The 115,502-nt window shown below is 37.5% G+C and overlaps 23 non-coding genes and 1 pseudogene across 23 annotated transcripts; 16 read left to right on the top strand and 8 right to left on the bottom strand.

Moving 5' to 3' along the window:
- The first annotated feature begins 3,244 nt into the window (after positions 1-3,244).
- LOC131736161 (U6 spliceosomal RNA) lies at positions 3,245-3,351 on the top strand. Its single transcript, XR_009327964.1, has one exon. It is a non-coding gene; the product is annotated as a U6 spliceosomal RNA (small nuclear RNA).
- A 4,004-nt stretch (positions 3,352-7,355) lies between these two features.
- Positions 7,356-7,462, bottom strand: LOC131736160 (U6 spliceosomal RNA). Its single transcript, XR_009327963.1, has one exon. It is a non-coding gene; the product is annotated as a U6 spliceosomal RNA (small nuclear RNA).
- Positions 7,463-11,025: 3,563 nt separating this feature from the next.
- LOC131736159 (U6 spliceosomal RNA) lies at positions 11,026-11,132 on the bottom strand. Its single transcript, XR_009327962.1, has one exon. It is a non-coding gene; the product is annotated as a U6 spliceosomal RNA (small nuclear RNA).
- Positions 11,133-18,986: 7,854 nt separating this feature from the next.
- Positions 18,987-19,096, top strand: LOC131736122 (U6 spliceosomal RNA). Its single transcript, XR_009327924.1, has one exon. It is a non-coding gene; the product is annotated as a U6 spliceosomal RNA (small nuclear RNA).
- Positions 19,013-19,120, bottom strand: LOC131736120 (U6 spliceosomal RNA). Its single transcript, XR_009327923.1, has one exon. It is a non-coding gene; the product is annotated as a U6 spliceosomal RNA (small nuclear RNA).
- Positions 19,121-26,316: 7,196 nt separating this feature from the next.
- On the top strand, positions 26,317-26,423 carry LOC131736158 (U6 spliceosomal RNA). Its single transcript, XR_009327961.1, has one exon. It is a non-coding gene; the product is annotated as a U6 spliceosomal RNA (small nuclear RNA).
- A 3,508-nt stretch (positions 26,424-29,931) lies between these two features.
- Positions 29,932-30,038, top strand: LOC131736157 (U6 spliceosomal RNA). The gene has a single exon (XR_009327960.1). It is a non-coding gene; the product is annotated as a U6 spliceosomal RNA (small nuclear RNA).
- Positions 30,039-33,546: 3,508 nt separating this feature from the next.
- Positions 33,547-33,653, top strand: LOC131736156 (U6 spliceosomal RNA). Its single transcript, XR_009327959.1, has one exon. It is a non-coding gene; the product is annotated as a U6 spliceosomal RNA (small nuclear RNA).
- Positions 33,654-37,215: 3,562 nt separating this feature from the next.
- LOC131736155 (U6 spliceosomal RNA) lies at positions 37,216-37,322 on the top strand. Its single transcript, XR_009327958.1, has one exon. It is a non-coding gene; the product is annotated as a U6 spliceosomal RNA (small nuclear RNA).
- A 3,562-nt stretch (positions 37,323-40,884) lies between these two features.
- Positions 40,885-40,991, top strand: LOC131736154 (U6 spliceosomal RNA). Its single transcript, XR_009327957.1, has one exon. It is a non-coding gene; the product is annotated as a U6 spliceosomal RNA (small nuclear RNA).
- A 3,562-nt stretch (positions 40,992-44,553) lies between these two features.
- Positions 44,554-44,660, top strand: LOC117969097 (U6 spliceosomal RNA). Its single transcript, XR_009327956.1, has one exon. It is a non-coding gene; the product is annotated as a U6 spliceosomal RNA (small nuclear RNA).
- Positions 44,661-49,541: 4,881 nt separating this feature from the next.
- On the top strand, positions 49,542-49,657 carry LOC117405014 (U6 spliceosomal RNA; annotated as a pseudogene).
- Positions 49,658-53,219: 3,562 nt separating this feature from the next.
- LOC131736153 (U6 spliceosomal RNA) lies at positions 53,220-53,326 on the top strand. Its single transcript, XR_009327955.1, has one exon. It is a non-coding gene; the product is annotated as a U6 spliceosomal RNA (small nuclear RNA).
- LOC131736123 (U6 spliceosomal RNA) lies at positions 53,319-53,422 on the bottom strand. The gene has a single exon (XR_009327925.1). It is a non-coding gene; the product is annotated as a U6 spliceosomal RNA (small nuclear RNA).
- Positions 53,423-56,984: 3,562 nt separating this feature from the next.
- Positions 56,985-57,091, bottom strand: LOC131736151 (U6 spliceosomal RNA). Its single transcript, XR_009327953.1, has one exon. It is a non-coding gene; the product is annotated as a U6 spliceosomal RNA (small nuclear RNA).
- Positions 57,092-60,654: 3,563 nt separating this feature from the next.
- On the bottom strand, positions 60,655-60,761 carry LOC131736186 (U6 spliceosomal RNA). Its single transcript, XR_009327990.1, has one exon. It is a non-coding gene; the product is annotated as a U6 spliceosomal RNA (small nuclear RNA).
- Positions 60,762-64,320: 3,559 nt separating this feature from the next.
- On the bottom strand, positions 64,321-64,427 carry LOC131736150 (U6 spliceosomal RNA). Its single transcript, XR_009327952.1, has one exon. It is a non-coding gene; the product is annotated as a U6 spliceosomal RNA (small nuclear RNA).
- A 3,562-nt stretch (positions 64,428-67,989) lies between these two features.
- On the bottom strand, positions 67,990-68,096 carry LOC131736149 (U6 spliceosomal RNA). The gene has a single exon (XR_009327951.1). It is a non-coding gene; the product is annotated as a U6 spliceosomal RNA (small nuclear RNA).
- Positions 68,097-75,302: 7,206 nt separating this feature from the next.
- On the top strand, positions 75,303-75,409 carry LOC131736185 (U6 spliceosomal RNA). The gene has a single exon (XR_009327989.1). It is a non-coding gene; the product is annotated as a U6 spliceosomal RNA (small nuclear RNA).
- Positions 75,410-78,971: 3,562 nt separating this feature from the next.
- Positions 78,972-79,078, top strand: LOC131736184 (U6 spliceosomal RNA). Its single transcript, XR_009327988.1, has one exon. It is a non-coding gene; the product is annotated as a U6 spliceosomal RNA (small nuclear RNA).
- A 3,568-nt stretch (positions 79,079-82,646) lies between these two features.
- LOC131736148 (U6 spliceosomal RNA) lies at positions 82,647-82,753 on the top strand. Its single transcript, XR_009327950.1, has one exon. It is a non-coding gene; the product is annotated as a U6 spliceosomal RNA (small nuclear RNA).
- Positions 82,754-86,321: 3,568 nt separating this feature from the next.
- Positions 86,322-86,428, top strand: LOC131736147 (U6 spliceosomal RNA). Its single transcript, XR_009327949.1, has one exon. It is a non-coding gene; the product is annotated as a U6 spliceosomal RNA (small nuclear RNA).
- Positions 86,429-89,996: 3,568 nt separating this feature from the next.
- Positions 89,997-90,103, top strand: LOC131736146 (U6 spliceosomal RNA). Its single transcript, XR_009327948.1, has one exon. It is a non-coding gene; the product is annotated as a U6 spliceosomal RNA (small nuclear RNA).
- Positions 90,104-93,665: 3,562 nt separating this feature from the next.
- LOC117969099 (U6 spliceosomal RNA) lies at positions 93,666-93,772 on the top strand. Its single transcript, XR_009327986.1, has one exon. It is a non-coding gene; the product is annotated as a U6 spliceosomal RNA (small nuclear RNA).
- The last annotated feature ends 21,730 nt before the right edge of the window (positions 93,773-115,502 follow it).

Here is a 115,502-nt window from a genome sequence, read left to right as displayed (position 1 = left end):
GTAAGCTACAGTGCACGGTTCATCAACTGATTCAGATTCATTTATGTTAAGTTTGCTACTGATGATGTGGAAAAGAACAGTAATTGAGTGCCCAAAAATATGAATCACAGTGAGTTTTGACCTCCTTTAGAATTCTGGATGGAGCGCATACCTTGCAAAATGACCCGGTGTGAACAAAAGGAAATATATCGAAGTAATATGTACAGCTAAACGTGTCCAAGTATCTTATAGGAATGAAGTCAGACCATGGAAATCCACACCTGTGCTGGAGAAACATTGGATCAAGGGACTTCTTGTGGAAACAACTAGAGCGAAACCTGGTACAGAAGCTGAATCCTGCTGGGAACGTATGGATATGCTGGACATGTCCTAGGCGATTTCACATATGGAATGTACTTTGACATAAAAATGAAGTGTTAGAGGTTTTTTGAAGGAAGGATAAAGAGGGAGTATCCGTGTACCGCCAGTAGGTGGCTCTCTTGCTCCATGAAATAGGTCAGTCTACACATGTTTTTAATTAAGTACTTAGTAATCTGGGAATAAAAAAGCACCATTCCGGCTAAAAGTGAACGTTAATCACACCTACAAACAAGATAAGAAAGAGATTCTTTACCACAAATAAATGAACATTAAAACTGAACAGCCAAGGTCTTAAGAAAAAACCTGTCTCAGCTGGATTTTGTATGAACAAAGAACAGGGTCAAGCCTAGTTCAGTCATTATAAAAAATATAAGAGTTGAATGCAGTTATACTGGCCTGTATTTGGATTTAAATCTTAGAGGGATTCACCAAAGAAATAAAGTGATATTATAAATTCTAGCAGCAACTGTTAAACTGAAGTAAATTAATTAAGTTTATCTTGAAATGCCACATTCATAGTTAAAAAGGTTCAGTGATAATTTACACTGTTTATAGTTTATAATGGTCAAAGACTAGTAATTAGACACAAAGGTATTGTAAATTAATAAAATAAATGATTAAAACCTTTTTTTAGACAGCATGGTATTTGAAACTAAAACTAATTATTTGATTTCATAAGATTAATAGTATGTTTTAAGTATTTGCTATAATAAGAAAACATATTATTTAAACTGACAAGTATTATTGCTTGTTCATGACTTTACTGTATTAATAAGAAGATTAAAAGCTGGAAGCAGTATTTGATTTAATTAAAAGGGAAAGTGGTACAGTTTATTTCTCCTTCTATTGAACAACAAGACCTCTAGACATTATGATGTCCATTGAATTATAGAATTTTAAGGGTGTTGTGTTATGTTTTTGTGTTAAGTTTGTAATAATATACTATAATGTACCTTGTTGTTAATCCACTATACTATTGTCTAATGATGGTAGATGGAGTCCTTATAATGTGGTTCTTTGAAACTGCTCTATTGCTAAAAGGGGCCTCTCTCCTTATCCCGATGAACAGGCTGTAGAGAAAGGAGGGGGTCTTATTGCATTCTACGCTAGCAAAGCTGCAAGTCTTGTAGATTTGGAATTTAGGGTTTATGGAATTAGTGGTTTAGCACAGATAAGAATATATCTTGAAATAATATGCAAAAATGATGGCTTAACAGACATTGATAGGTCATAGATCTAAAAAAGTGTTTGCACAGACTTTGGCCTTGAAAAAACAAGAGACTCTGGAAAACTGCTTGGAATAGCATATTTAGAAGTCAGATACAGGTCAGAGCCTGGTTAGTGCATCTTTTAAGAGATAAATAATTCTAATGAAAACTATTACCACTTAAACTTAGTGAAACTAATTGACTTAAATACTGCACGAGACAATCTTTTGTCAAATCCTCTGTTAGACAATGGTATATGGAATTAAAACTGACTCATTAACAAAATGATGAAACAATATGAGGTTAAAAGAAACACATGCCTTTAATTTAGCAAAATATAATGAATTAGAAGATGATGTCACATATTAAGAACATCTCTCATATATAACACATATAAAAATAGTGTTTTGCATGCACATATAAACAGTAGTGTTTTTATATTATATTATAAACCAAGATCCTGGGAACTTTGGTTCACTTAACTTTTCAGATAAAGGAGGGGCTCGGAGGAAAACAAGGAATGAGATCATAGAGTTGGACAAATATGAAGTTGTGAATTCATTCAGTACATGACACCTATTCATTCTGAAAAGTTAGTCCGGATCTTTTGAAAACTATTATTTGTAAAAGGGATAAGAGCTGTCTCACCAGATTAATGATTGGATTTATTTGAGGCGTCCCATGTATTCCAATGGGACGAAAAACCTATATAACTCCTAAGTAATTACAATGGAGTACCACACTCATCCCAGACAGGGTAAGGTGGTCCATCTTCCGCAAACTTTAAATACATAAGTCTGTCAATTTCTTGGGTGCTATATTAGTCATCTGGATATATTGCGGGTCAAGAGCGTAATAAAAATACCCCACAAGGAGTAGTAACATCTCTGTCCTCCTAACGTCTCCCCTGAGATAAGAGTGTATACTGAGCTAAATGGAACAGAGTACGTACAGAAATCTGAACCTACAGATTTTGTGACAGTAAGCAAACTTGTTAAATTTGCATATCTCCCAGCTGTCTCTCTGATGTATAGCTGTGCTCACTTCTTTATTAAACGTGAGTTTAAACTATTATTATTATTATTATTACTATTATTACCTCTGACCGTATAACCTGGCATCCTTCACTCCTGTTCCTGGAAGAATGGCCTCCAGCTGAGGTAGTTTCATCAGTTATTTCTTGTACCTGTTTTTAAACTAGATGACCACTACATCGTGTCTAAAGGTATAATTGCAAGAACTGTGTAGTTCTGTATTCCTAATAATCATTGAGTGTCATTATTAAACCCTAACTCTGACCCTAGCCCCGAGTATTAAGCCCCCTCCTCTGAGGTGTCAGTTGCATTCCGCGCTGTGATACGAAACGGGACCCTGGTCAACCTGCAAGTCTTTTGGTATGCTGGCCAATCCGGAGGGGTCAACGTCATAGGTAACATGTCAGTATTTGCATATCTTTCCCAGCCGGTTTGAAGGTGCAGATGTGCAGACTTCTTTATTCAGCCGCTTTCTGCAAACGTGATATCCTCAGAGTTTGTAACCCTCTGCGTGTTGATTGTGGACAACCATGCATATACGCAGAGCAATTGGACACAATTGGACTATGCTTGACACACCACAAGACCAATCGCTCTTTAGCCACTCGCTGTACATAGAGGCGCGTATCAGGTAAGCACCGTGTGTTCGCTACGGCAGCACATATACTAAAATTGGAACGATACAGAGAAGATTAGCATGGCCCCTGCGCAAGGATGACACGCAAATTCGTGAAGCGTTCCACATTTTTGGTCTTTTTTTGTCGTTGGGAATAGTACTGTACCTGCCTTGGAATAACTCCCCTGGTAGAACCCGAAACATTGAAGCTGAACCGGAACCCCAATCCTAACCCAAGCCCAAAACCAAACCCAAACCCTAATTTGATTAGAGGAGCACCCTCAAAATGGAGCGAGGTAACCAGTGGTGTACCACAGGGATCAGTATTAGGACCTCTGCTATTCCTAATCTACATTAATGATTCAGATTCTGGTATAGTAATGTCACAGGTGACGGTGAACTAGTTATTCCATGTAGTAAAACATTGGACTCCTTTGCATGGAGGATCTCAGTAAGCTACAGTGCACGGTTCATCAACTGATTCAGATTCATTTATGTTAAGTTTGCTACTGATGATGTGGAAAAGAACAGTAATTGAGTGCCCAAAAATATGAATCACAGTGAGTTTTGACCTCCTTTAGAATTCTGGATGGAGCGCATACCTTGCAAAATGACCCGGTGTGAACAAAAGGAAATATATCGAAGTAATATGTACAGCTAAACGTGTCCAAGTATCTTATAGGAATGAAGTCAGACCATGGAAATCCACACCTGTGCTGGAGAAACATTGGATCAAGGGACTTCTTGTGGAAACAACTAGAGCGAAACCTGGTACAGAAGCTGAATCCTGCTGGGAACGTATGGATATGCTGGACATGTCCTAGGCGATTTCACATATGGAATGTACTTTGACATAAAAATGAAGTGTTAGAGGTTTTTTGAAGGAAGGATAAAGAGGGAGTATCCGTGTACCGCCAGTAGGTGGCTCTCTTGCTCCATGAAATAGGTCAGTCTACACATGTTTTTAATTAAGTACTTAGTAATCTGGGAATAAAAAAGCACCATTCCGGCTAAAAGTGAACGTTAATCACACCTACAAACAAGATAAGAAAGAGATTCTTTACCACAAATAAATGAACATTAAAACTGAACAGCCAAGGTCTTAAGAAAAAACCTGTCTCAGCTGGATTTTGTATGAACAAAGAACAGGGTCAAGCCTAGTTCAGTCATTATAAAAAATATAAGAGTTGAATGCAGTTATACTGGCCTGTATTTGGATTTAAATCTTAGAGGGATTCACCAAAGAAATAAAGTGATATTATAAATTCTAGCAGCAACTGGCAAACTGAAGTAAATTAATTAAGTTTATCTTGAAATGCCACATTCATAGTTAAAAAGGTTCAGTGATAATTTACACTGTTTATAGTTTATAATGGTCAAAGACTAGTAATTAGACACAAAGGTATTGTAAATTAATAAAATAAATGATTAAAACCTTTTTTTAGACAGCATGGTATTTGAAACTAAAACTAATTATTTGATTTCATAAGATTAATAGTATGTTTTAAGTATTTGCTATAATAAGAAAACATATTATTTAAACTGACAAGTATTATTGCTTGTTCATGACTTTACTGTATTAATAAGAAGATTAAAAGCTGGAAGCAGTATTTGATTTAATTAAAAGGGAAAGTGGTACAGTTTATTTCTCCTTCTATTGAACAACAAGACCTCTAGACATTATGATGTCCATTGAATTATAGAATTTTAAGGGTGTTGTGTTATGTTTTTGTGTTAAGTTTGTAATAATATACTATAATGTACCTTGTTGTTAATCCACTATACTATTGTCTAATGATGGTAGATGGAGTCCTTATAATGTGGTTCTTTGAAACTGCTCTATTGCTAAAAGGGGCCTCTCTCCTTATCCCGATGAACAGGCTGTAGAGAAAGGAGGGGGTCTTATTGCATTCTACGCTAGCAAAGCTGCAAGTCTTGTAGATTTGGAATTTAGGGTTTATGGAATTAGTGGTTTAGCACAGATAAGAATATATCTTGAAATAATATGCAAAAATGATGGCTTAACAGACATTGATAGGTCATAGATCTAAAAAAGTGTTTGCACAGACTTTGGCCTTGAAAAAACAAGAGACTCTGGAAAACTGCTTGGAATAGCATATTTAGAAGTCAGATACAGGTCAGAGCCTGGTTAGTGCATCTTTTAAGGGATAAATAATTCTAATGAAAACTATTACCACTTAAACTTAGTGAAACTAATTGACTTAAATACTGCACGAGACAATCTTTTGTCAAATCCTCTGTTAGACAATGGTATATGGAATTAAAACTGACTCATTAACAAAATGATGAAACAATATGAGGTTAAAAGAAACACATGCCTTTAATTTAGCAAAATATAATGAATTAGAAGATGATGTCACATATTAAGAACATCTCTCATATATAACACATATAAAAATAGTGTTTTGCATGCACATATAAACAGTAGTGTTTTTATATTATATTATAAACCAAGATCCTGGGAACTTTGGTTCACTTAACTTTTCAGATAAAGGAGGGGCTCGGAGGAAAACAAGGAATGAGATCATAGAGTTGGACAAATATGAAGTTGTGAATTCATTCAGTACATGACACCTATTCATTCTGAAAAGTTAGTCCGGATCTTTTGAAAACTATTATTTGTAAAAGGGATAAGAGCTGTCTCACCAGATTAATGATTGGATTTAATTGAGGCGTCCCATGTATTCCAATGGGACGAAAAACCTATATAACTCCTAAGTAATTACAATGGAGTACCACACTCATCCCAGACAGGGTAAGGTGGTCCATCTTCTGCAAACTTTAAATACATAAGTCTGTCAATTTCTTGGGTGCTATATTAGTCATCTGGATATATTGCGGGTCAAGAGCGTAATAAAAATACCCCACAAGGAGTAGTAACATCTCTGTCCTCCTAACGTCTCCCCTGAGATAAGAGTGTATACTGAGCTAAATGGAACAGAGTACGTACAGAAATCTGAACCTACGGATTTTGTGACAGTAAGCAAACTTGTTAAATTTGCATATCTCCCAGCTGTCTCTCTGATGTATAGCTGTGCTCACTTCTTTATTAAACGTGAGTTTAAACTATTATTATTATTATTATTACTATTATTACCTCTGACCGTATAACCTGGCATCCTTCACTCCTGTTCCTGGAAGAATGGCCTCCAGCTGAGGTAGTTTCATCAGTTATTTCTTGTACCTGTTTTTAAACTAGATGACCACTACATCGTGTCTAAAGGTATAATTGCAAGAACTGTGTAGTTCTGTATTCCTAATAATCATTGAGTGTCATTATTAAACCCTAACTCTGACCCTAGCCCCGAGTATTAAGCCCCCTCCTCTGAGGTGTCAGTTGCATTCCGCGCTGTGATACGAAACGGGACCCTGGTCAACCTGCAAGTCTTTTGGTATGCTGGCCAATCCGGAGGGGTCAACGTCATAGGTAACATGTCAGTATTTGCATATCTTTCCCAGCCGGTTTGAAGGTGCAGATGTGCCGACTTCTTTATTCAGCCGCTTTCTGCAAACGTGATATCCTCAGAGTTTGTAACCCTCTGCGTGTTGATTGTGGACAACCATGCATATACGCAGAGCAATTGGACACAATTGGACTATGCTTGACACACCACAAGACCAATCGCTCTTTAGCCACTCGCTGTACATAGAGGCGCGTATCAGGTAAGCACCGTGTGTTCGCTACGGCAGCACATATACTAAAATTGGAACGATACAGAGAAGATTTTCCACATCATCAGTAGCAAACTTAACATAAATGAATCTGAATCAGTTGATGAACCGTGCACTGTAGCTTACTGAGATCCTCCATGCAAAGGAGTCCAATGTTTTACTACATGGAATAACTAGTTCACCGTCACCTGTGACATTACTATACCAGAATCTGAATCATTAATGTAGATTAGGAATAGCAAAGGTCCTAATACTGATCCCTGTGGTACACCACTGGTTACCTCGCTCCATTTTGAGGGTGCTCCTCTAATCAAATTAGGGTTTGGGTTTGGTTTTGGGCTTGGGTTAGGATTGGGGTTCCGGTTCAGCTTCAATGTTTCGGGTTCTACCAGGGGAGTTATTCCAAGGCAGGTACAGTACTATTCCCAACGACAAAAAAAGACCAAAAATGTGGAACGCTTCACGAATTTGCGTGTCATCCTTGCGCAGGGGCCATGCTAATCTTCTCTGTATCGTTCCAATTTTAGTATATGTGCTGCCGTAGCGAACACACGGTGCTTACCTGATACGCGCCTCTATGTACAGCGAGTGGCTAAAGAGCGATTGGTCTTGTGGTGTGTCAAGCATAGTCCAATTGTGTCCAATTGCTCTGCGTATATGCATGGTTGTCCACAATCAACACGCAGAGGGTTACAAACTCTGAGGATATCACGTTTGCAGAAAGCGGCTGAATAAAGAAGTCTGCACATCTGCACCTTCAAACCAGCTGGGAAAGATATGCAAATACTGACATGTTACCTATGACGTTGACCCCTCCGGATTGGCCAGCATACCAAAAGACTTGCAGGTTGACCAGGGTCCCGTTTCGTATCACAGCGCGGAATAACAACTGACACCTCAGAGGAGGGGGCTTAATACTCGGGGCTAGGGTCAGAGTTAGGGTTTAATAATGACACTCAATGATTATTAGGAATACAGAACTACACAGTTCTTGCAATTATACCTTTAGACACGATGTAGTGGTCATCTAGTTTAAAAACAGGTACAAGAAATAACTGATGAAACTACCTCAGCTGGAGGCCATTCTTCCAGGAACAGGAGTGAAGGATGCCAGGTTATACGGTCAGAGGTAATAATAGTAATAATAATAATAATAATAGTTTAAACTCACGTTTAATAAAGAAGTGAGCACAGCTATACATCAGAGAGACAGCTGGGAGATATGCAAATTTAACAAGTTTGCTTACTGTCACAAAATCCGTAGGTTCAGATTTCTGTACGTACTCTGTTCCATTTAGCTCAGTATACACTCTTATCTCAGGGGAGACGTTAGGAGGACAGAGATGTTACTACTCCTTGTGGGGTATTTTTATTATGCTCTTGACCCGCAATATATCCAGATGACTAATATAGCACCCAAGAAATTGACAGACTTATGTATTTAAAGTTTGCAGAAGATGGACCACCTTACCCTGTCTGGGATGAGTGTGGTACTCCATTGTAATTACTTAGGAGTTATATAGGTTTTTCGTCCCATTGGAATACATGGGACGCCTCAATTAAATCCAATCATTAATCTGGTGAGACAGCTCTTATCCCTTTTACAAATAATAGTTTTCAAAAGATCCGGACTAACTTTTCAGAATGAATAGGTGTCATGTACTGAATGAATTCACAACTTCATATTTGTCCAACTCTATGATCTCATTCCTTGTTTTCCTCCGAGCCCCTCCTTTATCTGAAAAGTTAAGTGAACCAAAGTTCCCAGGATATTGGTTTATAATATAATATAAAAACACTACTGTTTATATGTGCATGCAAAACACTATTTTTATATGTGTTATATATGAGAGATGTTCTTAATATGTGACATCATCTTCTAATTCATTATATTTTGCTAAATTAAAGGCATGTGTTTCTTTTAACCTCATATTGTTTCATCATTTTGTTAATGAGTCAGTTTTAATTCCATATACCATTGTCTAACAGAGGATTTGACAAAAGATTGTCTCGTGCAGTATTTAAGTCAATTAGTTTCACTAAGTTTAAGTGGTAATAGTTTTCATTTGAATTATTTATCCCTTAAAAGATGCACTAACCAGGCTCTGACCTGTATCTGACTTCTAAATATGCTATTCCAAGCAGTTTTCCAGAGTCTCTTGTTTTTTCAAGGCCAAAGTCTGTGCAAACACTTTTTTAGATCTATGACCTATCAATGTCTGTTAAGCCATCATTTTTGCATATTATTTCAAGATATATTCTTATCTGTGCTAAACCACTAATTCCATAAACCCTAAATTCCAAATCTACAAGACTTGCAGCTTTGCTAGCGTAGAATGCAATAAGACCCCCTCCTTTCTCTACAGCCTGTTCATCGGGATAAGGAGAGAGGCCCCTTTTAGCAATAGAGCAGTTTCAAAGAACCACATTATAAGGACTCCATCTACCATCATTAGACAATAGTATAGTGGATTAACAACAAGGTACATTATAGTATATTATTACAAACTTAACACAAAAACATAACACAACACCCTTAAAATTCTATAATTCAATGGACATCATAATGTCTAGAGGTCTTGTTGTTCAATAGAAGGAGAAATAAACTGTACCACTTTCCCTTTTAATTAAATCAAATACTGCTTCCAGCTTTTAATCTTCTTATTAATACAGTAAAGTCATGAACAAGCAATAATACTTGTCAGTTTAAATAATATGTTTTCTTATTATAGCAAATACTTAAAACATACTATTAATCTTATGAAATCAAATAATTAGTTTTAGTTTCAAATACCATGCTGTCTAAAAAAAGGTTTTAATCATTTATTTTATTAATTTACAATACCTTTGTGTCTAATTACTAGTCTTTGACCATTATAAACTATAAACAGTGTAAATTATCACTGAACCTTTTTAACTATGAATGTGGCATTTCAAGATAAACTTAATTAATTTACTTCAGTTTAACAGTTGCTGCTAGAATTTATAATATCACTTTATTTCTTTGGTGAATCCCTCTAAGATTTAAATCCAAATACAGGCCAGTATAACTGCATTCAACTCTTATATTTTTTATAATGACTGAACTAGGCTTGACCCTGTTCTTTGTTCATACAAAATCCAGCTGAGACAGGTTTTTTCTTAAGACCTTGGCTGTTCAGTTTTAATGTTCATTTATTTGTGGTAAAGAATCTCTTTCTTATCTTGTTTGTAGGTGTGATTAACGTTCACTTTTAGCCGGAATGGTGCTTTTTTATTCCCAGATTACTAAGTACTTAATTAAAAACATGTGTAGACTGACCTATTTCATGGAGCAAGAGAGCCACCTACTGGCGGTACACGGATACTCCCTCTTTATCCTTCCTTCTAAAAACCTCTAACACTTCATTTTTATGTCAAAGTACATTCCATATGTGAAATCGCCTAGGACATGTCCAGCATATCCATACGTTCCCAGCAGGATTCAGCTTCTGTACCAGGTTTCGCTCTAGTTGTTTCCACAAGAAGTCCCTTGATCCAATGTTTCTCCAGCACAGGTGTGGATTTCCATGGTCTGACTTCATTCCTATAAGATACTTGGACACGTTTAGCTGTACATATTACTTCGATATATTTCCTTTTGTTCACACCGGGTCATTTTGCAAGGTATGCGCTCCATCCAGAATTCTAAAGGAGGTCAAAACTCACTGTGATTCATATTTTTGGGCACTCAATTACTGTTCTTTTCCACATCATCAGTAGAAAACTTAACATAAATGAATCTGAATCAGTTGATGAACCGTGCACTGTAGCTTACTGAGATCCTCCATGCAAAGGAGTCCAATGTTTTACTACATGGAATAACTAGTTCACCGTCACCTGTGACATTACTATACCAGAATCTGAATCATTAATGTAGATTAGGAATAGCAAAGGTCCTAATACTGATCCCTGTGGTACACCACTGGTTACCTCGCTCCATTTTGAGGGTGCTCCTCTAATCAAATTAGGGTTTGGGTTTGGTTTTGGGCTTGGGTTAGGATTGGGGTTCCGGTTCAGCTTCAATGTTTCGGGTTCTACCAGGGGAGTTATTCCAAGGCAGGTACAGTACTATTCCCAACGACAAAAAAAGACCAAAAATGTGGAACGCTTCACGAATTTGCGTGTCATCCTTGCGCAGGGGCCATGCTAATCTTCTCTGTATCGTTCCAATTTTAGTATATGTGCTGCCGTAGCGAACACACGGTGCTTACCTGATACGCGCCTCTATGTACAGCGAGTGGCTAAAGAGCGATTGGTCTTGTGGTGTGTCAAGCATAGTCCAATTGTGTCCAATTGCTCTGCGTATATGCATGGTTGTCCACAATCAACACGCAGAGGGTTACAAACTCTGAGGATATCACGTTTGCAGAAAGCGGCTGAATAAAGAAGTCTGCACATCTGCACCTTCAAACCAGCTGGGAAAGATATGCAAATACTGACATGTTACCTATGACGTTGACCCCTCCGGATTGGCCAGCATACCAAAAGACTTGCAGGTTGACCAGGGTCCCGTTTCGTATCACAGCGCGGAATGCAACTGACACCTCAGAGGAGGGGGCTTAATACTCGGGGCTAGGGTCAGAGTTAGGGTTTAATAATGACACTCAATGATTATTAGGAATACAGAACTACACAGTTCTTGCAATTATACCTTTAGACACGATGTAGTGGTCATCTAGTTTAAAAACAGGTACAAGAAATAACTGATGAAACTACCTCAGCTGGAGGCCATTCTTCCAGGAACAGGAGTGAAGGATGCCAGGTTATACGGTCAGAGGTAATAATAGTAATAATAATAATAATAATAGTTTAAACTCACGTTTAATAAAGAAGTGAGCACAGCTATACATCAGAGAGACAGCTGGGAGATATGCAAATTTAACAAGTTTGCTTACTGTCACAAAATCCGTAGGTTCAGATTTCTGTACGTACTCTGTTCCATTTAGCTCAGTATACACTCTTATCTCAGGGGAGACGTTAGGAGGACAGAGATGTTACTACTCCTTGTGGGGTATTTTTATTATGCTCTTGACCCGCAATATATCCAGATGACTAATATAGCACCCAAGAAATTGACAGACTTATGTATTTAAAGTTTGCAGAAGATGGACCACCTTACCCTGTCTGGGATGAGTGTGGTACTCCATTGTAATTACTTAGGAGTTATATAGGTTTTTCGTCCCATTGGAATACATGGGACGCCTCAATTAAATCCAATCATTAATCTGGTGAGACAGCTCTTATCCCTTTTACAAATAATAGTTTTCAAAAGATCCGGACTAACTTTTCAGAATGAATAGGTGTCATGTACTGAATGAATTCACAACTTCATATTTGTCCAACTCTATGATCTCATTCCTTGTTTTCCTCCGAGCCCCTCCTTTATCTGAAAAGTTAAGTGAACCAAAGTTCCCAGGATCTTGGTTTATAATATAATATAAAAACACTACTGTTTATATGTGCATGCAAAACACTATTTTTATATGTGTTATATATGAGAGATGTTCTTAATATGTGACATCATCTTCTAATTCATTATATTTTGCTAAATTAAAGGCATGTGTTTCTTTTAACCTCATATTGTTTCATCATTTTGTTAATGAGTCAGTTTTAATTCCATATACCATTGTCTAACAGAGGATTTGACAAAAGATTGTCTCGTGCAGTATTTAAGTCAATTAGTTTCACTAAGTTTAAGTGGTAATAGTTTTCATTAGAATTATTTATCCCTTAACCCTTTGCGGTCCATTTATTAATCGCGCGTCAGGCACGCCAGGTCTAATTAATTTTCACACGCGCAGTTAATTTTATACGCGCTGTTTAAAAGTATTTTTTTTCACAGTCAAACGGGTTTAAATGGCCCTGCATATCAACAAAGCACACACTAGGCATCTCCAGCCCCTCCCCAGCCTTTTGTTTGCTATAGCGTTCAGCTGTGTAAGAAATAAATAATAATAATAATAATAGTCGTACATACCGATCGATCATCTCCAGATCACTCGTTTTATCACCAAACTCCTCAATAATGCGATCCAAGTCATTATTTTATTACTATAACATCTGAAAAAAGCTCTGCAAATGTCCATGATAGTCTCAGTGCGCTGACGCACTTAGCCAGCTTGTTTATTATGGACGCCCATTATCTGATACCTGATACCATGTATGACTATTCATGAAATACGCCTTTTTTTTTTTTTTTTTTTTTTTCCGACTTATCTCGGCTCCTGTCGCTACCACTCGTCAATTGAATGGTTTTCTCGGCTTTTTCCGGAGAAAAAACGACTAAACACCCGTTTATTGCGTTGCTATAATGATGTCGGACCCAGTCCGACAAAGGACCTGTGAGGAATAATTGCAATGTCGGACCCAGTCCGACAATGGACCGCAAAGGGTTAAAAGATGCACTAACCAGGCTCTGACCTGTATCTGACTTCTAAATATGCTATTCCAAGCAGTTTTCCAGAGTCTCTCGTTTTTTCAAGGCCAAAGTCTGTGCAAACACTTTTTTAGATCTATGACCTATCAATGTCTGTTAAGCCATCATTTTTGCATATTATTTCAAGATATATTCTTATCTGTGCTAAACCACTAATTCCATAAACCCTAAATTCCAAATCTACAAGACTTGCAGCTTTGCTAGCGTAGAATGCAATAAGACCCCCTCCTTTCTCTACAGCCTGTTCATCGGGATAAGGAGAGAGGCCCCTTTTAGCAATAGAGCAGTTTCAAAGAACCACATTATAAGGACTCCATCTACCATCATTAGACAATAGTATAGTGGATTAACAACAAGGTACATTATAGTATATTATTACAAACTTAACACAAAAACATAACACAACACCCTTAAAATTCTATAATTCAATGGACATCATAATGTCTAGAGGTCTTGTTGTTCAATAGAAGGAGAAATAAACTGTACCACTTTCCCTTTTAATTAAATCAAATACTGCTTCCAGCTTTTAATCTTCTTATTAATACAGTAAAGTCATGAACAAGCAATAATACTTGTCAGTTTAAATAATATGTTTTCTTATTATAGCAAATACTTAAAACATACTATTAATCTTATGAAATCAAATAATTAGTTTTAGTTTCAAATACCATGCTGTCTAAAAAAAGGTTTTAATCATTTATTTTATTAATTTACAATACCTTTGTGTCTAATTACTAGTCTTTGACCATTATAAACTATAAACAGTGTAAATTATCACTGAACCTTTTTAACTATGAATGTGGCATTTCAAGATAAACTTAATTAATTTACTTCAGTTTAACAGTTGCTGCTAGAATTTATAATATCACTTTATTTCTTTGGTGAATCCCTCTAAGATTTAAATCCAAATACAGGCCAGTATAACTGCATTCAACTCTTATATTTTTTATAATGACTGAACTAGGCTTGACCCTGTTCTTTGTTCATACAAAATCCAGCTGAGACAGGTTTTTTCTTAAGACCTTGGCTGTTCAGTTTTAATGTTCATTTATTTGTGGTAAAGAATCTCTTTCTTATCTTGTTTGTAGGTGTGATTAACGTTCACTTTTAGCCGGAATGGTGCTTTTTTATTCCCAGATTACTAAGTACTTAATTAAAAACATGTGTAGACTGACCTATTTCATGGAGCAAGAGAGCCACCTACTGGCGGTACACGGATACTCCCTCTTTATCCTTCCTTCAAAAAACCTCTAACACTTCATTTTTATGTCAAAGTACATTCCATATGTGAAATCGCCTAGGACATGTCCAGCATATCCATACATTCCCAGCAGGATTCAGCTTCTGTACCAGGTTTCGCTCTAGTTGTTTCCACAAGAAGTCCCTTGATCCAATGTTTCTCCAGCACAGGTGTGGATTTCCATGGTCTGACTTCATTCCTATAAGATACTTGGACACGTTTAGCTGTACATATTACTTCGATATATTTCCTTTTGTTCACACCGGGTCATTTTGCAAGGTATGCGCTCCATCCAGAATTCTAAAGGAGGTCAAAACTCACTGTGATTCATATTTTTGGGCACTCAATTACTGTTCTTTTCCACATCATCAGTAGCAAACTTAACATAAATGAATCTGAATCAGTTGATGAACCGTGCACTGTAGCTTACTGAGATCCTCCATGCAAAGGAGTCCAATGTTTTACTACATGGAATAACTAGTTCACCGTCACCTGTGACATTACTATACCAGAATCTGAATCATTAATGTAGATTAGGAATAGCAAAGGTCCTAATACTGATCCCTGTGGTACACCACTGGTTACCTCGCTCCATTTTGAGGGTGCTCCTCTAATCAAATTAGGGTTTGGGTTTGGTTTTGGGCTGGGTTAGGATTGGGGTTCCGGTTCAGCTTCAATGTTTCGGGTTCTACCAGGGGAGTTATTCCAAGGCAGGTACAGTACTATTCCCAACGACAAAAAAAGACCAAAAATGTGGAACGCTTCACGAATTTGCGCAAGGATGACACGCAAATTCGTGAAGCGTTCCACATTTTTGGTCTTTTTTTGTCGTTGGGAATAGTACTGTACCTGCCTTGGAATAACTCCCCTGGTAGAACCCGAAACATTGAAGCTGAACCGGAACCCCAATCCTAACCCAAGCCCAAAACCAAACCCAAACCCTAATTTGATTAGAGGAGCACCCTCAAAATGGAGTGAGGTAACCAGTGGTGTACCACAGGGATCAGTATTAGGACCTTTGCTATTCCTAATCTACATTAATGATTCAGATTCTGGTATAGTAATGTCACAGGTGACGGTGAACTAGTTATTCCATGTAGTAAAACATTGGACTCCTTTGCATGGAGGATCTCAGTAAGCTACAGTGCACGGTTCATCAACTGATTCAGATTCATTTATGTTAAGTTTGCTACTGATGATGTGGAAAAGAACAGTAATTGAGTGCCCAAAAATATGAATCACAGTGAGTTTTGACCTCCTTTAGAATTCTGGATGGAGCGCATACCTTGCAAAATGACCCGGTGTGAACAAAAGGAAATATATCGAAGTAATATGTACAGCTAAACGTGTCCAAGTATCTTATAGGAATGAAGTCAGACCATGGAAATCCACACCTGTGCTGGAGAAACATTGGATCAAGGGACTTCTTGTGGAAACAACTAGAGCGAAACCTGGTACAGAAGCTGAATCCTGCTGGGAACGTATGGATATGCTGGACATGTCCTAGGCGATTTCACATATGGAATGTACTTTGACATAAAAATGAAGTGTTAGAGGTTTTTTGAAGGAAGGATAAAGAGGGAGTATCCGTGTACCGCCAGTAGGTGGCTCTCTTGCTCCATGAAATAGGTCAGTCTACACATGTTTTTAATTAAGTACTTAGTAATCTGGGAATAAAAAAGCACCATTCCGGCTAAAAGTGAACGTTAATCACACCTACAAACAAGATAAGAAAGAGATTCTTTACCACAAATAAATGAACATTAAAACTGAACAGCCAAGGTCTTAAGAAAAAACCTGTCTCAGCTGGATTTTGTATGAACAAAGAACAGGGTCAAGCCTAGTTCAGTCATTATAAAAAATATAAGAGTTGAATGCAGTTATACTGGCCTGTATTTGGATTTAAATCTTAGAGGGATTCACCAAAGAAATAAAGTGATATTATAAATTCTAGCAGCAACTGTTAAACTGAAGTAAATTAATTAAGTTTATCTTGAAATGCCACATTCATAGTTAAAAAGGTTCAGTGATAATTTACACTGTTTATAGTTTATAATGGTCAAAGACTAGTAATTAGACACAAAGGTATTGTAAATTAATAAAATAAATGATTAAAACCTTTTTTTAGACAGCATGGTATTTGAAACTAAAACTAATTATTTGATTTCATAAGATTAATAGTATGTTTTAAGTATTTGCTATAATAAGAAAACATATTATTTAAACTGACAAGTATTATTGCTTGTTCATGACTTTACTGTATTAATAAGAAGATTAAAAGCTGGAAGCAGTATTTGATTTAATTAAAAGGGAAAGTGGTACAGTTTATTTCTCCTTCTATTGAACAACAAGACCTCTAGACATTATGATGTCCATTGAATTATAGAATTTTAAGGGTGTTGTGTTATGTTTTTGTGTTAAGTTTGTAATAATATACTATAATGTACCTTGTTGTTAATCCACTATACTATTGTCTAATGATGGTAGATGGAGTCCTTATAATGTGGTTCTTTGAAACTGCTCTATTGCTAAAAGGGGCCTCTCTCCTTATCCCGATGAACAGGCTGTAGAGAAAGGAGGGGGTCTTATTGCATTCTACGCTAGCAAAGCTGCAAGTCTTGTAGATTTGGAATTTAGGGTTTATGGAATTAGTGGTTTAGCACAGATAAGAATATATCTTGAAATAATATGCAAAAACGATGGCTTAACAGACATTGATAGGTCATAGATCTAAAAAAGTGTTTGCACAGACTTTGGCCTTGAAAAAACAAGAGACTCTGGAAAACTGCTTGGAATAGCATATTTAGAAGTCAGATACAGGTCAGAGCCTGGTTAGTGCATCTTTTAAGGGATAAATAATTCTAATGAAAACTATTACCACTTAAACTTAGTGAAACTAATTGACTTAAATACTGCACGAGACAATCTTTTGTCAAATCCTCTGTTAGACAATGGTATATGGAATTAAAACTGACTCATTAACAAAATGATGAAACAATATGAGGTTAAAAGAAACACATGCCTTTAATTTAGCAAAATATAATGAATTAGAAGATGATGTCACATATTAAGAACATCTCTCATATATAACACATATAAAAATAGTGTTTTGCATGCACATATAAACAGTAGTGTTTTTATATTATATTATAAACCAAGATCCTGGGAACTTTGGTTCACTTAACTTTTCAGATAAAGGAGGGGCTCGGAGGAAAACAAGGAATGAGATCATAGAGTTGGACAAATATGAAGTTGTGAATTCATTCAGTACATGACACCTATTCATTCTGAAAAGTTAGTCCGGATCTTTTGAAAACTATTATTTGTAAAAGGGATAAGAGCTGTCTCACCAGATTAATGATTGGATTTAATTGAGGCGTCCCATGTATTCCAATGGGACGAAAAACCTATATAACTCCTAAGTAATTACAATGGAGTACCACACTCATCCCAGACAGGGTAAGGTGGTCCATCTTCTGCAAACTTTAAATACATAAGTCTGTCAATTTCTTGGGTGCTATATTAGTCATCTGGATATATTGCGGGTCAAGAGCGTAATAAAAATACCCCACAAGGAGTAGTAACATCTCTGTCCTCCTAACGTCTCCCCTGAGATAAGAGTGTATACTGAGCTAAATGGAACAGAGTACGTACAGAAATCTGAACCTACGGATTTTGTGACAGTAAGCAAACTTGTTAAATTTGCATATCTCCCAGCTGTCTCTCTGATGTATAGCTGTGCTCACTTCTTTATTAAACGTGAGTTTAAACTATTATTATTATTATTATTACTATTATTACCTCTGACCGTATAACCTGGCATCCTTCACTCCTGTTCCTGGAAGAATGGCCTCCAGCTGAGGTAGTTTCATCAGTTATTTCTTGTACCTGTTTTTAAACTAGATGACCACTACATCGTGTCTAAAGGTATAATTGCAAGAACTGTGTAGTTCTGTATTCCTAATAATCATTGAGTGTCATTATTAAACCCTAACTCTGACCCTAGCCCCGAGTATTAAGCCCCCTCCTCTGAGGTGTCAGTTGCATTCCGCGCTGTGATACGAAACGGGACCCTGGTCAACCTGCAAGTCTTTTGGTATGCTGGCCAATCCGGAGGGGTCAACGTCATAGGTAACATGTCAGTATTTGCATATCTTTCCCAGCCGGTTTGAAGGTGCAGATGTGCAGACTTCTTTATTCAGCCGCTTTCTGCAAACGTGATATCCTCAGAGTTTGTAACCCTCTGCGTGTTGATTGTGGACAACCATGCATATACGCAGAGCAATTGGACACAATTGGACTATGCTTGACACACCACAAGACCAATCGCTCTTTAGCCACTCGCTGTACATAGAGGCGCGTATCAGGTAAGCACCGTGTGTTCGCTACGGCAGCACATATACTAAAATTGGAACGATACAGAGAAGATTAGCATGGCCCCTTTGCGCAGGGGCCATGCTAATCTTCTCTGTATCGTTCCAATTTTAGTATATGTGCTGCCGTAGCGAACACACGGTGCTTACCTGATACGCGCCTCTATGTACAGCGAGTGGCTAAAGAGCGATTGGTCTTGTGGTGTGTCAAGCATAGTCCAATTGTGTCCAATTGCTCTGCGTATATGCATGGTTGTCCACAATCAACACGCAGAGGGTTACAAACTCTGAGGATATCACGTTTGCAGAAAGCGGCTGAATAAAGAAGTCTGCACATCTGCACCTTCAAACCGGCTGGGAAAGATATGCAAATACTGACATGTTACCTATGACGTTGACCCCTCCGGATTGGCCAGCATACCAAAAGACTTGCAGGTTGACCAGGGTCCCGTTTCGTATCACAGCGCGGAATGCAACTGACACCTCAGAGGAGGGGGCTTAATACTCGGGGCTAGGGTCAGAGTTAGGGTTTAATAATGACACTCAATGATTATTAGGAATACAGAACTACACAGTTCTTGCAATTATACCTTTAGACACGATGTAGTGGTCATCTAGTTTAAAAACAGGTACAAGAAATAACTGATGAAACTACCTCAGCTGGAGGCCATTCTTCCAGGAACAGGAGTGAAGGATGCCAGGTTATACGGTCAGAGGTAATAATAGTAATAATAATAATAATAATAATAGTTTAAACTCACGTTTAATAAAGAAGTGAGCACAGCTATACATCAGAGAGACAGCTGGGAGATATGCAAATTTAACAAGTTTGCTTACTGTCACAAAATCCGTAGGTTCAGATTTCTGTACGTACTCTGTTCCATTTAGCTCAGTATACACTCTTATCTCAGGGGAGACGTTAGGAGAACAGAGATGTTACTACTCCTTGTGGGGTATTTTTATTACGCTCTTGACCCGCAATATATCCAGATGACTAATATAGCACCCAAGAAATTGACAGACTTATGTATTTAAAGTTTGCAGAAGATGGACCACCTTACCCTGTCTGGGATGAGTGTGGTACTCCATTGTAATTACTTAGGAGTTATATAGGTTTTTCGTCCCATTGGAATACATGGGACGCCTCAATTAAATCCAATCATTAATCTGGTGAGACAGCTCTTATCCCTTTTACAAATAATAGTTTTCAAAAGATCCGGACTAACTTTTCAGAATGAATAGGTGTCATGTACTGAATGAATTCACAACTTCATATTTGTCCAACTCTATGATCTCATTCCTTGTTTTCCTCCGAGCCCCTCCTTTATCTGAAAAGTTAAGTGAACCAAAGTTCCCAGGATCTTGGTTTATAATATAATATAAAAACACTACTGTTTATATGTGCATGCAAAACACTATTTTTATATGTGTTATATATGAGAGATGTTCTTAATATGTGACATCATCTTCTAATTCATTATATTTTGCTAAATTAAAGGCATGTGTTTCTTTTAACCTCATATTGTTTCATCATTTTGTTAATGAGTCAGTTTTAATTCCATATACCATTGTCTAACAGAGGATTTGACAAAAGATTGTCTCGTGCAGTATTTAAGTCAATTAGTTTCACTAAGTTTAAGTGGTAATAGTTTTCATTAGAATTATTTATCCCTTAAAAGATGCACTAACCAGGCTCTGACCTGTATCTGACTTCTAAATATGCTATTCCAAGCAGTTTTCCAGAGTCTCTCGTTTTTTCAAGGCCAAAGTCTGTGCAAACACTTTTTTAGATCTATGACCTATCAATGTCTGTTAAGCCATCGTTTTTGCATATTATTTCAAGATATATTCTTATCTGTGCTAAACCACTAATTCCATAAACCCTAAATTCCAAATCTACAAGACTTGCAGCTTTGCTAGCGTAGAATGCAATAAGACCCCCTCCTTTCTCTACAGCCTGTTCATCGGGATAAGGAGAGAGGCCCCTTTTAGCAATAGAGCAGTTTCAAAGAACCACATTATAAGGACTCCATCTACCATCATTAGACAATAGTATAGTGGATTAACAACAAGGTACATTATAGTATATTATTACAAACTTAACACAAAAACATAACACAACACCCTTAAAATTCTATAATTCAATGGACATCATAATGTCTAGAGGTCTTGTTGTTCAATAGAAGGAGAAATAAACTGTACCACTTTCCCTTTTAATTAAATCAAATACTGCTTCCAGCTTTTAATCTTCTTATTAATACAGTAAAGTCATGAACAAGCAATAATACTTGTCAGTTTAAATAATATGTTTTCTTATTATAGCAAATACTTAAAACATACTATTAATCTTATGAAATCAAATAATTAGTTTTAGTTTCAAATACCATGCTGTCTAAAAAAAGGTTTTAATCATTTATTTTATTAATTTACAATACCTTTGTGTCTAATTACTAGTCTTTGACCATTATAAACTATAAACAGTGTAAATTATCACTGAACCTTTTTAACTATGAATGTGGCATTTCAAGATAAACTTAATTAATTTACTTCAGTTTAACAGTTGCTGCTAGAATTTATAATATCACTTTATTTCTTTGGTGAATCCCTCTAAGATTTAAATCCAAATACAGGCCAGTATAACTGCATTCAACTCTTATATTTTTTATAATGACTGAACTAGGCTTGACCCTGTTCTTTGTTCATACAAAATCCAGCTGAGACAGGTTTTTTCTTAAGACCTTGGCTGTTCAGTTTTAATGTTCATTTATTTGTGGTAAAGAATCTCTTTCTTATCTTGTTTGTAGGTGTGATTAACGTTCACTTTTAGCCGGAATGGTGCTTTTTTATTCCCAGATTACTAAGTACTTAATTAAAAACATGTGTAGACTGACCTATTTCATGGAGCAAGAGAGCCACCTACTGGCGGTACACGGATACTCCCTCTTTATCCTTCCTTCAAAAAACCTCTAACACTTCATTTTTATGTCAAAGTACATTCCATATGTGAAATCGCCTAGGACATGTCCAGCATATCCATACGTTCCCAGCAGGATTCAGCTTCTGTACCAGGTTTCGCTCTAGTTGTTTCCACAAGAAGTCCCTTGATCCAATGTTTCTCCAGCACAGGTGTGGATTTCCATGGTCTGACTTCATTCCTATAAGATACTTGGACACGTTTAGCTGTACATATTACTTCGATATATTTCCTTTTGTTCACACCGGGTCATTTTGCAAGGTATGCGCTCCATCCAGAATTCTAAAGGAGGTCAAAACTCACTGTGATTCATATTTTTGGGCACTCAATTACTGTTCTTTTCCACATCATCAGTAGCAAACTTAACATAAATGAATCTGAATCAGTTGATGAACCGTGCACTGTAGCTTACTGAGATCCTCCATGCAAAGGAGTCCAATGTTTTACTACATGGAATAACTAGTTCACCGTCACCTGTGACATTACTATACCAGAATCTGAATCATTAATGTAGATTAGGAATAGCAAAGGTCCTAATACTGATCCCTGTGGTACACCACTGGTTACCTCGCTCCATTTTGAGGGTGCTCCTCTAATCAAATTAGGGTTTGGGTTTGGTTTTGGGCTGGGTTAGGATTGGGGTTCCGGTTCAGCTTCAATGTTTCGGGTTCTACCAGGGGAGTTATTCCAAGGCAGGTACAGTACTATTCCCAACGACAAAAAAAGACCAAAAATGTGGAACGCTTCACGAATTTGCGCAAGGATGACACGCAAATTCGTGAAGCGTTCCACATTTTTGGTCTTTTTTTGTCGTTGGGAATAGTACTGTACCTGCCTTGGAATAACTCCCCTGGTAGAACCCGAAACATTGAAGCTGAACCGGAACCCCAATCCTAACCCAAGCCCAAAACCAAACCCAAACCCTAATTTGATTAGAGGAGCACCCTCAAAATGGAGCGAGGTAACCAGTGGTGTACCACAGGGATCAGTATTAGGACCTCTGCTATTCCTAATCTACATTAATGATTCAGATTCTGGTATAGTAATGTCACAGGTGACGGTGAACTAGTTATTCCATGTAGTAAAACATTGGACTCCTTTGCATGGAGGATCTCAGTAAGCTACAGTGCACGGTTCATCAACTGATTCAGATTCATTTATGTTAAGTTTGCTACTGATGATGTGGAAAAGAACAGTAATTGAGTGCCCAAAAATATGAATCACAGTGAGTTTTGACCTCCTTTAGAATTCTGGATGGAGCGCATACCTTGCAAAATGACCCGGTGTGAACAAAAGGAAATATATCGAAGTAATATGTACAGCTAAACGTGTCCAAGTATCTTATAGGAATGAAGTCAGACCATGGAAATCCACACCTGTGCTGGAGAAACATTGGATCAAGGGACTTCTTGTGGAAACAACTAGAGCGAAACCTGGTACAGAAGCTGAATCCTGCTGGGAACGTATGGATATGCTGGACATGTCCTAGGCGATTTCACATATGGAATGTACTTTGACATAAAAATGAAGTGTTAGAGGTTTTTTGAAGGAAGGATAAAGAGGGAGTATCCGTGTACCGCCAGTAGGTGGCTCTCTTGCTCCATGAAATAGGTCAGTCTACACATGTTTTTAATTAAGTACTTAGTAATCTGGGAATAAAAAAGCACCATTCCGGCTAAAAGTGAACGTTAATCACACCTACAAACAAGATAAGAAAGAGATTCTTTACCACAAATAAATGAACATTAAAACTGAACAGCCAAGGTCTTAAGAAAAAACCTGTCTCAGCTGGATTTTGTATGAACAAAGAACAGGGTCAAGCCTAGTTCAGTCATTATAAAAAATATAAGAGTTGAATGCAGTTATACTGGCCTGTATTTGGATTTAAATCTTAGAGGGATTCACCAAAGAAATAAAGTGATATTATAAATTCTAGCAGCAACTGTTAAACTGAAGTAAATTAATTAAGTTTATCTTGAAATGCCACATTCATAGTTAAAAAGGTTCAGTGATAATTTACACTGTTTATAGTTTATAATGGTCAAAGACTAGTAATTAGACACAAAGGTATTGTAAATTAATAAAATAAATGATTAAAACCTTTTTTTAGACAGCATGGTATTTGAAACTAAAACTAATTATTTGATTTCATAAGATTAATAGTATGTTTTAAGTATTTGCTATAATAAGAAAACATATTATTTAAACTGACAAGTATTATTGCTTGTTCATGACTTTACTGTATTAATAAGAAGATTAAAAGCTGGAAGCAGTATTTGATTTAATTAAAAGGGAAAGTGGTACAGTTTATTTCTCCTTCTATTGAACAACAAGACCTCTAGACATTATGATGTCCATTGAATTATAGAATTTTAAGGGTGTTGTGTTATGTTTTTGTGTTAAGTTTGTAATAATATACTATAACGTACCTTGTTGTTAATCCACTATACTATTGTCTAATGATGGTAGATGGAGTCCTTATAATGTGGTTCTTTGAAACTGCTCTATTGCTAAAAGGGGCCTCTCTCCTTATCCCGATGAACAGGCTGTAGAGAAAGGAGGGGGTCTTATTGCATTCTACGCTAGCAAAGCTGCAAGTCTTGTAGATTTGGAATTTAGGGTTTATGGAATTAGTGGTTTAGCACAGATAAGAATATATCTTGAAATAATATGCAAAAATGATGGCTTAACAGACATTGATAGGTCATAGATCTAAAAAAGTGTTTGCACAGACTTTGGCCTTTAAAAAAACAAGAGACTCTGGAAAACTGCTTGGAATAGCATATTTAGAAGTCAGATACAGGTCAGAGCCTGGTTAGTGCATCTTTTAAGGGATAAATAATTCTAATGAAAACTATTACCACTTAAACTTAGTGAAACTAATTGACTTAAATACTGCACGAGACAATCTTTTGTCAAATCCTCTGTTAGACAATGGTATATGGAATTAAAACTGACTCATTAACAAAATGATGAAACAATATGAGGTTAAAAGAAACACATGCCTTTAATTTAGCAAAATATAATGAATTAGAAGATGATGTCACATATTAAGAACATCTCTCATATATAACACATATAAAAATAGTGTTTTGCATGCACATATAAACAGTAGTGTTTTTATATTATATTATAAACCAAGATCCTGGGAACTTTGGTTCACTTAACTTTTCAGATAAAGGAGGGGCTCGGAGGAAAACAAGGAATGAGATCATAGAGTTGGACAAATATGAAGTTGTGAATTCATTCAGTACATGACACCTATTCATTCTGAAAAGTTAGTCCGGATCTTTTGAAAACTATTATTTGTAAAAGGGATAAGAGCTGTCTCACCAGATTAATGATTGGATTTATTTGAGGCGTCCCATGTATTCCAATGGGACGAAAAACCTATATAACTCCTAAGTAATTACAATGGAGTACCACACTCATCCCAGACAGGGTAAGGTGGTCCATCTTCCGCAAACTTTAAATACATAAGTCTGTCAATTTCTTGGGTGCTATATTAGTCATCTGGATATATTGCGGGTCAAGAGCGTAATAAAAATACCCCACAAGGAGTAGTAACATCTCTGTCCTCCTAACGTCTCCCCTGAGATAAGAGTGTATACTGAGCTAAATGGAACAGAGTACGTACAGAAATCTGAACCTACGGATTTTGTGACAGTAAGCAAACTTGTTAAATTTGCATATCTCCCAGCTGTCTCTCTGATGTATAGCTGTGCTCACTTCTTTATTAAACGTGAGTTTAAACTATTATTATTATTATTATTACTATTATTACCTCTGACCGTATAACCTGGCATCCTTCACTCCTGTTCCTGGAAGAATGGCCTCCAGCTGAGGTAGTTTCATCAGTTATTTCTTGTACCTGTTTTTAAACTAGATGACCACTACATCGTGTCTAAAGGTATAATTGCAAGAACTGTGTAGTTCTGTATTCCTAATAATCATTGAGTGTCATTATTAAACCCTAACTCTGACCCTAGCCCCGAGTATTAAGCCCCCTCCTCTGAGGTGTCAGTTGCATTCCGCGCTGTGATACGAAACGGGACCCTGGTCAACCTGCAAGTCTTTTGGTATGCTGGCCAATCCGGAGGGGTCAACGTCATAGGTAACATGTCAGTATTTGCATATCTTTCCCAGCCGGTTTGAAGGTGCAGATGTGCAGACTTCTTTATTCAGCCGCTTTCTGCAAACGTGATATCCTCAGAGTTTGTAACCCTCTGCGTGTTGATTGTGGACAACCATGCATATACGCAGAGCAATTGGACACAATTGGACTATGCTTGACACACCACAAGACCAATCGCTCTTTAGCCACTCGCTGTACATAGAGGCGCGTATCAGGTAAGCACCGTGTGTTCGCTACGGCAGCACATATACTAAAATTGGAACGATACAGAGAAGATTAGCATGGCCCCTGCGCAAGGATGACACGCAAATTCGTGAAGCGTTCCACATTTTTGGTCTTTTTTTGTCGTTGGGAATAGTACTGTACCTGCCTTGGAATAACTCCCCTGGTAGAACCCGAAACATTGAAGCTGAACCGGAACCCCAATCCTAACCCAAGCCCAAAACCAAACCCAAACCCTAATTTGATTAGAGGAGCACCCTCAAAATGGAGCGAGGTAACCAGTGGTGTACCACAGGGATCAGTATTAGGACCTTTGCTATTCCTAATCTACATTAATGATTCAGATTCTGGTATAGTAATGTCACAGGTGACGGTGAACTAGTTATTCCATGTAGTAAAACATTGGACTCCTTTGCATGGAGGATCTCAGTAAGCTACAGTGCACGGTTCATCAACTGATTCAGATTCATTTATGTTAAGTTTGCTACTGATGATGTGGAAAAGAACAGTAATTGAGTGCCCAAAAATATGAATCACAGTGAGTTTTGACCTCCTTTAGAATTCTGGATGGAGCGCATACCTTGCAAAATGACCCGGTGTGAACAAAAGGAAATATATCGAAGTAATATGTACAGCTAAACGTGTCCAAGTATCTTATAGGAATGAAGTCAGACCATGGAAATCCACACCTGTGCTGGAGAAACATTGGATCAAGGGACTTCTTGTGGAAACAACTAGAGCGAAACCTGGTACAGAAGCTGAATCCTGCTGGGAACGTATGGATATGCTGGACATGTCCTAGGCGATTTCACATATGGAATGTACTTTGACATAAAAATGAAGTGTTAGAGGTTTTTTGAAGGAAGGATAAAGAGGGAGTATCCGTGTACCGCCAGTAGGTGGCTCTCTTGCTCCATGAAATAGGTCAGTCTACACATGTTTTTAATTAAGTACTTAGTAATCTGGGAATAAAAAAGCACCATTCCAGCTAAAAGTGAACGTTAATCACACCTACAAACAAGATAAGAAAGAGATTCTTTACCACAAATAAATGAACATTAAAACTGAACAGCCAAGGTCTTAAGAAAAAACCTGTCTCAGCTGGATTTTGTATGAACAAAGAACAGGGTCAAGCCTAGTTCAGTCATAAAAAATATAAGAGTTGAATGCAGTTATACTGGCCTGTATTTGGATTTAAATCTTAGAGGGATTCACCAAAGAAATAAAGTGATATTATAAATTCTAGCAGCAACTGTTAAACTGAAGTAAATTAATTAAGTTTATCTTGAAATGCCACATTCATAGTTAAAAAGGTTCAGTGATAATTTACACTGTTTATAGTTTATAATGGTCAAAGACTAGTAATTAGACACAAAGGTATTGTAAATTAATAAAATAAATGATTAAAACCTTTTTTTAGACAGCATGGTATTTGAAACTAAAACTAATTATTTGATTTCATAAGATTAATAGTATGTTTTAAGTATTTGCTATAATAAGAAAACATATTATTTAAACTGACAAGTATTATTGCTTGTTCATGACTTTACTGTATTAATAAGAAGATTAAAAGCTGGAAGCAGTATTTGATTTAATTAAAAGGGAAAGTGGTACAGTTTATTTCTCCTTCTATTGAACAACAAGACCTCTAGACATTATGATGTCCATTGAATTATAGAATTTTAAGGGTGTTGTGTTATGTTTTTGTGTTAAGTTTGTAATAATATACTATAATGTACCTTGTTGTTAATCCACTATACTATTGTCTAATGATGGTAGATGGAGTCCTTATAATGTGGTTCTTGGAAACTGCTCTATTGCTAAAAGGGGCCTCTCTCCTTATCCCGATGAACAGGCTGTAGAGAAAGGAGGGGGTCTTATTGCATTCTACGCTAGCAAAGCTGCAAGTCTTGTAGATTTGGAATTTAGGGTTTATGGAATTAGTGGTTTAGCACAGATAAGAATATATCTTGAAATAATATGCAAAAACGATGGCTTAACAGACATTGATAGGTCATAGATCTAAAAAAGTGTTTGCACAGACTTTGGCCTTGAAAAAACAAGAGACTCTGGAAAACTGCTTGGAATAGCATATTTAGAAGTCAGATACAGGTCAGAGCCTGGTTAGTGCATCTTTTAAGGGATAAATAATTCTAATGAAAACTATTACCACTTAAACTTAGTGAAACTAATTGACTTAAATACTGCACGAGACAATCTTTTGTCAAATCCTCTGTTAGACAATGGTATATGGAATTAAAACTGACTCATTAACAAAATGATGAAACAATATGAGGTTAAAAGAAACACATGCCTTTAATTTAGCAAAATATAATGAATTAGAAGATGATGTCACATATTAAGAACATCTCTCATATATAACACATATAAAAATAGTGTTTTGCATGCACATATAAACAGTAGTGTTTTTATATTATATTATAAACCAAGATCCTGGGAACTTTGGTTCACTTAACTTTTCAGATAAAGGAGGGGCTCGGAGGAAAACAAGGAATGAGATCATAGAGTTGGACAAATATGAAGTTGTGAATTCATTCAGTACATGACACCTATTCATTCTGAAAAGTTAGTCCGGATCTTTTGAAAACTATTATTTGTAAAAGGGATAAGAGCTGTCTCACCAGATTAATGATTGGATTTAATTGAGGCGTCCCATGTATTCCAATGGGACGAAATTCCAGGTGGTCCATCTTCTGCAAACTTTAAATACATAAGTCTGTCAATTTCTTGGGTGCTATATTAGTCATCTGGATATATTGCGGGTCAAGAGCGTAATAAAAATACCCCACAAGGAGTAGTAACATCTCTGTCCTCCTAACGTCTCCCCTGAGATAAGAGTGTATACTGAGCTAAATGGAACAGAGTACGTACAGAAATCTGAACCTACGGATTTTGTGACAGTAAGCAAACTTGTTAAATTTGCATATCTCCCAGCTGTCTCTCTGATGTATAGCTGTGCTCACTTCTTTATTAAACGTGAGTTTAAACTATTATTATTATTATTATTATTACTATTATTACCTCTGACCGTATAACCTGGCATCCTTCACTCCTGTTCCTGGAAGAATGGCCTCCAGCTGAGGTAGTTTCATCAGTTATTTCTTGTACCTGTTTTTAAACTAGATGACCACTACATCGTGTCTAAAGGTATAATTGCAAGAACTGTGTAGTTCTGTATTCCTAATAATCATTGAGTGTCATTATTAAACCCTAACTCTGACCCTAGCCCCGAGTATTAAGCCCCCTCCTCTGAGGTGTCAGTTGCATTCCACGCTGTGATACGAAACGGGACCCTGGTCAACCTGCAAGTCTTTTGGTATGCTGGCCAATCCGGAGGGGTCAACGTCATAGGTAACATGTCAGTATTTGCATATCTTTCCCAGCCGGTTTGAAGGTGCAGATGTGCAGACTTCTTTATTCAGCCGCTTTCTGCAAACGTGATATCCTCAGAGTTTGTAACCCTCTGCGTGTTGATTGTGGACAACCATGCATATACGCAGAGCAATTGGACACAATTGGACTATGCTTGACACACCACAAGACCAATCGCTCTTTAGCCACTCGCTGTACATAGAGGCGCGTATCAGGTAAGCACCGTGTGTTCGCTACGGCAGCACATATACTAAAATTGGAACGATACAGAGAAGATTAGCATGGCCCCTGCGCAAGGATGACACGCAAATTCGTGAAGCGTTCCACATTTTTGGTCTTTTTTTGTCGTTGGGAATAGTACTGTACCTGCCTTGGAATAACTCCCCTGGTAGAACCCGAAACATTGAAGCTGAACCGGAACCCCAATCCTAACCCAAGCCCAAAACCAAACCCAAACCCTAATTTGATTAGAGGAGCACCCTCAAAATGGAGCGAGGTAACCAGTGGTGTACCACAGGGATCAGTATTAGGACCTTTGCTATTCCTAATCTACATTAATGATTCAGATTCTGGTATAGTAATGTCACAGGTGACGGTGAACTAGTTATTCCATGTAGTAAAACATTGGACTCCTTTGCATGGAGGATCTCAGTAAGCTACAGTGCACGGTTCATCAACTGATTCAGATTCATTTATGTTAAGTTTGCTACTGATGATGTGGAAAAGAACAGTAATTGAGTGCCCAAAAATATGAATCACAGTGAGTTTTGACCTCCTTTAGAATTCTGGATGGAGCGCATACCTTGCAAAATGACCCGGTGTGAACAAAAGGAAATATATCGAAGTAATATGTACAGCTAAACGTGTCCAAGTATCTTATAGGAATGAAGTCAGACCATGGAAATCCACACCTGTGCTGGAGAAACATTGGATCAAGGGACTTCTTGTGGAAACAACTAGAGCGAAACATGGTACAGAAGCTGAATCCTGCTGGGAACGTATGGATATGCTGGACATGTCCTAGGCGATTTCACATATGGAATGTACTTTGACATAAAAATGAAGTGTTAGAGGTTTTTTGAAGGAAGGATAAAGAGGGAGTATCCGTGTACCGCCAGTAGGTGGCTCTCTTGCTCCATGAAATAGGTCAGTCTACACATGTTTTTAATTAAGTACTTAGTAATCTGGGAATAAAAAAGCACCATTCCGGCTAAAAGTGAACGTTAATCACACCTACAAACAAGATAAGAAAGAGATTCTTTACCACAAATAAATGAACATTAAAACTGAACAGCCAAGGTCTTAAGAAAAAACCTGTCTCAGCTGGATTTTGTATGAACAAAGAACAGGGTCAAGCCTAGTTCAGTCATTATAAAAAATATAAGAGTTGAATGCAGTTATACTGGCCTGTATTTGGATTTAAATCTTAGAGGGATTCACCAAAGAAATAAAGTGATATTATAAATTCTAGCAGCAACTGTTAAACTGAAGTAAATTAATTAAGTTTATCTTGAAATGCCACATTCATAGTTAAAAAGGTTCAGTGATCATTTACACTGTTTATAGTTTATAATGGTCAAAGACTAGTAATTAGACACAAAGGTATTGTAAATTAATAAAATAAATGATTAAAACCTTTTTTTAGACAGCATGGTATTTGAAACTAAAACTAATTATTTGATTTCATAAGATTAATAGTATGTTTTAAGTATTTGCTATAATAAGAAAACATATTATTTAAACTGACAAGTATTATTGCTTGTTCATGACTTTACTGTATTAATAAGAAGATTAAAAGCTGGAAGCAGTATTTGATTTAATTAAAAGGGAAAGTGGTACAGTTTATTTCTCCTTCTATTGAACAACAAGACCTCTAGACATTATGATGTCCATTGAATTATAGAATTTTAAGGGTGTTGTGTTATGTTTTTGTGTTAAGTTTGTAATAATATACTATAATGTACCTTGTTGTTAATCCACTATACTATTGTCTAATGATGGTAGATGGAGTCCTTATAATGTGGTTCTTTGAAACTGCTCTATTGCTAAAAGGGGCCTCTCTCCTTATCCCGATGAACAGGCTGTAGAGAAAGGAGGGGGTCTTATTGCATTCTACGCTAGCAAAGCTGCAAGTCTTGTAGATTTGGAATTTAGGGTTTATGGAATTAGTGGTTTAGCACAGATAAGAATATATCTTGAAATAATATGCAAAAATGATGGCTTAACAGACATTGATAGGTCATAGATCTAAAAAAGTGTTTGCACAGACTTTGGCCTTGAAAAAACAAGAGACTCTGGAAAACTGCTTGGAATAGCATATTTAGAAGTCAGATACAGGTCAGAGCCTGGTTAGTGCATCTTTTAAGGGATAAATAATTCAAATGAAAACTATTACCACTTAAACTTAGTGAAACTAATTGACTTAAATACTGCACGAGACAATCTTTTGTCAAATCCTCTGTTAGACAATGGTATATGGAATTAAAACTGACTCATTAACAAAATGATGAAACAATATGAGGTTAAAAGAAACACATGCCTTTAATTTAGCAAAATATAATGAATTAGAAGATGATGTCACATATTAAGAACATCTCTCATATATAACACATATAAAAATAGTGTTTTGCATGCACATATAAACAGTAGTGTTTTTATATTATATTATAAACCAAGATCCTGGGAACTTTGGTTCACTTAACTTTTCAGATAAAGGAGGGGCTCGGAGGAAAACAAGGAATGAGATCATAGAGTTGGACAAATATGAAGTTGTGAATTCATTCAGTACATGACACCTATTCATTCTGAAAAGTTAGTCCGGATCTTTTGAAAACTATTATTTGTAAAAGGGATAAGAGCTGTCTCACCAGATTAATGATTGGATTTAATTGAGGCGTCCCATGTATTCCAATGGGACGAAATTCCAGGTGGTCCATCTTCTGCAAACTTTAAATACATAAGTCTGTCAATTTCTTGGGTGCTATATTAGTCATCTGGATATATTGCGGGTCAAGAGCGTAATAAAAATACCCCACAAGGAGTAGTAACATCTCTGTCCTCCTAACGTCTCCCCTGAGATAAGAGTGTATACTGAGCTAAATGGAACAGAGTACGTACAGAAATCTGAACCTACGGATTTTGTGACAGTAAGCAAACTTGTTAAATTTGCATATCTCCCAGCTGTCTCTCTGATGTATAGCTGTGCTCACTTCTTTATTAAACGTGAGTTTAAACTATTATTATTATTATTATTACTATTATTACCTCTGACCGTATAACCTGGCATCCTTCACTCCTGTTCCTGGAAGAATGGCCTCCAGCTGAGGTAGTTTCATCAGTTATTTCTTGTACCTGTTTTTAAACTAGATGACCACTACATCGTGTCTAAAGGTATAATTGCAAGAACTGTGTAGTTCTGTATTCCTAATAATCATTGAGTGTCATTATTAAACCCTAACTCTGACCCTAGCCCCGAGTATTAAGCCCCCTCCTCTGAGGTGTCAGTTGCATTCCACGCTGTGATACGAAACGGGACCCTGGTCAACCTGCAAGTCTTTTGGTATGCTGGCCAATCCGGAGGGGTCAACGTCATAGGTAACATGTCAGTATTTGCATATCTTTCCCAGCCGGTTTGAAGGTGCAGATGTGCAGACTTCTTTATTCAGCCGCTTTCTGCAAACGTGATATCCTCAGAGTTTGTAACCCTCTGCGTGTTGATTGTGGACAACCATGCATATACGCAGAGCAATTGGACACAATTGGACTATGCTTGACACACCACAAGACCAATCGCTCTTTAGCCACTCGCTGTACATAGAGGCGCGTATCAGGTAAGCACCATGTGTTCGCTACGGCAGCACATATACTAAAATTGGAACGATACAGAGAAGATTAGCATGGCCCCTGCGCAAGGATGACACGCAAATTCGTGAAGCGTTCCACATTTTTGGTCTTTTTTTGTCGTTGGGAATAGTACTGTACCTGCCTTGGAATAACTCCCCTGGTAGAACCCGAAACATTGAAGCTGAACCGGAACCCCAATCCTAACCCAAGCCCAAAACCAAACCCAAACCCTAATTTGATTAGAGGAGCACCCTCAAAATGGAGCGAGGTAACCAGTGGTGTACCACAGGGATCAGTATTAGGACCTTTGCTATTCCTAATCTACATTAATGATTCAGATTCTGGTATAGTAATGTCACAGGTGACGGTGAACTAGTTATTCCATGTAGTAAAACATTGGACTCCTTTGCATGGAGGATCTCAGTAAGCTACAGTGCACGGTTCATCAACTGATTCAGATTCATTTATGTTAAGTTTGCTACTGATGATGTGGAAAAGAACAGTAATTGAGTGCCCAAAAATATGAATCACAGTGAGTTTTGACCTCCTTTAGAATTCTGGATGGAGCGCATACCTTGCAAAATGACCCGGTGTGAACAAAAGGAAATATATCGAAGTAATATGTACAGCTAAACGTGTCCAAGTATCTTATAGGAATGAAGTCAGACCATGGAAATCCACACCTGTGCTGGAGAAACATTGGATCAAGGGACTTCTTGTGGAAACAACTAGAGCGAAACCTGGTACAGAAGCTGAATCCTGCTGGGAACGTATGGATATGCTGGACATGTCCTAGGCGATTTCACATATGGAATGTACTTTGACATAAAAATGAAGTGTTAGAGGTTTTTTGAAGGAAGGATAAAGAGGGAGTATCCGTGTACCGCCAGTAGGTGGCTCTCTTGCTCCATGAAATAGGTCAGTCTACACATGTTTTTAATTAAGTACTTAGTAATCTGGGAATAAAAAAGCACCATTCCGGCTAAAAGTGAACGTTAATCACACCTACAAACAAGATAAGAAAGAGATTCTTTACCACAAATAAATGAACATTAAAACTGAACAGCCAAGGTCTTAAGAAAAAACCTGTCTCAGCTGGATTTTGTATGAACAAAGAACAGGGTCAAGCCTAGTTCAGTCATTATAAAAAATATAAGAGTTGAATGCAGTTATACTGGCCTGTATTTGGATTTAAATCTTAGAGGGATTCACCAAAGAAATAAAGTGATATTATAAATTCTAGCAGCAACTGTTAAACTGAAGTAAATTAATTAAGTTTATCTTGAAATGCCACATTCATAGTTAAAAAGGTTCAGTGATAATTTACACTGTTTATAGTTTATAATGGTCAAAGACTAGTAATTAGACACAAAGGTATTGTAAATTAATAAAATAAATGATTAAAACCTTTTTTTAGACAGCATGGTATTTGAAACTAAAACTAATTATTTGATTTCATAAGATTAATAGTATGTTTTAAGTATTTGCTATAATAAGAAAACATATTATTTAAACTGACAAGTATTATTGCTTGTTCATGACTTTACTGTATTAATAAGAAGATTTAAAGCTGGAAGCAGTATTTGATTTAATTAAAAGGGAAAGTGGTACAGTTTATTTCTCCTTCTATTGAACAACAAGACCTCTAGACATTATGATGTCCATTGAATTATAGAATTTTAAGGGTGTTGTGTTATGTTTTTGTGTTAAGTTTGTAATAATATACTATAATGTACCTTGTTGTTAATCCACTATACTATTGTCTAATGATGGTAGATGGAGTCCTTATAATGTGGTTCTTTGAAACTGCTCTATTGCTAAAAGGGGCCTCTCTCCTTATCCCGATGAACAGGCTGTAGAGAAAGGAGGGGGTCTTATTGCATTCTACGCTAGCAAAGCTGCAAGCCTTGTAGATTTGGAATTTAGGGTTTATGGAATTAGTGGTTTAGCACAGATAAGAATATATCTTGAAATAATATGCAAAAATGATGGCTTAACAGACATTGATAGGTCATAGATCTAAAAAAGTGTTTGCACAGACTTTGGCCTTGAAAAAACAAGAGACTCTGGAAAACTGCTTGGAATAGCATATTTAGAAGTCAGATACAGGTCAGAGCCTGGTTAGTGCATCTTTTAAGGGATAAATAATTCTAATGAAAACTATTACCACTTAAACTTAGTGAAACTAATTGACTTAAATACTGCACGAGACAATCTTTTGTCAAATCCTCTGTTAGACAATGGTATATGGAATTAAAACTGACTCATTAACAAAATGATGAAACAATATGAGGTTAAAAGAAACACATGCCTTTAATTTAGCAAAATATAATGAATTAGAAGATGATGTCACATATTAAGAACATCTCTCATATATAACACATATAAAAATAGTGTTTTGCATGCACATATAAACAGTAGTGTTTTTATATTATATTATAAACCAAGATCCTGGGAACTTTGGTTCACTTAACTTTTCAGATAAAGGAGGGGCTCGGAGGAAAACAAGGAATGAGATCATAGAGTTGGACAAATATGAAGTTGTGAATTCATTCAGTACATGACACCTATTCATTCTGAAAAGTTAGTCCGGATCTTTTGAAAACTATTATTTGTAAAAGGGATAAGAGCTGTCTCACCAGATTAATGATTGGATTTAATTGAGGCGTCCCATGTATTCCAATGGGACGAAAAACCTATATAACTCCTAAGTAATTACAATGGAGTACCACACTCATCCCAGACAGGGTAAGGTGGTCCATCTTCTGCAAACTTTAAATACATAAGTCTGTCAATTTCTTGGGTGCTATATTAGTCATCTGGATATATTGCGGGTCAAGAGCGTAATAAAAATACCCCACAAGGAGTAGTAACATCTCTGTCCTCCTAACGTCTCCCCTGAGATAAGAGTGTATACTGAGCTAAATGGAACAGAGTATGTACAGAAATCTGAACCTACGGATTTTGTGACAGTAAGCAAACTTGTTAAATTTGCATATCTCCCAGCTGTCTCTCTGATGTATAGCTGTGCTCACTTCTTTATTAAACGTGAGTTTAAACTATTATTATTATTATTATTACTATTATTACCTCTGACCGTATAACCTGGCATCCTTCACTCCTGTTCCTGGAAGAATGGCCTCCAGCTGAGGTAGTTTCATCAGTTATTTCTTGTACCTGTTTTTAAACTAGATGACCACTACATCGTGTCTAAAGGTATAATTGCAAGAACTGTGTAGTTCTGTATTCCTAATAATCATTGAGTGTCATTATTAAACCCTAACTCTGACCCTAGCCCCGAGTATTAAGCCCCCTCCTCTGAGGTGTCAGTTGCATTCCGCGCTGTGATACGAAACGGGACCCTGGTCAACCTGCAAGTCTTTTGGTATGCTGGCCAATCCGGAGGGGTCAACGTCATAGGTAACATGTCAGTATTTGCATATCTTTCCCAGCTGGTTTGAAGGTGCAGATGTGCAGACTTCTTTATTCAGCCGCTTTCTGCAAACGTGATATCCCCAGAGTTTGTAACCCTCTGCGTGTTGATTGTGGACAACCATGCATATACGCAGAGCAATTGGACACAATTGGACTATGCTTGACACACCACAAGACCAATCGCTCTTTAGCCACTCGCTGTACATAGAGGCGCGTATCAGGTAAGCACCGTGTGTTCGCTACGGCAGCACATATACTAAAATTGGAACGATACAGAGAAGATTAGCATGGCCCCTGCGCAAGGATGACACGCAAATTCGTGAAGCGTTCCACATTTTTGGTCTTTTTTTGTCGTTGGGAATAGTACTGTACCTGCCTTGGAATAACTCCCCTGGTAGAACCCGAAACATTGAAGCTGAACCGGAACCCCAATCCTAACCCAAGCCCAAAACCAAACCCAAACCCTAATTTGATTAGAGGAGCACCCTCAAAATGGAGCGAGGTAACCAGTGGTGTACCACAGGGATCAGTATTAGGACCTCTGCTATTCCTAATCTACATTAATGATTCAGATTCTGGTATAGTAATGTCACAGGTGACGGTGAACTAGTTATTCCATGTAGTAAAACATTGGACTCCTTTGCATGGAGGATCTCAGTAAGCTACAGTGCACGGTTCATCAACTGATTCAGATTCATTTATGTTAAGTTTGCTACTGATGATGTGGAAAAGAACAGTAATTGAGTGCCCAAAAATATGAATCACAGTGAGTTTTGACCTCCTTTAGAATTCTGGATGGAGCGCATACCTTGCAAAATGACCCGGTGTGAACAAAAGGAAATATATCGAAGTAATATGTACAGCTAAACGTGTCCAAGTATCTTATAGGAATGAAGTCAGACCATGGAAATCCACACCTGTGCTGGAGAAACATTGGATCAAGGGACTTCTTGTGGAAACAACTAGAGCGAAACCTGGTACAGAAGCTGAATCCTGCTGGGAACGTATGGATATGCTGGACATGTCCTAGGCGATTTCACATATGGAATGTACTTTGACATAAAAATGAAGTGTTAGAGGTTTTTTGAAGGAAGGATAAAGAGGGAGTATCCGTGTACCGCCAGTAGGTGGCTCTCTTGCTCCATGAAATAGGTCAGTCTACACATGTTTTTAATTAAGTACTTAGTAATCTGGGAATAAAAAAGCACCATTCCGGCTAAAAGTGAACGTTAATCACACCTACAAACAAGATAAGAAAGAGATTCTTTACCACAAATAAATGAACATTAAAACTGAACAGCCAAGGTCTTAAGAAAAAACCTGTCTCAGCTGGATTTTGTATGAACAAAGAACAGGGTCAAGCCTAGTTCAGTCATTATAAAAAATATAAGAGTTGAATGCAGTTATACTGGCCTGTATTTGGATTTAAATCTTAGAGGGATTCACCAAAGAAATAAAGTGATATTATAAATTCTAGCAGCAACTGTTAAACTGAAGTAAATTAATTAAGTTTATCTTGAAATGCCACATTCATAGTTAAAAAGGTTCAGTGATAATTTACACTGTTTATAGTTTATAATGGTCAAAGACTAGTAATTAGACACAAAGGTATTGTAAATTAATAAAATAAATGATTAAAACCTTTTTTTAGACAGCATGGTATTTGAAACTAAAACTAATTATTTGATTTCATAAGATTAATAGTATGTTTTAAGTATTTGCTATAATAAGAAAACATATTATTTAAACTGACAAGTATTATTGCTTGTTCATGACTTTACTGTATTAATAAGAAGATTAAAAGCTGGAAGCAGTATTTGATTTAATTAAAAGGGAAAGTGGTACAGTTTATTTCTCCTTCTATTGAACAACAAGACCTCTAGACATTATGATGTCCATTGAATTATAGAATTTTAAGGGTGTTGTGTTATGTTTTTGTGTTAAGTTTGTAATAATATACTATAATGTACCTTGTTGTTAATCCACTATACTATTGTCTAATGATGGTAGATGGAGTCCTTATAATGTGGTTCTTGGAAACTGCTCTATTGCTAAAAGGGGCCTCTCTCCTTATCCCGATGAACAGGCTGTAGAGAAAGGAGGGGGTCTTATTGCATTCTACGCTAGCAAAGCTGCAAGTCTTGTAGATTTGGAATTTAGGGTTTATGGAATTAGTGGTTTAGCACAGATAAGAATATATCTTGAAATAATATGCAAAAATGATGGCTTAACAGACATTGATAGGTCATAGATCTAAAAAAGTGTTTGCACAGACTTTGGCCTTGAAAAAACAAGAGACTCTGGAAAACTGCTTGGAATAGCATATTTAGAAGTCAGATACAGGTCAGAGCCTGGTTAGTGCATCTTTTAAGGGATAAATAATTCTAATGAAAACTATTACCACTTAAACTTAGTGAAACTAATTGACTTAAATACTGCACGAGACAATCTTTTGTCAAATCCTCTGTTAGACAATGGTATATGGAATTAAAACTGACTCATTAACAAAATGATGAAACAATATGAGGTTAAAAGAAACACATGCCTTTAATTTAGCAAAATATAATGAATTAGAAGATGATGTCACATATTAAGAACATCTCTCATATATAACACATATAAAAATAGTGTTTTGCATGCACATATAAACAGTAGTGTTTTTATATTATATTATAAACCAAGATCCTGGGAACTTTGGTTCACTTAACTTTTCAGATAAAGGAGGGGCTCGGAGGAAAACAAGGAATGAGATCATAGAGTTGGACAAATATGAAGTTGTGAATTCATTCAGTACATGACACCTATTCATTCTGAAAAGTTAGTCCGGATCTTTTGAAAACTATTATTTGTAAAAGGGATAAGAGCTGTCTCACCAGATTAATGATTGGATTTAATTGAGGCGTCCCATGTATTCCAATGGGACGAAAAACCTATATAACTCCTAAGTAATTACAATGGAGTACCACACTCATCCCAGACAGGGTAAGGTGGTCCATCTTCTGCAAACTTTAAATACATAAGTCTGTCAATTTCTTGGGTGCTATATTAGTCATCTGGATATATTGCGGGTCAAGAGCGTAATAAAAATACCCCACAAGGAGTAGTAACATCTCTGTCCTCCTAACGTCTCCCCTGAGATAAGAGTGTATACTGAGCTAAATGGAACAGAGTACGTACAGAAATCTGAACCTACGGATTTTGTGACAGTAAGCAAACTTGTTAAATTTGCATATCTCCCAGCTGTCTCTCTGATGTATAGCTGTGCTCACTTCTTTATTAAACGTGAGTTTAAACTATTATTATTATTATTATTACTATTATTACCTCTGACCGTATAACCTGGCATCCTTCACTCCTGTTCCTGGAAGAATGGCCTCCAGCTGAGGTAGTTTCATCAGTTATTTCTTGTACCTGTTTTTAAACTAGATGACCACTACATCGTGTCTAAAGGTATAATTGCAAGAACTGTGTAGTTCTGTATTCCTAATAATCATTGAGTGTCATTATTAAACCCTAACTCTGACCCTAGCCCCGAGTATTAAGCCCCCTCCTCTGAGGTGTCAGTTGCATTCCGCGCTGTGATACGAAACGGGACCCTGGTCAACCTGCAAGTCTTTTGGTATGCTGGCCAATCCGGAGGGGTCAACGTCATAGGTAACATGTCAGTATTTGCATATCTTTCCCAGCCGGTTTGAAGGTGCAGATGTGCAGACTTCTTTATTCAGCCGCTTTCTGCAAACGTGATATCCCCAGAGTTTGTAACCCTCTGCGTGTTGATTGTGGACAACCATGCATATACGCAGAGCAATTGGACACAATTGGACTATGCTTGACACACCACAAGACCAATCGCTCTTTAGCCACTCGCTGTACATAGAGGCGCGTATCAGGTAAGCACCGTGTGTTCGCTACGGCAGCACATATACTAAAATTGGAACGATACAGAGAAGATTAGCATGGCCCCTGCGCAAGGATGACACGCAAATTCGTGAAGCGTTCCACATTTTTGGTCTTTTTTTGTCGTTGGGAATAGTACTGTACCTGCCTTGGAATAACTCCCCTGGTAGAACCCGAAACATTGAAGCTGAACCGGAACCCCAATCCTAACCCAAGCCCAAAACCAAACCCAAACCCTAATTTGATTAGAGGAGCACCCTCAAAATGGAGCGAGGTAACCAGTGGTGTACCACAGGGATCAGTATTAGGACCTCTGCTATTCCTAATCTACATTAATGATTCAGATTCTGGTATAGTAATGTCACAGGTGACGGTGAACTAGTTATTCCATGTAGTAAAACATTGGACTCCTTTGCATGGAGGATCTCAGTAAGCTACAGTGCACGGTTCATCAACTGATTCAGATTCATTTATGTTAAGTTTGCTACTGATGATGTGGAAAAGAACAGTAATTGAGTGCCCAAAAATATGAATCACAGTGAGTTTTGACCTCCTTTAGAATTCTGGATGGAGCGCATACCTTGCAAAATGACCCGGTGTGAACAAAAGGAAATATATCGAAGTAATATGTACAGCTAAACGTGTCCAAGTATCTTATAGGAATGAAGTCAGACCATGGAAATCCACACCTGTGCTGGAGAAACATTGGATCAAGGGACTTCTTGTGGAAACAACTAGAGCGAAACCTGGTACAGAAGCTGAATCCTGCTGGGAACGTATGGATATGCTGGACATGTCCTAGGCGATTTCACATATGGAATGTACTTTGACATAAAAATGAAGTGTTAGAGGTTTTTTGAAGGAAGGATAAAGAGGGAGTATCCGTGTACCGCCAGTAGGTGGCTCTCTTGCTCCATGAAATAGGTCAGTCTACACATGTTTTTAATTAAGTACTTAGTAATCTGGGAATAAAAAAGCACCATTCCGGCTAAAAGTGAACGTTAATCACACCTACAAACAAGATAAGAAAGAGATTCTTTACCACAAATAAATGAACATTAAAACTGAACAGCCAAGGTCTTAAGAAAAAACCTGTCTCAGCTGGATTTTGTATGAACAAAGAACAGGGTCAAGCCTAGTTCAGTCATTATAAAAAATATAAGAGTTGAATGCAGTTATACTGGCCTGTATTTGGATTTAAATCTTAGAGGGATTCACCAAAGAAATAAAGTGATATTATAAATTCTAGCAGCAACTGTTAAACTGAAGTAAATTAATTAAGTTTATCTTGAAATGCCACATTCATAGTTAAAAAGGTTCAGTGATAATTTACACTGTTTATAGTTTATAATGGTCAAAGACTAGTAATTAGACACAAAGGTATTGTAAATTAATAAAATAAATGATTAAAACCTTTTTTTAGACAGCATGGTATTTGAAACTAAAACTAATTATTTGATTTCATAAGATTAATAGTATGTTTTAAGTATTTGCTATAATAAGAAAACATATTATTTAAACTGACAAGTATTATTGCTTGTTCATGACTTTACTGTATTAATAAGAAGATTAAAAGCTGGAAGCAGTATTTGATTTAATTAAAAGGGAAAGTGGTACAGTTTATTTCTCCTTCTATTGAACAACAAGACCTCTAGACATTATGATGTCCATTGAATTATAGAATTTTAAGGGTGTTGTGTTATGTTTTTGTGTTAAGTTTGTAATAATATACTATAATGTACCTTGTTGTTAATCCACTATACTATTGTCTAATGATGGTAGATGGAGTCCTTATAATGTGGTTCTTGGAAACTGCTCTATTGCTAAAAGGGGCCTCTCTCCTTATCCCGATGAACAGGCTGTAGAGAAAGGAGGGGGTCTTATTGCATTCTACGCTAGCAAAGCTGCAAGTCTTGTAGATTTGGAATTTAGGGTTTATGGAATTAGTGGTTTAGCACAGATAAGAATATATCTTGAAATAATATGCAAAAATGATGGCTTAACAGACATTGATAGGTCATAGATCTAAAAAAGTGTTTGCACAGACTTTGGCCTTGAAAAAACAAGAGACTCTGGAAAACTGCTTGGAATAGCATATTTAGAAGTCAGATACAGGTCAGAGCCTGGTTAGTGCATCTTTTAAGGGATAAATAATTCTAATGAAAACTATTACCACTTAAACTTAGTGAAACTAATTGACTTAAATACTGCACGAGACAATCTTTTGTCAAATCCTCTGTTAGACAATGGTATATGGAATTAAAACTGACTCATTAACAAAATGATGAAACAATATGAGGTTAAAAGAAACACATGCCTTTAATTTAGCAAAATATAATGAATTAGAAGATGATGTCACATATTAAGAACATCTCTCATATATAACACATATAAAAATAGTGTTTTGCATGCACATATAAACAGTAGTGTTTTTATATTATATTATAAACCAAGATCCTGGGAACTTTGGTTCACTTAACTTTTCAGATAAAGGAGGGGCTCGGAGGAAAACAAGGAATGAGATCATAGAGTTGGACAAATATGAAGTTGTGAATTCATTCAGTACATGACACCTATTCATTCTGAAAAGTTAGTCCGGATCTTTTGAAAACTATTATTTGTAAAAGGGATAAGAGCTGTCTCACCAGATTAATGATTGGATTTAATTGAGGCGTCCCATGTATTCCAATGGGACGAAAAACCTATATAACTCCTAAGTAATTACAATGGAGTACCACACTCATCCCAGACAGGGTAAGGTGGTCCATCTTCTGCAAACTTTAAATACATAAGTCTGTCAATTTCTTGGGTGCTATATTAGTCATCTGGATATATTGCGGGTCAAGAGCGTAATAAAAATACCCCACAAGGAGTAGTAACATCTCTGTCCTCCTAACGTCTCCCCTGAGATAAGAGTGTATACTGAGCTAAATGGAACAGAGTACGTACAGAAATCTGAACCTACGGATTTTGTGACAGTAAGCAAACTTGTTAAATTTGCATATCTCCCAGCTGTCTCTCTGATGTATAGCTGTGCTCACTTCTTTATTAAACGTGAGTTTAAACTATTATTATTATTATTATTACTATTATTACCTCTGACCGTATAACCTGGCATCCTTCACTCCTGTTCCTGGAAGAATGGCCTCCAGCTGAGGTAGTTTCACCAGTTATTTCTTGTACCTGTTTTTAAACTAGATGACCACTACATCGTGTCTAAAGGTATAATTGCAAGAACTGTGTAGTTCTGTATTCCTAATAATCATTGAGTGTCATTATTAAACCCTAACTCTGACCCTAGCCCCGAGTATTAAGCCCCCTCCTCTGAGGTGTCAGTTGCATTCCGCGCTGTGATACGAAACGGGACCCTGGTCAACCTGCAAGTCTTTTGGTATGCTGGCCAATCCGGAGGGGTCAACGTCATAGGTAACATGTCAGTATTTGCATATCTTTCCCAGCCGGTTTGAAGGTGCAGATGTGCAGACTTCTTTATTCAGCCGCTTTCTGCAAACGTGATATCCTCAGAGTTTGTAACCCTCTGCGTGTTGATTGTGGACAACCATGCATATACGCAGAGCAATTGGACACAATTGGACTATGCTTGACACACCACAAGACCAATCGCTCTTTAGCCACTCGCTGTACATAGAGGCGCGTATCAGGTAAGCACCGTGTGTTCGCTACGGCAGCACATATACTAAAATTGGAACGATACAGAGAAGATTAGCATGGCCCCTGCGCAAGGATGACACGCAAATTCGTGAAGCGTTCCACATTTTTGGTCTTTTTTTGTCGTTGGGAATAGTACTGTACCTGCCTTGGAATAACTCCCCTGGTAGAACCCGAAACATTGAAGCTGAACCGGAACCCCAATCCTAACCCAAGCCCAAAACCAAACCCAAACCCTAATTTGATTAGAGGAGCACCCTCAAAATGGAGCGAGGTAACCAGTGGTGTACCACAGGGATCAGTATTAGGACCTTTGCTATTCCTAATCTACATTAATGATTCAGATTCTGGTATAGTAATGTCACAGGTGACGGTGAACTAGTTATTCCATGTAGTAAAACATTGGACTCCTTTGCATGGAGGATCTCAGTAAGCTACAGTGCACGGTTCATCAACTGATTCAGATTCATTTATGTTAAGTTTGCTACTGATGATGTGGAAAAGAACAGTAATTGAGTGCCCAAAAATATGAATCACAGTGAGTTTTGACCTCCTTTAGAATTCTGGATGGAGCGCATACCTTGCAAAATGACCCGGTGTGAACAAAAGGAAATATATCGAAGTAATATGTACAGCTAAACGTGTCCAAGTATCTTATAGGAATGAAGTCAGACCGTGGAAATCCACACCTGTGCTGGAGAAACATTGGATCAAGGGACTTCTTGTGGAAACAACTAGAGCGAAACCTGGTACAGAAGCTGAATCCTGCTGGGAACGTATGGATATGCTGGACATGTCCTAGGCGATTTCACATATGGAATGTACTTTGACATAAAAATGAAGTGTTAGAGGTTTTTTGAAGGAAGGATAAAGAGGGAGTATCCGTGTACCGCCAGTAGGTGGCTCTCTTGCTCCATGAAATAGGTCAGTCTACACATGTTTTTAATTAAGTACTTAGTAATCTGGGAATAAAAAAGCACCATTCCGGCTAAAAGTGAACATTAATCACACCTACAAACAAGATAAGAAAGAGATTCTTTACCACAAATAAATGAACATTAAAACTGAACAGCCAAGGTCTTAAGAAAAAACCTGTCTCAGCTGGATTTTGTATGAACAAAGAACAGGGTCAAGCCTAGTTCAGTCATTATAAAAAATATAAGAGTTGAATGCAGTTATACTGGCCTGTATTTGGATTTAAATCTTAGAGGGATTCACCAAAGAAATAAAGTGATATTATAAATTCTAGCAGCAACTGTTAAACTGAAGTAAATTAATTAAGTTTATCTTGAAATGCCACATTCATAGTTAAAAAGGTTCAGTGATAATTTACACTGTTTATAGTTTATAATGGTCAAAGACTAGTAATTAGACACAAAGGTATTGTAAATTAATAAAATAAATGATTAAAACCTTTTTTTAGACAGCATGGTATTTGAAACTAAAACTAATTATTTGATTTCATAAGATTAATAGTATGTTTTAAGTATTTGCTATAATAAGAAAACATATTATTTAAACTGACAAGTATTATTGCTTGTTCATGACTTTACTGTATTAATAAGAAGATTAAAAGCTGGAAGCAGTATTTGATTTAATTAAAAGGGAAAGTGGTACAGTTTATTTCTCCTTCTATTGAACAACAAGACCTCTAGACATTATGATGTCCATTGAATTATAGAATTTTAAGGGTGTTGTGTTATGTTTTTGTGTTAAGTTTGTAATAATATACTATAATGTACCTTGTTGTTAATCCACTATACTATTGTCTAATGATGGTAGATGGAGTCCTTATAATGTGGTTCTTTGAAACTGCTCTATTGCTAAAAGGGGCCTCTCTCCTTATCCCGATGAACAGGCTGTAGAGAAAGGAGGGGGTCTTATTGCATTCTACGCTAGCAAAGCTGCAAGTCTTGTAGATTTGGAATTTAGGGTTTATGGAATTAGTGGTTTAGCACAGATAAGAATATATCTTGAAATAATATGCAAAAATGATGGCTTAACAGACATTGATAGGTCATAGATCTAAAAAAGTGTTTGCACAGACTTTGGCCTTGAAAAAACAAGAGACTCTGGAAAACTGCTTGGAATAGCATATTTAGAAGTCAGATACAGGTCAGAGCCTGGTTAGTGCATCTTTTAAGGGATAAATAATTCTAATGAAAACTATTACCACTTAAACTTAGTGAAACTAATTGACTTAAATACTGCACGAGACAATCTTTTGTCAAATCCTCTGTTAGACAATGGTATATGGAATTAAAACTGACTCATTAACAAAATGATGAAACAATATGAGGTTAAAAGAAACACATGCCTTTAATTTAGCAAAATATAATGAATTAGAAGATGATGTCACATATTAAGAACATCTCTCATATATAACACATATAAAAATAGTGTTTTGCATGCACATATAAACAGTAGTGTTTTTATATTATATTATAAACCAAGATCCTGGGAACTTTGGTTCACTTAACTTTTCAGATAAAGGAGGGGCTCGGAGGAAAACAAGGAATGAGATCATAGAGTTGGACAAATATGAAGTTGTGAATTCATTCAGTACATGACACCTATTCATTCTGAAAAGTTAGTCCGGATCTTTTGAAAACTATTATTTGTAAAAGGGATAAGAGCTGTCTCACCAGATTAATGATTGGATTTAATTGAGGCGTCCCATGTATTCCAATGGGACGAAAAACCTATATAACTCCTAAGTAATTACAATGGAGTACCACACTCATCCCAGACAGGGTAAGGTGGTCCATCTTCTGCAAACTTTAAATACATAAGTCTGTCAATTTCTTGGGTGCTATATTAGTCATCTGGATATATTGCGGGTCAAGAGCGTAATAAAAATACCCCACAAGGAGTAGTAACATCTCTGTCCTCCTAACGTCTCCCCTGAGATAAGAGTGTATACTGAGCTAAATGGAACAGAGTACGTACAGAAATCTGAACCTACGGATTTTGTGACAGTAAGCAAACTTGTTAAATTTGCATATCTCCCAGCTGTCTCTCTGATGTATAGCTGTGCTCACTTCTTTATTAAACGTGAGTTTAAACTATTATTATTATTATTATTACTATTATTACCTCTGACCGTATAACCTGGCATCCTTCACTCCTGTTCCTGGAAGAATGGCCTCCAGCTGAGGTAGTTTCATCAGTTATTTCTTGTACCTGTTTTTAAACTAGATGACCACTACATCGTGTCTAAAGGTATAATTGCAAGAACTGTGTAGTTCTGTATTCCTAATAATCATTGAGTGTCATTATTAAACCCTAACTCTGACCCTAGCCCCGAGTATTAAGCCCCCTCCTCTGAGGTGTCAGTTGCATTCCGCGCTGTGATACGAAACGGGACCCTGGTCAACCTGCAAGTCTTTCGGGATGCTGGCCAATCCAGAGGTGTCAACATCGTAGGTAACATGTCCTCATCTACATTAATGATTTAGATTCTGGTATAGTAAGAAAACTTGTTAAATTTGCAGACGACACAAAACTAGGAGACTAGCACACTGAAACACAGACGTTTTAGGTGTTAGCCCTATTATCTGCAGCAACAGTGATGCAATTTTAAAGCTTTTCAACATTTTCCAACTTTTTTCTACTTAATACAAAAATGCAGTTTATTCTCAATTTGTAATGATGCAGTACTTGTCACATGATCCTTATAGTAATCGTAATATAAACAGAGCCTTCTGAGGACACAGACATTTTAGGTGTTAAGCCTATTATTTGCAGCAGTAGCGGTGCAATTTTAAAGCTTTTCACAATTTTCCAACGTTTTTTACTTAAAAGGCATGTCGTATGCAGACAGGCTAAAAAAATTGAATCTATTCAGTCTTGAACAAAGAGGACTACGTGGTGATCTGATTCAGCATTCCAAATCCTAAAAGGTATAGACAATGTCGACCCAGGGGACTTTTTTGACCTGAAAAAAAGAAACAAGGACCAGGGGTCACAAATGGAGATTAGATAAAGGGGCATTCAGAACAGAAAATAAGAGGCACTTTTTTACACAGAGAAATGTGAGGGTCTGGACCAGCTTCCCAGTAATGTTTTTTGAAGCTGACACCCTGGGATTCTTCAAGAAGCTGCTTGATGAGATTCTGGGATCAATAAGCTACTAACAACCTAACGAGCAAGATGGGCTGAATGGCATCCTCTCATTTGTAAACTTTCTTATGTTCTTATGTTCTTAGCACTAACCCCGGCTATTAAGCCCATCTCCTTCTGAGGTGCAGTAGCATTCTGCACCAACAGAGGGGGTGGGACCCTGGTCAACCTTCTAGGTAACGGGTCAGTATTTGCATATCTCCCAGCTGTCTCTCTGATGTATAGCTGTGCTCACTTCTTTATTAAACGTGAGTTTAAACTATTATTATTATTATTATTATTACTATTATTACCTCTGACCGTATAACCTGGCATCCTTCACTCCTGTTCCTGGAAGAATGGCCTCCAGCTGAGGTAGTTTCATCAGTTATTTCTTGTACCTGTTTTTAAACTAGATGACCACTACATCGTGTCTAAAGGTATAATTGCAAGAACTGTGTAGTTCTGTATTCCTAATAATCATTGAGTGTCATTATTAAACCCTAACTCTGACCCTAGCCCCGAGTATTAAGCCCCCTCCTCTGAGGTGTCAGTTGCATTCTGCGCTGTGATACGAAACGGGACCCTGGTCAACCTGCAAGTCTTTTGGTATGCTGGCCAATCCAGAGGGGTCAACATCATAGGTAACATGTCAGTATTTGCATATCTTTCCCAGCCGGTTTGAAGGTGCAGATGTGCAGACTTCTTTATTCAGCCACTTTCTGCAAACGTGATATCCTCAGAGTTTGTAACCCTCTGCGTGTTGATTGTTGACAACCATGCATATACGCAGAGCAATTGGACACAATTGGACTATGCTTGACACACCACAAGACCAATCGCTCTTTAGCCACTCGCTGTACATAGAGGCGCGTATCAGGTAAGCACCGTGTGTTCGCTACGGCAGCACATATACTAAAATTGGAACGATACAGAGAAGATTAGCATGGCCCCTGCGCAAAGGGCGCAAGGATGACACGCAAATTCGTGAAGCGTTCCACATTTTTGGTCTTTTTTTGTCGTTGGGAATAGTACTGTACCTGCCTTGGAATAACTCCCCTGGTAGAACCCGAAACATTGAAGCTGAACCGGAACCCCAATCCTAACCCAAGCCCAAAACCAAACCCAAACCCTAATTTGATTAGAGGAGCACCCTCAAAATGGAGCGAGGTAACCAGTGGTGTACCACAGGGATCAGTATTAGGACCTTTGCTATTCCTAATCTACATTAATGATTCAGATTCTGGTATAGTAATGTCACAGGTGACGGTGAACTAGTTATTCCATGTAGTAAAACATTGGACTCCTTTGCATGGAGGATCTCAGTAAGCTACAGTGCACGGTTCATCAACTGATTCAGATTCATTTATGTTAAGTTTGCTACTGATGATGTGGAAAAGAACAGTAATTGAGTGCCCAAAAATATGAATCACAGTGAGTTTTGACCTCCTTTAGAATTCTGGATGGAGCGCATACCTTGCAAAATGACCCGGTGTGAACAAAAGGAAATATATCGAAGTAATATGTACAGCTAAACGTGTCCAAGTATCTTATAGGAATGAAGTCAGACCATGGAAATCCACACCTGTGCTGGAGAAACATTGGATCAAGGGACTTCTTGTGGAAACAACTAGAGCGAAACATGGTACAGAAGCTGAATCCTGCTGGGAACGTATGGATATGCTGGACATGTCCTAGGCGATTTCACATATGGAATGTACTTTGACATAAAAATGAAGTGTTAGAGGTTTTTTGAAGGAAGGATAAAGAGGGAGTATCCGTGTACCGCCAGTAGGTGGCTCTCTTGCTCCATGAAATAGGTCAGTCTACACATGTTTTTAATTAAGTACTTAGTAATCTGGGAATAAAAAAGCACCATTCCGGCTAAAAGTGAACGTTAATCACACCTACAAACAAGATAAGAAAGAGATTCTTTACCACAAATAAATGAACATTAAAACTGAACAGCCAAGGTCTTAAGAAAAAACCTGTCTCAGCTGGATTTTGTATGAACAAAGAACAGGGTCAAGCCTAGTTCAGTCATTATAAAAAATATAAGAGTTGAATGCAGTTATACTGGCCTGTATTTGGATTTAAATCTTAGAGGGATTCACCAAAGAAATAAAGTGATATTATAAATTCTAGCAGCAACTGTTAAACTGAAGTAAATTAATTAAGTTTATCTTGAAATGCCACATTCATAGTTAAAAAGGTTCAGTGATAATTTACACTGTTTATAGTTTATAATGGTCAAAGACTAGTAATTAGACACAAAGGTATTGTAAATTAATAAAATAAATGATTAAAACCTTTTTTTAGACAGCATGGTATTTGAAACTAAAACTAATTATTTGATTTCATAAGATTAATAGTATGTTTTAAGTATTTGCTATAATAAGAAAACATATTATTTAAACTGACAAGTATTATTGCTTGTTCATGACTTTACTGTATTAATAAGAAGATTAAAAGCTGGAAGCAGTATTTGATTTAATTAAAAGGAAAAGTGGTACAGTTTATTTCTCCTTCTATTGAACAACAAGACCTCTAGACATTATGCTGTCCATTGAATTATAGAATTTTAAGGGTATTGTGTTATGTTTTTGTGTTAAGTTTGTAATAATATACTATAATGTACCTTGTTGTTAATCCACTATACTATTGTCTAATGATGGTAGATGGAGTCCTTATAATGTGGTTCTTGGAAACTGCTCTATTGCTAAAAGGGGCCTCTCTCCTTATCCCGATGAACAGGCTGTAGAGAAAGGAGGGGGTCTTATTGCATTCTACGCTAGCAAAGCTGCAAGTCTTGTAGATTTGGAATTTAGGGTTTATGGAATTAGTGGTTTAGCACAGATAAGAATATATCTTGAAATAATATGCAAAAATGATGGCTTAACAGACATTGATAGGTCATAGATCTAAAAAAGTGTTTGCACAGACTTTGGCCTTGAAAAAACAAGAGACTCTGGAAAACTGCTTGGAATAGCATATTTAGAAGTCAGATACAGGTCAGAGCCTGGTTAGTGCATCTTTTAAGGGATAAATAATTCTAATGAAAACTATTACCACTTAAACTTAGTGAAACTAATTGACTTAAATACTGCACGAGACAATCTTTTGTCAAATCCTCTGTTAGACAATGGTATATGGAATTAAAACTGACTCATTAACAAAATGATGAAACAATATGAGGTTAAAAGAAACACATGCCTTTAATTTAGCAAAATATAATGAATTAGAAGATGATGTCACATATTAAGAACATCTCTCATATATAACACATATAAAAATAGTGTTTTGCATGCACATATAAACAGTAGTGTTTTTATATTATATTATAAACCAAGATCCTGGGAACTTTGGTTCACTTAACTTTTCAGATAAAGGAGGGGCTCGGAGGAAAACAAGGAATGAGATCATAGAGTTGGACAAATATGAAGTTGTGAATTCATTCAGTACATGACACCTATTCATTCTGAAAAGTTAGTCCGGATCTTTTGAAAACTATTATTTGTAAAAGGGATAAGAGCTGTCTCACCAGATTAATGATTGGATTTAATTGAGGCGTCCCATGTATTCCAATGGGACGAAAAACCTATATAACTCCTAAGTAATTACAATGGAGTACCACACTCATCCCAGACAGGGTAAGGTGGTCCATCTTCTGCAAACTTTAAATACATAAGTCTGTCAATTTCTTGGGTGCTATATTAGTCATCTGGATATATTGCGGGTCAAGAGCGTAATAAAAATACCCCACAAGGAGTAGTAACATCTCTGTCCTCCTAACGTCTCCCCTGAGATAAGAGTGTATACTGAGCTAAATGGAACAGAGTACGTACAGAAATCTGAACCTACGGATTTTGTGACAGTAAGCAAACTTGTTAAATTTGCATATCTCCCAGCTGTCTCTCTGATGTATAGCTGTGCTCACTTCTTTATTAAACGTGAGTTTAAACTATTATTATTATTATTATTACTATTATTACCTCTGACCGTATAACCTGGCATCCTTCACTCCTGTTCCTGGAAGAATGGCCTCCAGCTGAGGTAGTTTCATCAGTTATTTCTTGTACCTGTTTTTAAACTAGATGACCACTACATCGTGTCTAAAGGTATAATTGCAAGAACTGTGTAGTTCTGTATTCCTAATAATCATTGAGTGTCATTATTAAACCCTAACTCTGACCCTAGCCCCGAGTATTAAGCCCCCTCCTCTGAGGTGTCAGTTGCATTCTGCGCTGTGATACGAAACGGGACCCTGGTCAACCTGCAAGTCTTTCGGGATGCTGGCCAATCCAGAGGGGTCAACGTCGTAGGTAACATGTCAGTATTTGCATATCTTTCCCAGCCGGTTTGAAGGTGCAGATGTGCAGACTTCTTTATTCAGCCGCTTTCTGCAAACGTGATATCCTCAGAGTTTGTAACCCTCTGCGTGTTGATTGTGGACAACCATGCATATACGCAGAGCAATTGGACACAATTGGACTATGCTTGACACACCACAAGACCAATCGCTCTTTAGCCACTCGCTGTACATAGAGGCGCGTATCAGGTAAGCACCGTGTGTTCGCTACGGCAGCACATATACTAAAATTGGAACGATACAGAGAAGATTAGCATGGCCCCTGCGCAAGGATGACACGCAAATTCGTGAAGCGTTCCACATTTTTGGTCTTTTTTTGTCGTTGGGAATAGTAGATTCAGGGGCCATGCTAATCTTCTCTGTATCGTTCCAATTTTAGTATATGTGCTGCCGTAGCGAACACACGGTGCTTACCTGATACGCGCCTCTATGTACAGCGAGTGGCTAAAGAGCTATTGGTCTTGTGGTGTGTCAAGCATAGTCCAATTGTGTCCAATTGCTCTGCGTATATGCATGGTTGTCCACAATCAACACGCAGAGGGTTACAAACTCTGAGGATATCACGTTTGCAGAAAGCGGCTGAATAAAGAAGTCTGCACATCTGCACCTTCAAACCGGCTGGGAAAGATATGCAAATACTGACATGTTACCTATGACGTTGACCCCTCCGGATTGGCCAGCATACCAAAAGACTTGCAGGTTGACCAGGGTCCCGTTTCGTATCACAGCGCGGAATGCAACTGACACCTCAGAGGAGGGGGCTTAATACTCGGGGCTAGGGTCAGAGTTAGGGTTTAATAATGACACTCAATGATTATTAGGAATACAGAACTACACAGTTCTTGCAATTATACCTTTAGACACGATGTAGTGGTCATCTAGTTTAAAAACAGGTACAAGAAATAACTGATGAAACTACCTCAGCTGGAGGCCATTCTTCCAGGAACAGGAGTGAAGGATGCCAGGTTATACGGTCAGAGGTAATAATAGTAATAATAATAATAATAATAGTTTAAACTCACGTTTAATAAAGAAGTGAGCACAGCTATACATCAGAGAGACAGCTGGGAGATATGCAAATTTAACAAGTTTGCTTACTGTCACAAAATCCGTAGGTTCAGATTTCTGTACGTACTCTGTTCCATTTAGCTCAGTATACACTCTTATCTCAGGGGAGACGTTAGGAGGACAGAGATGTTACTACTCCTTGTGGGGTATTTTTATTACGCTCTTGACCCGCAATATATCCAGATGACTAATATAGCACCCAAGAAATTGACAGACTTATGTATTTAAAGTTTGCAGAAGATGGACCACCTTACCCTGTCTGGGATGAGTGTGGTACTCCATTGTAATTACTTAGGAGTTATATAGGTTTTTCGTCCCATTGGAATACATGGGACGCCTCAATTAAATCCAATCATTAATCTGGTGAGACAGCTCTTATCCCTTTTACAAATAATAGTTTTCAAAAGATCCGGACTAACTTTTCAGAATGAATAGGTGTCATGTACTGAATGAATTCACAACTTCATATTTGTCCAACTCTATGATCTCATTCCTTGTTTTCCTCCGAGCCCCTCCTTTATCTGAAAAGTTAAGTGAACCAAAGTTCCCAGGATCTTGGTTTATAATATAATATAAAAACACTACTGTTTATATGTGCATGCAAAACACTATTTTTATATGTGTTATATATGAGAGATGTTCTTAATATGTGACATCATCTTCTAATTCATTATATTTTGCTAAATTAAAGGCATGTGTTTCTTTTAACCTCATATTGTTTCATCATTTTGTTAATGAGTCAGTTTTAATTCCATATACCATTGTCTAACAGAGGATTTGACAAAAGATTGTCTCGTGCAGTATTTAAGTCAATTAGTTTCACTAAGTTTAAGTGGTAATAGTTTTCATTAGAATTATTTATCCCTTAAAAGATGCACTAACCAGGCTCTGACCTGTATCTGACTTCTAAATATGCTATTCCAAGCAGTTTTCCAGAGTCTCTTGTTTTTTCAAGGCCAAAGTCTGTGCAAACACTTTTTTAGATCTATGACCTATCAATGTCTGTTAAGCCATCATTTTTGCATATTATTTCAAGATATATTCTTATCTGTGCTAAACCACTAATTCCATAAACCCTAAATTCCAAATCTACAAGACTTGCAGCTTTGCTAGCGTAGAATGCAATAAGACCCCCTCCTTTCTCTACAGCCTGTTCATCGGGATAAGGAGAGAGGCCCCTTTTAGCAATAGAGCAGTTTCAAAGAACCACATTATAAGGACTCCATCTACCATCATTAGACAATAGTATAGTGGATTAACAACAAGGTACATTATAGTATATTATTACAAACTTAACACAAAAACATAACACAACACCCTTAAAATTCTATAATTCAATGGACATCATAATGTCTAGAGGTCTTGTTGTTCAATAGAAGGAGAAATAAACTGTACCACTTTCCCTTTTAATTAAATCAAATACTGCTTCCAGCTTTTAATCTTCTTATTAATACAGTAAAGTCATGAACAAGCAATAATACTTGTCAGTTTAAATAATATGTTTTCTTATTATAGCAAATACTTAAAACATACTATTAATCTTATGAAATCAAATAATTAGTTTTAGTTTCAAATACCATGCTGTCTAAAAAAAGGTTTTAATCATTTATTTTATTAATTTACAATACCTTTGTGTCTAATTACTAGTCTTTGACCATTATAAACTATAAACAGTGTAAATTATCACTGAACCTTTTTAACTATGAATGTGGCATTTCAAGATAAACTTAATTAATTTACTTCAGTTTAACAGTTGCTGCTAGAATTTATAATATCACTTTATTTCTTTGGTGAATCCCTCTAAGATTTAAATCCAAATACAGGCCAGTATAACTGCATTCAACTCTTATATTTTTTATAATGACTGAACTAGGCTTGACCCTGTTCTTTGTTCATACAAAATCCAGCTGAGACAGGTTTTTTCTTAAGACCTTGGCTGTTCAGTTTTAATGTTCATTTATTTGTGGTAAAGAATCTCTTTCTTATCTTGTTTGTAGGTGTGATTAACGTTCACTTTTAGCCGGAATGGTGCTTTTTTATTCCCAGATTACTAAGTACTTAATTAAAAACATGTGTAGACTGACCTATTTCATGGAGCAAGAGAGCCACCTACTGGCGGTACACGGATACTCCCTCTTTATCCTTCCTTCAAAAAACCTCTAACACTTCATTTTTATGTCAAAGTACATTCCATATGTGAAATCGCCTAGGACATGTCCAGCATATCCATACGTTCCCAGCAGGATTCAGCTTCTGTACCAGGTTTCGCTCTAGTTGTTTCCACAAGAAGTCCCTTGATCCAATGTTTCTCCAGCACAGGTGTGGATTTCCACGGTCTGACTTCATTCCTATAAGATACTTGGACACGTTTAGCTGTACATATTACTTCGATATATTTCCTTTTGTTCACACCGGGTCATTTTGCAAGGTATGCGCTCCATCCAGAATTCTAAAGGAGGTCAAAACTCACTGTGATTCATATTTTTGGGCACTCAATTACTGTTCTTTTCCACATCATCAGTAGCAAACTTAACATAAATGAATCTGAATCAGTTGATGAACCGTGCACTGTAGCTTACTGAGATCCTCCATGCAAAGGAGTCCAATGTTTTACTACATGGAATAACTAGTTCACCGTCACCTGTGACATTACTATACCAGAATCTGAATCATTAATGTAGATTAGGAATAGCAAAGGTCCTAATACTGATCCCTGTGGTACACCACTGGTTACCTCGCTCCATTTTGAGGGTGCTCCTCTAATCAAATTAGGGTTTGGGTTTGGTTTTGGGCTTGGGTTAGGATTGGGGTTCCGGTTCAGCTTCAATGTTTCGGGTTCTACCAGGGGAGTTATTCCAAGGCAGGTACAGTACTATTCCCAACGACAAAAAAAGACCAAAAATGTGGAACGCTTCACGAATTTGCGTGTCATCCTTGCGCAGGGGCCATGCTAATCTTCTCTGTATCGTTCCAATTTTAGTATATGTGCTGCCGTAGCGAACACACGGTGCTTACCTGATACGCGCCTCTATGTACAGCGAGTGGCTAAAGAGCGATTGGTCTTGTGGTGTGTCAAGCATAGTCCAATTGTGTCCAATTGCTCTGCGTATATGCATGGTTGTCCACAATCAACACGCAGAGGGTTACAAACTCTGAGGATATCACGTTTGCAGAAAGCGGCTGAATAAAGAAGTCGGCACATCTGCACCTTCAAACCGGCTGGGAAAGATATGCAAATACTGACATGTTACCTATGACGTTGACCCCTCCGGATTGGCCAGCATACCAAAAGACTTGCAGGTTGACCAGGGTCCCGTTTCGTATCACAGCGCGGAATGCAACTGACACCTCAGAGGAGGGGGCTTAATACTCGGGGCTAGGGTCAGAGTTAGGGTTTAATAATGACACTCAATGATTATTAGGAATACAGAACTACACAGTTCTTGCAATTATACCTTTAGACACGATGTAGTGGTCATCTAGTTTAAAAACAGGTACAAGAAATAACTGGTGAAACTACCTCAGCTGGAGGCCATTCTTCCAGGAACAGGAGTGAAGGATGCCAGGTTATACGGTCAGAGGTAATAATAGTAATAATAATAATAATAATAGTTTAAACTCACGTTTAATAAAGAAGTGAGCACAGCTATACATCAGAGAGACAGCTGGGAGATATGCAAATTTAACAAGTTTGCTTACTGTCACAAAATCCGTAGGTTCAGATTTCTGTACGTACTCTGTTCCATTTAGCTCAGTATACACTCTTATCTCAGGGGAGACGTTAGGAGGACAGAGATGTTACTACTCCTTGTGGGGTATTTTTATTACGCTCTTGACCCGCAATATATCCAGATGACTAATATAGCACCCAAGAAATTGACAGACTTATGTATTTAAAGTTTGCAGAAGATGGACCACCTTACCCTGTCTGGGATGAGTGTGGTACTCCATTGTAATTACTTAGGAGTTATATAGGTTTTTCGTCCCATTGGAATACATGGGACGCCTCAATTAAATCCAATCATTAATCTGGTGAGACAGCTCTTATCCCTTTTTACAAATAATAGTTTTCAAAAGATCCGGACTAACTTTTCAGAATGAATAGGTGTCATGTACTGAATGAATTCACAACTTCATATTTGTCCAACTCTATGATCTCATTCCTTGTTTTCCTCCGAGCCCCTCCTTTATCTGAAAAGTTAAGTGAACCAAAGTTCCCAGGATCTTGGTTTATAATATAATATAAAAACACTACTGTTTATATGTGCATGCAAAACACTATTTTTATATGTGTTATATATGAGAGATGTTCTTAATATGTGACATCATCTTCTAATTCATTATATTTTGCTAAATTAAAGGCATGTGTTTCTTTTAACCTCATATTGTTTCATCATTTTGTTAATGAGTCAGTTTTAATTCCATATACCATTGTCTAACAGAGGATTTGACAAAAGATTGTCTCGTGCAGTATTTAAGTCAATTAGTTTCACTAAGTTTAAGTGGTAATAGTTTTCATTAGAATTATTTATCCCTTAAAAGATGCACTAACCAGGCTCTGACCTGTATCTGACTTCTAAATATGCTATTCCAAGCAGTTTTCCAGAGTCTCTTGTTTTTTCAAGGCCAAAGTCTGTGCAAACACTTTTTTAGATCTATGACCTATCAATGTCTGTTAAGCCATTGTTTTTGCATATTATTTCAAGATATATTCTTATCTGTGCTAAACCACTAATTCCATAAACCCTAAATTCCAAATCTACAAGACTTGCAGCTTTGCTAGCGTAGAATGCAATAAGACCCCCTCCTTTCTCTACAGCCTGTTCATCGGGATAAGGAGAGAGGCCCCTTTTAGCAATAGAGCAGTTTCCAAGAACCACATTATAAGGACTCCATCTACCATCATTAGACAATAGTATAGTGGATTAACAACAAGGTACATTATAGTATATTATTACAAACTTAACACAAAAACATAACACAACACCCTTAAAATTCTATAATTCAATGGACATCATAATGTCTAGAGGTCTTGTTGTTCAATAGAAGGAGAAATAAACTGTACCACTTTCCCTTTTAATTAAATCAAATACTGCTTCCAGCTTTTAATCTTCTTATTAATACAGTAAAGTCATGAACAAGCAATAATACTTGTCAGTTTAAATAATATGTTTTCTTATTATAGCAAATACTTAAAACATACTATTAATCTTATGAAATCAAATAATTAGTTTTAGTTTCAAATACCATGCTGTCTAAAAAAAGGTTTTAATCATTTATTTTATTAATTTACAATACCTTTGTGTCTAATTACTAGTCTTTGACCATTATAAACTATAAACAGTGTAAATTATCACTGAACCTTTTTAACTATGAATGTGGCATTTCAAGATAAACTTAATTAATTTACTTCAGTTTAACAGTTGCTGCTAGAATTTATAATATCACTTTATTTCTTTGGTGAATCCCTCTAAGATTTAAATCCAAATACAGGCCAGTATAACTGCATTCAACTCTTATATTTTTTATAATGACTGAACTAGGCTTGACCCTGTTCTTTGTTCATACAAAATCCAGCTGAGACAGGTTTTTTCTTAAGACCTTGGCTGTTCAGTTTTAATGTTCATTTATTTGTGGTAAAGAATCTCTTTCTTATCTTGTTTGTAGGTGTGATTAACGTTCACTTTTAGCCGGAATGGTGCTTTTTTATTCCCAGATTACTAAGTACTTAATTAAAAACATGTGTAGACTGACCTATTTCATGGAGCAAGAGAGCCACCTACTGGCGGTACACGGATACTCCCTCTTTATCCTTCCTTCAAAAAACCTCTAACACTTCATTTTTATGTCAAAGTACATTCCATATGTGAAATCGCCTAGGACATGTCCAGCATATCCATACGTTCCCAGCAGGATTCAGCTTCTGTACCAGGTTTCGCTCTAGTTGTTTCCACAAGAAGTCCCTTGATCCAATGTTTCTCCAGCACAGGTGTGGATTTCCATGGTCTGACTTCATTCCTATAAGATACTTGGACACGTTTAGCTGTACATATTACTTCGATATATTTCCTTTTGTTCACACCGGGTCATTTTGCAAGGTATGCGCTCCATCCAGAATTCTAAAGGAGGTCAAAACTCACTGTGATTCATATTTTTGGGCACTCAATTACTGTTCTTTTCCACATCATCAGTAGCAAACTTAACATAAATGAATCTGAATCAGTTGATGAACCGTGCACTGTAGCTTACTGAGATCCTCCATGCAAAGGAGTCCAATGTTTTACTACATGGAATAACTAGTTCACCGTCACCTGTGACATTACTATACCAGAATCTGAATCATTAATGTAGATTAGGAATAGCAAAGGTCCTAATACTGATCCCTGTGGTACACCACTGGTTACCTCGCTCCATTTTGAGGGTGCTCCTCTAATCAAATTAGGGTTTGGGTTTGGTTTTGGGCTTGGGTTAGGATTGGGGTTCCGGTTCAGGTTCAATGTTTCGGGTTCTACCAGGGGAGTTATTCCAAGGCAGGTACAGTACTATTCCCAACGACAAAAAAAGACCAAAAATGTAGAACGCTTCACGAATTTGCGTGTCATCCTTGCGCAGGGGCCATGCTAATCTTCTCTGTATCGTTCCAATTTTAGTATATGTGCTGCCGTAGCGAACACACGGTGCTTACCTGATACGCGCCTCTATGTACAGCGAGTGGCTAAAGAGCGATTGGTCTTGTGGTGTGTCAAGCATAGTCCAATTGTGTCCAATTGCTCTGCGTATATGCATGGTTGTCCACAATCAACACGCAGAGGGTTACAAACTCTGAGGATATCACGTTTGCAGAAAGCGGCTGAATAAAGAAGTCTGCACATCTGCACCTTCAAACCGGCTGGGAAAGATATGCAAATACTGACATGTTACCTACGACGTTGACCCCTCTGGATTGGCCAGCATCCCGAAAGACTTGCAGGTTGACCAGGGTCCCGTTTCGTATCACAGCGCAGAATGCAACTGACACCTCAGAGGAGGGGGCTTAATACTCGGGGCTAGGGTCAGAGTTAGGGTTTAATAATGACACTCAATGATTATTAGGAATACAGAACTACACAGTTCTTGCAATTATACCTTTAGACACGATGTAGTGGTCATCTAGTTTAAAAACAGGTACAAGAAATAACTGATGAAACTACCTCAGCTGGAGGCCATTCTTCCAGGAACAGGAGTGAAGGATGCCAGGTTATACGGTCAGAGGTAATAATAGTAATAATAATAATAATAGTTTAAACTCACGTTTAATAAAGAAGTGAGCACAGCTATACATCAGAGAGACAGCTGGGAGATATGCAAATTTAACAAGTTTGCTTACTGTCACAAAATCCATAGGTTCAGATTTCTGTACGTACTCTGTTCCATTTAGCTCAGTATACACTCTTATCTCAAGGGAGACGTTAGGAGGACAGAGATGTTACTACTCCTTGTGGGGTATTTTTATTACGCTCTTGACCCGCAATATATCCAGATGACTAATATAGCACCCAAGAAATTGACAGACTTATGTATTTAAAGTTTGCAGAAGATGGACCACCTTACCCTGTCTGGGATGAGTGTGGTACACCATTGTAATTACTTAGGAGTTATATAGGTTTTTCATCCCATTGGAATACATGGGACGCCTCAATTAAATCCAATCATTAATCTGGTGAGACAGCTCTTATCCCTTTTACAAATAATAGTTTTCAAAAGATCCGGACTAACTTTTCAGAATGAATAGGTGTCATGTACTGAATGAATTCACAACTTCATATTTGTCCAACTCTATGATCTCATTCCTTGTTTTCCTCCGAGCCCCTCCTTTATCTGAAAAGTTAAGTGAACCAAAGTTCCCAGGATCTTGGTTTATAATATAATATAAAAACACTACTGTTTATATGTGCATGCAAAACACTATTTTTATATGTGTTATATATGAGAGATGTTCTTAATATGTGACATCATCTTCTAATTCATTATATTTTGCTAAATTAAAGGCATGTGTTTCTTTTAACCTCATATTGTTTCATCATTTTGTTAATGAGTCAGTTTTAATTCCATATACCATTGTCTAACAGAGGATTTGACAAAAGATTGTCTCGTGCAGTATTTAAGTCAATTAGTTTCACTAAGTTTAAGTGGTAATAGTTTTCATTTGAATTATTTATCCCTTAAAAGATGCACTAACCAGGCTCTGACCTGTATCTGACTTCTAAATATGCTATTCCAAGCAGTTTTCCAGAGTCTCTTGTTTTTTCAAGGCCAAAGTCTGTGCAAACACTTTTTTAGATCTATGACCTATCAATGTCTGTTAAGCCATCATTTTTGCATATTATTTCAAGATATATTCTTATCTGTGCTAAACCACTAATTCCATAAACCCTAAATTCCAAATCTACAAGACTTGCAGCTTTGCTAGCGTAGAATGCAATAAGACCCCCTCCTTTCTCTACAGCCTGTTCATCGGGATAAGGAGAGAGGCCCCTTTTAGCAATAGAGCAGTTTCAAAGAACCACATTATAAGGACTCCATCTACCATCATTAGACAATAGTATAGTGGATTAACAACAAGGTACATTATAGTATATTATTACAAACTTAACACAAAAACATAACACAACACCCTTAAAATTCTATAATTCAATGGACATCATAATGTCTAGAGGTCTTGTTGTTCAATAGAAGGAGAAATAAACTGTACCACTTTTCCTTTTAATTAAATCAAATACTGCTTCCAGCTTTTAATCTTCTTATTAATACAGTAAAGTCATGAACAAGCAATAATACTTGTCAGTTTAAATAATATGTTTTCTTATTATAGCAAATACTTAAAACATACTATTAATCTTATGAAATCAAATAATTAGTTTTAGTTTCAAATACCATGCTGTCTAAAAAAAGGTTTTAATCATTTATTTTATTAATTTACAATACCTTTGTGTCTAATTACTAGTCTTTGACCATTATAAACTATAAACAGTGTAAATTATCACTGAACCTTTTTAACTATGAATGTGGCATTTCAAGATAAACTTAATTAATTTACTTCAGTTTAACAGTTGCTGCTAGAATTTATAATATCACTTTATTTCTTTGGTGAATCCCTCTAAGATTTAAATCCAAATACAGGCCAGTATAACTGCATTCAACTCTTATATTTTTTATAATGACTGAACTAGGCTTGACCCTGTTCTTTGTTCATACAAAATCCAGCTGAGACAGGTTTTTTCTTAAGACCTTGGCTGTTCAGTTTTAATGTTCATTTATTTGTGGTAAAGAATCTCTTTCTTATCTTGTTTGTAGGTGTGATTAACGTTCACTTTTAGCCGGAATGGTGCTTTTTTATTCCCAGATTACTAAGTACTTAATTAAAAACATGTGTAGACTGACCTATTTCATGGAGCAAGAGAGCCACCTACTGGCGGTACACGGATACTCCCTCTTTATCCTTCCTTCAAAAAACCTCTAACACTTCATTTTTATGTCAAAGTACATTCCATATGTGAAATCGCCTAGGACATGTCCAGCATATCCATACGTTCCCAGCAGGATTCAGCTTCTGTACCATGTTTCGCTCTAGTTGTTTCCACAAGAAGTCCCTTGATCCAATGTTTCTCCAGCACAGGTGTGGATTTCCATGGTCTGACTTCATTCCTATAAGATACTTGGACACGTTTAGCTGTACATATTACTTCGATATATTTCCTTTTGTTCACACCGGGTCATTTTGCAAGGTATGCGCTCCATCCAGAATTCTAAAGGAGGTCAAAACTCACTGTGATTCATATTTTTGGGCACTCAATTACTGTTCTTTTCCACATCATCAGTAGCAAACTTAACATAAATGAATCTGAATCAGTTGATGAACCGTGCACTGTAGCTTACTGAGATCCTCCATGCAAAGGAGTCCAATGTTTTACTACATGGAATAACTAGTTCACCGTCACCTGTGACATTACTATACCAGAATCTGAATCATTAATGTAGATTAGGAATAGCAAAGGTCCTAATACTGATCCCTGTGGTACACCACTGGTTACCTCGCTCCATTTTGAGGGTGCTCCTCTAATCAAATTAGGGTTTGGGTTTGGTTTTGGGCTTGGGTTAGGATTGGGGTTCCGGTTCAGCTTCAATGTTTCGGGTTCTACCAGGGGAGTTATTCCAAGGCAGGTACAGTACTATTCCCAACGACAAAAAAAGACCAAAAATGTGGAACGCTTCACGAATTTGCGTGTCATCCTTGCGCAGGGGCCATGCTAATCTTCTCTGTATCGTTCCAATTTTAGTATATGTGCTGCCGTAGCGAACACACGGTGCTTACCTGATACGCGCCTCTATGTACAGCGAGTGGCTAAAGAGCGATTGGTCTTGTGGTGTGTCAAGCATAGTCCAATTGTGTCCAATTGCTCTGCGTATATGCATGGTTGTCCACAATCAACACGCAGAGGGTTACAAACTCTGAGGATATCACGTTTGCAGAAAGCGGCTGAATAAAGAAGTCTGCACATCTGCACCTTCAAACCGGCTGGGAAAGATATGCAAATACTGACATGTTACCTATGACGTTGACCCCTCCGGATTGGCCAGCATACCAAAAGACTTGCAGGTTGACCAGGGTCCCGTTTCGTATCACAGCGCGGAATGCAACTGACACCTCAGAGGAGGGGGCTTAATACTCGGGGCTAGGGTCAGAGTTAGGGTTTAATAATGACACTCAATGATTATTAGGAATACAGAACTACACAGTTCTTGCAATTATACCTTTAGACACGATGTAGTGGTCATCTAGTTTAAAAACAGGTACAAGAAATAACTGATGAAACTACCTCAGCTGGAGGCCATTCTTCCAGGAACAGGAGTGAAGGATGCCAGGTTATACGGTCAGAGGTAATAATAGTAATAATAATAATAATAATAGTTTAAACTCACGTTTAATAAAGAAGTGAGCACAGCTATACATCAGAGAGACAGCTGGGAGATATGCAAATTTAACAAGTTTGCTTACTGTCACAAAATCCGTAGGTTCAGATTTCTGTACGTACTCTGTTCCATTTAGCTCAGTATACACTCTTATCTCAGGGGAGACGTTAGGAGGACAGAGATGTTACTACTCCTTGTGGGGTATTTTTATTACGCTCTTGACCCGCAATATATCCAGATGACTAATATAGCACCCAAGAAATTGACAGACTTATGTATTTAAAGTTTGCAGAAGATGGACCACCTTACCCTGTCTGGGATGAGTGTGGTACTCCATTGTAATTACTTAGGAGTTATATAGGTTTTTCGTCCCATTGGAATACATGGGACGCCTCAATTAAATCCAATCATTAATCTGGTGAGACAGCTCTTATCCCTTTTACAAATAATAGTTTTCAAAAGATCCGGACTAACTTTTCAGAATGAATAGGTGTCATGTACTGAATGAATTCACAACTTCATATTTGTCCAACTCTATGATCTCATTCCTTGTTTTCCTCCGAGCCCCTCCTTTATCTGAAAAGTTAAGTGAACCAAAGTTCCCAGGATCTTGGTTTATAATATAATATAAAAACACTACTGTTTATATGTGCATGCAAAACACTATTTTTATATGTGTTATATATGAGAGATGTTCTTAATATGTGACATCATCTTCTAATTCATTATATTTTGCTAAATTAAAGGCATGTGTTTCTTTTAACCTCATATTGTTTCATCATTTTGTTAATGAGTCAGTTTTAATTCCATATACCATTGTCTAACAGAGGATTTGACAAAAGATTGTCTCGTGCAGTATTTAAGTCAATTAGTTTCACTAAGTTTAAGTGGTAATAGTTTTCATTAGAATTATTTATCCCTTAAAAGATGCACTAACCAGGCTCTGACCTGTATCTGACTTCTAAATATGCTATTCCAAGCAGTTTTCCAGAGTCTCTTGTTTTTTCAAGGCCAAAGTCTGTGCAAACACTTTTTTAGATCTATGACCTATCAATGTCTGTTAAGCCATCATTTTTGCATATTATTTCAAGATATATTCTTATCTGTGCTAAACCACTAATTCCATAAACCCTAAATTCCAAATCTACAAGACTTGCAGCTTTGCTAGCGTAGAATGCAATAAGACCCCCTCCTTTCTCTACAGCCTGTTCATCGGGATAAGGAGAGAGGCCCCTTTTAGCAATAGAGCAGTTTCCAAGAACCACATTATAAGGACTCCATCTACCATCATTAGACAATAGTATAGTGGATTAACAACAAGGTACATTATAGTATATTATTACAAACTTAACACAAAAACATAACACAACACCCTTAAAATTCTATAATTCAATGGACAGCATAATGTCTAGAGGTCTTGTTGTTCAATAGAAGGAGAAATAAACTGTACCACTTTTCCTTTTAATTAAATCAAATACTGCTTCCAGCTTTTAATCTTCTTATTAATACAGTAAAGTCATGAACAAGCAATAATACTTGTCAGTTTAAATAATATGTTTTCTTATTATAGCAAATACTTAAAACATACTATTAATCTTATGAAATCAAATAATTAGTTTTAGTTTCAAATACCATGCTGTCTAAAAAAAGGTTTTAATCATTTATTTTATTAATTTACAATACCTTTGTGTCTAATTACTAGTCTTTGACCATTATAAACTATAAACAGTGTAAATTATCACTGAACCTTTTTAACTATGAATGTGGCATTTCAAGATAAACTTAATTAATTTACTTCAGTTTAACAGTTGCTGCTAGAATTTATAATATCACTTTATTTCTTTGGTGAATCCCTCTAAGATTTAAATCCAAATACAGGCCAGTATAACTGCATTCAACTCTTATATTTTTTATAATGACTGAACTAGGCTTGACCCTGTTCTTTGTTCATACAAAATCCAGCTGAGACAGGTTTTTTCTTAAGACCTTGGCTGTTCAGTTTTAATGTTCATTTATTTGTGGTAAAGAATCTCTTTCTTATCTTGTTTGTAGGTGTGATTAACGTTCACTTTTAGCCGGAATGGTGCTTTTTTATTCCCAGATTACTAAGTACTTAATTAAAAACATGTGTAGACTGACCTATTTCATGGAGCAAGAGAGCCACCTACTGGCGGTACACGGATACTCCCTCTTTATCCTTCCTTCAAAAAACCTCTAACACTTCATTTTTATGTCAAAGTACATTCCATATGTGAAATCGCCTAGGACATGTCCAGCATATCCATACGTTCCCAGCAGGATTCAGCTTCTGTACCATGTTTCGCTCTAGTTGTTTCCACAAGAAGTCCCTTGATCCAATGTTTCTCCAGCACAGGTGTGGATTTCCATGGTCTGACTTCATTCCTATAAGATACTTGGACACGTTTAGCTGTACATATTACTTCGATATATTTCCTTTTGTTCACACCGGGTCATTTTGCAAGGTATGCGCTCCATCCAGAATTCTAAAGGAGGTCAAAACTCACTGTGATTCATATTTTTGGGCACTCAATTACTGTTCTTTTCCACATCATCAGTAGCAAACTTAACATAAATGAATCTGAATCAGTTGATGAACCGTGCACTGTAGCTTACTGAGATCCTCCATGCAAAGGAGTCCAATGTTTTACTACATGGAATAACTAGTTCACCGTCACCTGTGACATTACTATACCAGAATCTGAATCATTAATGTAGATTAGGAATAGCAAAGGTCCTAATACTGATCCCTGTGGTACACCACTGGTTACCTCGCTCCATTTTGAGGGTGCTCCTCTAATCAAATTAGGGTTTGGGTTTGGTTTTGGGCTTGGGTTAGGATTGGGGTTCCGGTTCAGCTTCAATGTTTCGGGTTCTACCAGGGGAGTTATTCCAAGGCAGGTACAGTACTATTCCCAACGACAAAAAAAGACCAAAAATGTGGAACGCTTCACGAATTTGCGTGTCATCCTTGCGCAGGGGCCATGCTAATCTTCTCTGTATCGTTCCAATTTTAGTATATGTGCTGCCGTAGCGAACACACGGTGCTTACCTGATACGCGCCTCTATGTACAGCGAGTGGCTAAAGAGCGATTGGTCTTGTGGTGTGTCAAGCATAGTCCAATTGTGTCCAATTGCTCTGCGTATATGCATGGTTGTCCACAATCAACACGCAGAGGGTTACAAACTCTGAGGATATCACGTTTGCAGAAAGCGGCTGAATAAAGAAGTCTGCACATCTGCACCTTCAAACCGGCTGGGAAAGATATGCAAATACTGACATGTTACCTATGACGTTGACCCCTCCGGATTGGCCAGCATACCAAAAGACTTGCAGGTTGACCAGGGTCCCGTTTCGTATCACAGCGCGGAATGCAACTGACACCTCAGAGGAGGGGGCTTAATACTCGGGGCTAGGGTCAGAGTTAGGATTTAATAATGACACTCAATGATTATTAGGAATACAGAACTACACAGTTCTTGCAATTATACCTTTAGACACGATGTAGTGGTCATCTAGTTTAAAAACAGGTACAAGAAATAACTGGTGAAACTACCTCAGCTGGAGGCCATTCTTCCAGGAACAGGAGTGAAGGATGCCAGGTTATACGGTCAGAGGTAATAATAGTAATAATAATAATAATAATAGTTTAAACTCACGTTTAATAAAGAAGTGAGCACAGCTATACATCAGAGAGACAGCTGGGAGATATGCAAATTTAACAAGTTTGCTTACTGTCACAAAATCCGTAGGTTCAGATTTCTGTACGTACTCTGTTCCATTTAGCTCAGTATACACTCTTATCTCAGGGGAGACGTTAGGAGGACAGAGATGTTACTACTCCTTGTGGGGTATTTTTATTACGCTCTTGACCCGCAATATATCCAGATGACTAATATAGCACCCAAGAAATTGACAGACTTATGTATTTAAAGTTTGCAGAAGATGGACCACCTTACCCTGTCTGGGATGAGTGTGGTACTCCATTGTAATTACTTAGGAGTTATATAGGTTTTTCGTCCCATTGGAATACATGGGACGCCTCAATTAAATCCAATCATTAATCTGGTGAGACAGCTCTTATCCCTTTTACAAATAATAGTTTTCAAAAGATCCGGACTAACTTTTCAGAATGAATAGGTGTCATGTACTGAATGAATTCACAACTTCATATTTGTCCAACTCTATGATCTCATTCCTTGTTTTCCTCCGAGCCCCTCCTTTATCTGAAAAGTTAAGTGAACCAAAGTTCCCAGGATCTTGGTTTATAATATAATATAAAAACACTACTGTTTATATGTGCATGCAAAACACTATTTTTATATGTGTTATATATGAGAGATGTTCTTAATATGTGACATCATCTTCTAATTCATTATATTTTGCTAAATTAAAGGCATGTGTTTCTTTTAACCTCATATTGTTTCATCATTTTGTTAATGAGTCAGTTTTAATTCCATATACCATTGTCTAACAGAGGATTTGACAAAAGATTGTCTCGTGCAGTATTTAAGTCAATTAGTTTCACTAAGTTTAAGTGGTAATAGTTTTCATTAGAATTATTTATCCCTTAAAAGATGCACTAACCAGGCTCTGACCTGTATCTGACTTCTAAATATGCTATTCCAAGCAGTTTTCCAGAGTCTCTTGTTTTTTCAAGGCCAAAGTCTGTGCAAACACTTTTTTAGATCTATGACCTATCAATGTCTGTTAAGCCATCATTTTTGCATATTATTTCAAGATATATTCTTATCTGTGCTAAACCACTAATTCCATAAACCCTAAATTCCAAATCTACAAGACTTGCAGCTTTGCTAGCGTAGAATGCAATAAGACCCCCTCCTTTCTCTACAGCCTGTTCATCGGGATAAGGAGAGAGGCCCCTTTTAGCAATAGAGCAGTTTCCAAGAACCACATTATAAGGACTCCATCTACCATCATTAGACAATAGTATAGTGGATTAACAACAAGGTACATTATAGTATATTATTACAAACTTAACACAAAAACATAACACAACACCCTTAAAATTCTATAATTCAATGGACATCATAATGTCTAGAGGTCTTGTTGTTCAATAGAAGGAGAAATAAACTGTACCACTTTCCCTTTTAATTAAATCAAATACTGCTTCCAGCTTTTAATCTTCTTATTAATACAGTAAAGTCATGAACAAGCAATAATACTTGTCAGTTTAAATAATATGTTTTCTTATTATAGCAAATACTTAAAACATACTATTAATCTTATGAAATCAAATAATTAGTTTTAGTTTCAAATACCATGCTGTCTAAAAAAAGGTTTTAATCATTTATTTTATTAATTTACAATACCTTTGTGTCTAATTACTAGTCTTTGACCATTATAAACTATAAACAGTGTAAATTATCACTGAACCTTTTTAACTATGAATGTGGCATTTCAAGATAAACTTAATTAATTTACTTCAGTTTAACAGTTGCTGCTAGAATTTATAATATCACTTTATTTCTTTGGTGAATCCCTCTAAGATTTAAATCCAAATACAGGCCAGTATAACTGCATTCAACTCTTATATTTTTTATAATGACTGAACTAGGCTTGACCCTGTTCTTTGTTCATACAAAATCCAGCTGAGACAGGTTTTTTCTTAAGACCTTGGCTGTTCAGTTTTAATGTTCATTTATTTGTGGTAAAGAATCTCTTTCTTATCTTGTTTGTAGGTGTGATTAACGTTCACTTTTAGCCGGAATGGTGCTTTTTTATTCCCAGATTACTAAGTACTTAATTAAAAACATGTGTAGACTGACCTATTTCATGGAGCAAGAGAGCCACCTACTGGTGGTACACGGATACTCCCTCTTTATCCTTCCTTCAAAAAACCTCTAACACTTCATTTTTATGTCAAAGTACATTCCATATGTGAAATCGCCTAGGACATGTCCAGCATATCCATACGTTCCCAGCAGGATTCAGCTTCTGTACCAGGTTTCGCTCTAGTTGTTTCCACAAGAAGTCCCTTGATCCAATGTTTCTCCAGCACAGGTGTGGATTTCCATGGTCTGACTTCATTCCTATAAGATACTTGGACACGTTTAGCTGTACATATTACTTCGATATATTTCCTTTTGTTCACACCGGGTCATTTTGCAAGGTATGCGCTCCATCCAGAATTCTAAAGGAGGTCAAAACTCACTGTGATTCATATTTTTGGGCACTCAATTACTGTTCTTTTCCACATCATCAGTAGCAAACTTAACATAAATGAATCTGAATCAGTTGATGAACCGTGCACTGTAGCTTACTGAGATCCTCCATGCAAAGGAGTCCAATGTTTTACTACATGGAATAACTAGTTCACCGTCACCTGTGACATTACTATACCAGAATCTGAATCATTAATGTAGATTAGGAATAGCAAAGGTCCTAATACTGATCCCTGTGGTACACCACTGGTTACCTCGCTCCATTTTGAGGGTGCTCCTCTAATCAAATTAGGGTTTGGGTTTGGTTTTGGGCTTGGGTTAGGATTGGGGTTCCGGTTCAGGTTCAATGTTTCGGGTTCTACCAGGGGAGTTATTCCAAGGCAGGTACAGTACTATTCCCAACGACAAAAAAAGACCAAAAATGTAGAACGCTTCACGAATTTGCGTGTCATCCTTGCGCAAGGATGACACGCAAATTCGTGAAGCGTTCCACATTTTTGGTCTTTTTTTGTCGTTGGGAATAGTACTGTACCTGCCTTGGAATAACTCCCCTGGTAGAACCCGAAACATTGAAGCTGAACCGGAACCCCAATCCTAACCCAAGCCCAAAACCAAACCCAAACCCTAATTTGATTAGAGGAGCACCCTCAAAATGGAGCGAGGTAACCAGTGGTGTACCACAGGGATCAGTATTAGGACCTTTGCTATTCCTAATCTACATTAATGATTCAGATTCTGGTATAGTAATGTCACAGGTGACGGTGAACTAGTTATTCCATGTAGTAAAACATTGGACTCCTTTGCATGGAGGATCTCAGTAAGCTACAGTGCACGGTTCATCAACTGATTCAGATTCATTTATGTTAAGTTTGCTACTGATGATGTGGAAAAGAACAGTAATTGAGTGCCCAAAAATATGAATCACAGTGAGTTTTGACCTCCTTTAGAATTCTGGATGGAGCGCATACCTTGCAAAATGACCCGGTGTGAACAAAAGGAAATATATCGAAGTAATATGTACAGCTAAACGTGTCCAAGTATCTTATAGGAATGAAGTCAGACCATGGAAATCCACACCTGTGCTGGAGAAACATTGGATCAAGGGACTTCTTGTGGAAACAACTAGAGCGAAACATGGTACAGAAGCTGAATCCTGCTGGGAACGTATGGATATGCTGGACATGTCCTAGGCGATTTCACATATGGAATGTACTTTGACATAAAAATGAAGTGTTAGAGGTTTTTTGAAGGAAGGATAAAGAGGGAGTATCCGTGTACCGCCAGTAGGTGGCTCTCTTGCTCCATGAAATAGGTCAGTCTACACATGTTTTTAATTAAGTACTTAGTAATCTGGGAATAAAAAAGCACCATTCCGGCTAAAAGTGAACGTTAATCACACCTACAAACAAGATAAGAAAGAGATTATTTACCACAAATAAATGAACATTAAAACTGAACAGCCAAGGTCTTAAGAAAAAACCTGTCTCAGCTGGATTTTGTATGAACAAAGAACAGGGTCAAGCCTAGTTCAGTCATTATAAAAAATATAAGAGTTGAATGCAGTTATACTGGCCTGTATTTGGATTTAAATCTTAGAGGGATTCACCAAAGAAATAAAGTGATATTATAAATTCTAGCAGCAACTGTTAAACTGAAGTAAATTAATTAAGTTTATCTTGAAATGCCACATTCATAGTTAAAAAGGTTCAGTGATAATTTACACTGTTTATAGTTTATAATGGTCAAAGACTAATAATTAGACACAAAGGTATTGTAAATTAATAAAATAAATGATTAAAACCTTTTTTTAGACAGCATGGTATTTGAAACTAAAACTAATTATTTGATTTCATAAGATTAATAGTATGTTTTAAGTATTTGCTATAATAAGAAAACATATTATTTAAACTGACAAGTATTATTGCTTGTTCATGACTTTACTGTATTAATAAGAAGATTAAAAGCTGGAAGCAGTATTCGATTTAATTAAAAGGGAAAGTGGTACAGTTTATTTCTCCTTCTATTGAACAACAAGACCTCTAGACATTATGATGTCCATTGAATTATAGAATTTTAAGGGTGTTGTGTTATGTTTTTGTGTTAAGTTTGTAATAATATACTATAATGTACCTTGTTGTTAATCCACTATACTATTGTCTAATGATGGTAGATGGAGTCCTTATAATGTGGTTCTTTGAAACTGCTCTATTGCTAAAAGGGGCCTCTCTCCTTATCCCGATGAACAGGCTGTAGAGAAAGGAGGTGGTCTTATTGCATTCTACGCTAGCAAAGCTGCAAGTCTTGTAGATTTGGAATTTAGGGTTTATGGAATTAGTGGTTTAGCACAGATAAGAATATATCTTGAAATAATATGCAAAAATGATGGCTTAACAGACATTGATAGGTCATAGATCTAAAAAAGTGTTTGCACAGACTTTGGCCTTGAAAAAACAAGAGACTCTGGAAAACTGCTTGGAATAGCATATTTAGAAGTCAGATACAGGTCAGAGCCTGGTTAGTGCATCTTTTAAGGGATAAATAATTCTAATGAAAACTATTACCACTTAAACTTAGTGAAACTAATTGACTTAAATACTGCACGAGACAATCTTTTGTCAAATCCTCTGTTAGACAATGGTATATGGAATTAAAACTGACTCATTAACAAAATGATGAAACAATATGAGGTTAAAAGAAACACATGCCTTTAATTTAGCAAAATATAATGAATTAGAAGATGATGTCACATATTAAGAACATCTCTCATATATAACACATATAAAAATAGTGTTTTGCATGCACATATAAACAGTAGTTTTTTTATATTATATTATAAACCAAGATCCTGGGAACTTTGGTTCACTTAACTTTTCAGATAAAGGAGGGGCTCGGAGGAAAACAAGGAATGAGATCATAGAGTTGGACAAATATGAAGTTGTGAATTCATTCAGTACATGACACCTATTCATTCTGAAAAGTTAGTCCGGATCTTTTGAAAACTATTATTTGTAAAAGGGATAAGAGCTGTCTCACCAGATTAATGATTGGATTTAATTGAGGCGTCCCATGTATTCCAATGGGATGAAAAACCTATATAACTCCTAAGTAATTACAATGGAGTACCACACTCATCCCAGACAGGGTAAGGTGGTCCATCTTCTGCAAACTTTAAATACATAAGTCTGTCAATTTCTTGGGTGCTATATTAGTCATCTGGATATATTGCGGGTCAAGAGCGTAATAAAAATACCCCACAAGGAGTAGTAACATCTCTGTCCTCCTAACGTCTCCCTTGAGATAAGAGTGTATACTGAGCTAAATGGAACAGAGTACGTACAGAAATCTGAACCTATGGATTTTGTGACAGTAAGCAAACTTGTTAAATTTGCATATCTCCCAGCTGTCTCTCTGATGTATAGCTGTGCTCACTTCTTTATTAAACGTGAGTTTAAACTATTATTATTATTATTATTACTATTATTACCTCTGACCGTATAACCTGGCATCCTTCACTCCTGTTCCTGGAAGAATGGCCTCCAGCTGAGGTAGTTTCATCAGTTATTTCTTGTACCTGTTTTTAAACTAGATGACCACTACATCGTGTCTAAAGGTATAATTGCAAGAACTGTGTAGTTCTGTATTCCTAATAATCATTGAGTGTCATTATTAAACCCTAACTCTGACCCTAGCCCCGAGTATTAAGCCCCCTCCTCTGAGGTGTCAGTTGCATTCTGCGCTGTGATACGAAACGGGACCCTGGTCAACCTGCAAGTCTTTCGGGATGCTGGCCAATCCAGAGGGGTCAACGTCGTAGGTAACATGTCAGTATTTGCATATCTTTCCCAGCCGGTTTGAAGGTGCAGATGTGCAGACTTCTTTATTCAGCCGCTTTCTGCAAACGTGATATCCTCAGAGTTTGTAACCCTCTGCGTGTTGATTGTGGACAACCATGCATATACGCAGAGCAATTGGACACAATTGGACTATGCTTGACACACCACAAGACCAATCGCTCTTTAGCCACTCGCTGTACATAGAGGCGCGTATCAGGTAAGCACCGTGTGTTCGCTACGGCAGCACATATACTAAAATTGGAACGATACAGAGAAGATTAGCATGGCCCCTGCGCAAGGATGACACGCAAATTCGTGAAGCGTTCTACATTTTTGGTCTTTTTTTGTCGTTGGGAATAGTACTGTACCTGCCTTGGAATAACTCCCCTGGTAGAACCCGAAACATTGAACCTGAACCGGAACCCCAATCCTAACCCAAGCCCAAAACCAAACCCAAACCCTAATTTGATTAGAGGAGCACCCTCAAAATGGAGCGAGGTAACCAGTGGTGTACCACAGGGATCAGTATTAGGACCTTTGCTATTCCTAATCTACATTAATGATTCAGATTCTGGTATAGTAATGTCACAGGTGACGGTGAACTAGTTATTCCATGTAGTAAAACATTGGACTCCTTTGCATGGAGGATCTCAGTAAGCTACAGTGCACGGTTCATCAACTGATTCAGATTCATTTATGTTAAGTTTGCTACTGATGATGTGGAAAAGAACAGTAATTGAGTGCCCAAAAATATGAATCACAGTGAGTTTTGACCTCCTTTAGAATTCTGGATGGAGCGCATACCTTGCAAAATGACCCGGTGTGAACAAAAGGAAATATATCGAAGTAATATGTACAGCTAAACGTGTCCAAGTATCTTATAGGAATGAAGTCAGACCATGGAAATCCACACCTGTGCTGGAGAAACATTGGATCAAGGGACTTCTTGTGGAAACAACTAGAGCGAAACCTGGTACAGAAGCTGAATCCTGCTGGGAACGTATGGATATGCTGGACATGTCCTAGGCGATTTCACATATGGAATGTACTTTGACATAAAAATGAAGTGTTAGAGGTTTTTTGAAGGAAGGATAAAGAGGGAGTATCCGTGTACCGCCAGTAGGTGGCTCTCTTGCTCCATGAAATAGGTCAGTCTACACATGTTTTTAATTAAGTACTTAGTAATCTGGGAATAAAAAAGCACCATTCCGGCTAAAAGTGAACGTTAATCACACCTACAAACAAGATAAGAAAGAGATTCTTTACCACAAATAAATGAACATTAAAACTGAACAGCCAAGGTCTTAAGAAAAAACCTGTCTCAGCTGGATTTTGTATGAACAAAGAAAAGGGTCAAGCCTAGTTCAGTCATTATAAAAAATATAAGAGTTGAATGCAGTTATACTGGCCTGTATTTGGATTTAAATCTTAGAGGGATTCACCAAAGAAATAAAGTGATATTATAAATTCTAGCAGCAACTGTTAAACTGAAGTAAATTAATTAAGTTTATCTTGAAATGCCACATTCATAGTTAAAAAGGTTCAGTGATAATTTACACTGTTTATAGTTTATAATGGTCAAAGACTAGTAATTAGACACAAAGGTATTGTAAATTAATAAAATAAATGATTAAAACCTTTTTTTAGACAGCATGGTATTTGAAACTAAAACTAATTATTTGATTTCATAAGATTAATAGTATGTTTTAAGTATTTGCTATAATAAGAAAACATATTATTTAAACTGGCAAGTATTATTGCTTGTTCATGACTTTACTGTATTAATAAGAAGATTAAAAGCTGGAAGCAGTATTTGATTTAATTAAAAGGGAAAGTGGTACAGTTTATTTCTCCTTCTATTGAACAACAAGACCTCTAGACATTATGATGTCCATTGAATTATAGAATTTTAAGGGTGTTGTGTTATGTTTTTGTGTTAAGTTTGTAATAATATACTATAATGTACCTTGTTGTTAATCCACTATACTATTGTCTAATGATGGTAGATGGAGTCCTTATAATGTGGTTCTTGGAAACTGCTCTATTGCTAAAAGGGGCCTCTCTCCTTATCCCGATGAACAGGCTGTAGAGAAAGGAGGGGGTCTTATTGCATTCTACGCTAGCAAAGCTGCAAGTCTTGTAGATTTGGAATTTAGGGTTTATGGAATTAGTGGTTTAGCACAGATAAGAATATATCTTGAAATAATATGCAAAAATGATGGCTTAACAGACATTGATAGGTCATAGATCTAAAAAAGTGTTTGCACAGACTTTGGCCTTGAAAAAACAAGAGACTCTGGAAAACTGCTTGGAATAGCATATTTAGAAGTCAGATACAGGTCAGAGCCTGGTTAGTGCATCTTTTAAGGGATAAATAATTCTAATGAAAACTATTACCACTTAAACTTAGTGAAACTAATTGACTTAAATACTGCACGAGACAATCTTTTGTCAAATCCTCTGTTAGACAATGGTATATGGAATTAAAACTGACTCATTAACAAAATGATGAAACAATATGAGGTTAAAAGAAACACATGCCTTTAATTTAGCAAAATATAATGAATTAGAAGATGATGTCACATATTAAGAACATCTCTCATATATAACACATATAAAAATAGTGTTTTGCATGCACATATAAACAGTAGTGTTTTTATATTATATTATAAACCAAGATCCTGGGAACTTTGGTTCACTTAACTTTTCAGATAAAGGAGGGGCTCGGAGGAAAACAAGGAATGAGATCATAGAGTTGGACAAATATGAAGTTGTGAATTCATTCAGTACATGACACCTATTCATTCTGAAAAGTTAGTCCGGATCTTTTGAAAACTATTATTTGTAAAAGGGATAAGAGCTGTCTCACCAGATTAATGATTGGATTTAATTGAGGCGTCCCATGTATTCCAATGGGACGAAAAACCTATATAACTCCTAAGTAATTACAATGGAGTACCACACTCATCCCAGACAGGGTAAGGTGGTCCATCTTCTGCAAACTTTAAATACATAAGTCTGTCAATTTCTTGGGTGCTATATTAGTCATCTGGATATATTGCGGGTCAAGAGCGTAATAAAAATACCCCACAAGGAGTAGTAACATCTCTGTCCTCCTAACGTCTCCCTTGAGATAAGAGTGTATACTGAGCTAAATGGAACAGAGTACGTACAGAAATCTGAACCTATGGATTTTGTGACAGTAAGCAAACTTGTTAAATTTGCATATCTCCCAGCTGTCTCTCTGATGTATAGCTGTGCTCACTTCTTTATTAAACGTGAGTTTAAACTATTATTATTATTATTATTACTATTATTACCTCTGACCGTATAACCTGGCATCCTTCACTCCTGTTCCTGGAAGAATGGCCTCCAGCTGAGGTAGTTTCATCAGTTATTTCTTGTACCTGTTTTTAAACTAGATGACCACTACATCGTGTCTAAAGGTATAATTGCAAGAACTGTGTAGTTCTGTATTCCTAATAATCATTGAGTGTCATTATTAAACCCTAACTCTGACCCTAGCCCCGAGTATTAAGCCCCCTCCTCTGAGGTGTCAGTTGCATTCTGCGCTGTGATACGAAACGGGACCCTGGTCAACCTGCAAGTCTTTCGGGATGCTGGCCAATCCAGAGGGGTCAACGTCGTAGGTAACATGTCAGTATTTGCATATCTTTCCCAGCCGGTTTGAAGGTGCAGATGTGCAGACTTCTTTATTCAGCCGCTTTCTGCAAACGTGATATCCTCAGAGTTTGTAACCCTCTGCGTGTTGATTGTGGACAACCATGCATATACGCAGAGCAATTGGACACAATTGGACTATGCTTGACACACCACAAGACCAATCGCTCTTTAGCCACTCGCTGTACATAGAGGCGCGTATCAGGTAAGCACCGTGTGTTCGCTACGGCAGCACATATACTAAAATTGGAACGATACAGAGAAGATTAGCATGGCCCCTGCGCAAGGATGACACGCAAATTCGTGAAGCGTTCTACATTTTTGGTCTTTTTTTGTCGTTGGGAATAGTACTGTACCTGCCTTGGAATAACTCCCCTGGTAGAACCCGAAACATTGAACCTGAACCGGAACCCCAATCCTAACCCAAGCCCAAAACCAAACCCAAACCCTAATTTGATTAGAGGAGCACCCTCAAAATGGAGCGAGGTAACCAGTGGTGTACCACAGGGATCAGTATTAGGACCTTTGCTATTCCTAATCTACATTAATGATTCAGATTCTGGTATAGTAATGTCACAGGTGACGGTGAACTAGTTATTCCATGTAGTAAAACATTGGACTCCTTTGCATGGAGGATCTCAGTAAGCTACAGTGCACGGTTCATCAACTGATTCAGATTCATTTATGTTAAGTTTGCTACTGATGATGTGGAAAAGAACAGTAATTGAGTGCCCAAAAATATGAATCACAGTGAGTTTTGACCTCCTTTAGAATTCTGGATGGAGCGCATACCTTGCAAAATGACCCGGTGTGAACAAAAGGAAATATATCGAAGTAATATGTACAGCTAAACGTGTCCAAGTATCTTATAGGAATGAAGTCAGACCATGGAAATCCACACCTGTGCTGGAGAAACATTGGATCAAGGGACTTCTTGTGGAAACAACTAGAGCGAAACCTGGTACAGAAGCTGAATCCTGCTGGGAACGTATGGATATGCTGGACATGTCCTAGGCGATTTCACATATGGAATGTACTTTGACATAAAAATGAAGTGTTAGAGGTTTTTTGAAGGAAGGATAAAGAGGGAGTATCCGTGTACCGCCAGTAGGTGGCTCTCTTGCTCCATGAAATAGGTCAGTCTACACATGTTTTTAATTAAGTACTTAGTAATCTGGGAATAAAAAAGCACCATTCCGGCTAAAAGTGAACGTTAATCACACCTACAAACAAGATAAGAAAGAGATTCTTTACCACAAATAAATGAACATTAAAACTGAACAGCCAAGGTCTTAAGAAAAAACCTGTCTCAGCTGGATTTTGTATGAACAAAGAAAAGGGTCAAGCCTAGTTCAGTCATTATAAAAAATATAAGAGTTGAATGCAGTTATACTGGCCTGTATTTGGATTTAAATCTTAGAGGGATTCACCAAAGAAATAAAGTGATATTATAAATTCTAGCAGCAACTGTTAAACTGAAGTAAATTAATTAAGTTTATCTTGAAATGCCACATTCATAGTTAAAAAGGTTCAGTGATAATTTACACTGTTTATAGTTTATAATGGTCAAAGACTAGTAATTAGACACAAAGGTATTGTAAATTAATAAAATAAATGATTAAAACCTTTTTTTAGACAGCATGGTATTTGAAACTAAAACTAATTATTTGATTTCATAAGATTAATAGTATGTTTTAAGTATTTGCTATAATAAGAAAACATATTATTTAAACTGGCAAGTATTATTGCTTGTTCATGACTTTACTGTATTAATAAGAAGATTAAAAGCTGGAAGCAGTATTTGATTTAATTAAAAGGGAAAGTGGTACAGTTTATTTCTCCTTCTATTGAACAACAAGACCTCTAGACATTATGATGTCCATTGAATTATAGAATTTTAAGGGTGTTGTGTTATGTTTTTGTGTTAAGTTTGTAATAATATACTATAATGTACCTTGTTGTTAATCCACTATACTATTGTCTAATGATGGTAGATGGAGTCCTTATAATGTGGTTCTTGGAAACTGCTCTATTGCTAAAAGGGGCCTCTCTCCTTATCCCGATGAACAGGCTGTAGAGAAAGGAGGGGGTCTTATTGCATTCTACGCTAGCAAAGCTGCAAGTCTTGTAGATTTGGAATTTAGGGTTTATGGAATTAGTGGTTTAGCACAGATAAGAATATATCTTGAAATAATATGCAAAAATGATGGCTTAACAGACATTGATAGGTCATAGATCTAAAAAAGTGTTTGCACAGACTTTGGCCTTGAAAAAACAAGAGACTCTGGAAAACTGCTTGGAATAGCATATTTAGAAGTCAGATACAGGTCAGAGCCTGGTTAGTGCATCTTTTAAGGGATAAATAATTCTAATGAAAACTATTACCACTTAAACTTAGTGAAACTAATTGACTTAAATACTGCACGAGACAATCTTTTGTCAAATCCTCTGTTAGACAATGGTATATGGAATTAAAACTGACTCATTAACAAAATGATGAAACAATATGAGGTTAAAAGAAACACATGCCTTTAATTTAGCAAAATATAATGAATTAGAAGATGATGTCACATATTAAGAACATCTCTCATATATAACACATATAAAAATAGTGTTTTGCATGCACATATAAACAGTAGTGTTTTTATATTATATTATAAACCAAGATCCTGGGAACTTTGGTTCACTTAACTTTTCAGATAAAGGAGGGGCTCGGAGGAAAACAAGGAATGAGATCATAGAGTTGGACAAATATGAAGTTGTGAATTCATTCAGTACATGACACCTATTCATTCTGAAAAGTTAGTCCGGATCTTTTGAAAACTATTATTTGTAAAAGGGATAAGAGCTGTCTCACCAGATTAATGATTGGATTTAATTGAGGCGTCCCATGTATTCCAATGGGACGAAAAACCTATATAACTCCTAAGTAATTACAATGGAGTACCACACTCATCCCAGACAGGGTAAGGTGGTCCATCTTCTGCAAACTTTAAATACATAAGTCTGTCAATTTCTTGGGTGCTATATTAGTCATCTGGATATATTGCGGGTCAAGAGCGTAATAAAAATACCCCACAAGGAGTAGTAACATCTCTGTCCTCCTAACGTCTCCCCTGAGATAAGAGTGTATACTGAGCTAAATGGAACAGAGTACGTACAGAAATCTGAACCTACGGATTTTGTGACAGTAAGCAAACTTGTTAAATTTGCATATCTCCCAGCTGTCTCTCTGATGTATAGCTGTGCTCACTTCTTTATTAAACGTGAGTTTAAACTATTATTATTATTATTATTATTATTACTATTATTACCTCTGACCGTATAACCTGGCATCCTTCACTCCTGTTCCTGGAAGAATGGCCTCCAGCTGAGGTAGTTTCATCAGTTATTTCTTGTACCTGTTTTTAAACTAGATGACCACTACATCGTGTCTAAAGGTATAATTGCAAGAACTGTGTAGTTCTGTATTCCTAATAATCATTGAGTGTCATTATTAAACCCTAACTCTGACCCTAGCCCCGAGTATTAAGCCCCCTCCTCTGAGGTGTCAGTTGCATTCCGCGCTGTGATACGAAACGGGACCCTGGTCAACCTGCAAGTCTTTTGGTATGCTGGCCAATCCGGAGGGGTCAACGTCATAGGTAACATGTCAGTATTTGCATATCTTTCCCAGCCGGTTTGAAGGTGCAGATGTGCAGACTTCTTTATTCAGCCGCTTTCTGCAAACGTGATATCCTCAGAGTTTGTAACCCTCTGCGTGTTGATTGTGGACAACCATGCATATACGCAGAGCAATTGGACACAATTGGACTATGCTTGACACACCACAAGACCAATAGCTCTTTAGCCACTCGCTGTACATAGAGGCGCGTATCAGGTAAGCACCGTGTGTTCGCTACGGCAGCACATATACTAAAATTGGAACGATACAGAGAAGATTAGCATGGCCCCTGCGCAAGGATGACACGCAAATTCGTGAAGCGTTCCACATTTTTGGTCTTTTTTTGTCGTTGGGAATAGTACTGTACCTGCCTTGGAATAACTCCCCTGGTAGAACCCGAAACATTGAAGCTGAACCGGAACCCCAATCCTAACCCAAGCCCAAAACCAAACCCAAACCCTAATTTGATTAGAGGAGCACCCTCAAAATGGAGCGAGGTAACCAGTGGTGTACCACAGGGATCAGTATTAGGACCTTTGCTATTCCTAATCTACATTAATGATTCAGATTCTGGTATAGTAATGTCACAGGTGACGGTGAACTAGTTATTCCATGTAGTAAAACATTGGACTCCTTTGCATGGAGGATCTCAGTAAGCTACAGTGCACGGTTCATCAACTGATTCAGATTCATTTATGTTAAGTTTGCTACTGATGATGTGGAAAAGAACAGTAATTGAGTGCCCAAAAATATGAATCACAGTGAGTTTTGACCTCCTTTAGAATTCTGGATGGAGCGCATACCTTGCAAAATGACCCGGTGTGAACAAAAGGAAATATATCGAAGTAATATGTACAGCTAAACGTGTCCAAGTATCTTATAGGAATGAAGTCAGACCATGGAAATCCACACCTGTGCTGGAGAAACATTGGATCAAGGGACTTCTTGTGGAAACAACTAGAGCGAAACCTGGTACAGAAGCTGAATCCTGCTGGGAACGTATGGATATGCTGGACATGTCCTAGGCGATTTCACATATGGAATGTACTTTGACATAAAAATGAAGTGTTAGAGGTTTTTTGAAGGAAGGATAAAGAGGGAGTATCCGTGTACCGCCAGTAGGTGGCTCTCTTGCTCCATGAAATAGGTCAGTCTACACATGTTTTTAATTAAGTACTTAGTAATCTGGGAATAAAAAAGCACCATTCCGGCTAAAAGTGAACGTTAATCACACCTACAAACAAGATAAGAAAGAGATTCTTTACCACAAATAAATGAACATTAAAACTGAACAGCCAAGGTCTTAAGAAAAAACCTGTCTCAGCTGGATTTTGTATGAACAAAGAAAAGGGTCAAGCCTAGTTCAGTCATTATAAAAAATATAAGAGTTGAATGCAGTTATACTGGCCTGTATTTGGATTTAAATCTTAGAGGGATTCACCAAAGAAATAAAGTGATATTATAAATTCTAGCAGCAACTGTTAAACTGAAGTAAATTAATTAAGTTTATCTTGAAATGCCACATTCATAGTTAAAAAGGTTCAGTGATAATTTACACTGTTTATAGTTTATAATGGTCAAAGACTAGTAATTAGACACAAAGGTATTGTAAATTAATAAAATAAATGATTAAAACCTTTTTTTAGACAGCATGGTATTTGAAACTAAAACTAATTATTTGATTTCATAAGATTAATAGTATGTTTTAAGTATTTGCTATAATAAGAAAACATATTATTTAAACTGGCAAGTATTATTGCTTGTTCATGACTTTACTGTATTAATAAGAAGATTAAAAGCTGGAAGCAGTATTTGATTTAATTAAAAGGGAAAGTGGTACAGTTTATTTCTCCTTCTATTGAACAACAAGACCTCTAGACATTATGATGTCCATTGAATTATAGAATTTTAAGGGTGTTGTGTTATGTTTTTGTGTTAAGTTTGTAATAATATACTATAATGTACCTTGTTGTTAATCCACTATACTATTGTCTAATGATGGTAGATGGAGTCCTTATAATGTGGTTCTTGGAAACTGCTCTATTGCTAAAAGGGGCCTCTCTCCTTATCCCGATGAACAGGCTGTAGAGAAAGGAGGGGGTCTTATTGCATTCTACGCTAGCAAAGCTGCAAGTCTTGTAGATTTGGAATTTAGGGTTTATGGAATTAGTGGTTTAGCACAGATAAGAATATATCTTGAAATAATATGCAAAAATGATGGCTTAACAGACATTGATAGGTCATAGATCTAAAAAAGTGTTTGCACAGACTTTGGCCTTGAAAAAACAAGAGACTCTGGAAAACTGCTTGGAATAGCATATTTAGAAGTCAGATACAGGTCAGAGCCTGGTTAGTGCATCTTTTAAGGGATAAATAATTCTAATGAAAACTATTACCACTTAAACTTAGTGAAACTAATTGACTTAAATACTGCACGAGACAATCTTTTGTCAAATCCTCTGTTAGACAATGGTATATGGAATTAAAACTGACTCATTAACAAAATGATGAAACAATATGAGGTTAAAAGAAACACATGCCTTTAATTTAGCAAAATATAATGAATTAGAAGATGATGTCACATATTAAGAACATCTCTCATATATAACACATATAAAAATAGTGTTTTGCATGCACATATAAACAGTAGTGTTTTTATATTATATTATAAACCAAGATCCTGGGAACTTTGGTTCACTTAACTTTTCAGATAAAGGAGGGGCTCGGAGGAAAACAAGGAATGAGATCATAGAGTTGGACAAATATGAAGTTGTGAATTCATTCAGTACATGACACCTATTCATTCTGAAAAGTTAGTCCGGATCTTTTGAAAACTATTATTTGTAAAAGGGATAAGAGCTGTCTCACCAGATTAATGATTGGATTTAATTGAGGCGTCCCATGTATTCCAATGGGACGAAAAACCTATATAACTCCTAAGTAATTACAATGGAGTACCACACTCATCCCAGACAGGGTAAGGTGGTCCATCTTCTGCAAACTTTAAATACATAAGTCTGTCAATTTCTTGGGTGCTATATTAGTCATCTGGATATATTGCGGGTCAAGAGCGTAATAAAAATACCCCACAAGGAGTAGTAACATCTCTGTCCTCCTAACGTCTCCCCTGAGATAAGAGTGTATACTGAGCTAAATGGAACAGAGTACGTACAGAAATCTGAACCTACGGATTTTGTGACAGTAAGCAAACTTGTTAAATTTGCATATCTCCCAGCTGTCTCTCTGATGTATAGCTGTGCTCACTTCTTTATTAAACGTGAGTTTAAACTATTATTATTATTATTATTATTATTACTATTATTACCTCTGACCGTATAACCTGGCATCCTTCACTCCTGTTCCTGGAAGAATGGCCTCCAGCTGAGGTAGTTTCATCAGTTATTTCTTGTACCTGTTTTTAAACTAGATGACCACTACATCGTGTCTAAAGGTATAATTGCAAGAACTGTGTAGTTCTGTATTCCTAATAATCATTGAGTGTCATTATTAAACCCTAACTCTGACCCTAGCCCCGAGTATTAAGCCCCCTCCTCTGAGGTGTCAGTTGCATTCCGCGCTGTGATACGAAACGGGACCCTGGTCAACCTGCAAGTCTTTTGGTATGCTGGCCAATCCGGAGGGGTCAACGTCATAGGTAACATGTCAGTATTTGCATATCTTTCCCAGCCGGTTTGAAGGTGCAGATGTGCAGACTTCTTTATTCAGCCGCTTTCTGCAAACGTGATATCCTCAGAGTTTGTAACCCTCTGCGTGTTGATTGTGGACAACCATGCATATACGCAGAGCAATTGGACACAATTGGACTATGCTTGACACACCACAAGACCAATAGCTCTTTAGCCACTCGCTGTACATAGAGGCGCGTATCAGGTAAGCACCGTGTGTTCGCTACGGCAGCACATATACTAAAATTGGAACGATACAGAGAAGATTAGCATGGCCCCTGCGCAAGGATGACACGCAAATTCGTGAAGCGTTCCACATTTTTGGTCTTTTTTTGTCGTTGGGAATAGTACTGTACCTGCCTTGGAATAACTCCCCTGGTAGAACCCGAAACATTGAAGCTGAACCGGAACCCCAATCCTAACCCAAGCCCAAAACCAAACCCAAACCCTAATTTGATTAGAGGAGCACCCTCAAAATGGAGCGAGGTAACCAGTGGTGTACCACAGGGATCAGTATTAGGACCTTTGCTATTCCTAATCTACATTAATGATTCAGATTCTGGTATAGTAATGTCACAGGTGACGGTGAACTAGTTATTCCATGTAGTAAAACATTGGACTCCTTTGCATGGAGGATCTCAGTAAGCTACAGTGCACGGTTCATCAACTGATTCAGATTCATTTATGTTAAGTTTGCTACTGATGATGTGGAAAAGAACAGTAATTGAGTGCCCAAAAATATGAATCACAGTGAGTTTTGACCTCCTTTAGAATTCTGGATGGAGCGCATACCTTGCAAAATGACCCGGTGTGAACAAAAGGAAATATATCGAAGTAATATGTACAGCTAAACGTGTCCAAGTATCTTATAGGAATGAAGTCAGACCATGGAAATCCACACCTGTGCTGGAGAAACATTGGATCAAGGGACTTCTTGTGGAAACAACTAGAGCGAAACCTGGTACAGAAGCTGAATCCTGCTGGGAACGTATGGATATGCTGGACATGTCCTAGGCGATTTCACATATGGAATGTACTTTGACATAAAAATGAAGTGTTAGAGGTTTTTTGAAGGAAGGATAAAGAGGGAGTATCCGTGTACCGCCAGTAGGTGGCTCTCTTGCTCCATGAAATAGGTCAGTCTACACATGTTTTTAATTAAGTACTTAGTAATCTGGGAATAAAAAAGCACCATTCCGGCTAAAAGTGAACGTTAATCACACCTACAAACAAGATAAGAAAGAGATTCTTTACCACAAATAAATGAACATTAAAACTGAACAGCCAAGGTCTTAAGAAAAAACCTGTCTCAGCTGGATTTTGTATGAACAAAGAAAAGGGTCAAGCCTAGTTCAGTCATTATAAAAAATATAAGAGTTGAATGCAGTTATACTGGCCTGTATTTGGATTTAAATCTTAGAGGGATTCACCAAAGAAATAAAGTGATATTATAAATTCTAGCAGCAACTGTTAAACTGAAGTAAATTAATTAAGTTTATCTTGAAATGCCACATTCATAGTTAAAAAGGTTCAGTGATAATTTACACTGTTTATAGTTTATAATGGTCAAAGACTAGTAATTAGACACAAAGGTATTGTAAATTAATAAAATAAATGATTAAAACCTTTTTTTAGACAGCATGGTATTTGAAACTAAAACTAATTATTTGATTTCATAAGATTAATAGTATGTTTTAAGTATTTGCTATAATAAGAAAACATATTATTTAAACTGGCAAGTATTATTGCTTGTTCATGACTTTACTGTATTAATAAGAAGATTAAAAGCTGGAAGCAGTATTTGATTTAATTAAAAGGGAAAGTGGTACAGTTTATTTCTCCTTCTATTGAACAACAAGACCTCTAGACATTATGATGTCCATTGAATTATAGAATTTTAAGGGTGTTGTGTTATGTTTTTGTGTTAAGTTTGTAATAATATACTATAATGTACCTTGTTGTTAATCCACTATACTATTGTCTAATGATGGTAGATGGAGTCCTTATAATGTGGTTCTTGGAAACTGCTCTATTGCTAAAAGGGGCCTCTCTCCTTATCCCGATGAACAGGCTGTAGAGAAAGGAGGGGGTCTTATTGCATTCTACGCTAGCAAAGCTGCAAGTCTTGTAGATTTGGAATTTAGGGTTTATGGAATTAGTGGTTTAGCACAGATAAGAATATATCTTGAAATAATATGCAAAAATGATGGCTTAACAGACATTGATAGGTCATAGATCTAAAAAAGTGTTTGCACAGACTTTGGCCTTGAAAAAACAAGAGACTCTGGAAAACTGCTTGGAATAGCATATTTAGAAGTCAGATACAGGTCAGAGCCTGGTTAGTGCATCTTTTAAGGGATAAATAATTCTAATGAAAACTATTACCACTTAAACTTAGTGAAACTAATTGACTTAAATACTGCACGAGACAATCTTTTGTCAAATCCTCTGTTAGACAATGGTATATGGAATTAAAACTGACTCATTAACAAAATGATGAAACAATATGAGGTTAAAAGAAACACATGCCTTTAATTTAGCAAAATATAATGAATTAGAAGATGATGTCACATATTAAGAACATCTCTCATATATAACACATATAAAAATAGTGTTTTGCATGCACATATAAACAGTAGTGTTTTTATATTATATTATAAACCAAGATCCTGGGAACTTTGGTTCACTTAACTTTTCAGATAAAGGAGGGGCTCGGAGGAAAACAAGGAATGAGATCATAGAGTTGGACAAATATGAAGTTGTGAATTCATTCAGTACATGACACCTATTCATTCTGAAAAGTTAGTCCGGATCTTTTGAAAACTATTATTTGTAAAAGGGATAAGAGCTGTCTCACCAGATTAATGATTGGATTTAATTGAGGCGTCCCATGTATTCCAATGGGACGAAAAACCTATATAACTCCTAAGTAATTACAATGGAGTACCACACTCATCCCAGACAGGGTAAGGTGGTCCATCTTCTGCAAACTTTAAATACATAAGTCTGTCAATTTCTTGGGTGCTATATTAGTCATCTGGATATATTGCGGGTCAAGAGCGTAATAAAAATACCCCACAAGGAGTAGTAACATCTCTGTCCTCCTAACGTCTCCCCTGAGATAAGAGTGTATACTGAGCTAAATGGAACAGAGTACGTACAGAAATCTGAACCTACGGATTTTGTGACAGTAAGCAAACTTGTTAAATTTGCATATCTCCCAGCTGTCTCTCTGATGTATAGCTGTGCTCACTTCTTTATTAAACGTGAGTTTAAACTATTATTATTATTATTATTATTATTACTATTATTACCTCTGACCGTATAACCTGGCATCCTTCACTCCTGTTCCTGGAAGAATGGCCTCCAGCTGAGGTAGTTTCATCAGTTATTTCTTGTACCTGTTTTTAAACTAGATGACCACTACATCGTGTCTAAAGGTATAATTGCAAGAACTGTGTAGTTCTGTATTCCTAATAATCATTGAGTGTCATTATTAAACCCTAACTCTGACCCTAGCCCCGAGTATTAAGCCCCCTCCTCTGAGGTGTCAGTTGCATTCCGCGCTGTGATACGAAACGGGACCCTGGTCAACCTGCAAGTCTTTTGGTATGCTGGCCAATCCGGAGGGGTCAACGTCATAGGTAACATGTCAGTATTTGCATATCTTTCCCAGCCGGTTTGAAGGTGCAGATGTGCAGACTTCTTTATTCAGCCGCTTTCTGCAAACGTGATATCCTCAGAGTTTGTAACCCTCTGCGTGTTGATTGTGGACAACCATGCATATACGCAGAGCAATTGGACACAATTGGACTATGCTTGACACACCACAAGACCAATAGCTCTTTAGCCACTCGCTGTACATAGAGGCGCGTATCAGGTAAGCACCGTGTGTTCGCTACGGCAGCACATATACTAAAATTGGAACGATACAGAGAAGATTAGCATGGCCCCTGCGCAAGGATGACACGCAAATTCGTGAAGCGTTCCACATTTTTGGTCTTTTTTTGTCGTTGGGAATAGTACTGTACCTGCCTTGGAATAACTCCCCTGGTAGAACCCGAAACATTGAAGCTGAACCGGAACCCCAATCCTAACCCAAGCCCAAAACCAAACCCAAACCCTAATTTGATTAGAGGAGCACCCTCAAAATGGAGCGAGGTAACCAGTGGTGTACCACAGGGATCAGTATTAGGACCTTTGCTATTCCTAATCTACATTAATGATTCAGATTCTGGTATAGTAATGTCACAGGTGACGGTGAACTAGTTATTCCATGTAGTAAAACATTGGACTCCTTTGCATGGAGGATCTCAGTAAGCTACAGTGCACGGTTCATCAACTGATTCAGATTCATTTATGTTAAGTTTGCTACTGATGATGTGGAAAAGAACAGTAATTGAGTGCCCAAAAATATGAATCACAGTGAGTTTTGACCTCCTTTAGAATTCTGGATGGAGCGCATACCTTGCAAAATGACCCGGTGTGAACAAAAGGAAATATATCGAAGTAATATGTACAGCTAAACGTGTCCAAGTATCTTATAGGAATGAAGTCAGACCATGGAAATCCACACCTGTGCTGGAGAAACATTGGATCAAGGGACTTCTTGTGGAAACAACTAGAGCGAAACATGGTACAGAAGCTGAATCCTGCTGGGAACGTATGGATATGCTGGACATGTCCTAGGCGATTTCACATATGGAATGTACTTTGACATAAAAATGAAGTGTTAGAGGTTTTTTGAAGGAAGGATAAAGAGGGAGTATCCGTGTACCGCCAGTAGGTGGCTCTCTTGCTCCATGAAATAGGTCAGTCTACACATGTTTTTAATTAAGTACTTAGTAATCTGGGAATAAAAAAGCACCATTCCGGCTAAAAGTGAACGTTAATCACACCTACAAACAAGATAAGAAAGAGATTATTTACCACAAATAAATGAACATTAAAACTGAACAGCCAAGGTCTTAAGAAAAAACCTGTCTCAGCTGGATTTTGTATGAACAAAGAACAGGGTCAAGCCTAGTTCAGTCATTATAAAAAATATAAGAGTTGAATGCAGTTATACTGGCCTGTATTTGGATTTAAATCTTAGAGGGATTCACCAAAGAAATAAAGTGATATTATAAATTCTAGCAGCAACTGTTAAACTGAAGTAAATTAATTAAGTTTATCTTGAAATGCCACATTCATAGTTAAAAAGGTTCAGTGATAATTTACACTGTTTATAGTTTATAATGGTCAAAGACTAGTAATTAGACACAAAGGTATTGTAAATTAATAAAATAAATGATTAAAACCTTTTTTTAGACAGCATGGTATTTGAAACTAAAACTAATTATTTGATTTCATAAGATTAATAGTATGTTTTAAGTATTTGCTATAATAAGAAAACATATTATTTAAACTGACAAGTATTATTGCTTGTTCATGACTTTACTGTATTAATAAGAAGATTAAAAGCTGGAAGCAGTATTCGATTTAATTAAAAGGGAAAGTGGTACAGTTTATTTCTCCTTCTATTGAACAACAAGACCTCTAGACATTATGATGTCCATTGAATTATAGAATTTTAAGGGTGTTGTGTTATGTTTTTGTGTTAAGTTTGTAATAATATACTATAATGTACCTTGTTGTTAATCCACTATACTATTGTCTAATGATGGTAGATGGAGTCCTTATAATGTGGTTCTTTGAAACTGCTCTATTGCTAAAAGGGGCCTCTCTCCTTATCCCGATGAACAGGCTGTAGAGAAAGGAGGTGGTCTTATTGCATTCTACGCTAGCAAAGCTGCAAGTCTTGTAGATTTGGAATTTAGGGTTTATGGAATTAGTGGTTTAGCACAGATAAGAATATATCTTGAAATAATATGCAAAAATGATGGCTTAACAGACATTGATAGGTCATAGATCTAAAAAAGTGTTTGCACAGACTTTGGCCTTGAAAAAACAAGAGACTCTGGAAAACTGCTTGGAATAGCATATTTAGAAGTCAGATACAGGTCAGAGCCTGGTTAGTGCATCTTTTAAGGGATAAATAATTCAAATGAAAACTATTACCACTTAAACTTAGTGAAACTAATTGACTTAAATACTGCACGAGACAATCTTTTGTCAAATCCTCTGTTAGACAATGGTATATGGAATTAAAACTGACTCATTAACAAAATGATGAAACAATATGAGGTTAAAAGAAACACATGCCTTTAATTTAGCAAAATATAATGAATTAGAAGATGATGTCACATATTAAGAACATCTCTCATATATAACACATATAAAAATAGTGTTTTGCATGCACATATAAACAGTAGTGTTTTTATATTATATTATAAACCAAGATCCTGGGAACTTTGGTTCACTTAACTTTTCAGATAAAGGAGGGGCTCGGAGGAAAACAAGGAATGAGATCATAGAGTTGGACAAATATGAAGTTGTGAATTCATTCAGTACATGACACCTATTCATTCTGAAAAGTTAGTCCGGATCTTTTGAAAACTATTATTTGTAAAAGGGATAAGAGCTGTCTCACCAGATTAATGATTGGATTTAATTGAGGCGTCCCATGTATTCCAATGGGATGAAAAACCTATATAACTCCTAAGTAATTACAATGGAGTACCACACTCATCCCAGACAGGGTAAGGTGGTCCATCTTCTGCAAACTTTAAATACATAAGTCTGTCAATTTCTTGGGTGCTATATTAGTCATCTGGATATATTGCGGGTCAAGAGCGTAATAAAAATACCCCACAAGGAGTAGTAACATCTCTGTCCTCCTAACGTCTCCCTTGAGATAAGAGTGTATACTGAGCTAAATGGAACAGAGTACGTACAGAAATCTGAACCTATGGATTTTGTGACAGTAAGCAAACTTGTTAAATTTGCATATCTCCCAGCTGTCTCTCTGATGTATAGCTGTGCTCACTTCTTTATTAAACGTGAGTTTAAACTATTATTATTATTATTATTACTATTATTACCTCTGACCGTATAACCTGGCATCCTTCACTCCTGTTCCTGGAAGAATGGCCTCCAGCTGAGGTAGTTTCATCAGTTATTTCTTGTACCTGTTTTTAAACTAGATGACCACTACATCGTGTCTAAAGGTATAATTGCAAGAACTGTGTAGTTCTGTATTCCTAATAATCATTGAGTGTCATTATTAAACCCTAACTCTGACCCTAGCCCCGAGTATTAAGCCCCCTCCTCTGAGGTGTCAGTTGCATTCTGCGCTGTGATACGAAACGGGACCCTGGTCAACCTGCAAGTCTTTCGGGATGCTGGCCAATCCAGAGGGGTCAACGTCGTAGGTAACATGTCAGTATTTGCATATCTTTCCCAGCCGGTTTGAAGGTGCAGATGTGCAGACTTCTTTATTCAGCCGCTTTCTGCAAACGTGATATCCTCAGAGTTTGTAACCCTCTGCGTGTTGATTGTGGACAACCATGCATATACGCAGAGCAATTGGACACAATTGGACTATGCTTGACACACCACAAGACCAATCGCTCTTTAGCCACTCGCTGTACATAGAGGCGCGTATCAGGTAAGCACCGTGTGTTCGCTACGGCAGCACATATACTAAAATTGGAACGATACAGAGAAGATTAGCATGGCCCCTGCGCAAGGATGACACGCAAATTCGTGAAGCGTTCTACATTTTTGGTCTTTTTTTGTCGTTGGGAATAGTACTGTACCTGCCTTGGAATAACTCCCCTGGTAGAACCCGAAACATTGAACCTGAACCGGAACCCCAATCCTAACCCAAGCCCAAAACCAAACCCAAACCCTAATTTGATTAGAGGAGCACCCTCAAAATGGAGCGAGGTAACCAGTGGTGTACCACAGGGATCAGTATTAGGACCTTTGCTATTCCTAATCTACATTAATGATTCAGATTCTGGTATAGTAATGTCACAGGTGACGGTGAACTAGTTATTCCATGTAGTAAAACATTGGACTCCTTTGCATGGAGGATCTCAGTAAGCTACAGTGCACGGTTCATCAACTGATTCAGATTCATTTATGTTAAGTTTGCTACTGATGATGTGGAAAAGAACAGTAATTGAGTGCCCAAAAATATGAATCACAGTGAGTTTTGACCTCCTTTAGAATTCTGGATGGAGCGCATACCTTGCAAAATGACCCGGTGTGAACAAAAGGAAATATATCGAAGTAATATGTACAGCTAAACGTGTCCAAGTATCTTATAGGAATGAAGTCAGACCATGGAAATCCACACCTGTGCTGGAGAAACATTGGATCAAGGGACTTCTTGTGGAAACAACTAGAGCGAAACCTGGTACAGAAGCTGAATCCTGCTGGGAACGTATGGATATGCTGGACATGTCCTAGGCGATTTCACATATGGAATGTACTTTGACATAAAAATGAAGTGTTAGAGGTTTTTTGAAGGAAGGATAAAGAGGGAGTATCCGTGTACCGCCAGTAGGTGGCTCTCTTGCTCCATGAAATAGGTCAGTCTACACATGTTTTTAATTAAGTACTTAGTAATCTGGGAATAAAAAAGCACCATTCCGGCTAAAAGTGAACGTTAATCACACCTACAAACAAGATAAGAAAGAGATTCTTTACCACAAATAAATGAACATTAAAACTGAACAGCCAAGGTCTTAAGAAAAAACCTGTCTCAGCTGGATTTTGTATGAACAAAGAAAAGGGTCAAGCCTAGTTCAGTCATTATAAAAAATATAAGAGTTGAATGCAGTTATACTGGCCTGTATTTGGATTTAAATCTTAGAGGGATTCACCAAAGAAATAAAGTGATATTATAAATTCTAGCAGCAACTGTTAAACTGAAGTAAATTAATTAAGTTTATCTTGAAATGCCACATTCATAGTTAAAAAGGTTCAGTGATAATTTACACTGTTTATAGTTTATAATGGTCAAAGACTAGTAATTAGACACAAAGGTATTGTAAATTAATAAAATAAATGATTAAAACCTTTTTTTAGACAGCATGGTATTTGAAACTAAAACTAATTATTTGATTTCATAAGATTAATAGTATGTTTTAAGTATTTGCTATAATAAGAAAACATATTATTTAAACTGGCAAGTATTATTGCTTGTTCATGACTTTACTGTATTAATAAGAAGATTAAAAGCTGGAAGCAGTATTTGATTTAATTAAAAGGGAAAGTGGTACAGTTTATTTCTCCTTCTATTGAACAACAAGACCTCTAGACATTATGATGTCCATTGAATTATAGAATTTTAAGGGTGTTGTGTTATGTTTTTGTGTTAAGTTTGTAATAATATACTATAATGTACCTTGTTGTTAATCCACTATACTATTGTCTAATGATGGTAGATGGAGTCCTTATAATGTGGTTCTTGGAAACTGCTCTATTGCTAAAAGGGGCCTCTCTCCTTATCCCGATGAACAGGCTGTAGAGAAAGGAGGGGGTCTTATTGCATTCTACGCTAGCAAAGCTGCAAGTCTTGTAGATTTGGAATTTAGGGTTTATGGAATTAGTGGTTTAGCACAGATAAGAATATATCTTGAAATAATATGCAAAAATGATGGCTTAACAGACATTGATAGGTCATAGATCTAAAAAAGTGTTTGCACAGACTTTGGCCTTGAAAAAACAAGAGACTCTGGAAAACTGCTTGGAATAGCATATTTAGAAGTCAGATACAGGTCAGAGCCTGGTTAGTGCATCTTTTAAGGGATAAATAATTCTAATGAAAACTATTACCACTTAAACTTAGTGAAACTAATTGACTTAAATACTGCACGAGACAATCTTTTGTCAAATCCTCTGTTAGACAATGGTATATGGAATTAAAACTGACTCATTAACAAAATGATGAAACAATATGAGGTTAAAAGAAACACATGCCTTTAATTTATCAAAATATAATGAATTAGAAGATGATGTCACATATTAAGAACATCTCTCATATATAACACATATAAAAATAGTGTTTTGCATGCACATATAAACAGTAGTGTTTTTATATTATATTATAAACCAAGATCCTGGGAACTTTGGTTCACTTAACTTTTCAGATAAAGGAGGGGCTCGGAGGAAAACAAGGAATGAGATCATATCATAGAGTTGGACAAATATGAAGTTTTGAATTCATTCAGTACATGACACCTATTCATTCTGAAAAGTTAGTCCGGATCTTTTGAAAACTATTATTTGTAAAAGGGATAAGAGCTGTCTCACCAGATTAATGATTGGATTTAATTGAGGCGTCCCATGTACTCCTAAGTAATTACAATGGAGTACCACACTCATCCCAGACAGGGTAAGGTGGTCCATCTTTTGCAAACTTTAAATACATAAGTCTGTCAATTTCTTGGGTGCTATATTAGTCATCTGGATATATTGCGGGTCAAGAGCGTAATAAAAATACCCCACAAGGAGTAGTAACATCTCTGTCCTCCTAACGTCTCCCCTGAGATAAGAGTGTATACTGAGCTAAATGGAACAGAGTACGTACAGAAATCTGAACCTACAGATTTTGTGACAGTAAGCAAACTTGTTAAATTTGCAGGCGACACAAAAATAGGAGTGGCAAACACTGTTGCAGCAGCAAAGGTCATTCAAAATGATCTAGACAGCATTCAGAACCTGGCAGACACATGGCAAATGACATTTAATAGAGAAAAGTGTAAAGTATTGCATGCACAAAAAAAAAAATACATTATTGTGGCCTTGAGTGGCGTGGGTGGTGACTTCAGAACCAGGAAGTACAGGGAACACACAAGGCAGTTTGTATGGGGTTGAAACTTCCGCAGCAGTAAATTTATTAAATATGAATCTCTTTTAAAAAAACCACAAAGAAAAACCAAACCAAAACAAACACAAACAAACACTGAACGTTGCAAAAACTAGTACCTTTACCTTTACCTAGCCATCTTGGTAGCATTCGCTTTCTCTCTCAGTATTGCATTAGCTTGCGGTAGGCAATGTGTCAGTCACGGATTGGAGAATACGTGATGGGCCACGCCACCGAAAGAGGGCGTGACTGAGGGTATTTAGGAGAAGTGGCCGAGCTAGCTGTTGCTTTGATGTGGGTACTGAAAGGACCCATTAAGGAAACGGAAGTAATTAATTATCATGAGTGTTTCGTGTTTTGTTTGTTTGTCGTTTGTCTTTGTTAGACGGTGTGGCAGACCCAAGGGTAAGGTGATTGAGGGGAAGTATAGGAGGGCATAGATTTTAAGGGGATTGTGTCCAGCCACAAAATGGCTGACCCAAAATTGACTACAATCCACAAAATGGCTGCTTGTAGGGACTGCACTACCCAGAAGCCTTAGTGGGATGGCCGGGTGTGGTCAACACACCTGTTAGGAGCACATGGGTGCGATTCACCTATTTAAAAATAGGCTGACTCTCAACTCAGGTTGCTGAGTGTGGAGTTGGCATGGAGAGAGGTAGGAGAGCTATGTAAACTTATTGGGAAAAATTATTGATTTGCCATGTATGACTCTGGACTGTTTCGAGAACACTATTGACTGGATTGACCCACTTTTGTATGAGAACCTGAACAGTGTACCGGACTTTTGCTTTGTCCCAACGACCCTGTGTATTTAACATAGGGAAATAAACGTACAGGTACTATCCTGTTTTACCTCCATTACTGCCTCCAAACAAATGTCTTGTCTACTAATCCAATTTGTGTACAAGTTTTACTCAGACGGGTACTGCTTTGTCACAACGGCTAAACACTAGCTGGGAGCTGTCGCTACAAGCCAGCACTAAACCTGGACTACACTACACCATTGTTTCACGAACTGTTTGTCTTTCACCACACCTGCACAAGAGCACTCACTATCGGGAGAAGTGACCGTATCTGTGTTGTGTGTTAGTTATTAGTGTCTTATTGTTTTGGGACTGAAACCCATGTTTTGCACGGAGCAATACACATTGCTGTGTGAAGACCCAGGAGTTTATCTTGACTCAGAAATGTCTTCATCTAGACAAGGCTTGTTTGCATTCTTTAAAATGCTTGTCCCAGAGGAAATGCAAGTTTTAGTGCCTTTATGTGCACTTTTATTCACACACAAAAACAAACCAACAAAACAAAAGCCTAACTCCACTTTGGAGCACTGTCTACACTTTTCAAGTTCTAGACTAAAAACACTGGACGGCTAAGCCGTTTACCAGCCAAAAACACTTGTCACACACAGTTACAAGTTGCACAGCACACACAGGTTCACACAGTACCTTATTTTTGACCACACATGTTTCCTACAGCCCTTTCTGATCACAGTGTTTCCCCTGCTTTTATGCAGGGCTTAATCAGGCTCAGGTGCTTCAAATAAAAAATGGAGCCAGGTGATTCCACTCTGGCTCATGGAAATTATTATTTTTCCTAATACTGTACATCTCTTTTAGTAGAATTGTGCACTGTAACCCACTGTAGCTAGCAGCAGATTTTACAGTCTAATTTTCCTAAGGCTTGTTTCATTTCTCCTCTCTAAAGAGGCACAATGGCACTAGTTATGTTGTGAGATAAGCTGTTTGGAGAGTTGGGGCATAGTGAGCACAGACTGTATTGTTATTGTATTAATAAAACAAGTCAAACATGCACCATATTCGACTGCCAGTCTGTTTTTATTAAAAGAAAAACAAACTGAAAGTGTTTCAAGGTTATAAACGCTGTTATTTATTAACATTGTTACATTGAGTTTGTTAATGATTCAACTGTTGTACCCTTGAACAGTTGCTGAGTCAATACGATTGAGTAGCAGACTTTGAAACATGATAAAGTTAGGATGCTCCAGATGTCCAAAATAATAGATATAATCAATTCTATTTTTATTTTATTTTTTTAAACAACCACAAGTTTTAAAAAAAACAAAAACCATCTAACTTACATAGTTCCTGTTTGAGTAGAATTAGAGGTGGGAGGAGGTTCTTAGTTTTACTTTAGCTGATTGTGTACATGTGAAATGTTTCTGTTTAGACGGCAGCAGGAGATTGAATGCTTAGTTAGAGAAATGAGACAGCTGAGGAACCAATGGAGAAGAGCAGAACAAAGTCAGAAGGAGGGACTCAATCTCTTACAAAGGGTCATAAAAGATAAGCTTGCAACATTGCGCAGAGCTGAGCGCCTACGGAAATGCTACAAAAAGAAGGAGCGTGCGAGAGCTAACTTTTATAAAGACCCATTCAAATTTGTAAAGAAGTTATTCACCAGTGAGAAGAATGGCACACTAAAAGCATCTAAGGTTGAGCTGGAGAGATATTTGGAGGAAACACATACAGATTCAAAAAGGCAGGAGCCTATGTCAATTCCGTCAGACATCCCACCTATCAATCCACCAGAATACCAAATGGAGGACTGTGCACCTAAGTGGAAAGATATAGAGCAAGCTGTGAAAAAAGCAAGGGCTTCATCATCTCCAGGGCCTAACCCTTTGCAGTCCATTGTCGGACTGGGTCCGACATTGCAATTATTCCTCACAGGTCCTTTGTCGGACTGGGTCCGACATCATTATAGCAACGCAATAAACGGGTGTTTAGTCGTTTTTTCTCCGGAAAAAGCTGAGAAAACCATTCAATTGCCGAGTGGGAGCGACAGGAGCCGAAACAAGTCGAAAAAAAATTAAAAAAAAACAAAAAGGCGTATCTCATGAATAGTCATACATGATATCAGGTATCAGATAAGGGGGCGTTCATAGTAAACAAGCTGGCTGAGTGCGTCAGCGCACAGAGACTATCATGGACATTTGTAGAGCTTTTTTCAGATGTTATAGTAATAAAATAATGACTTGGATCGCATTATTGAGGAGTTTGGTGATAAAACGAGTGATGCGGAGATGATCGATCGGTATGTACGACTATTATTATTATTATTTATTTCTTACATAGGTAAACGCTAAAGCAAAAAAAAGGGTGGGGCAGGGCTGGAGATGCCTAGTGAGTGCTTTGTTGATATGCAGGGCCATTTAAACCCGTTTGACTGTGAAAAAAATACTTTTAAACAGCGCGCATAAAATTAACTGCACGTGCAAAAATTAATTAGACCTGGCGTGCCTGACGCGCACTTAATAAATGGACTGCAAAGGGCTAATGGAGTTCTGTACAGAGTGTACAAGAGTGCTTCAGGAGTTCTACGAATTCTGTGGAAATTGATGAAAGTGGCATGGGAAAAACAGGTTGTACCAAGAGCATGGCGCCGAGCAGGTGGAGTCTTTATACCTAAAGAAAAAGATTCTACAAGCATCAGTCAGTTTCGTCCCATTTCCCTATTAAACGTAGAAGGCAAGATTTTCTTCAGCATTATTGCTCAGAGATTGTCAGCTTACCTATTAAAGAACTGCTTCATTGACACTTCAATACAAAAAGCGGGCATTCCAGGTTTCCCAGGTTGCTTAGAACACATCAATGTGATCTGGCAACAAATTCAATCAGCTAAAAAGGAGAGGAAGGAGCTCCATGTGACATTCCTGGATTTGGCTAATGCATATGGTTCAGTGCCACATGAACTACTTTGGGCAGCATTTGATTTTTTCAGTGTACCGATGACAATAACAAATTTAGTGAAAGCCTATTTTGGAGATTTGCAATTCAGTTTTTCAACTTCAGAATTCAGCACTACATGGCAATGCCTAGAGGTTGGAATAATGGCAGGATGCACCATTTCTCCACTGGCTTTTACCATGGCAATGGAAGTAATCATTAGGGCATCAAAATGGGTAGTAGGAGGAGAGCGCTTGGCTTCTGGAATGCGACTACCACCAATTCGAGCATACATGGATGACATGACAACCATGACTACAACAGTAGCCTGCACTAATCGATTATTGGGCAAATTAACCAATAACATTGAATGGGCACGAATGCAATTCAAGCCCACTAAATCAAGGAGCATCTCTATAATTAAAGGCAAAGTAGTAGATAAAACATTCTTCATTAATGGTGAGGCAATACCAACAGTGTCTGAGAAGCCAGTGAAGAGTCTTGGGAGATGGTATGACAGGGATCTAAAGGACACAGTTCGTGTGGGAGAAGTTAGACAACAAGCAGTGGAAGGGTTGAAGAGCATAGACAGCTGCGCTCTACCAGGTAAACTAAAACTCTGGTGCTTTCAGTTTGGTCTACTGCCGAGGTTGCTGTGGCCACTGACTGTGTACGAGGTTTCTTTGATAACAGTAGAGAAGCTGGAAGCTTTAATCAGTTCATACATCAGGAAATGGTTGGGAGTTCCACGCTGCCTCAGCAGAGTGGGACTTTATGGTAAAGGAATACTGCAGCTACCAGTCTCTGCTCTAACCGAGGAGTTTAAGTGCACCAAGGTCAGACTGGAAATGACATTAGTAGAGTCACGCGATAAATGCGTAAGGGAGGCAGCACCTGTGTTGAAAACTGGAAGAAAACTGGAAGAAAGTGGGTGGCAAAGAAAGCTGTGGAAGATGCAAAGGCTGCCCTTCGAATTGGTGATATCATGGGGCAAGTTCAGCATGGAAGAGGGGGTCTTGGTTTCAGTTCAGCTCCTCCTACATGGCACAAGGCAGCCCCAGCTCAAAGGAGGAAGCTGGTAGTCAACGAGGTGCAAAAGCAGGAGGAGAGGATGAGGTGTATAAAGGCCATTTCCCAGGCCAAGCAGGGAGAATGGATGAGATGGGAGAGTGTGGAACAACGCAAGATTGGCTGGCAAGACCTATGGTCAATGGAACAGAGCAGGATCAGTTTCCTCATCAGGTCAACATATGATGTTCTCCCATCACCACAGAACCTAAACCTCTGGGTAGGAGAGGATCCCTCATGTCCTTTGTGTTCATCACTTGCAACATTAAGGCACATTTTGACAGGATGTAAGGTGGCTCTTAGCCAAGGACGGTTTACTTGGCACCATGACCAGGTGCTTCTTCATGTGATTTGAACTCGGCTCTTGCCAAGATAAGCACCAACTAAGATGTAGCTTTACAGTAAACTAATGTGATCCATCTGTGTCTCTATCCATTTGCGTTTCCTTCCATATGATGATGTAGATATCCTTCTGTCTGGTGTTGATGGCTGAAGTGTAATGCTGGCTCCAGGGATCAGCTTATTTGCCTCCCTGGCGCATCAGCACACACAACGGCTGCGATGTTGGCTCCGGGGATCAACCACAGTGCGGTCTCCCCAGCGCATCAGCATGACAACCGTCTGGATTGAGCGAAGTAGGGTACATCTCTGGGGTCTTCAAGTGGGCACCTTCCATCCTCGGTGTTTCGTCGACTAGCCCACAACACCTCAAGAGGGCTTGATGGTGATTCTGGCATCCCAGCATCACCCCCCTCCATCCCCCACTCAACTCAGCCCAGCTTACTTACCTGTACATCAGCGTTTCTTTCTTTCTATTGTGCTTGAGATCCCCAGCCAGAATCTTTCTATCTCAACCACAGCCAGTTGCTGCTACTTCTGCTTCAGTTAAGTTCTTCACTGTGCGACGCAACTCTTGACCACTGAATCCGACATCTCTGAGAAACTGGGTTGTGCAGTGTGCCACATATCCTTGACAACCCACCTCCACTGGGTAAACCTGGACTCTCCATCCTCTCTGTTCCGCTTCAGAGGCTAGCTGAGCATACCGCAGTTTCTTCCTCTCATACGCCTCATCTACAGCATCCTTCCATGGCACTGTTAACTCTACCAGGTGAACAAGATGTGCTGATCCAGACCACAAGAAAATATCTAGTCGAAGGTTAGTGGTGGCAATCTCAGGTGGAAAAATAAGCCATTGGCCAACATCTGCCAGCATTTTCCAGTCTCTAGCAGCTTCCAGTTGTCCTGGGCGAGGATTGGTTTTAACACCTTTTCTTGGTGGTTGCTCTCCTGGGTGGAGGAATGTTGTCTTTTGTGTGTATTCGATATCTCTAAATGAACAGGACGTTATTTCGAGAAATCTGTAAATTATTTAGATACAGCTCTAATGAACAGGAAGTCATTTGAATTTGAATTTTTATATATCTCTAATTAATTTACAGATATCTTAAAATGAATTTTAGATATCTCAAAACTACACAATTGAAGACATCTTTAATAAAATTTTAGATATCTTTTTTTTTACATACATCTCAAAATGATTATTTTGGCATATGAAGATTGCTCCTCTCTGTAACTGACTCTCTCCTCACTGTTGCTGGCTTGTGAAGATTGCTATTATGACTGATATTGCCGTTTCCACTCCTTTTGAAATTCAGGGCTAATATGTTTATAAACAAATATAAATCTGTCCATTTCCTATACAAATCTAAATGGGTTTATTTCTTTTGACTCAACTGAAAAGCTTGCAATACAACTAACATTAAAATGAAAGCAATACATATGCAATCCTGATTGCTTATCATGAAGTATGGAGGCTTATTAAGTGCTGCTGCTCTGCTCATGAATTGTCTTGAAGTTCCCATGAATTCAGGAGACACACGTCCATGCCTTGTTCTTGGAACACGTTTCCCATGGTCTTTTGAAGCTGTCTGGGGGGGATGATTCTACTGTAAATGAATGTATCAGTAGAAACTTTGTGATTCACTACCAGGCATACTGCAAGGACATCTGAGTAAAGCACTCTATGATTCAGGGTTTAAAACCTAGATTATCTTCACTAAGTTATATATTAGGAGCTCCATTAGAAGCTATGTTGAGCACGTGGCAGGTCTGAGGCCCTGTCCCTGTAAATAGTGTATTTTTGTATTGTTGTAAATTTGAATACAAATTTGGCAGAGAGGGGGTTTAAAATCCCTCCCTACCAAATCATTGTGTGGAATGTGGCCAGGTGTTAATTGAGTAATTGACTATCAATGAACCCCTGGCTACATGCTTTAAAAGGGGCTAGAAAAGTCAACCCCTTTTGATTGGTTTTACTTTGCAAGATCCAGGGCTCACGAGCAGGGTGAGCGGAGCAACGGCACGGCACCTTTTATCTTTTAGCTGTTTTGAACAGTGTTTTATTTTGTTTTTTGTACACACTTGTTTGTATGTTCTCCGTGAGCTATCATTGCAGGTAGCGTCATGTGAGTTTCTGTTACTGTAAATAAATCTCCTCTCTCGCTCTCGCTCTCTCTCTCACTATCCTTCAAACCCCAGGTTACAAGCACTGAAAGTATTAAGAGCTCTGAAAGTTCATGCACTTGCATTAATGCCTGGGTACACAGAATACATAATTGAGTGGAGTTGTAAGATTTCAAGGGTGAAATCAGGTGGCTGGCAGAGGAATTTAGGGGTTCCTCTTTCCACTCACCTTGTTTACCTTCCCCTTAGTAGCATGCCATGAAACAAGCATGTTTATCAGTAGATACATAATGTTAGATGCTGACAAAACAGAATTTTCACAGAATCGACAATTTCTAAATTCAGCACAGCATGATTGATAAAGACAATACAGCCTGGTTAGATTAACTCAGCTCAGCATGATTGATAAAGTCAATACAGCCTGGTTAGATTAACTCAGCACAGCATGATTGATAAAGTCAATACAGCCTGGTTAGATTAACTCAGCTCAGCATGATTGATAAAGTCAATACAGCCTGGTTAGATTAACTCAGCACAGCATGATTGATAAAGTCAATACAGGCTGGTTAGATTAACTCAGCACAGCATGATTGATAAAGTCAATACAGCCTGGTTAGTTTAACCCTTTGCAGTCCATTTATTAATTGCGCGTCAGGCACGTCAGGTCTAATTAATTTTCACATGCGCAGTTAATTTTAGACGCGCTGTTTAAAAGTATTTTTTTCCACAGTCAAATGGGTTTAAATGGCCCTGCATATCAACAAAGCACTCACTAGGCATCTCCAGCCCCGCCCCACCCTTTCGTTCACTATAGCTTTCACCTATGTAAGAAATAAATAATAATAAAAATAATAGTTGTACATACCGATCAATCATCTCCTGATCACTCGTTTTATCACCAAACTCCTCAATAATGCGATCCAAGTCATTATTTTATTACCATAACATCTGAAAAAGGCTCTGCAAATGTCCAGCGCTGACGCACTCAGCCAGCTTGTTTACTTACAACCGCCCCGTTATCTAATACCAGGGCCATGTATGACTATTCATGAGATACGCCTTTTTTTTTCGACTTGTCTCGGCTCCTGTCGCTCCACTCGGCAATTGAATGGTTTTCTCGGCTTTTTCCGGAGAAAAAACGACTAGAAACCTGTTTTTTGTGTTGCTATAATGATGTCGGACCCAGTCCGACAAAGGACCTGAGAGGAATAATTGCAATGTCGGACACAGTCCGACAATGGACCGCAAAGGGTTAACTCAGCACAGCATGATTGATAAAGTCAATACAGGCTGGTTAGATTAACTCAGCACAGCATGATTGATAAAGTCAATACAGGCTGGTTAGATTAACTCAGCACAGCATGATTGATAAAGTCAATACAGGCTGGTTAGTTTAACTCAGCACAGCATGATTGATAAAGTCAATACAGCCTGGTTAGATTAACTCAGCACAGCATGATTGATAAAGTCAATACAGGCTGGTTAGATTAACTCAGCACAGCATGATTAATAAAGTCAATACAGGCTGGTTAGATTAACTCAGCACAGCATGATTGATAAAGTCAATACAGTCTGGTTAGATTAACTCAGCACAGCATGATTAATAAAGTCAATACAGGCTGGTTAGATTAACTCAGCACAGCATGATTGATAAAGTCAATACAGCCTGGTTAGATTAACTCAGCACAGCATGATTGATAAAGTCAATACAGCCTGGTTAGATTAACTCAGCACAGCATGATTAATAAAGTCAATACAGTCTGGTTAGATTAACTCAGCACAGCATGATTGATAAAGTCAATACAGCCTGGTTAGATTAACTCAGCACAGCATGATTAATAAAGTCAATACAGGCTGGTTAGATTAACTCAGCACAGCATGATTGATAAAGTCAATACAGCCTGGTTAGTTTAACTCAGCACAGCATGATTAATAAAGTCAATACAGCCTGGTTAGATTAACTCAGCACAGCATGATTAATAAAGTCAATACAGGCTGGTTAGATTAACTCAGCACAGCATGATTGATAAAGTCAATACAGCCTGGTTAGATTAACTCAGCACAGCGTGATTGATAAAGTCAATACAGGCTGGTTAGATTAACTCAGCACAGCGTGATTGATAAAGTCAATACAGGCTGGTTAGATTAACTCAGCACAGCATGATTGATAAAGTCAATACAGCCTGGTTAGATTAACTCAGCACAGCGTGATTGATAAAGTCAATACAGGCTGGTTAGATTAACTCAGCACAGCGTGATTGATAAAGTCAATACAGCCTGGTTAGGTTAACTCAGCACAGCATGATTAATAAAGTCAATACAGCCTGGTTAGTTTAACTCAGCACAGCATGATTGATAAAGTCAATACAGTCTGGTTAGATTAACTCAGCACAGCATGATTGATAAAGTCAATACAGCCTGGTTAGATTAACTCAGCACAGCATGATTAATAAAGTCAATACAGGCTGGTTAGATTAACTCAGCACAGCATGATTGATAAAGTCAATACAGCCTGGTTAGTTTAACTCAGCACAGCATGATTAATAAAGTCAATACAGCCTGGTTAGATTAACTCAGCACAGCATGATTAATAAAGTCAATACAGGCTGGTTAGATTAACTCAGCACAGCATGATTGATAAAGTCAATACAGCCTGGTTAGATTAACTCAGCACAGCGTGATTGATAAAGTCAATACAGGCTGGTTAGATTAACTCAGCACAGCGTGATTGATAAAGTCAATACAGGCTGGTTAGATTAACTCAGCACAGCATGATTGATAAAGTCAATACAGCCTGGTTAGATTAACTCAGCACAGCGTGATTGATAAAGTCAATACAGGCTGGTTAGATTAACTCAGCACAGCGTGATTGATAAAGTCAATACAGCCTGGTTAGGTTAACTCAGCACAGCATGATTAATAAAGTCAATACAGCCTGGTTAGTTTAACTCAGCACAGCATGATTGATAAAGTCAATACAGCCTGGTTAGTTTAACTCAGCACAGCGTGATTGATAAAGTCAATACAGCCTGGTTAGTTTAACTCAGCACAGCATGATTGATAAAGTCAATACAGCCTGGTTAGTTTAACTCAGCACAGCATGATTGATAAAGTCAATACAGGCTGGATAGATTAACTCAGCACAGCATGATTGATAAAGTCAATACAGGCTGGTTAGATTAACTCAGCACAGCATGATTGATAAAGTCAATACAGGCTGGTTAGTTTAACTCAGCACAGCATGATTGATAAAGTCAATACAGCCTGGTTAGATTAACTCAGCACAGCATGATTGATAAAGTCAATACAGGCTGGTTAGATTAACTCAGCACAGCATGATTGATAAAGTCAATACAGCCTGGTTAGATTAACTCAGCACAGCATGATTAATAAAGTCAATACAGGCTGGTTAGATTAACTCAGCACAGCATGATTGATAAAGTCAATACAGTCTGGTTAGATTAACTCAGCACAGCATGATTAATAAAGTCAATACAGGCTGGTTAGATTAACTCAGCACAGCATGATTGATAAAGTCAATACAGCCTGGTTAGATTAACTCAGCACAGCATGATTAATAAAGTCAATACAGGCTGGTTAGATTAACTCAGCACAGCATGATTAATAAAGTCAATACAGCCTGGTTAGATTAACTCAGCACAGCATGATTAATAAAGTCAATACAGGCTGGTTAGATTAACTCAGCACAGCATGATTGATAAAGTCAATACAGCCTGGTTAGATTAACTCAGCACAGCATGATTAATAAAGTCAATACAGGCTGGTTAGATTAACTCAGCACAGCATGATTGATAAAGTCAATACAGTCTGGTTAGATTAACTCAGCACAGCATGATTAATAAAGTCAATACAGGCTGGTTAGATTAACTCAGCACAGCATGATTGATAAAGTCAATACAGCCTGGTTAGATTAACTCAGCACAGCATGATTAATAAAGTCAATACAGGCTGGTTAGATTAACTCAGCACAGCATGATTAATAAAGTCAATACAGCCTGGTTAGATTAACTCAGCACAGCATGATTAATAAAGTCAATACAGGCTGGTTAGATTAACTCAGCACAGCATGATTGATAAAGTCAATACAGCCTGGTTAGATTAACTCAGCCCAGCATGATTAATAAAGTCAATATAGCCTGGTTAGATTAACTCAGCACAGCATGATTAATAAAGTCAATACAGGCTGGTTAGATTAACTCAGCACAGCATGATTGATAAAGTCAATACAGCCTGGTTAGTTTAACTCAGCACAGCATGATTGATAAAGTCAATACAGGCTGGTTAGATTAACTCAGCACAGCGTGATTGATAAAGTCAATACAGGCTGGTTAGATTAACTCAGCACAGCGTGATTGATAAAGTCAATACAGGCTGGTTAGATTAACTCAGCACAGCGTGATTGATAAAGTCAATACAGGCTGGTTAGATTAACTCAGCACAGCATGATTGATAAAGTCAATACAGCCTGGTTAGATTAACTCAGCACAGCGTGATTGATAAAGTCAATACAGGCTGGTTAGATTAACTCAGCACAGCGTGATTGATAAAGTCAATACAGCCTGGTTAGGTTAACTCAGCACAGCATGATTAATAAAGTCAATACAGCCTGGTTAGTTTAACTCAGCACAGCATGATTAATAAAGTCAGTGTGGGGGGATACAGGCCGATTTGTTATTATTCTTAATCGGGCTTCCAATTATTGAACAACAACTGCTTCACAATAAATTCCGCAGGAAGAAATTACCTTTCTTTTGGTGCTAAACACTTCAAGATATTTTTGGTTATATAGAAGTTCCTGTTTTTATTCTGGGGCCAGTTGGTTAATCTAGTATTAGTTTAAAAACATAAGCGTGAGAACAATTTATGCTTTTAATGATTTTAAACTGAGGTGGTGCGAAGGGTGAACATTAAAAATAAATTATTTATAATCTTCATTATGTGTACTGTACAACTGTACTGTGCCCATCGCCACAATATCTACCCATCCATTGCAACCTGGTTCAAATTATCTTCCAGTCAGCTGGGAGCCTGTCTGTCTGGCCTCCCACTCTGATGCAAAGCCCCCCTTGATCATTTGGCAATCAGACAGCATTGTTTTCAGTCAGGGTGTTGTAAGATATCGATCAACAGAGCTTTACTTTAATCAATAGATAAGAGTGGTTCTGTCTGTGCCTGTTAAACAGAATAATGTAATTGGCATTGAAGTTTATGGTCTGGCTCATTTTTCCTTGAAAAAACACATTTTGAACTAAATACAGCACACAGAAATTCCTATGATGGACGTATTTTGTAAAAGCTTTTTGTATTTCATCATTTTCTCTAGCTGCCTCCATCAAGTCATCTATAATGATTAAATTGATATTGTTAAGAGGCAGTAAATTATCATCAGTTAATGAAGATGGTATGCCTTTAATAAATTTTACATTTTTAAATTTAAGTGAGAATTCATGGTATGATCGCTGCCAACAGCTATAGAACCATATGATGTTCTCAGGGTTTTGGGAAATGATCTGTTGAGAGTTTTCTAAAAGCTGCTTCACAAAATAACTTTTGCCAGAATTGGAGGGTCTGGATATTATAGCGGCAAAAGGTATGGTTAGTCTAATACGAAGCCCTCCTCAGTAGCCATAAGGAAGAGAGGTGTAATCAGGCCGCAAGACTCTCTTATTGTACACTCTGAAAAGTTTTCTGGAGTGGCCTGTTTTCCAGTTTAAATTCTTTTTTATTATGGTGAATCTGCGAGCCTCGAATCATGATCTGTTCTGTGGGGGTGCTTCTATTAGGATTCACAAAGTTTTGAACTAGGTCTTTTAATGAAGCAAGGTTAATTAATTTGGAATTCTCGTAGTTTAGGGTAATACCCTTTACTTGAGACATGTTTTTCCACTGTTTGTGATGTATCCATACATTTTAGGACCCTCTGACACAAACTCTGTAATGTATTCCCTCGGCTTCAACTTGCTAGTTACATCTTCAAGATAATCGCCAAGGTCTGGACGCCAGGCACGTGGCTTACTGACAAAGATCACAGAGTCTGTATCATGATACAGACAGCGCCCCTGCAGATAATCCATGAGGTTATAGAGCTCTAGCCAGGCATCAGTGGTTGTAAACGCCGCTATGAAGACATTTACATTACCTGGGTGTGTATAGGTGTCAGAAGCATAACGCCATTGAACCTTGGCCACCGTATCACTTACAAAACAAAAATAAGAAACCTGATATATTTTTTAAAAGAGATAATAGAAAAACTGTTCAGGATCTTTAACCAAACTTGTAGAGAGCTGGTTAGTTTTTTGCCCAAACTTCCCCCAGAGAGAATTCAGGAAGAGCTTGGAGATTTGTCTTTTAGCAGGGTTGACGGTAATGTTTTGAGGATCTAATTGAATCCCCTTTTCTGAAAATATTCAGCAATATAATGCTCTTTACTCACCTCATCGGTACATTGTGAGGGGTACCCTGAACTTTCCTGTTTCCCCTTGAGATGACTATTAATGTAGTCTGTAAAGAGAGTGTTAGATTTCTGAAGAAAATGCCATACTTCGTGTATTTTAGACACTTTGTAACCTTTCTCAAGAGCTTTGACTACCTCTTCACTGCACCAGGTGCCTGTCAAGGCTTTTTCTTCAGAGGTATGGTTACATACCCCTATCTGGTTTAGTGTTTCTGCACAAGAACAACAGAGGGTGAACATTAATTTACCGCAGATTCTTGCAGAATAATTTCTTACAGGGGAAAAAAAGACCCCGAACAATCCAAAGTAATGACTCTATCCTGAAAATTATGGTAAATTATGGTAGGATGATCTACAGGGTACACTTTTGTTTTGTTGACAAAGGGATACAGGCTAGTGAAATCAAAGTATTCCAACCTTTCATTTTCCTGGGCCACATAATATAATGTAATGGCATTCGTACAACCCACAAACAGAGCCTCATGTGGATTGATACGTTCTGGAAAATCAGAGCAACCAAAAAATTGTGAACTTTTGGTTTTTCAGAGCGTTCCAATCATGCACCCAAATAACTCTGCCTTCCAACCCGTAAACCTTTTGCAATGTTTCAATCTTTTCATCAAAGTGATGATACAGCGTACCGCAGGATACTTTGCTTAAGGGGTTTACATCGCCAGAATCGAAGCATTGCGGACAACCATGAAAAAAACACTCTGCAAATTCAAAAGCCTTACGCTTACCATTGAATAAAGCATGTCCATCCAAGAAAAAGGGGCCTATTTTAGCTCTCCATAGTTTAAAGCATGTTGAATGAATACATTTTCAGTTTCAGACACATACATTAGCCATTGTATCGATGCATTTGAAAAGCTTTTTTTGCTGGTTAATGTAATTGTCTGGAGGAATGATAACTATTGTGTCTTTAGGCATAAATTTACTTATGTACATTGCCATAGACAGTGAAGCAATGGTGGTACTATCTGCCCTGTAGCATAGACCTATGTACGGTATCTGATACAAGCCTCTCAAAATTTCAACATTGTTTTTGCAGTAGAAGGCCATCTCTTCTCTGAAATTAAAAACGCCTTTCTTAATCGACTCGTACCATTTGTAAAAGTCATCACATTCTTTAGACATCATAGGGCAGCAGTGTGGAGTAGTGGTTAGGGCTCTAGACTCTTGACCAGCGGGTCATGGGTTCAATCCCAGCTGGGGGGCGCTGTTGCTGTATCCTTGAGCAAGGTACTTTACTATGGCAAAGTGCCCCCCTGTGTATGTTATATGTTACGTGTTGTGTGTAAATGTTGGTGTATAAGCATTGGTACACGGGATATAAGCGGGTCTGTGTTTCACGTGAGTGTAAATTGTATATTTGTATTTAGGCACGGGGATGGCACATCACATCATGTGCAAGTAAAAAGTAATAATATGTGAGCACGGGGAATTGCACTTTAATTAATTCACGTGCAGTTGTACCGAGATTCCAATTGAATGATTGACTAGCAATCGAATCTCGGTACAACTGCATAAAAGCTGCATGTTTTCACTCACTGGGGGTTGGGTGTTCGAGAGTGGAGAACGGGAGGGAGAGAGAGAGGAGTTAAAATAACTAAGATCGTAAATATAAGTGTTTGTACTCACCGTGTTTGTTTGTCTCTCCGTGCACCGTTTGTTAAGTGTTTAGTACGTTTTGTTTGTCTATTTATTTTGGTGCAAGTGCCGTGTCCTGTTTTGTTTTATGTTCAAACCTTTTATTTTCTGTGTTGTTAATTATTAAATGCTGAGCGCGATCACGCGCTCAGCTTAACCAAAATCCAAGTCTCTGTGTGTTACTTCCTGGCTCTGGTCTGACACCACCCACTCCGGCCGTCTTTGTGACATTTACCTAGATTGCTCCAGTAAAAAACCCAACTGTATAAATGGGTAATGGGTAATGTATGTAAAAATAATGTGTAAAAAATAACGTAATTGTATGTAAAAATAATGTGATATCTTGTAACAATTGTAAGTAATTGTAACAATAGGAGGCTGCGTGGTCCAGTGGTTAAAGAAACAGCCTTGTAAACAGGCGGTCCCCGGTTCAAATCCCGGCACACTCACTGACTCATTGTGTTACCCTGAGCAAGTCACTTAACCTTCTTGTGCTCCGTCTTTCGGGTGAGATGTAGTTGTAAGTGACTCATGCAGCTGATGCATAGTTCACACACCCTTGTCTCTGTAAGTCGCCTTGGATAAAGGCGTCTGCTAAATAAACAAATAAGTCGCCCTGGATAAGGGTGTCTGCTAATAAATAATAATAATAATAATAATAATAATAATAATAATAATAATAATAATAATAATAATAATAATTTGCTGGACCCCATAGTAACGTGGTTCAGGATAGGGGCCGACATAATTCTGGTTTTCAACAGTATTGAAAACATGAGGAAAGTATCGTTTTCTGGCTTCAAAGCCCAGAGCTGAAGGCATTGAACTTAACTTCATGGGCATGAAGTTTAAGGAATCAGTGTAGCGCATCATAAAAGACTCATCTATAAAACACATTATCTTGCTACCCTGAGCTATGATATGAGGGTTAATACCATTGGTGACTAAATAATTCAGCAGTAAATAACCGTCATATGATTTTGCGTTATGTGCCAAGAAAGTATAGCCGGTGTAACTAGGTCTGCGATACCTTTCAAATAACTTTTTTACACAATTCTCCCCCTCTCAAAACCAGGATTCTCCATCCATGTGCATGCAGTAAAGATAATTGGGAATGTGTAAACCGTCTTCCTGGCGGCATTGAAAATCGTAAAACACATATTTATCAGTGGGCTCATAAGGTTTGGGCACTTGAATGAAACATTTGTGATCTGTGTGAGGTAGTAGCACGGCCTTACATATCTTACAGTAGGGACTAGGGCATTTATGGTTTAGAAGGGTTGCAGGTATAGAGAGAATAGCATCTTGTACACAGTTTTAAGATGTCACACATAGAGACCTGTTTTTCACTGTTGGCTTTATCCCAGAGAATCTTATGCTCATCATAACAGAGTTGCGACCGGCAATAACGATGGCAATTGTTACATTTGACCTTTACAGAGGACTCACTATCACAGGCCGGAGAACAACACACATTATAGTGTCCCTCACAGCGGTGTCCTGCTCTGTTACTGTAAGCAGTTTAAAAGTAGTTGCACAGATAGGCTGCTCCCAGAAAACCTTTCAAGTTAACAATACCGTAGAAATTGTTGTCATGAAGAAACAGGAATACAGTTTTGTTTTTTGGGCGAGTATCTGTTAGGTGCTTCCGGAACATGTCCTTTTGAGGACATCTGTACCCACCACAATTTTAACATCCAGGGCCTGTTCAAATGTATCTATGTTGGTAAAGGAAACCTTCTGATGTTCGCTTAACCCCACACTCTGTTGAAGTTTTAAAGCCTCAGGCATACACACCTCGTAGGCATTCCTGAGTTCTGGGAATAACAAGCTCAGAATGCTGTATGCAAAGCATAACTGATTGTCTCTATTGTAACATATAATCAGATGCTTGGCTTTTTTTAATAAGTCCACTTTTCATTAAGGTCTGTAGCCTCTCCTTGGCACCCCTCTCCTTCAGGTCACCTGATAACTTGCACAACAAGCATCAAAGAGTCATCAGCCAAAATTTCACTATGACTTTGAAGGAGAGGTTCAATCTGACTGAGAAAATCATCGAGACTTATAACTACCCCCAGTCATTTTTACATACACTGGTATATCCAAGGAGCCTGCTCTTAATTCAAGCTGCACAATGTCTGCGGGCCTTAACTTTCCAGGTATCTCACTCAACATATTCTCTAACATTTCATGCAGTACGGTAAAAACTTCAACGTAGGAATCCAAATCACAGGTGTGTAAAGTTAAGAGGTTGTTTCAGTTCAATATTGTTAAAGATAGGTTTATGTCTAAGCTGTACATCCTGCCCCCCAGTTCTATTACCCTCGTTTTCATGGACTCCAACAACCCCGTTAGATGTGCTATAGTCCTGCTGTTACTTGTTCATCGTGTATTACTCCACACCCCCGAACTTTTCTGATAGAAGAGTTATCCTGACAAACCCCCCCCGTTTAAACCTTCCCCTATTTGGTTGACACCCCTAACACCACCCTGTATTGACCTGATTTTCTCTAGACATTTCTTGTAAAAGCTTATCCAAAGAGTCTAAATTAATCAGAGTCAATTTAGTATCTTTAATAATCCCGGGTTTATTAGGGGTAATGTTTTTACGTTAGGGGGGGTGTCATTTATAGAGGGGCTCTCTAGAAATTTCATCAATCAAAGCCTTGATTGACTGTAAATTTCATGAGTTATAATTTAGTTCATTTAATAGATGGTTCAGATAGTCCAAATTCTCAAAAGCTCCTAAATGTGTGGGGTGAACAGTGCTTGTGGTTACAACCTGAGGTGTAGCAATGTGTGCTGTAATAGGTTTGGGAGGGCCAAAGGGTTTTGTAGAGGGTGCGTTAGTTAAGGGGTCTTGTGTAATGAGTACAGAGTTACCCTCAGATTTATTTAATACAGAATTACTCAGATCAATTTAATCATTTTCATTTTTTTCACACATGAAACATATTTATCATCAGCATCAATTAAAGCATTATCGCCAACAACAGTTTCAATATGTTTCCTCATACAGGGTGTTTTTCTGCAAGGGCTCATTCTAGCTCTACACAGATCTAATTTAAATGTTGCAAAAAGCCTTGCGTTTTCAACAGGGTTATTAAAGTTAGAATATTGCGGGACACCTGTGGATCAATCACTAGAACCTTAATGGCGGGGTTACTTGAAATGAGTTGCTTTATGCTCTACTTGTTTCAGGAGCGGTCCACGATGTTCCCTAATAATAGTTGCAGCTACTTGCGATGGGACTTCTGATGATGGAGGGTGGCCTCTGGGTTCCG

The sequence above is a fragment of the Acipenser ruthenus genome, unplaced genomic scaffold, assembly GCF_902713425.1.
Source record: "Acipenser ruthenus unplaced genomic scaffold, fAciRut3.2 maternal haplotype, whole genome shotgun sequence".
In the NCBI taxonomy this organism is placed as follows: Eukaryota; Metazoa; Chordata; class Actinopteri; order Acipenseriformes; family Acipenseridae; genus Acipenser; species Acipenser ruthenus.
Note: the sequence above shows the minus strand (reverse complement) of the source record. Positions and strands in the feature narration are given on the sequence as shown.